Consider the following 129196-nt stretch of genomic DNA (forward strand, 5'->3'; position numbering starts at 1 on the left):
TAGGAAAGAAAAAGAGAATGTTTACTATAAGATGGTAATCCAAATTAGATAATGGAGATGAATCTTTAAAAAATAGAACAATATAATATCTATATATATATATATAATACTTTCTAAATTAAAATATAGAATCAAACTCTTACAACACATATGAGATATAACAACATTTGATATTGGTGGGAGAGGAATAGAGAATGATTACTTATAAGATAATAATCCAAATTAGATAAAGGAGTTAAATCTTTTAAAATAAGAACAATGTAAAATATATATCATGTAGTCTCTAAAATTAAAATTTAGCATTAACAATTTACAATGATATTTCATTTTTTTTTTACAACCCATACAACAAAAATAAGAAATCAAAAATAACAAAAAAAAATGAAAAATAATTTGAGGTATTGTAGAAGAGAATGAGAGAATGTGAAAATAAGATAGTAAAAGAATGTCAATATGAGAGAATGATAGATTGAGAGAATGTTTATTTATATGATAAGAAATGATGGAAGTTACATTTAGAACTATGGAGTTACAATAGTAATTTATTGTGTTTGAATAGAATTGAGTGGTAGAATATGATTAATGCATAATTTATTTTATTTTCAGTTATAATTTTATTTTAATGTGTGAGTTAAATGTATTGTGTTTATTGGATCTTAAATATTGTTTAAAGCAATTAGAAAGCAAATAAAAAAAATAAAAAAAAATTAGAAAACATTAAATGAAAATCAACCAATAAGGAGAGACCAAAACCTTACTTTTATATATATGATATATTGCTTTAAACTTTGAAATGAGAAATATATTATAAACAATAATTTTACATGAGAAATATATTAATTTAGCTAACCAAAATATGAATATAAGTTTAGCCAACCAAATTAAATAAAAAAATATTAAAATTTAACCAAAAATAATTTCTCTTGAAAGATAATAAGTTAGCAGGAGGAATGAATTAATGTACAATTATTGGATAGGAGTTACATTTGAGTTAAATGGAGTTACATGTATTTAATTATAAATAAATATTTTAATTTTTTATAACCTAAAATAAAAGGAATACCAAGTGGCTGAATCCAAAATTCACATGATTTGGTTGTTTGTTGATATAAACTCAACACTTACACATACTATTTCAAAATAAAAAATATTACTTTTTAAGTGACAAACTAAATTAGTTTTCTTATAAAATTATATGAATTTTTCAATCTCAATAATTTTTAAAATCCCAAGGATAACTTATATTTTTTTGGTTTTCACTCATCAATTTAATTTATAGTGCTAGATTTCATACTAATGGTTTCATCTTTAGAAAATTTAGTGAAATGATATTTTTAAAATTATATTTTATTTTTATATTTAAGTTCCAGTTGAATATGTTTTGTTTTTTGGATCATTTTTTATTTTGATTAAAGACACAAAAAACCAATTGTTTAATTATGTTCTTTTTGTTTTCAAAAACCTCAAATCATAAATATATATATATATATATTATATTGATCTCTGCAGATTTAACAATTGGATCACAAAACAAAATAGTCTTTATAAATGGATAAATGGATAATTATATTGATCTTTAAATATTATATTTATCTTTATAAATTATTTAAAATGATACATGAATATGTGAGATAACCAGAGACATAATAGATAATTACATATGGATCATTTCAACTTTATGATCTTATTATGTGGTGAATATTGTAAGGAAGTATGAAAATAATGACTTATAAGATGTTAATATAAAATAGAAAATAGAGATAAACATTTTAAAAGATTAAAATAAATATATAAGATATACATATCATACAAACTCTAAAACTAAGCTTTTACAATGATATTTGATTTGATTTTTTATAACCCATACAACAACAATAACAAAAAAAAATACAAAACAAAACAAAACAAAAAAGAGATTTGGGAGTAGTGGAAGAAGATGAGAGAATGAAAGAGTGATAGACTAAGAGAATAAGATAATGAGTATTTATAGGAAGAGAAATGATGAAAAAATACATTTAGAAAAATGAGAGTTACAATTCTAATTTATTGTTTTGTTTTAATACAATTGATTAATACAACTTAGTGGAGAAATAAAGTTAATGCATAATTTATAGGGAGAAGCTATAAAGATTTCAGTTTTATATTATGTGAGTTAAATGTGAAAATTAATTATTTTAAATTTGTGTTTTAATATAATTTTTTTTTCTTATAAAATTATATGAATTCTTCAATCTCAATAATTTTTAAAATCCCAAGGATAACTTATATTTTTTGGTTTTCACTCATCAATTTAATTTATAGTGCTAGATTTCATACTAAGGGTTTCATCTTTAGAGAATTTAGTGAAATGATATTTTAAAATTATATTTTATTTTTATATTTAAGTTCCAGTTGAATATGTTTTGTTTTTTGGATCATTTTTTATTTTAATTAAAGACACAAAAAAACCAATTGTTTAATTATGTTCTTTTTGTTTTCAAAAACCTCAAATCATAAAAAAATATATATATTATATTGATCTCTGCAGATTTAACAATTAGATCACAAAACAAAATAGTCTTTATAAATGGATAAATGGATAATTATATTGATCTTTAAATATTATATTGATCTTTATAAATTATTTAAAATGATACATGAATATGTGAGATAACCAAAGACATAATAGATAATTATATATGGATCATTTCAACTTTATGATCTTATTGTGTGGTGAATATTGTAAGGAAGTATGAAAATAATGACTTATAAGATGTTAATATAAAATAGAAAATGGAGATAAACATTTTAAAAGATTAAAATAAATATATAAGATATACATATCATACAAACTCTAAAACTAAGCTTTTACAATGATATTTGATTTGATTTTTTATAACCCATACAACAACAATAACAAAAAAAAAATACAAAACAAAACAAAACAAAACAAAAAAGAGATTTGAGAGTAGTGGAAGAAGATGAGAGAATGAAAGAGTGATAGACTAAGAGAATAAGATAATGAGTATTTATAGGAAGAGAAATGATGAAAAATTACATTTAGAAAAATGAGAGTTACAATTCTAATTTATTGTTTTGTTTTAATACAATTGATTAATACAACTTAGTGGAGAAATAAAGCTAATGCATAATTTATATGGAGAATCTATAAAAATTTCAGTTTTATATTATGTGAGTTAAATGTGAAAATTAATTGTTTTAAATTTGTGTTTTAATATAATTTTTTTTTGTTAAAATTGCATTGCCAAGTGGACCAATAAGGAGAGACTGAAACTCTACTTTTATATATATGATTCATACAAGATTTACTGATTTGTGTTTTTCTTTTTGTAAGGTAGGTGTTATTTTGCAAATATTGGTTACTTTGAGGGTTTTCTTGCTAAATTGAGAAAGGAAAACGACAATTTTTTTTTTAACAGTAAGAATTTTTGTAAAAATTAACAAATTTTGTCGTCGGACCTAGGCTGAATCGTTGGACCTTTCTTATGTCGTCGGACAAATTAACAAATTAACAAAAATTCTTAGCAAAGATTAAAACACATTAGCGTAGTAAAATTCTTCATATATATCATGCATGTATAAGGCTGTAGCTAGCTTTGAATGGTTTTAATGAGAGATTAACAGTAAGAATTTTTGTTTATTTAACAAGTTTTATCTTTGCTACTGCTTTTGTTATAAAAAATTGACTTCAACCGTACGTAAGAATTTTGATTATATAACAAGTTATGTGTACTTTGGTCATCGACGGGTCTCTCTCATTTGCTCGTTAAAAGAAGCACTACTATTACTTATTTTACTACGCTAATGTGTTTTAATTAACATGGATATGCATTAAATATGATTAAAGCTATATATTTAAGACTTAGTTTGACAGCAATTTGTATGTAGCTAGAAGTTTTTTTATTTTTTGATAGGAATGTGAATATTCATATTAAATAAAATGTTTGAGGTTATACAAAAAATGCCACCTAAGAGTTTTGTAATCTTGCCAAAAAGAAATAAAAAACAAAAGTTACAAAATAAAGTTGAAACAGAAGTCAACAGATAGTAGTTATCCAGTCCATAGGGCTATGAGATTCCTGAAATGCTTCCGGGTTTCTCTAGCAGTGATGGTATCTCGAATCTCCCTTTCGATGTCTACAAAGAGAGCAGCAGGGGTGAGAGAGCATTGGTTGTGGAGGATATTATTCCTGAGTTTCCAGAGGTGGTACACCACAGCTTGACTAGCGAGCTTCCGGATAGTTGGGGGAGCAGAATCCGTCTTGATTCTTGTCCAGGCAATAAGGGATGACCAAGTATGGAAACCAATTTGGTTAAGGTGGAGGTGAGATTGGAGCCTTGCCCATATCTGATTGCTAAACGGACATGTTAAAAACAAATGGGTGTGCGACTCGTCATAGGTAGAACAGAGACAGCAGGTGGTGGGAGTTGGTATTCCTCAGGCTGACAATCTGTCTCGGGTGGATAGTCTTTGCAGTTGCGCTACCCACATGATGAGTGCATGTTTGGGTGTTGCTCCTTTGAACCAGATCGAAGATGTCCAGTCTTTGGTAGCAGCTCTCTCCCTGATGCAGTCCCAAGTTTGTGCAGTATGAAAGTGGGTGAACTTTTCCCTTTGAATGACCCATTTATAGGTGTCTAGTCCAGCTGCAGGATTAATCGGGGTAAGTGAGTCAAGGAAGACATGAAGATGGCTCTCCTCGTGTGATCGTGGGGAAGGCAGGTGCCAAACATTCCCTTCACAAGCTGCAGCGACTGTAACACCCCGACCCGCCCTTAAAATATAAGAACAAATCGAGAGCGCTACGTATGACTCCCGTAGTCGGCCGACCAAGGCTTTTGGAACAAATCCAATCACCCTGGTCATCCAACCGTGAGCGCCCAACCTCCCAAACACGGCCTAAGGCTTTGCAACCCGTACCGCGAGCGAGAGTTATGTTAAGTCCGGACTAGACTTAATATCAGTTGGAATAACCACTTAGCCTTTGGAAAATTCGAGTCTCTACATAGATATAGTATACGCGAAAATCGTTACCAAAACGTTTATATATAGCTTTCGGATCCTCTTTGAAAACCATACATAATATACATAGTAAAAATTTACAAAAGCTGTAAAACCTACATTGATTCGCCTAGGTCACGTTGCTCTTACTACGGCGGTCTTTCGGCTAAGGATTCCTGGAAAAATAGAAGTAGAATCATAAGTAATCTAGTATTACTTAGTGAGGCCGATATCTAAGAAAATCTTACCCATCTACCCAAGGAAATCCTACTCATCTATCCAAGGAAATCCTACTCATCTACCCATCCCCAAGCAGCAAGCAATACGAAACCAGTAAGCAATACGAATGCAACCAGCAACAATGATACAATGCAACAAGCAACGAAATGCAATGCATGAAGACTCGAATTTAAATATGCAGCGGAGATAATAAATATGCATGTTCTATTCTAAGTTGGGCCCCTATCGAATACATGATCTCCCCGAGGCAATGCCCCCACCCCTAGACACAAAGTCTACAGAGGATATACATTCCTCAAGGCAATGCCATCACCCCAAGACACAAAGTCTACAGAGGATATACATTCCTTTATACTACATCGTCATGTAGTGTCCGGCCGGGAATGACCCGCTCCGAACCTTCGTAAGCCATCACGTTACGGAGTTACACGCAATGCACAGCAGACGACGGGATCCTCATGATTCGCCTAATGCAACTAACTAAATGATGCTATCTAACATGCAGCAAACAACAATATAACAATCGGACAGCATAACAGCAATGCGACTAACCGTCCAGCATCCCGGCTATACTATCACGACGCTATACTAACAAACAATCACACAAGTAACATAACAATGCAAGCAAGCAACATCACAATGCAAGCAATCACACATAACAATGCAAAATGATCATGTCCTAATGGAACAATGCAGGTGGTACCTAAGATGATGCACGCAAATATCATGCAACAAGCAATATCACAAACAAGAGTATCCAGTCACACAAGAAATGGCGTACCAAGCAATCACACAACAATAACAATCAAGTAGTTCCACACCTATGCGCTAACGGCTACTAAATAGTTCTAACTTAGATGCTAAACGCTAAGCATTCCGAAATCAAACGCTAATCACTACTAAACAATCTTAATCCTAATGCTAATCACTAAGCAATTCTAGCTTAAGCGCTAATTACCATCCTAATCTTAATTAGCAACCTAAATCAGGATTAACTAAACTTAATCCTAATTATCCTAACTTAATCATAATTATCTAACTTGATCATGATTAACTATCTTAACCTTGATTAACTACCTTAATCCTACTTAACTAACTTAATCCTACTTAACTAACTTATTCCTAAACTAATCAAGTAATTAAGACTAACCTCAATCAAATAATTAACTAAAAAAAAATTAAACTAACCTATTCACGTGCTACTTACATGTGATCGGGAAACTCACCTTGATTTTTCCCGCACTTCGCAGCTCTCCGCGCGATCGACCTAACACTAAGGTTTTTGAGGTAGGTTTCGGGTCTGAGGAGAAATGGACGAGGAAAAGGGGTTTATATAGCCTCTCAAGGTCGGTTTAAGTAAGCAGGACGTGGCTCAGGGCGTTCCTTGGCATGACACATGGCGGACACTCTTCCCAGCTCTGATGGCGACACCTAGCGAACGGATAAGGATGACCGGTTTTGGATAAGCATCTCGGCCATATGGATAAGGATGGACACTGATCAGATAAGCATCACCAAGCGTCCGTGCATCACAACCATCCATCCGTTAGCGTACCGGTACGGCCGTGTCCGACCACCGGGTACCAAACTGGCGGGTGATACACAAGGTACCTGCTTGCGTACCAGCTTAAGGGAATGTTATGTACCGGACCCGTCCTTTATTCGTGCAAATTACCGAAGGTAATCCGCATCGACCGGTGATACCACTATCTGCCTTACCGATGACCATTCCGCGTTGGCCGGTACCACCATTGCCCGAATCGCCTATGTCCGCTGTTACTACCATGGCCAACCGTCGAACTTAACCCGTACCAACCTTCCTTAGTCCAACTTCCTTAAACCTTCTTAAACTCCTAGACCAGCTAAGGCTTCCTAGATAAGTCTAATCCTAAGATCTTACCTATGGGTTCCGCGACCAACTTAGGGACATTGCCGATAGCCTGGCCTTCCATACCATTTTTCCCATTTGACGGAGAATCAATCTTGATATAGCATTTCCCTCTCGGTCCTTAGTTGTGCCTCATTACTCCTTTGTATTGGCTCTTCGAATGTCCGAACCAAAATTGTCCTTCCATGCCGAAGTAATGGAGTTTAGTTAGCCAGCCGTGGCAGGGCTGTTCCGTCCGGGTATTAGTCGCGGTGAGGGGTATTACAGCGACAGATGATGTGGCGGGGATCCCATATCGAACAGGTCCATCACTACCAGCAATCTTGATCAATGATTCATGGGGGGACCAAGCATCAAACCAAAAGTTGGCTTTCTCCCTGTTTCCCAGGTCGCATTTAATGAACGGTTCAGCAATAGTTCGAAGTGCTAATAAAGATTTCCAGTTCCAGGAGTCGTTTGCTGATGCTGTTAAAGACCAGAAGCTTTTACCTCTTATGTGATGATAGTGGTGCCAAGCGACCCAAAGTGAGCCGCTTCCTGAGAACAGAAGCCAAACAAGCTTGAGACATAGGGTGGTATTCCATGTGCTCAGACGTCGTAATCCCAGGCCACCTTCTAGTTTTGGATAACAAATATCAGCCCAAGCGATCTTAGCTCCTCTTCTTCGATCGATAGAGCCAGACCAGAGAAATATGCTACAGAGAGATTCCATTTGCTTGATGCACGCCTTTGGGAGGATAAAAGTTGAGATCCAAAAATTGTTTTGGCCATAAATGACGGATTTCAAGAGTTGCAGCCTGCCAGCATAAGAAAGGGATCGAGATCCCCAGATATTGAACCGCTTGGTTAACTTCTCAAGTAGGGGAGAGTACTCCGATATCCTCAGTTTACTATTCATCAATGGTAAACCCAAGTATCTAATGGGCAGGGAGCCAATGGTGAATCCTGAGTTAGAGATGGTTGTGGATTCACTAGGCTCCAAACCTGCAGTAAATATTTGAGTTTTCTCATAATTTTTACGTAGTCCTGACCAAGAAGCAAACAGATCCATGACATCGCTTATCCCTTGAAGTGATGACGATGATCCATCAAAAAAGACCATTACATCATCAACAAATATGAGATGAGTGATGACAAGCTCCTTTGTTTTGGGATGATGGTGAATAAACCCTATCGCAAAGCTTGATCGCATTAGCTGGTTGAAGACTTCCATGGCAATGACAGACAGATAGGGTGATATGGGATCCCCTTGTCGTAACCCTCTTGAGCTCTTGAAGTAGCCAGAGGTGACACCGTTGACACAAACAGAGAAGCGCGGAGTCTCGATGCATTGCCTAATCCAAGTGATAAACCTGTCAGGGAACTGAAAGGCTTGTAGTGCAGCGATTATGAAATCCCATTTCACCGAATCAAAAGCTTTACAAAGATCTACTTTGAGCATTCCCCAGGGGCCAATGTTCTTCCTGACGTAGCCGTTAACCAGTTCTGAAGCTAGGAGCACGTTTTCTGCAAGGAGTCTACCATGGAGGAAAGCTGATTGAGCATTAGAGATTACCAGGGAAAGGAGGTTCTGCAGTCGACCCGCTATAAGCTTCGAAATCACTTTGTAAACTGTGTTGCATAGAGATATTGGCCTGAAATCTGACGTGGATGCCGCATTTGGAATTTTTGGGATGAGCATGATGGTAGTGGCGTTCCATTGTTGCAGCATTTGACCTGATCTGAAGAACTCTCTTACTGCTTCAATGATTTTTGGGCCAACAATGTGCCAGTAGGACCTTAAGAACTCATCTGGATAACCGTCGGGTCCGGAAGCTTTGTTCCTTGGGAGAGAAAATACAGCCGCTTTAATGTCCTTAGGGGAAAAATCACTGGCAAGGATGTCTTGCTGAACACTGGAGCATTTCAACTAGTGAAGACTTGAGATGTCAGCGGGATCAAACTGGGGCGGCTCCTCAAGACCATCAAGCAGGGAGGAGAAGTAGTTAACACAATGCTCTTGGATATCCTTCTGAGAGTCAATTATATGCCCATTAGAGTCCATCATGAAGTGTATGTGATTTATCGATTGTCTGGCAGAGGTCATACGATGGAAGTATGAAGTGTTAAGATCGCCTTCTCGCATCCAAGTTACTCGAGACCTCTGGCAGAAAAAAGATTTTTCAGCTTGGAGAAGTGTTGCTCTTTCCAAGTCTGCAACAGTAGAGGAAGGTGTTGTGGGGATCTGTTGTTGGAGTTGAAGAACCTCAGCATGGGCGTCCTTGACTCCTTTTTCCAGGTCAGAGTAGTTGTCCCGACTGAAAGCTCTAATGCATCCCTTGAGAGATTTCAGTTTTTTTGCTATCTGAAACATGGCTGAGCTGACAATGCTGAGGCTAAACCATTGATCTGCAATCATAGGAGCAAAGTTTGGGTCTAAGAGAAGAAAGTTCTGGAATCCTGAAGGCTTTTCTGTGTCTCTGCACTGATGGATTAAGCGTGATGCATCAGGGCGAGTGATCAGAGAAGTCAGGTTGGCCAAAATATCCGAAATAGGAAGGGAACTTATGGTGCCAATCTTCATTTACCAGAATCCTATCCAATTTCTTGGCTATGAGATTGCTGCTTTGTTTATTCCATCAGGTGAATGAGCATCCCCTGTAGGCGAGGTCTGCCAATTCAAAGTTTAGGAGACAATCCCGAAACAGTCTATTGGGGAGGTCAATGTTTGGATTTAAGGAAACAGATGAATCCGAGTGAGCAAGAGTTTGGTTAAAATCACCAAGAACTGTCCATGGCTTCCTAACAACACGAGGATCCGCAGCCATACCAAATAGCTCAGTCCAAAGATTCCTCCTAGCCTGCTCCTCATTCGATGCATAGACAAAAGATACGACTACCTCTGACTGATCACCCGGAAGAACCACTGAACAGGTGACTACCTGAAGTGACTTGGAGAGAATCGATAGCTTAACGCTAGGGTGCCACAGGACCCAAATTTTCCTTAGCTCCGAAAAAACATAATTGTCATCAAACAACCAACCAGGCAGTAACACGTTTAAAAACTTTTGCTACTTTGGTTGCTTGACGTGAGTCTCAATAAGACTCCCAAAAAGAGGCTGGTTTATCTTATACCAATCCTTAAATCCGCGTCGGTGGCTTAATTTATTAAAACCTCGCACATTCCAGCAAAAAATGTCTATATACATTGATTAGTGGGATTTGGGGCCCTTGCCCCTAGCATACCTTTGTTTCCTGTGAGAACATTCACAAAAAACTAGCTTCGCCCACATCCTAGCTTCGCCCACATCGAGTCAGTGCCATCATCGGAGGACTGCACGTCTGAGGAGTCAGAGGGTAGACTTTTATATGCAGGGATCATAGGGTCATCTTGCAGAGAGTCTAGCCCAATATCAATGCAGAGGGGGTTCTATTGCATCGGGGAAGAGGAAGGAGCTGGGGTAATGGGGTTGCTTTGTTTCTTTTTGACTTGAATCCATTCAGACAGAGTCCCAGAGGCAATCCCTGAACTGGCTGATGGGTTGGCAGAAGGTTGACCTGATGTAGGGGCAGGAGTCTCCTGAATTTTCTTCCCTTTCTCTTTAGGCACTGCAACCGGAGAGGTAGTGGGCTCCGGAGGGGAGGATGATATGTGGGGCTTCTTGACCCTGTAGACTTTTTCCTGCTTCTTGACCTTTACACGCGGGCAGTCAGCTGTGTTGTGGCAAACAGATTTGCAGGAGGTACAGAGGATATGAGCAATTTTACAGCACTTCAGGTTGTGACCCACTTTTTTGCAGAACGAGCAGACTGGCGGCATCTAGGGACTGGAGACCAGTACACGGTTGATCTCCCCATAATCAAATTGGACATTGACGGTCTTTGGAAGAGGTTGTCTAGGGTCAATCAGGGTGAGGACTTTCGCGACCTCAAGATTGGTCATGTTCTTAGTCGACGGGTGGAGGCGAATTGGTTCACCAACCTGACCTACGATAAACTTGATACCTTTTTCATGGAAGAATTGAAAGGGGACATTACGCAACTCTAGCCAGACAGGGGCGGACGAGAGCTCAGGTTTTTGGGGGGGGTTACTCCAGGCTGCCATTTAGCTACAAACATCGTTTGGCCTTCAATTTGCCAGTGGCCTTGATTTAGGATCCGGTTTCGAGTTGTAGCATTCGAGATCTTGAAGAGGAAAGCATTGCCCTCCATTCTAGTAACAATGATGTCGCGGTGTATCTTGCTCCAAATACCGTTGACAATGGTGTGGACTATTCCATGAGCTGGCGGATCAGAGTAAAACTGGCCAAGAATGAAACAATCTCATGACTTCTGGTTCTTCTGGATGACAAAATTTGGGATCTTAACACAAGATTCGCCTGAGGGAAGAGTAAAAGATGTGCCTTTCTTGGATAGGCGTCGGGTAGAACCTTTGAACAGTCCTAACCAAGGGGCTTCTTTGGGGTCTGGATCTGCTACTGAAGCAGCATTCGCAGGAACACAATTTTCACTCAAATCTGAGCGAGGTTGCTGCAGATCTGAGGATTGGATAACTCGGTCGGATACAGCAGGAGTGACAGGGGCATTCTGCTTTAGAGAGGTGGTCTGGGAGGGAGGGGTGGGGATGAGGAAATTGGCTGAGGAGGGTGAGAAGGGGAGGAAGGAGGAGGATCTGACTGAGATGAGGAGACTTTGTTAGCAGGGAGATCTAGATCTCGATCTGGCCGAATAGAGGGGTTTTGAGTCGACGGCAGTGGCGCATTTGCTTTGCGGGAGTTACCTTTCTTCTTTATGAGGAGAGGAAGGCATGGGAAGTTCAAGGGGACAGCGCTCCGACGTCGTGGTCGACGTCGGATAAGGTGGGAGAACGCAGTCACTTTTTTGCTCTTTTGAGAGAGAGAAAATGTTCTTTTTCCTTGAGACAATTCCGTTTCATATTTTATGTAGCTAGAAGTTAGATGAACATGATGACTATATGTTAGTTATACTCAAATTGTGTTTAATTAACTATATGAATTATGAATTATGTAATACTATATAGTATTTCGATAAGCTGGAATATATAAAGACTAGTATACATCTAAATCGAATCTTATCATTAATGGTTTTGAATTTCAAAGTGGGGAAGACGTTCACAATTATGCATGATAATACCTAAGACGTACTTTCACTGCACTAAAACCAAAGAAGAATAAAATGATGAATGAACTTAAAAGTTGGAAAAAAAACGAAAGATTCTTTAGTAAAAAAGCCAATTAGTGCAACCCTTTAACGGAAAAAAATAAAAGCTAAGCAATGGATTATAGATTTTATAGTAGCAGACATCAAAGACTGCTTGTCTTCTTTTTTTGACCCGTTGATGGTAATCTTAACTACACCTCTATGAGTTCATTGAAATGAGGAATCCTATGCAAAGTGCAACTTGTATAAGGACACGTACGTGCGTGTACGCTTGCTTATATACTAGTTTAGAGTCCATAATCCAAATCATGATAGTAGTACGAACAATAAATTAAAAGAAAATAGATCAAACATATCAAGCGGGTGTATATGTAATTTGTGCGAAACGGCCAGATATAACAAGTGGTAAAAGTTGAATAATGAACATGAAAAAAAAAATGAATCCATGTATACACAAAAAAAAAAATGAATTGTACCAAATGTGGTAATTTTCTATCATTACATGCTACTATTTTAAAAAGCTACGGGATGAACTATATTTTTCAATTTTAATTGGTCGGCTTTTTAACAAATAATTAGGGATAACATAAATAATATATGTTTTTGAAAATTACTTAGCTATTCTCATGTATTTTTCTTTCGATTGGTGGTAAAGTTCTCATTATCCTCAAGCCACATCTTAATAGGAGTACACGTACAACTATTATGGCTTAATCTTGATTTACCTTTTAAAATTTAAAATTTTATTATTGTTCACGCCTTTTTTGTTTTTTTTAAGGCATTGGATTGAACAAAAGGTTTAGTTGTGGTCCGTGGATCTATCCATTTCAAACATTTAATAGATTTTCTGTTTGGTTTAACAGAAAACTCCTTTCCTACTAAAATTTAGATGATAAAAATAATGGCTTAATATAACATTTGCATGCACTTAATTTGGGTTTTAACTATTCGATCAACAAGTCGATTAAGTGCTTCACACTACGAGAAAATCGTGGTTGTAGAATCAGAATGCAACAAGTTTAACAAAAGTAAGCATAGATTAAAACAAACGTACGCGTACTAGCTAGGAAACCGATCGGCATTAGAACAAACGCTTCCGAAAAATTTCGAATTGCCTACATTCTAAAATAACAAGACAAGGGTGCTACGAGATATGAGAGGAGTCAAATCTAAGGAAAGCGAAAAACATATCATCACGACATAAAGGGTTGCCGGGTCCGTATCTTGCTCCAATTCTTCATCAGTACTCTCTTCTTTTACTGCTTTCTGATGAATCCAAAGAATAAAGATACGATTAAATTGCTGTTGTTAGTCTATATACAAACACTAGCATATATACACTTACATAATAGAGTAGTAAATGTTAATTAAGAACTCGTACAGTCCAAATATATGTATATATGTTGAGACTTGTGATTAGAATTTTAGAACTATTGTTGCAAAATGAAATTAAGTTACTTGAAGATGATGAGACTAATAGGGTGGTTCGGTGGCAGGTTCCTTTGGTGCGTTACACCTGAAGCATTCTGACCTGCTTGCGAAGTTATGCTCGTTGCAGCCTGACCTATATATACAAACCAAATTAGTTTCTACAATATGCTTATACATATTTACTAAGATATATAAACGGTCGTTTTAGCTTATGTACGTAAGCCAGCATGCATGAGTTAATCGATGCTACGTGATGAAGTAAACTCATCAACCATACACATAAAAAATAAAAATAAAAAAGTACCTTGGGCAAATCCAATCTCCAGATTTCCAAGGAGAACGGCCTGTGCTGCCACCACCACTGCTGCTGCCAAAACCAAAAAGGCCACCACGTCTTGGACCAACATTCATGTCTATAAACCCCGTTGTTGCAGCGACACTTGAGCTTGGAAACTCATCTTTAGCTGCACCGCACTTGAAACAACTAGACCTGTTGGCAAAATTGTGCGTCCCACAATTCCCAAGGTTGCAATACCAGTCACCCGGTCTCACGTCTGGCCCTGTGTTGAAACCGAATGAGTTACCGAAACCGCTGATTAAGTCCGTACTTATGCCTCCCAGTACTCTAGGCTCTCTGCAACGTTGGCATGAATCTCTTCTCTGGAAGTTGAGGTGGCTACACGATCTACAGTTCCAATCTCCCGGCCTATTCATCTTCTTCTACGTACGGCCCCATTGAAAAAACAAATTAGAGTATATAGTTACACAAAACTAAAATCATATACTATATTTTACAAAGGTAACCTATATATAGTATATTTTTTTATGATTACCTGGTTATGTTAAACTGGAAACTATAAGGAGAGTGGAAGTGAGTAATATATATATATATAAGAGATGAGGTTTGGAGTTATAGTATATGAAGGTGATGTTGTACTCTCCTCACATATTTATATGGACAAAGCAAAGTCCATTCCTTTAACAAACCGGGAACAATTTTTGAAGTGAAACTAAGGTTTCAATTCGTTTTCACTTTCTCATTTGCTTCAGCTTTAGTGCATTTCCTTTAACGTTGTGTTTCTCTGTAAACTACGTTTTTCCCAAAAGAAACAAAATTTATCTATTTATGGGTCTGATTGGTAACGTAGCCAATGCTGTACAGAAAAGCTGTAAGCTGGAGCTGTAAGCTGGAGCTGTAAGCTGTTACGGAATACTGCAAAGCTGTAAAGAAAAACTATACGTAAAAGCTGTATAAAAAAGCTGAGAGTAAAGTTTTTAATAAAGATTTTGGTAAAGTTTTTGTGATTGGTAAAAAATCAAAGTGGTACCACTTGTAATACTTTATGTGTGTTTACCAATCAGTACCTATATATTTCGAGGACTTTAAATTTATATATCATTTTTAGTCCCCACTATTTTTAAAAAAGACAAAGAAAATAAAAGTATTCTTTGACCTTTTTGGGACCCCAGCTCGTATATGCTTATAGATTCTTTGTTAACGGTATATATGCATATATATAGATTGGCGTATACATAAGACACCTAAAGCTGAGGGATATATAGTTAGCATCTCATTATCTATTTCGAGAGCATGTATGACTTTCATATGAATTATTGATCAACCTCTAGCTATGATTGGTAAAAATACTTCCAGTATATATAACTAATTTGTACATATAAATAATACACACACTCATAGCTATTGTCTATTGATGAAGGTTCATGGGTGTCTAATATGCTCTCTTGCGCGTCAGGAGTAAAGATCTCTCTAGCACTGTTTAAAGCAAAAGTTGCATGGCAACAATTTCAAGGAACGTATCTGTTCCCCTTAGCCGCGGAAATGATGAACGTTTAAAGGAATAACTTCTCCTTTCTTTAGTTTTAGTCTTTTGAAGTTTGGCCCTTTGAAATTGAAATAGTCATGTGTATAGATATCTATTTAGAACTTAGTGGTTCGTGAATATTCTCAAACAAAACTTAAGGAAAAACATCCAAACCTATAGGTTAAAACAAAAATAATAATCATTAAATGGGAAGTGAGGTTCGTATCTTGACCATCTTTGTGTCGTTTTCATTTGTCTACTACAATACAATTTCGTTTTACCTTTTTTTAACTGATGTTTTTTTCTTACTATATCCCACATACAAATTATATATTGTCGTTTGTGATATTACACCGGAATCGCTTTTGTACCGTCAAATCACAAACGACAATATATGTTATTGTGGAAATTTTGTAATATCACAAACGACAATATATAATTTGTCGCAAGGACAATAAGAAAATCCACTAAACAATACCCATAACTAGTATATAACATATTTTCAAAAAGTTTAATTTTTGATATGAACCTATTAGTTGTGAATAAGTCAACTAAATTATGTCTTTTAATAGAAAAATAAGAGTTACATGAATATACTTCAATCTAAATATATCATAATACAACAAAGCTACTGCTCAAAGTAATAACCATACTATAATTGAACAAATATTTATCATAATACAAGAAACACTCTAAAGCTATGGCCAAAGTAATTTACCCATACTAAAGAATTTATAGGCTTGGGAATCTCAGCCACTTAATTTATTTTATATATCTTCGTTTGCGAAAGTTTACAATTGAGGTGAACGAAACGAAAGAGTTATTATTAATTTTTTATTTTTATTGAACGAGCCACCAGCTAGTTGTGTTCTATTTATGCCCATCCTCTTCACATCACTCTTTCAAAACCTCGTGCCTTATTTTCTTTCACTAAACTCATCATTGAACGATGGTCAATATTAGGTCCACAAAACTCTCCTCAATAATGGGTCAACATAAGTTAGAGATCCTCTCCGATATTCTCGTGAAGATCAACTCTGTTTTGTAACTAAGTAGTCTTTATATAGATTGTTATCTCGATTTGTAAATGATAAGGAAATACGAAGACTTTCATGGTATCAGAGCCAAGTTAGTCTAGCTTTCAATTTTTTTTTTCTTCCTTTCTCTTCTCTTCCCTTTATCAATCTCTTCTCTTTCTTTCGTATTTTCTCCCTTGTTCTTCTTTCAATGGCTGCTCAAGCTGAACGAGCATTTGGTGTCACCAACATCAAGTCTCACATTCCTTTGATCCTTGATTTAGATGATCACAACTACGATGCCTGGAGAAAACTCTTTCTCACTCATTGCCTCACGTTCGATGTCTTAGGACATGTTGATGGCTCGTCTGCTCCAGCAAATGCGAATGATCAATCTTGGCTGAAACGAGATGGACTCGTTAAGCTGTGGATCTATGGAACTCTGGCTCAACCTCTCTTCAAATCCTCATTCAAAACTGGTGGTACCGCAAGAGACATTTGGCTCCGTATAGAAAATCAATTTCGTAACAACAAGGATGCAAGGGTCATGAAGATTGACAATGATCTGCGAACCATGGAGATAGGTGATATGTCCATTCAAACATATTGTCAATCCCTGAAGTCACTGGCAGATCTTCTCTCCAATCTTGATGCTCCAGTCAATGAACGCAATCTTGTGATGTACATGCTGAATGGACTCAACGAAAAGTTTGATAACATCATCAATGTTATCAAACACCAGAAGCCATTTCCATCCTTTGATGATGCCAAATCCATGCTCGAAGATGAAGAAGGTCGCTTGAAGAAAGCTCACAAGACCATTGCTTCACATACGGCGCATGCCTCATCTCCTACGGCGTTGGTCACGACAAGCAACAGTTCCCAGAATCAGCAGCATCAGACTCAGCAGAGGAACAACCGACCATGGCGTAGAAACAATCGCTTCAACAAGGGTCGCAACAATTCTCCGCAACAAAACAATCTCCCGCTAAAGCAACAGAGACAACAGTTCCCCACTTGGGGGTCGTACTGGCCAAACCCTTACAACCCGTGGCAACAACCTCCGTTTGCACCATGGGCACAATACCCTTCAACTGTTCAGAACCTTGGTTTGCTAGGACCAGCTCCGAAACCAGCTAACGCTCACAATACAGAGGCTCACACTGCTGATCTACAACCGACTCGAGATTTTGCTGAAGCATTCAACACCATGACACTTGCAGAACCAAACGGAGGGGATTGGTACATGGACACAGGTGCTACTGCACATTTAGCCTCCTCATCAGGTACACTCCACTCTGTTTTTAATTTGAACACCACTAAATCAGTCATTGTTGGCAACGGTTCGTCTATTCCTGTTTCCCAATCTGGTCACACCACACTTCCTTCTCTCTCTCGTCCTCTTACTCTTCGTAACATCCTCATTACCCCTGATATAATCAAAAATCTTATCTCAGTTCGAAAATTTACAACAGACAATGCTTGTTCTGTCGAATTTGACCCCTTTGGTTTTCTTGTGAAGGATCTTCTCACACGGACGCCTCTTCTCCGCAGTGATAGTACTGGAGATCTTTATCCATTTCGTCCTTCAAATAAAGAAAGCTCTCCTTCTACTTGCCTTGCTGTTTCTCCTTCTCTATGGCACATGAGACTCGGTCATACCAATATCGAGACGTTAAAATTGGTGCTAGCTTCCAATCAATTTCTTTGTAATAAAACTAGCTTGCCATCATCTTGTAATGCATGTCAATTGGGGAAACATGTAAAACTTCCTTTTCATAAATCAAATTCTGTTGCTTCTAAACCCTTTGAACTCATTCATTATGACATTTGGACCTCTCCTATACCAAGTCTAAGTGATCTTCGCTATTATGTCATCTTTCTTGATGATTATTCTCATTTTCTGTGGGTATATCCTATTCGAAGAAAGAGTGAAGTATTCACAAAGTTCTTGCACTTTTCTTCTTATATCAAAACTCAGTTTAATTCATCTATCAAATCTTTTCAATGTGACAATGGGGGAGAATACTCAAATGCTTCCTTTTCTCAACACTTTGACACAAATGGTATCCAAGTTCGATTTTCTTGTCCTTATACTTCGCAACAAAATGGGAAATCAGAAAGGATGATTCGAACCATCAACAATACCATTAGAACTTTGCTCTTCCAGTCTCATCTCTCACCATCATTCTGGGCAGAAGCCCTTCATACGGCTACCCATCTCTTGAACATTTTGCCTAGCTCCTCCATTGACTTTCAAACTCCTTTCTCTGTTTTGTTCAAGAAAGCACCAACCTATGAACATTTGAAAGTTTTCGGTTGTTTGTGTTACCCAAACTTGAACAACAAAACACAAACTTTCACCTCGCTCCTCACCTTGTATCTTTCTTGGCTATCCAATTCAACATCGGGGATATAGATGTCTGGATATAGCAACAAACAAAATAATTATCTCCAGGCATGTTATATTCGATGAATCTATCTTCCCTGCCGCTGTTAAGGATCCAAAAGATCAAACTGCTTATGATTTTCTAGAGCAGGTTGATGAGCCTTCAACAATGTTTCGAGAAATCCTTCAAACAAATATTCAAAATCCTACGCCATCTCAACAACTGGTTCCTGCGGTTTCTCAACCTATTCCTCTTCTAGAACAACCAGCCCCGGTTGCACCGTCTCACCATATGACCACTAGAAGCAAAGCAGGAACTAGAAAAACAAAACAACCTATCTCTCTTCTCACTACCAACACCATATCTCCTCTCCCTAAAACTCACAAACAAGCCTTAGCAGACCATAACTGGAATCCAGCAGTGACTGATGAATATGATGCTCAAATTAAGAATAAGACCTGGAATTTGGTACCACCACCGAGCAATGCTAACATTGTCAATTCTATGTGGCTGTTTAAGCATAAACTTGATGCAGATGGAAATCTAGACAGGTACAAGGCTAGATTAGTTGCTAATGGAAAAACTCAAGAAGAAGGTGTCGATTTTTTTGAGACATTTGCACCCGTAGTTAAACCTGCAACCATAAGATCTGTTCTTCATGTAGCAGTTGCCAAATGCTGGGGAACAAAGCAACTAGATGTGAAAAATGCTTTCTTGCATGGAGATCTAGAGGAAACTATCTATATGCATCAACCTCCAGGTTTTGTCAACAAACAAACTCCTCATTATGTCTGCAAGTTAAACAAGGCAATATATGGGCTAAAACAAGCTCCAAGAGCTTGGAATGCAAGATTTAAAAAGGTTGTGTCGAAGCTTGGGTTCAGTATGAGCAAGAGTGACAACTCTCTGTTTGTGTATAAACAGGGCAATGATATGGCTTACCTCCTCTTATATGTTGATGACATTATCCTCACTGCTTCAAGACAAACTCTCATAGATTCATTCACGGAGTCTCTCAAAAGCGAGTTTCCAATAACTGATGGTGGCCGTTTAAGTTACTTTCTCGGGGTTAAGGCTGAGTATAACAAAGCTGGGATTCTACTTTCTCAATCACATTACGCAAAGTCGATAATAACTAAAGCAGGAATGCAAGACTGTAAACCAGTGGCGACTCCGGTGGATGTCAACTCCAAGCTCACGGCTGATTGTGGAGAAAAGATTCAAAACTCCACCGAGTATCGACGCTTAGCAGGAGCTCTGCAATATTTGACATTCACTAGGCCGGATATCACGTATGCAGTACAGCAGATATGCTTGTTTATGCATGATCCAAGAGTCCCCCACTATCAAGCGTTGAAAAGAGTCATCCGCTATCTTCAGGGCACGCTCACTCATGGCCTACAACTTTTTCAAGGTACAATTGGTTCCCTCACTGCTTATACAGACTCAGATTGGGCAGGTTGTTCTGACACAAGACGCTCAACATCGGGTTATTGTGTCTATCTCGGTGAAAATTTAATCTCCTGGTCATCCAAACGACAACAAACAGTGTCACGTTCTAGTGCCGAATCAGAGTATAAAGGAGTGGCTAATGTGGTAGCTGAAACTTGTTGGATAAGGAACCTTCTGTTGGAAATGCATATACCGATTCGCTCTGCAACATTGGTCTATTGTTATAATATCAGTGCAGTCTATCTTTCAAACAATCCGGTTCAACATCAAAGGACTAAACATATTGAGATTGATCTCCACTTTGTTCGGGAGAAGGTTGCTCTTGGACAAGTAAAGGTTATACACGTTCCTTCTTCGTTGCAGTTTGCGGACATATTCACCAAGGGTCTCCCGACAATGTTGTTCAACGAATTCAGGTCCAGTTTAACCGTCCGGTGTCCCGACGATTTCACTGCGGGAGGGTGAACGATGGTCAATATTAGGTCCACAAAACTCTCCTCAATAATGGGTCAACATAAGTTAGAGATCCTCTCCGATATTCTCGTGAAGATCAACTCTGTTTTGTAACTAAGTAGTCTTTATATAGATTGTATTCTCGATTTGTAAATGATAAAGAAATACGAAGACTTTCAATCATCACATCTCTTCCAAGTTCTTCAAGGTCTCTGTCTTTCAATTTACACTATTTCGTAACAATTTGATTATTTTTTAGATATTGATTTCAGAAATATATAGCCACAAGAATGCAATTGGCAAAAATATATATTCACTATTATTATCTTTTGAATAAATAAATTCAATTTTTGTCCTAACTTTTAACGAAAGCAAAGAGTTCAATACATAAGAGAAATTAAGTTTTTAACAAAAAAATTTTTGTTTAGAATATATAAGGTAATTAAAGCAATTGGAGTAGGATTAGTGTTTTGATACATAAGAGTTGCGAAGAAATGGTGTCGTTTCAGTAGATATAAGTTAAGAAGAAAAAAAATTCAACAAAGTATCCATTGCCTTATTAGGGTAAACCCGTATATAACTACTATTTCGGATATCCATCCATTTTGTATTTTTTTCCTGAAAAAAACAGGTCTAAAAACTCTATATTAATTGTGGGTTTTGGACATATGATGAGTTTTAACCCACTTTTAACATTCACTTCCCAAAGATAAAATCGAATAGATTCTCTCTTTTCTTTTGTGTTCGTCAGTTTTTCTTTAGCATTCCCCGAGACAAGGTTGGTGGGTTTATTAATTATAATGATTCTTCATATATTCTCCATACCATTCACCCCTTCTTCTCTCAGCCAATCAGAATCTTCCATCTAATATTTCATTTAAAAAATAAATCAAAATTAAATTAAAAAGCAAATCAAATTAAGGAAACAAATTCTGTATACTTTTACTTAAGGAAATTTAAATATTAGCTTGGTTTAGATTTTTAAAATTAGAATAAAATTATATGTCGGTTTGGGTTTACAAATGAATTGGTTAGGGTTTAGATTTTACAACTAAAACGAAATTATATGTCGGTTTGGTTTTACAAATGAGGTGGTTAGGGTTTAGATTTTACAATTAGAATGAAATTATATGTCGGTTTGGGTACAAATGAGATGGTTAGAGTTTAGATTTTACAAGTAGAACAAAATTATATGTCGGTTTGGGTTCACAAATGAGATGTTAGGGTTTAGATTTCACGATTAGAACAAAATTATATGTCGGTTTGGGTTCACAAATGAGATGGTTAGGGTTTAGATTTTACAAGTAGAACGAAATTATATATCGGTTTGGGTTCACAAATGAGATGGTTAGGGTTTAGATTTTATATATGTTGGTTTGGGTTTATTAAAGAGCGGTTTAAATTTTTTTAATTTTATAATAATATATACAGATTTTATTTCCTTATCTTATAAGGGGATGAAAGGAGAGGTTCACCCCTAAGAGTGAACCCAAGTATTTGAAAGGAGAGGTTCACCCCTAGGAGTGAACCCAAGTATTGTTCTTTTTTTTCTTCAAATTCGAGTTAGCTTTTATACGGCGACTTATGGATAAGGCATAAGGCTCGGGAGCCATGGAATGGAATGATGGACGGAGTCTTGGATTAATTAAAAATGTTTTAATGTATAACAACACATAATCACTATTGCCAAATAAAACCATCTTTTACTAAATAATAAATTCAAAGAATAAGATAAAACAAGAATTTTTATAAAGTTTATAAAATTACACAATATCACGAAAGTACGTCAAATTATTTTCGTCAATTGACGTGAAAATCACCCTTCTCTTTAATTATAAAGGGCATTTGAGTATAATTATATATAATCGAAAATTTGAGTATCTATATAAAACAAATTAAATAAGATTAGAAAACTTCATCCGATTTTATTTAATATATATATATATATATAAAACTTAATATCATTCGTCTTACATACAGTAGAACCTTTATAAATTAATACTCTTTAAATTAATACTCGCTATAAATTAATAAATTCTTTCGGTCCCGAGTTGGACCGGTGTAAAAAATGACACATTTCGATAAATTAATAAGATAATATTTTTTTTTGGAAATCCCATGTAAAAATATAGTCCTATCAATATCATAAATTAATAATCAAGTAACATTAATATATATATATATATATATCTAAGAAAATTTAGTGAAATATAACTTTATTGTTGTTTGCATATTCTTGAATTCGCATTTTTATTGGAGCTCATCTCTAATCTTTTTTATTGTCGTCTTCTCAAATTGCATCAAAAAATTATGAAGAGTTCCAAATGCGATAATTGCTTTTTATATGTAATTGGTTCTAAAATTACTGCAGTATCTTATTCGACTTCATCATTACCATAAATGATATTATTTCTTCTAAACTTTAAACTTCTAACATCTATCAGTTTTACCTAAACTCTAAACGTAGCAATTATGATAGACAAGATTATAAATTGAGAAAATTCTTTAAAAATATGAATGATAACAAAAATATCTTTTGTAATACAAAATTTTCAAAATTATAAAAATTAATAATTTATCGATAAATTAATAAAATATTAATTTATCGATAAATTAATAATTATTAATTTATCGATAAATAAAACCTCTATAAATTAATAAAGTTTTATGGTCCCGACCTTATTAATTTATAGAGGTTTTACTGTATATCTTACTGTGGAAATCTCGTTTCATTATCTTATAGCTGACTCTACTTTAGAAAGACAAGTATACCAGTCCACAATGATAGTAAGAAAAACAAAATCAATTTTAAATAAGGTAAATGAAATTGTTTTGTAGCAGAAAATCAATGGACACAAAGATGGTGAAGATACGAACCTCAAAGCCTTTTCCCTTTCCATTTAATGATTCTTATTTTTGTTTGAACCTATAGTTTTGGATGTTTTTCTTTTAAGTTTTGTTTGAGAATCACGAACCAATAAGTTCTAAATGGATATACACATGACTATTTCAAACTCAGTATAATATATATTGGAAGTAATATTAAAACTTCAAAGGGCCAAACTTCAAAAGACTAAAACTAAAGAAAGGAGAAGTTATTCCTTTAAACATTCATCATTAATTTCCGCGGCTAAGGGGAACATATACGTTCCTTGAAATTGTTGCCATGCAACTTTTGCTTTAACAGTGCTAGAGAGAGATCTTTACTCCTGACGCGCACGAGAGCATATTATGCACCCATGAACCTTCATCAATAGCTATATATGTGTGTGTGTGTGTATTATTTATATGTACAAATTAGTTATATATACTGGGAGTATATATATTTACCAATCACACCAAGTTGAGGTGATCAATAATATATGTGAAAGTCATACATGCTCGAAATATAACGAGATGATAATAATATATCCCTCAGCTTTAGTTGTCTTATGTATACGTCAATCTATATATATGTGCATATACCGTTAACAAAGAATCTATAACTCTATAAGCATATACGAGCTGGGGTCCCAAAAAGGTCTAAGAATCCTTTATTTTCTTTGTCTTTTTTTTTTAAGTTTATTTTGTGAAATTTAGTGAGATATTCATTTTGTTACATATTCATAGCATGAGTACTCCACCCATTAGTCGTCATTAAACAATATAGTAAGTCCAAGAAAATAATTCTAAAATAGTAGGCCATATTGATATCTCTGGTTTACATATATATTCGACACCACCATTATAAAAGCAAGAGTTGTATAAGAGACTACTCTTTTTTTTTTTTACTTTGATTTATATGCCGATATACATCTATCAAGTATCTGAAAAAGACAAAAAAATGGTATTGAATAATTTGGCTATGTATTAGCTTTTGTGAAGCAGAAGCAAAAATGAAAACGGCTGATATCGAAAGCCTTTAACCTTGTTGTTTTTCTTTTTTGTTTAAAATAGTGGGTACTAAAATGATAGATAAATTTAAAGTTCTCGAAATATATAAATAGATAAATTTTGTTTCTTTTGGGGAAAACGTAGTTTACCGAAAAACACAACGTTAAAGGAAATGCATTAAAGCTGAAGCAAATGAGAAAGTGAAAACCAATTAAAACCCTAGTTTCACTTCAAAATATGTTCCCGGTTGTTAAAGGAAGGGCCTTTTGCTTTGTCGATATAAATACATGAGGAGAGTACAACTCACCTTCATATGCTATAACACCAAATCCCTCGTCTCTTATATTACTCACTTACTCTCATCCTGATCAGGTAAGCATAACATATATAGGTTACACTTATAAAGATATGTACGGATATGTATTTGGTTTTGTCTAATTTATATACATTTTTTAATGGGTCCGTACGTAGAAGAAGATGAATAGGCCGGGAGATTGGAACTGCAGATCGTGTAGCCACCTCAACTTCCAGAGAAGAGATTCATGCCAACGTTGCAGAGAGCCTAGACTGGGCGGAATAAGTACCGACTTACTCAGCGGTTTTGGTAGCCGCCCAGTCAGTAACTCTTTCCGTTTCAACACCGGACCGGACGTGAGACCGGGTGATTGGTATTGCAACCTTGGGAACTGTGGGACGCACAATTTTGCCAATAGGTCTAGTTGTTTCAAGTGTGGTGCCGCCAAAGATGAGTTTTCAAGCTCAAGTGCCGCTGCGACAACGGGGTTTATAGACATGAGTATTGGTCCAAGACGTGGGGGCCCTTTTGGTTTTGGCAGCAGCAGTGGCGGTGGGGGCACTGGCACAGGCCGTTCTCCTTAGAAATCTGGAGATTGGATTTGCCCAAGGTACTTTTTTTTTATGTGTATGGTTCATGGGTTTACTTCATCACGTGAATATATATTAACTCATGCATGCACTTACGTACGTAAGCTAAAACGACCATTTATATAATTTGGTTTAAGCATATTGTAGAAACTAATTTGGTTTGTATATATAGGTCAGGCTGTAACGAACATAACTTCGCAAGCAGGTTAGAGTGCTTTAGGTGTAACGCACCAAAGGAACCTGCCACCGAACCACCCTATTAGGCTCATCATCTTCAAGTAAATTGATTTCATTTTGCAACAATAGTTCTAAATTTCTAATTAATCACAAGACTCAACATATACATAAATTTGTGACTGTACGAGTTCTTAACATTTAGTACTCTATAATGTATAGTGTTTATATGCTAGTGAATGGATAAATAAGACTAACAACAGACAGTACTTAACGTTTTTTTTTTTTTTTTTTTTTAAGATTCATCAGAAAGCAGTAAAGGAGAGAAAACTGATGAAAGAATTGGAGCACGATCTTAGATACCGACCCGGCGACCCTTTATGTCGTGATGATTTTTTTTTGCTTTCCTTAGATTTGACTCCTCTCATATCTCGTAGCACCCTCTTGTGATCTGGTTATTTTAGAATGTAAGCAACGCGAAGTTTTTCGGAAGTGTGTAGTTCTAATGTCGATCAGTGTACTAGCTAGTACGTACGTTTGTTTTAATCTATTCTTACTTTTGTCAAACTTGTTGCATTATGAATTTATGATTCTACAACACGATTCTCCCATAGTTTGAAGCACTTGATCGACTTGTTGATCGTACTCGACACTGAGAAATGATGTTTATGTGGCTCAAAATCAAATTAAGTGCATGCAAGTCTTATTACGCAATTATGTTTATCATCTAAGTTAAACCAAACATAAAATCTAGTAAGTGTTTGAAATGGATAGATGCATGGACCACAACGTAACCTTTTGTTCAGTCCAATGCCAAGGGTGAATAATAATAAATTTAAAAACTTAAAAGGTAGATCAAGATTAAGCATTCACAATAGATATACATTCTTAATTATAATGTGGCTTAATTAGGATAATTACCACCAATCGAAAGAAAAATTCTCCGAGCGCGCTCCCTTCTAAAATGAGAGTAGATAGCTAGTTATCAGAAAATTATATTGTTAATCCTATCCTTAATTAATTGAAATGAAAAGCTATGAATTAATTAAAATATAAGTAGTTCATTCCGTAACTTTTAAATAGTATCAGCATGTCATGATATACACCACTAAACGTGAAAGAACAAATATGATGAAGATGAACCCATTTAGTACACTTCAATTTTTTTTTTTTTTTTTTTTGTGTATATGGATTCTTTTTTTTTTTTTTCATGAAACACTAAAAGAATGCCAGTTAGTAAAACTAACTGATACAATTCTATATTCAAAAATAAATATTTATTTTGGTTATTCAAAGTGCGAAAAAGAAGAATTTGTACCGCATTTTTCATGTTTACCATTCAACTTTTATTCTAGTTATATTTACACTCCTTGTTACATATATCCATTTCGCACTAACTACATTTACTCCGCTTGATATGTTTTGATCTATTTCCTTTTTTTTTTTATCGTTCTACTCTCATGATTTGGACTCTAAATAAGCAAGCATACATACGTGTCCTCTAATACACTTTGCACTTTGCATAGGATTCCCCCATTCAATGAACTCATAGAGGTGTGTAGTTAAGATTATCATCAACGGGTCAAAAAAAGAAGACAACCAGTCTTTAATGTCTGCTACTATAATCCATTGCTTAGCTTTTATTTTTATTTTTGCGTTAAAGGGTTGCACTAATTGCCTTTTACTAAAGAATCTTTCGTTTTTTTTTCCTCCTTTTAAGTTCATTCATCATTTTATTCTTCTTTGGTTTTAGTGAAGTGAAAGTACGTCTTAGGTATTATCACAATTCACATGCATCATGGTGAACGTCGCCTTCCCCACTTTGAATTTCAAAGCCATCAATTATTAGATTCGATTTATCACCATTCACAAATTACAATGCATTAAGAATACATTTCCAGCTTATCAATGTTGTAGTACATATATAATTCCTACATCATATCGTAAATTAAAAAACTGTTTTATTGTAACTAACATAGTCATGTTCATCTAACTGATAGCTACATATACAAATTGCTGTCAAACTAAATCATTATATCACATGTATTTACTAGGTCAGGAATCAGGATAGATGTGTGCATCTTATATATATAGCTTTAATCATATTTCATGCAAATCCATGTGAATGAAAACACATACGGGTGATATAATCTAAATTAACTCTTATAGATAGATATAGTGTTTCTTTTAATGAGAGCAAATGAGAGAGACCCGTCAATGACCAATCTAAGTAAAGTACACATCACTTAGTAAATAAACAAAAATTATTACTGTTAAAGTCAATTCTTATAACAAAAGCAATAGCAAAGATAACTTTTTATCCATTTCAAAACACCCTTAGAAAACAATAATAAATTCTTGAATATTGGGGAAATTGCAGTAACTTTTTAAAAAGTTTGAAAATTTATCTTTAACCCACATAAAAAGAGCAAAGCATGTTCATCTTTCTATAAGGTCTTTTTTTTTTCTTTGCCCTTCTTTATTTTGTTTTGTTGCACCCTTCCACATTCTTCCTAATAATGTCTATCTTTATGCAAAGTAAGCAATTGAACATGGATGGAACATGTATTTTGTCAATATATTTGATGAAAACTCACTTTTCTTTGAAGGGTATGGGTGGTATGGGATCCCATGAGTAGTATATATAATTCTACTGGAAAAAATGAAATCTCCACACGAGTTCTTTATTTTTTTTTTCACCAATATACATAACATGGATAATGACACGTCAATAATACTAGCATAAATCATCAAACCTCCACATAAATTTGTTATCGAACTATTGTTTAACGTTTGTAGATCTAATTAATTAATAGTCGATCGTACTTAAATTTCATATAAAAGGATTGTAACATTATCAAATACTAAATTTTCTTACAAATAGATAAATGAAGAAGAAGAAAAATCTGAAGGAGGGACAAGATAGATCACATATTGTTAGTTTAGAATGCATATAATAAATCATTACAAATAAATTGCTACGAGAATAACATAAATGATCAAAAGATTCATTTTAGGAGTACATGACCAGAGTTCAAAGTCTCTTAGAACGATTTGAAGTAGCAAAATCCGGTTTTTTCACTTAAAGATTTGTTTGATTTCGGTATAAATTTTATGTTATATTCGTATGTGTATACCAAAATTTTCTCCTACTTTCTTCTTTTTCAGTTCGGAATAGGTAAAATTAATATATTGACCCCAAAAAAAAATATTAATATATACATCTTCTTTTTTTAATACTGTATTTTAAAATTTATTATAGTATTTTTAGATTGTTTTACTTAATTTATATTTTCATCTTTGAATTACTTGGGATTCATATATTACCGTGCTTATAATTTTATATTATTTTTTTTATTCTGTCAAAATTATTTTTTTCTAATTTATCAACCTTGATTGGTTGGTCATAGTCACTTTTTTTTGTGCAACATAATTAATTTTTTTTTTTTTCAGCAAAAGTAATTGATTGAGAATAAAATTTGTCAAGATACAAAGTTTCCATCAACCATGAGGGAGGATTAATACAATCTGAATAGTAGTCTAAATAATTACAGCCCTGCTTTGCTAACAAATGAGCCACTTCATTGTTTGATCTATAGACAAAGGAAAATTGTGCAACATAATTAATAACATTCATTCAAATCCCAAAAGGAGAGAACGAGTAGAAGCTCATCAACCTAATGGTTGGATAAAATAGGCTAATAAATACAAACTTACAACAAACATAGATAGATAGATTGGAAATACATAAATCGTTGTTGAAAGATCCATAGGAGCTCGGAGATTGTGACACCTCAGAAAGGTTTAAATGAATTGATTTGGCCACATATGTCACCAAAGTGCATTTATCTTTTCGGTCAAGGGTCCTGAGAGAACTCCAGAGTTAAGCTTGCTTGAGTTGGAGTAGTTTTAGGATGGGTGATCTTCTGGGAAGTGATTGTAGGAACTGCGCGAGTGAAGACAAAACACAGAGAAATATCATGTGGTGATTTGTAAGATCGGTAAAACATTTAAAGCCTTCTAGATGTAACAAACCGGCTGTCGGATATGGATGGGCCCACGGGTTGGGAGTGGACATGGGGCCCACTAAGGAAGGTGGCTGTCAGGGCATTACAAAGACAGAGGCTACATCATGGTATGTCAAAGAAGCTTCCACAAATACATTGAGAAATTTAGCATTAGTTACTATCAAAAGATTTTGTGACGTTAGAAAATGGTGTTAGTTTCTTTGGTTGTCGGAGCAAACCATTTTGAGATAGCTAAAAGATGTGAACATGTTCTCTCCACATAGGAGGAGTGCAGAGCCGAGGTTCTCTCTATGGTGGAGGAGGTTGGTCGCAAGGTTATCTTCCCAAGGGAAGAAGGTAGAGCAGGTTGGACGCATGGTTGTCTCTCCAAAGGAAGAAGGCGGAGCCAAGGTTTTCTCCATTGTAGATGAGGTTGGACACAAAGTTCTCTCCATAAGGGAGGGAAGAGGGAAGAGGGCGGAACAGAAGTTCTCTCCATGATTGGTCATACACTATTGTGATGATACATCATTGATTAGTATGCCTTCTTTTTTAACAATAATTGATTAGTATACTATGTAATATAATAGTTGGCTTAATGTGTTTATAGAGACATTTTTTAGGTGGTGGTAATGAATAGATTTGTAACATACAATATATTTAGGTGTAAGAAAATACACTTTTAATGGTAACATAAATAAAAGATTTGTAAATGGATATACATCAGTGTATTATAGCAAACATTTTTTTATAAATTACATATAACAAATTTTAATATATTTTGTTAAATTTAATTTAATTTACAAAATTTTAAACCCGCACATCGGGCGGGTCATTATCTAGTAGGAAATATAAATTGGATTGAAATTACTAACCCCATTACCCCATGTTGTAAAAGTCTTTATTATGTATATATTATGTAACAATAAATTACAAAAAAAAAAAAAAAAAAAAAAGCGTAATCAAATTTATTGGGGACCAAATTAATGATTCTATTGGTTATAAAATAGGTTTGATAATTTAACATAAAGAGGCCTTTTATATGAACGGCCCATTAATGATCCAAACGCCATTACCAAATTCTTTGCTTCCAACTCCATCTCCTCTCTCGCAGCTTCACTTGTCACACTGATCTCTTCTCCCAAATCGCTTCACTTCTTTGCAGACACAGATGTTCTATTGCATTACAAGTTTTATTTCTTAAAGAGATCACACTTGTGAAGTAGCTACGACCCCTATTGTGGTCGTGTTTTCATTTCTCAAGAGTTGCATGCAAACTGTTCGATGAAATTCCTTAGAGAGGATTTGATGTCTGGCTATTAGCTCGTTGCTGCTTCACTTAGCTGATTTTCAAATGTGGGTTCATGGGCATCATCATATAAGAAGGAATCTAAACTCTGGAATTTGTTTCAGAGCAAATCCGAGTCGCTTCTTCCGTTCAATTCAAGTTTTATATCATTCTTCAGTTGATGGTTCCTATAACGATGCATTGCCCTGTGAATGGTACGAAACGAAACTCCCGGTTCTGAAAAGACTAAACCGTGCATTGAGAGGCGTTGATTTAGTCGATGGGAAGCTCGAGGACATCAATGGTGTCATCATCTATGATGATTGTATCAGAAACAAAATGCACGCTTTCAAGTCTCTGGCTAGGATCTTCATTGGCTCTCCTTCAATTCAGCTGAAGCTTAGAGAACAGGGACGGTTCAAGTTCCCATTTTTTGGTACTGAAAGTGAAAGAGAGCCATTGGTTGTGAATTCATTGACTAAAGTTAGCAACTTTCTTAACATCTCGGCGCAACAACGGAAGCTAGTGAGATGCACCGTGTGCTCACAGGTTACACAGTATCGTATTTGGAGAGGTGCTCTTGAAGACATACTGAATAGTCTCAAAGAAGAAGTTGATTGGTTAGTTGAACATAGGGAGATGAGTCAAGGTAGAAAATTGGGTCAGCAAGTGATATTGTCATGCCTCAGATACTTATCTGAATCATCGGTTTCGTTTGAAGCAGAAAAATCAACTTCATGGATGCGACCTGTGCCAGCTAGATACGCAAAGGCAAATGCTTCTGCGAAATGGGAAGATGTTCTTGACATGGTGAATGATCTGAGAAGGTATCTTGAACATGATGAAGAAATTACAGTACTTTACCATTTGGAGAAGCTTGTGTCGATGAAAGAAGGTCTTTTACAGATCAAAGATGTGTTTTTGGACAACACTATTGGATTTAGAGAGGTTAGACATCAAGAGCATCTTGTGCACAGAAAGCTCTCAAAGATGTTGGGCAATCCTTCGCCGTGTTTGTTTGCTCTCGTCATGTTTTTCCTCTACGGGCGTGTGCGTGACATCGAAGTAGATCTCTGTGGAGGGTTTTACAAGGAGAAGAGTGAGTTCTTGTGCTTAAGCATGGGGAGGATCTTGACTTCAACGGATGAGAAAATGTTGGGGAGAGGGATGAAGCAGTTAGATAGGGCATTAGGGCTGTTTGGGTTTGTGTGGGAAACAGCAGGAATGAAAGAGACTCTTAACCTGCAAGGCCATTTGTGGTGCCTTGGAGCTGAAGAAAGGTCCATTACATATCGTGGGAATACGTTCTTCGTGCATGACCTTAGTCTATGAATTTTTTGTGAGGAACAAACAACAACCTGTACATTTGTTTCTTTTGGCTGTAAACTTTGCTCTGTGTTCACATAAACCTTTTTGATGCTTGTTGTTGTGTGATCTAAGTTTAGATCCATAGAGCCATAGTTGAAAGAGAAAGGATATATAAACTTAATTGATTGATACAAAGAGTTTGATAAAAATCTGCAGCATGGTTTCATTGCTTTAAAAGGAAGCAAGAGATTTAGCATTAAAACCCACACAGCTAACAACATCAAAGTTATATAATATTACAACGGTCAACCCTGATGAAAAGTTCCAAAGACCATAGCTTTAGCAACAGCCACTCCATCATCTTCTTCTGATGTTGCTGCTTCATTTTCTTTGGATAAACTGTCCGCGAATTGGTTATAAGCGCGCACTAATTAGCAGGCAATGGAGGTTGCTCGAGGAGTTACCAGAACAGCCGTCTTTCCTGTTACCGGCTTCATACTTGCTGCGTTCTCTAGCCTTTCCCAAACTTCTTTCCTCTTTTCCGCTGCAGAACATTGCTTTGCTTCGTCCTCCTTAAAGCGGGAGTGGCAAGACATGAACAGAGCCTCGTCCATTTCACAGAACATTTTTCTTACGTTTAAGGTTAAGTTTAGTACGGATTGGTTCCAGTGGTCTTGAGCATTCTTTTCTAAGGCAGTGAACATGATTGGTAAGATGGCTTGCCGGTTGTGTCCAATCAAGTTCACAATTTGATCATTGTTCCACAAGAATAAAGCTCTTTCAGAAACCTGAAACACACAAGAATCCCCAATTGGTTTCAACTTTACAAGCTTGTATTATGGCTCTTGCAAACCAAACCATACACAAGAACTATGAATTGATATCTGTAAAAGCGTTCCTCTGAAAATTAGTTAGCGGATAAAAATGTCTCTTAAGAAATAGGAATGTACCTGAAAGTGGGAACTGGTTACACAACAAGCAATCCGCAAGAAGAGAGGGACCATGATCTTTTGGAATTCCATCACACTCATTGCTTCTACAATCTCTTCGACCTCCCCAAGAAACATGACTTCCTTTTGGCTGTTTGTGATAGGCCAGAACTTCAACAAACCCTTTATCACAACACTACCCAATTTAGGCTCCTTATCTATGAACTGAGTGATGCAGTAAGATAGCTGCTGGAAGTAGTTCCCAACAGACTTAGGCTTATGCAATGGAATCAACACTCTCCACAAGAAGATCTTGTGCTCTTCTTTCAAAGGCAAAGCAAACCCGCTCACTATACTCCCAAAAATCTCCAAAAGCTCAGCGATACCGCTATGCTTCTCAGTCTCAAACACAAACCGGTAGAATATATTGCTCATGGACTTGCGGACAAAGGGCCTGTGAACCATGAATTTACCATAGACACGATGCAGAATCGTCTTCAAACACTCCCGTTCTCTAGGATCCTCGGAATCAAACAAGTCAAGCAACCTCACAATGAAAGCATGATCTAGATACTTCTTTGCCAACTTAGCATCAAGACAAGGTGAAGTGATAAACTTGAGCAGCAAATCATAGACGATTTGCAAATGAGGCCAAGCAGGGTCGAACATTGGCTCATCATCATCGTTCTCGCCACCACCGCCACCGCCACTAGACCGGTAATTAGGAGGGAAAACCCTAAAGAGATTGACAGCACACATTCTACACATGGCGAGAATAGCTGGCTCAGTAAACTTAACAGAACCTGAAGCAACGAAATCAAGAAGCTCCAACAAGGTCTGCCTTTTCACATCTTTCTCAATAGAGTTTTTACCAGGGTCGGAGAAATCGAATGTCACACAGCATAAACTAACTTTACTCACAAAGAGATTCAATTTCTCCGAGGTTGGTACATCCTTGAACGGTACCAAAGGCTCAATCCCAGCAACAACACTAGCTGGGAACACAGCAGATGACATACGTTTCCCTGAGTTAGATCGAACCGGACCGGAACCAACAACACTACCAGCTCCGGATCTCTGAACCGGAGAAGGAACCTGACCGGAACTCGAACGATTTAGCTCTCCTCCACCAGACTCAGATTTTGAAGACTTCCGAGGAAGCTTACTCAGAAACTGCTTAAACATTATCTTTCCCCCAAAAAGAAATTGACAAATTGGGGAAATCAAAAACACATATCGTTCAAAAACTTGAGCCCTAAATCCTCCTCCTGAGACGAACACGGCGGATCTGATGACATAGAAAAAGAGAGAGAAACGTGAAATGTGGTTTTAGATCCGAAGAAGGAAAAAAAGGTTGAGACTTTAATAACAACAACCCAATACTTGGAAAACCCTAATCATTACCTGCTTTTTTTCTCCCTTTCAAAATCTTATTCTCATGATTCCAGTTTTTACCACCACGAACAACAAAACATTCTTAAAGAGAGAGAGAGAGAACAAAAAAACTGAATCTGGAAGAGAAAGAAGAAGAAGAAGAAGAAAGAAAAAAACAGAGGTGGATTTGAGAAACTTATGAAGATGATTCGTTTCGTTACGGTGTCATCTTCTTCGTTTTTTTTTCTATTCGATTTGCTGAGAAAGAGAGAGAAACAAATGATAATAATAATTTTCTCGGCAATTTGCAGGAAAATTTTTACTTTCCTAATTTTAATTTTTTTTTTTTTTGCCTTTTTCTTCGAAAAGACAGCGTCTTTTGTTTCTGTTTTTTTTTTTCGGATAATTTAAAAACAAATCGGAGTTGTAAAAACAAAAACAAAAAAACATCTCGCATGCAAATTATTAACGTCCGTTTGATGAGACGTTGACACGTAAATCCAACCGTTGGATTTTACTGAGCGAGGAATCCTAAGCACACGGTAAGGCCCATTATTACACTAAATGGGCCTATTATATGATACCATTTTGGCCTTACATATGTCGTCGTCTTTAGAATTTTTTTTTTTGTTGTTGCTGTCACTGAAACAGCTGAAAGCACGAACTCTCATCCGTCTCCATCCCCAAATCCAGAAGCTTTTTAGGGTTTCCATTTCCATTCGCATCTTCATCTGCTCCGATTCATTCAAATTGAACCGTTGTTTTATCTTTATTTTATCAGGTAAAACTTCTATGCTCGCCGTGATACAACTTGATTGTGTTCTTGTTTCACCTTTATGTGATCCTTGCTTGTGTTGTGAGGCTCTAATTGTTAGAGCTATAAACAATTGCTAAAGTCTCTCTCTTTGTTTTAACTTTGGTGCCTTGTGTAGACAGACTCGTGGGAACTCTATGATGGGCTGTGAGGAAAACGTTGGGAATGAATCTCTTGTTCTGATAAAACAAGGAGCCGAAGCTGTAAGTGTATTGTTATGGTTGAATCTAAGTGTAAACGTTGGGTATGAATTGGCTAATTCTTTTGAGTTTTATCTTTAGAGGGTGTTTGAGTCTACATTTGCCGGAAGAAGATCCATTGTGAAAGAACGATTCTCGAAGAAGTACAGACACCCGATTTTGGATGCAAAACTCACACTTAGGCGTTTGAATGCGGTTGGTTTTGTTCTACATCACCCTTATTATTCCTGTTTCATTGCTTATATTATCATGAGAGAACAGAAGAATTCAACTACTATGTTGTTGAATATAGGAGGCTAGGTGTATGACAAAGGCAAGAAAGCTTGGGGTTTGTACACCAGTACTCTATGCCGTGGATACTCTGCTTCACTCCTTGACACTTGAGTACATTGAGGGCGACTCTGTTAAGGATATTTTCCTTGACTTTGGAGCCAATGGGATTGTTGAGGAACGGTTAGATGATGTTGCTACTCAGATTGGTGCTGCCATTGCGAAGCTCCATGATGGTGGTTTGGCTCACGGTGATTTGACCACATCAAATATGCTAGTCAGAAGTGGAACGAATCAGCTCGTAAGTATTTTATTATGTTCCCTTGATTAGTTACGTATGATGATGATTCATGACAAATGGTCAAATGGATATGTCTTCCGTCAGGTACTAATCGATTTTGGCTTGAGTGTCACATCGACCTTACCTGAAGACAAAGCTGTTGATTTATATGTACTTGAAAGAGCCTTACTCTCAATGCACTCTTCATGCGGGAATGTGGTAAATAGTGATGCATATCATAATTTTTCACTACTATTGATGGATCTGTTGTTGCTGTTGTTGTCTCATATTAGTGTATTTTGTTGTCAACTGTAGATGGATCGTATACTGACAGCGTACAGGAAGTCGTCGAAGCAATGGTCAGCCACGTTTAACAAGCTTGCGCAAGGTTTTTTTTAAACCGTCTTCCATGTCCCCATCTTTAAACTTAAATCTTTTTTCAAACCTGTAAAAGTTCTTCTTTTGGTTATGCAGTGAGGCAACGAGGGAGAAAGCGGACTATGATTGGATGAGCCAAAATATTTATTGATCTTGTTGATGCTATGGTTTATTGATTGGTACTGAAGCTAATGAAGGTGATGTTGTTGTTGAAGAACAGAAGGGACCATTGAATGTCACAAAGGAGTGTCCATGGAGGCTGCACTAAGATCAGTTCCAAAGTCTACCTATGTGTGGGTGAATTTAGCTCTAGAAAATGGTTTGAGAATGCAGCCAATGTTGGCCACAACAGCTGAAGGAAGAAGAAGAAAAAAACTGAGTTGGATTTGAAAAACTTATGATGATGAATTGATGATTCATTTCTTTAGTTACGTGTCTTCTTCTTCTTTGTTTTTTATTTATTATTATTTGCTGAGAAAAAGAAAAAGAAAATGATAATAATTTTCTCGGCAATTTCCAGGAAAATTTTTACTTCCCTAATTTTAATTTTTTTTTCCTTTTTTCTTCGAAAAGACAGCGTCTTTTGTTTCTGTTTTTTTTTCCAGTAATTCAAAAAAAAAAATCGGAATTTAAAAAGTAAAACAAGAAAAACATCTCTCATGCAAATTTTTAACGTCCGTTTGATTAGATGTTGACACGTAAAAGTCCAACCGTTGGATTTTACTGAGAGAGCAATCCTAAGTACTCGATAAGGCCCATTGTTATACCTAATGGGTCTATTATATTAAAGCCCATTTACCATTTTGGCCTTACATGTGTCGTCGTCTCTAGAAGAAACTTTTTTTTTTGTTGTTGCTGTCACCACCGAAACAGCTGAAAAAAAATTAGTACAAGCTCTCCTTATCCGTCTCCATCCCAAATCCAGAAGCTTTAGGGTTTCCATTTCCAATCGCATCTTAATCTTCTCCGATTCATTCGAATTGAACCGTTGTTTTATCTTTCTTATCAGGTAAATTTCTATGCTCTCCGTGTTTAGTTTTTGCGAGAACCGAATTCGATTCGAATTGGCTGTGTTTGTTTCTTCTTCTTCTTCTTCTTTTGATTTTGGTTGGTGATCATATTGTGTAGTTTAGGTGACGAATCGGTTTCGATAATTGAGTGTTCTTAGGTGATCAGATTAATTGATGAGATTGATGGTTTCACTCTTTATGTGATCGTTGATTTCATTTGAATTATTTAGTATTCAGATAATTGTAATTTTCAAGTTTTGATTTTTCTAAAGGGAACCCATTACTTTTTTTTTTTTTTTTTGTCTTACAGCTGCTGAAGTGAATGTTGGATTCAGCTTTGGTTGATCATGTCCAGTAATATGGGAACAGAGCATATCTCTACTCATCTAGAGGCTTTGAAAACGGATTCAGATACTTTTGGAGAAACGAGTTTGATGGAGATGGGATCAAATGATCCTCCTTCTGTTCAGCATATCTCTGTTTCAGACATGGAACAAGAGCCTGCAGCTTCCACAAGCAGCAACCTTGACTTTCCGAAAGAGGAAACATCTGTCTCTGGTCCTTTGACATTCCAATTTGATCTAGAGAATGTCTCTTTTCAGTCCTCTTTGTTGGTTGATTCTCAGACTTTGATGCCTCAGTTACAACCTCCTGTTGCACTTCCCTATTCTGGAGATAGGTCATTGCAGTTGACAGGGAAGCGGAAATCACCGGCAGAGACTACTCTCGGTGGTTCTGCTTCGGAAAAGTTAGATTCACCAAACAAGCGAGTAGAGCCAGTGCATCACAGACCTTGGCTAGAACAATTTTATTCATCAAGTATACAACTGGGTCATATGCCATCCGTTACTCTTTCTCCAAAGACGGAACATTCACCAACGCCTACCAAGAAAGCAAGGCAAATGAAACCCGCTCCCGGAAAATCTGGGAAGCATGTGATGAACAAGAAACAATCAGGCCTGTCGCTAGGGTCGATGAAAACACAGAGTGATGGGGGTAACGAGTCTTTGAGGTCTAAAATGAAGGAATCATTAGCAGCTGCCTTGGCTTTGGTTCACCAGCATGAGGAGTCTCCAAAAGAGGAAAAGAATTCTGAAACTGAAGAAGCTACTAATGTTCCATTAGCTGAAAGTAGTGAGCCTGCCTCAGCCTGTGTTACCGGCGTTCCAGTAGCTGAGGGGATCATACCGGCATCATCCACAAAGGATGAAAGTTCTAGGCTGAACGGCAACAATGGAAGAATCTTGTCGCAAGAGACTTCCAATGACACAAAGATGAATTATGTTAATCAATCTGATGTACAGAAAACTCAATTTGACGAGGTTTTCCCCTGTGATGATGTTCGTTTTAGTGATAGTATTTTATCCGGGGATGAACTTTTACAGGGCAATGGCCTCTCATGGGTTTTGGAACCTGTTTCAGATTTTGGGGAGAATGGAACTGGTAGAGGAAAATCGTTGGAGGATCCAGACCTCTTGGCATCTAAAATTGAGTTGGAACTTTTTAAACTATTTGGAGGTGTGAACAAGAAGTACAAAGAGAAGGGAAGGTCTCTCTTATTCAATTTGAAGGATAAGAACAATCCTGAGCTAAGAGAAAGTGTCATGTCCGGAAAAATCTCTCCGGAGAGATTGTGTTCTATGACAGCTGAGGAACTTGCTTCTAAGGAGCTTTCTCAGTGGCGTCAAGCAAAAGCAGAAGAGCTGGCTGAGATGGTTGTCCTACGGGATGCAGACATCGATGTCAGAAATCTGGTGAGGAAAACGCATAAGGGTGAGTTCCAGGTAGAAATTGATCCCGTTGATAGTGGGACAGTGGATGTCTCTGCTGAGATTACCTCACATAGTAAGCCTCGAGCCAAAGCGAAATCTGTGAATTCATCTACCAAATCCACTCTAAAGAAAAATGGCTCGAATGATAAGAACGCAAAATCTAACCAGGAAACATCATCCGGTGTAACTCTACTCTCAGCGGAGGAGATTGATCCAATGCAAGGTCTGTCGATGGATGATGAGATGAAGGATGTGGGATTTCTTGCTCCAATTGTATCACTTGATGAGTTCATGGAATCCCTGAACTCAGAACCTCCATTTGGCAGTCCACATGAGAATCCTCCTTTAAAGGAAGAGCATGCAACGGAGAAGAGTGACTCAGAAGTTGGGTCACATTCTAAATCACCTTCACAATCTCCTAAGCAGTCTCTAAAAGAAGCCAAGGAGAGTGTTTCTTCTAAAACAGAACTCGAAAAGACTAATGTTATGTCCCCAAAACTGGATACCGGTGTCAAACTCGATGCTGATGTCTCTAAACCTGAAAATACACATTTGGCTGATAGCATTAAAGAAGACCACATATGGGATGGTATTCTGCAGCTTAGTGGCGCTTCAGTTGTCTCAGTCACTGGATTTTTCAAGAGGCAAGTCTCGATTACTTTTAACTTTTATCTCTTGTTAGCTATTTCGATTGGAACATAGTTAAATCAAACCATGATAAAAATGGGATTTTAGTACCAAGGATGTGAATGAAGATAAGTTTAGACTTGAATAGGAAACAGAACCTAAGTTTAGACTTAAATAGAAAACAGCTCACAAAAGAGCACTTGTAGGATTAAATAACGCTCTGATACTTGTTTGATTTGTTGAACAAAAAAATGGAATGAGAAAAGGATCGTTGACACAAATGTTTTGGGGTATCATTGAACTGAAGCATTATCTCTGACTGGATTTACTCGTGCAGTGGTGAGAAAGCAAAGACAAGCGAGTGGCCAACACTGGTGGAGGTAAAGGGTAGAGTGAGACTCAGTGCGTTTGGGAAGTTTGTACAAGAGCTTCCGTTGTCTCGAAGCCGTGTCTTAATGGTATACAAAGTTTATTACTTGCATCATCCTTGTAGTAGCATTAGCATATTAACTTCACTCTCTTCTTTGTTACTACTGCTAATACGAGCAACAATAGATCCACAAAATCTCATCTCAATATTGCAAGTCGTTTCTTAATGCAGCGAGACACAATCATAGGCTTCCCATTAGCTAAAACATGGAATCCAAAAAAAGCAAAAAGCTCATGGTTGATCTACATCTGTGAAACAGGACCGGGACAGTAAAGAGCCCTGATTGACCAGAGAATCAACTGTGGATTGAATCTGAAATTTTTTGTATAAAATCATGAAATTTTGTATGCCAGATCAGTTTTAGATGTATTGTTAAACGTAGGTAGTAGGATGTAGAATCATCAAATTGTTACCAAGATTCTCTTACAGAGTGAGAAGTAAGAAGACAACAAAACGCCAGAACATAGTCATAAACGAATTGCAGACCATGTCCCAAAATAGATTCTCTCGAGAAATATTTCTGTCTTAGAGAGGAAACAGTTTCTTGTTATATCCATTTTTGGTAATCAGTGTAAAATAATTAAGTTGGTACATTAAATTTGCAGGTAATGAACGTGGTGTGTAAGGATGGTATCTCTCAAAGCCAACGTGACAGCCTTTTTGAGGTACTATTAATTTTAATATACTTGTCATATTCCTTCTTTTACTGCATAAACACTTTAATAGTTCTGCTTTAAAAGTCTTCGCCTTTTGTCCTTTTTTTATCTGGGTTCAGGTTGCTAAGTCGTACGTTGCTGACCAAAGAGTTGGTTACGCAGAGCCAACCTCAGGCGTTGAGCTTTACCTATGTCCAGCACGTGGAGAAACCTTGGATTTGCTGAGCAAAATCATCTCCAAGGACCATCTTGATGAGGTCAAGTGTTCAGACGATATCGGGTTGATAGGCGTTGTTGTGTGGAGGCGTGCAGTTGTCGCGTCTCCTGGCTCACGCCATAAGCCCGGTTTCAAACGTCAGCATTCTTCTACAAGCACTAAGAGGTCTGCGTTGGCTCCAGAAAACAAAAAGTCTAGTAGTAGTAGTAGTGTGAATGTTACGAATCATCCTGTTGTAAAGGTTGCATCCATTGGGAATCGTGGTTTGGTTGGTTGTAATGCTGATGAGGAAGAAGACGTGCCACCTGGATTTGGCCCCGTAGGTGTGAAAGACGACGATGATTTGCCAGAATTTAACTTCAGTTCCTCTACTGGACCGGTTGCTTCTTCTCCCCAGCCACCACCTCAGTCTAGGTCTATGGATCAAGTAAGGGAGCTCATTCTCAAGTATGGGAATTCAGCAGGTAGTGGTAGTAAACAACCATGGAATGGTCCTGATGATGACGACGACGACGATATTCCTGAATGGCAACCACAAGTCTCAGGCCACCAAATTCAATTACCACCACCACCACCACCACCTGACTTGAGTCCTCAATTTCATAGCAGAACCATGGCCCAACCGCCGGCACAACGGCCTGGTGGATGGAGGGCCAATCAAAACGCACCTAGGCAACAACAGTACAGTGCACACAGGAACAGAGGATTTTGATCTTTGTGAATGCGTTTGTGTAAATTAGTTAGGTGTAATGACTTATCTATCATCAGTTTCCGTAGTGTTTAATAGAGTTGTAATAACCTTTTGAATAATGGAGTATACAAGTTTGAAGAAAAACTTTGAATTCAACAGTCAACACAACCAAAGATTTTGTACAGATTATGAAAATGCTACAACATATCTCAGTTTCTTCAACCTGCTAAGACCCCCTTGAGTGCGGATTTCTGCTCTGTTGTCAACCTTGCGGGAAACTGAACATGGAACTTGATCTTGAGATCGCCTTTGTTTCTTGGTTCTTTAGCTATTGGCATCCCTTCTCCAGGAACAACAAGCTCATACCCTGGACTGACGATTTCCGTGACACTAACGGGTAGATTCCTCCCATCGAGCGTGTTGATATTCACATTTGTTCCTCCTATAGCTTCAGCGAGCGTCACTCTCCGGCTTGTCATGAGATCATTCCCATCTCTCTTGAACAAATCATGCGGTTTCTCGTCGATAACAAACACCAAATCAGCTGGTAATTGATTCACTTGCTCGTTTCCTTTGTCAGGAAACTTGATCTTTGTCCCTTTCTTCCATCCCGGTTTCACAACAATCGTCAGTATCTCTGTCTCTTGCGCCTGTCTCCTGCACCATCCCAAAGAAACAACTAATGAACCAACAACACCATTAACTTAAGAAAGAAGCTTCTAGAAAAGGTTTACCCATTAGCGTCAACGATGGATCTTGAAATTTTCATTTTCCTAGTTGAGCCAGAATACAACTCTTCAAGACTACAAGGCAATTTGCTCTCCACAGGTGGAGGTTTCTTAGGCGCAGGAGTGCCTTCACTGTAAGTTCTGAATATATTGTTTTCGCTACCGTTGTTTCCTCCACCAAATCCGCCAAACATTCCTCCTCCTCCATCTGACTGAAACCTCGTCGACCTTCCAGGACCACCGGCTGATCCAAAACCAAAGGGGCTACTTCCAAAGAACTCTGCAAATATGTCTTCAGCATTCCTCGGGTTAAAACCTCCCGCTCTTGCATTGTTTCCCGTGCTCCCGGGAGGCGGCATATCGCTTAATCCTTCTTCCCCATATTGATCATATACCGCTCGTTTCTGTGGATCACTTAGAACCTGAAAACGTGGGACGTTTTGATAAGCACAATGCAGCAACATTGCCTTTAGAAAAATCTGATTAAAAAGGAGATACAGTTTTGCTTATAACCCAAGACAACTCTACTCTTATCCATATATATATTAGCCAAAGAAATGGATCTAAAGAGATGGAAGAAATAAAGACTTGCCTCATAAGCCTCAGAGATCTGTTTGAACTTGGCTTCAGCTTCGGTTTTGGTGTTAGGGTTTTTGTCAGGATGCCATTTCATAGCCAATCTTCTGTAAGATTTCTTTAGATCATCCTCTGTTGCGTTCCTATTCACTTTCAATATGTTGTAATAATCCAAACCCATCTTTTTCTTAAAAAAGAACACTAAATCTTCTTCCTCTAAATAAAACAAACAAACTCTGAAGAAAAGAATCAGATCGTCCAAATAATCACCAAATGTATATATGTGATGGAGAGTCGTTGTGCATCTAAATCTAATGAAGATTAAGTTGAAGAAGCTTTTTGTTGTTCTGTAGAAAGAGGAAAAAACAAAAAAAAAGATCACCGACTTGACTTGGGGGAACTTATTATTATTATTTTATTTTTTTTGTTCTTTCTATTGAAACGGATTTGATTTTTTGATGACCAGAAAAAGAAAAAGAAAAAAAAAAAAAACAGATTGATGTTTAATTGCTCTAAAATCACATATGACAGCTTTTTCAGGTTCTTTTAAGTTTTAACACACAGAAATTTACGGAATCTAAGTTCCTCATTTCTCTCCTTTTTGTTAAATTTTAATTAGATGATTCCTAATTATAGTAACCAGAGAAGGACATAGGGCGCAAAAGTAGCTCCACATAGGGGGTTTTCAAGTTATTTACAATTTTACAAGACCCCACCAGACAAAATCGTTCCAAGTTGTGTGTTTCAGTTTCCATTGTTTAACAACATTACAATGAGATATTACAATGAGATATTAGTAGTATTAATAACAAAGATTTCGATTTGACTAAGCACATAATTAACGGATGGTTAAGTCATTATTAGCATTTAAACAAGGGATGTACCATTAGTAACATATCATTGATTCGATATTAATATCGAGCAGCAAAAAATGGCCAAAAGAGCAGAACGCTGATTCATAGCTTTTTCTTAAAACCACATAAAAAAAAACAAATCCCAATTCTCAAACTGAAGAAACTATACATTGTACTCTCTTTTCCCCCAGAAACAAAGTGGGGAGAAATATAGAAAGAGATCTCCTAAGAATATCATCATCCATTCGCAAGAAACTTCACATTTTTAAGGACTCATCAAATCAGGAGGAGGGTACATGGGCGTTGTGGAGACCAGAGGACGATGACGACGATGCACTTGCTTCATTCTTTAGTTTCGAAGCTGTCGAGGTTGAAGGCTCGGTGATGGTTTCAGGTACATCGCCAATGTCCAATGTGTCTGGGAGGTACGCCTGAGCTTCAGTACTGTAAATCTGTCATTTACAAAAAGCTCTGGTTTTGTTAGAATTATAAATTTTTTTAAACAAACAAATCTAATGAAGGAAGAGTTTAAGAAATGAATTACCTCGAGCTGGTTTAGCATTTCGATAGTTGCATCAAGATCACAGCTGTTAGCCAAGTACACATCGTTGATAGACTCATGTGAGAGACCAGAGAATGTGACCAAAAGGAACTCAATATCCATGTCCATCTCCAAATCCTCATCCTTCATCTGATGATTGTAAACCATGTCAGAAGCTTTCTTAGGCAAGGAGGACATTTGAGGACTCGGATAACTTCCCCCCATTCCTTGGACTCCATAACCTTGAGCTACATGATGAGGTTGCTGCTGCTGCACTTGATGATGGTATGCAGACGGCTTAGCAGCAGCACCACCACCACCACCAACCAAAGAACCTTCTCTTTTGGAGAGTGGTACATAAGCTGCAGCGTATGGATTCAACGTAGATGATCCTCCTGACTTCATTGCTTAAGTATGATACTGCCCCAAGTATTCAACAAACGAAAGAAAGGATCAAAATCAATTAAAAGCTTCTGCTGCAAAAATCTACACTAGCAATTTCCTAATTGTAAAAATCAATTCCAGTCCAATCCAAATCAATGAGAAACATGACCTAATCTATAAATCATGAAGCCATAAAACAACAAATATAAACTCGCTGATAATACAATCAACTAATCTTAAGACTCTTCGCGACGACGGCGACGACGCCTTAGATACAGATCAAAATCAAACTAGCGCAAACGAACAACGAAATCCTAAGGCATCGATTCTTAGGGCTTTCACAAACACACACATGGTTGAATCAGGAATCTAAACAAAGGAACAAAAACGAAATGAAACGAAACGACGAGAGAAAGAGAGATAGATCAAACACGATTCGCGATATCAAATCAACACAGATCGAAGAAATAAAATAAAAAAACGAAGAAACAAAAGAAACCGATTCGGATATGATCGAAAGAAACGGATTCACAAGAAACAGGAAAACACGGCGAGATCATTGCGATCACGTCAACGATTCGCCGTAGAAGACCTAAAGAGAGAAATCGAACTTACCTGAGAAGACGATCGTTGAAGAAGACGAGAGATTTGTAGAAGGAGAGATCTAAGAAACGCTAAAAAGGTGGTGGGGGAGAAGAAGAAGAGAGAAAACGACTTCTTTTGATCTTTTCTCTCTCAATCAATAATAATGAACTTTTTTATATATGGAAGCACACACAAGAAAGAAAGAAGAAGAAGCGTTTACTTGAAGGTCCGCATCATTCTTGGGTCTGTTTGGCAACGTACTTTTTTTATCTTATCCTTGACCTGGTTTATTCTGTGTCCTTATTTTGGGAAAAAAAAAAAAAAAAAAAATCCTTGATGTGCTGCTGACATGTCTGTTATAAATTGGTTTAACAGAATCAAAAAGGATTTTTTTTTTTTTTTATAATAATAAAACGCCTCAAAGTATCTATGTTTTTTTTCTTTTTTTTGGAGATTTTTACTACACGTTAATATAACATAAACAATGCTAAATAAATACATTTCAGGTCATGAAATCTACACAATGTATATATCAAGTCGCATATGTTTGTTGGGTTAAAACTTAAAACATATGTTAAGAGTTGGATGAATCATTTAATGTTATATGTATGGCCGACTCGAAGTGTTTATTAATGGGATTAAAGCAAATCAAATGTTTTTGGCCCATTAACGAATACAATTTTATTTTATTTTTAAAAACATTACAAGAAATTCAACCGTAGAATTATAACCTCTAATCTTAAAAATGTTTTTGTGTGGTAAGCATAATTTTTAAGACGTTTTTTTTTTTTTTTCTTTTTTTTTTGGGCAAACAATTTTAAAGACGTTTAAACATAACCACTACACCACGACCGATAATATATACTAACATTAAACTAATCAATTTTTGTTTTAGCGTATAAAAATCTTAGTTCGTACGTTGAATTTTTTTTGCCCATGATCGAGCATGCATCATGTATGATAATGTGTCTTAAATAATTACTCAGCGCGCCATAATTTAGCTTACACAATCCATTTCAAGATCAAGTCTTATTTAGTTTTATCTTTTGGTTTTGGATTCGTCTTACAGCTAGGTGTTGTTATTCGTTATTTTTATTTGTATGCTTGTTTCGTAATGCTACATTGTCTTATGGTGACTCCTCAGCTCTTTGTAATAGTAACTAGCAATAAAACAAAACAAACCCCCTAAAAGTTTCACTCCTAAAAACTAGCATCATCACATACCTTTTGTTTTTTTTTTCTTCGTTTCCGCAGACGCTAAACTAGTGGACAAATTTTCATTTCAGATTTGCTAAGTCAATTCCAAATAAAAATATATTAAATCTTAATTTACAAAAATAGACTGTTTTCCCCCTAACACTAAACGTGTTATTATTTGCTTGTTTATTGATAAAAATTTGTAAATGACATAGAGAAAACAGCACACGTTTCAGACAATCTCGGTCAAACCAAATGCTGTAATGGAAAAATAAAAATAAAAAACAATTTAACATAATCTACTAATTACAAGATCTAAAAATAGCAATACATATGTTTTTACTCCACTACCTTTCACTGCTAATCTCTCTCTCTTTCTCTCTTTTTACCTATTCAAATCTCAACTAAAACCAAAAATATAATAAAAGAAGAAGAAAAATTAAGAAGAAGACAAAAAGAGTGATTAACGTAACACAAAACTCCATTAGAGTGTGATGAGGATTTATCAACCGACCTTATTATCACTCACTACCGTCGTCTTACTCTACACTTCCGCAGCCGCTCCCGGTGGATCACGGCAACTTCTATACACCCGAGACGACCCTATAACCATACCACCATACCTCATCTTCGAAAACGTACGGCTCGAGAGAGCTTACGTGGCGTTACAAGCGTGGAAACGTACCATGATCTCTGACCCGTGGAACCTAACGGCTAACTGGTTCGGATCACGTGTGTGTGACTACAACGGAGTAGTATGCTCCTCATCTCTCGACGACCCTTTGGTTAAAACCGTCTCCGGCGTCGATCTAAACCATGGAGATATAGCTGGTCACCTCCCTGAAGAGCTTGGCCTCTTAACCGACATTGCTCTGTTTCACGTTAACTCGAACCGGTTCTGTGGTACCCTCCCGGTCGGGTTTTCGCAGTTGAGTCTCCTATTCGAACTCGATCTTAGCAATAACCGGTTCGCTGGTAAATTCCCGAAAGTTGTAATCGGTTTACCGAAATTAAAGTATCTTGATCTCCGGTACAACGAGTTCGAAGGTGAATTACCCGAATCTCTGTTCGACAAAGATCTCGACGCTCTGTTCTTAAATAGTAACCGGTTCGTTAGTAAAATCCCGGTTAACATGGGAAATTCTCCGGTATCGGTTCTAGTTCTTGCGTCAAACCGGTTTGAAGGATGTATACCGACGAGTTTCGGTAAAATGGGTAAGACTCTGAACGAGATCATTCTCATGGATAACGGTTTACAATCTTGTCTACCTGATGACATGGGGTTGCTTCGAAACGTGACCGTTTTGGATATTAGTTACAACTTGTTGGTAGGAGAGTTGCCTAAGTCGATGGGGATGATGGAGAATCTCGAGGTGTTGAGCGTTGAGCGTAACATGCTCTCTGGTGTAATGCCGGATGAGCTATGTTCGCTTGAGAAGCTAAGAGATTTTAGATACGGGTCTAATTATTTCACCGGAGAACCATCTACGTGTCGTTATCTAGAGAACTATAATTATACGATGAATTGTCTCAAGGATACGAGGGATCAAAGATCGACGATGGAGTGTACAGCGTTCTTGTCGAAACCTGTAGATTGTGACTCTTTCAAGTGTAATCCCGTCTCTTCGTGTTTTTCTCCTCCTCCATCTCGGATAGCACCATCTCTGCAGCCATCATTGGCACCGGCACCGTCTCCAAATCCACCGCCTCCGGCTAGACCATGTCCACCGATATACTCATCGCCTCCACCACCACCACAAGCTCAACAACCGGCGGCTCAGTTGAGGAACTAACCGATCGATATCTATGTGTGTAGAAACTAAAAAAGGGCATGTGTTGATGAGAATGAGATTGATTTAGATGTCGAAAGTATAAAAGCCAAGATGAGGTTACAAGTGAAGACAATTACAACAAGCTGAATATCTTTAGGACACCAAGTGTAGACGGACTTGTCTTTTTTTTGTTTTTCTTATAGATTGCATGCATGTGTGTGTTTATTTAAATTGAACTTTAATATAATATTCTTTTTGGTCTATATATGTTATTCTTGTTGTTGAGTGTTTTCTTCAGATTCATTAATAAGAACAAGGGTTAGCAACCATTTGACGGCACCGATCAACGCAATTTGTTACCATTCACGAAAAGATGGAATCTATGAGGCGGTTTATAATGCGGTTCAACTTTTTTTTTTTCTTTTTGGTAAATCAAGGATTACCCCTAAAAATAAATGGTTCAAAAATTCAAATGTTTTAATTTGACATTTTTAAAAATTGTCTATTTTGTGTGAGATAGGTGTTTTCTTATGAAAGGACCTCTACTAAAACATTTTAGACACGGCTACATTAACATGGGGAGCAAGAGAGAAAAGCTCGATCTCTACGAGGGTTTTGTGTGTGGATGTTTTTACGTTATGGGTGTGAATGATTGCAGCGGTTAGGGCGGAAAAATTCGTCTGCGGAATGGACCGCTTTTATTTACCATTTAACAAATGTAGTCCGCAGTGGTGCAGTCCAAATAAAGCAGAGACAAGACCGCATCGGACCAACTGCGGACCGCTTTTACATACAAATAAAATTGGTCCGCAGTGGTCTGTAGTCCGCCTTAAAAAATGAAGCGGTCCAAACCGCAAGATAGATTTGACCGCTCTAATCGCAGTTACCATTCAAACCCTATGATTACCAGAGATTTTTGTGCATTATAGGAAAAACATCGATATATATATATATATCAAACTTAGTGTTTGATAGAGCAAAATCGAGAAGTTAAAGCATGTAACGTAGAGTATGAGGTTAAATCGATATGTTCCTTTAAAATGCATATCATAGTTTATTTAGTCCATTTTTTTGTTTTTTTTTGGGATCAGATTTGAATTGTGAGTAGTATCGACTTATCGTCCAAAAGGATTTGCCTTAAAAAAAAGTTCTGTCTACATGATTTAAGAGATAAGATTTGATGCTTTTTGGGTATAAACACTAATGAGAATATTTCCACAGGATCAAAACTTATAAATAAGAGATTTTTTTTTTTTTTTTTTTTTTGTCAACAAGAATATAAATAAGAGATTCTCCCCAATCATTTAAATGCCAGCCTTGCTAGGTCACACCCACCCGTGTCTCCGCTATCTATATTATTAAAAGGGAAGCATTTTTAATAAAGAAACATAGGTTTAGAGATTATTACAATAAAATGCCACTCAAATTAAAATAAGGATATGTAATTCTTGAAGCCAAACAGATTGATATTAATTGGAACCAAACAGATTGATAGTCCTTAGTTGTGTAATAGCCAAACAAAAATTAAATGATGTTAATACATAAAAATCGGGTGTAATTAAATCCTACTATAAAAAACAGAATGATTTATTACATTAGGAAAAACAGAATAAAATCAGCATCCCTAAAAATTACAAACTACCTTAATTAATATCTAAATAATTAAATTCAAATCATCAGTCTTCAAATCTTGAATAAGGAAATAATCCAAACGTGATTAATATCTTTCTTAGCCGAAAATAATATAGTTATATAAAAAACACAACATAAGGAAATTATAATAAATTCAAAATTTCATATATTTAATATCTACTATAACTACAAGATCACAATACTAAATATATTCTTTTATCAGCGATAATTCAAATTGCAACATTTAAGATATGTGAAATTCATGTATTCTTTCCAAATCAGTATAATTTGCAAACTAATAACAAGGTAATATTACCAAATTATGAGAAAACCTGTGTTTTTCAAACAAATTTTCATATTTATATTAATAATATATTTTAGATAATACTCATAATCTTAGGAGAATTCATTAGTGAAACTAAATGTTAAGTAATAACAAGATTGTAAAAATATTTATTCTTATCCAAACTAAAAAAAATATCTATGAATCGGCCAAATTTTTTTTTGTATAAATATTGCAGTAATCATCTTCAATTCAAAAAAAAAACTCTCAAATCTCTTTTACTCCCAAACAGAAACTTATTTTCAAAGGAAAGAGAACTTTGATTTACTACAAAATATCAAATCGAAAAAATAAAACAGGATGTTCTTTATTTTGTTTCTTTGTTAAAACATTTTTTTTCCAGTTTAATCTCTCTTTTAGTATATAATTGTCTGTTCTTTTGACTAATAGCAATGTTTTTAAAACCGGACCAAAGGTGAACCGGAAGTCTTTCGGGTCACTGGGTCAACCGGTCGGACCGGTTGAACTACGGGTCAATTAGTTTATTGGTTTATTTACATTTTATGAATATAACATCTACTTTTCTATAAATATATGAACAAAACATATATAGTTAAGTACTAAACAGCTAAAATTAAACTTTTAAATGATTAGATAATATAACTAAATGATTTTTTTTATAAATAACAATATTTATTTTTTAATTTGGTTTGAGTTTTAAGTGTGATAAAAATAAAATTTTTTAATTTGATATCGACTCGTCGGTCCAACCTGCCGGTTCAACCACCGGTTCACGGATTTTTAGCGGATTTTTCTGGTTTTTTACGGGTTTTTATTTGTCCAGTTTTTAGAAGTAATCCGGACCGGAGTGTCTACCGAGTCGCGGTTGGACCGGTCCGACCGGCCGGCCCGATCCGGGTTTAAAAACATGGACTAATAGCGACGATGTGTTTATGTAGGGCTTGAAGTTCATATTACTGGAGAACCATAAGGTATTGCCTCCAGCTAATACAAGGTCAGAAGTTTAAACTTTATTATTTAGAGAGTATAATAGATGTTAATTTTCACAAAATATTCTAATGGTTATCTAAACTTTTTAAATATAGGTTAAGAACATAAAGGTTGGTGGAATAAGAAGACAATAGATACATGAAGGTACCAAAATATTAATGAATTTAATATTTTTTAGCCACACATGATTTAATAATAATTATATGTACTAGGTAGTAATCCGTGCTATAGCACGGGCCAAAATGTTTATTATGACTTGAAATTATTAATACAATTCATTAAATAGAGTCCGCAGTGGTGCGGTTTAAAGATAATAGAAAGAAAACCGCTGCCTTCCAACTGCACACCAAACTTTTTATGTACAAATAAACTTGGTCCTTCCAGGCCTGCTGGCAGGCCTGTTTTTGGGACGGTCTAAACCGCTGACGGATTTGGCGGCCCTGACCGCAGTCACCATTCAGACCCTAAGATTGACATAGACAACTTTCCGTTCTTATATAATTAAATCTGGCCTCTAGCCTCCACTCGAAGGTATCTAATAAACAACTTTCTTCATTTTCCTGTAGTAGCAGTAGTATATGTAGTCTTAATATTATGTTATTATAAATGTATAAATATTTTTTTAAAATTGTAAATTTTTAAGCTTGGAAAATTAGATTAAACCAAATTTATAACGAATATAACGAATGTGCCTATTTTACTGAATAATTAATAAAATATAATAGTAGGATTTCAAAGATAAAACGTATATGTGAATCACATTAAGTAAACGAAACTAAATATGTCTATAAGAATGATAAAAAGTATTTTGTGGATTACATAAAAAAATAAGGATTTAGAAATTTATTATAACGTGAAATTAAATAGGAAACCCTGCAAAAAAAAAATATATATAGATATATGATCAAATAATTAAATGGAAGAACAAATCAATTTAATTGAAAAAATGGAAACAAAGTAAAAACAGAGTCTTACGAAGTTATGCATTTTTGTGGATCCAATATTTTGGAAAACCTCTTTGAAGACGACATTCCTTGTTTTCTTTTCGGGTTTTCCTTTTGGGTCAGTAATGAGGATTTTCAATCCTGATTTACTGCTTACACGGGACATGGCTACATATAGCTGGCCATGAGAGAAAACAGGTCTGGGCAAGTATAAACCAACATTTGAGAGAGACTGACCTTGACTTTTGTTGATAGTCATTGCAAAAGCAACGTCAATCGGGAATTGTCTACGTCTCATTTTGAAAGGCAAACGGGAATCTGATGGTATTAATACCATCCTTGGTAAAAGAACAATTTTACCGACTCTCGTACCTGTGATGATTCTTGCTTGTATAACATGATCTGCCATTTGTGTAATCTGTAGTCTTGTTCCATTCATTAGACCTCCGTGAGCATCAATATTGCGTAACAACATGACTGGACAACCAATTTTCAAACGAAGAGCATGGTTTGGCACTCCTGAAATCCTAACTGAGTTTAGGAAATCAGGGCTATATGCAGGATTGTCTTTATTCCTTGTATCTTGTGGATCAATACTATCTGAACTTAAGTAAACCCTTTCCTCACCTGTAACAAAATCAACAATAGAAACAAAACTATAAATAATTGAATAGACCAAATCAAGAAGTCTCATATAGTATATAAATATAATATATATACAATTTGTTGATTAAACTTTTACTAACCTTCTAAAATGGATATCATGTGGTCGTTTATAGTGTTGACATCATCATTTGTAGGACACAAAATAGCTCTGCTTTGAAAATAGCTAGAATCCTTGGGAGTATGTAACGAATTACCATACACTGCATTAACGATCGATTCAATTGGAGAGTTTACTTCTGTGATAAGCAATTCTTCTGGGATGTCAAAATCAACTACTCCATCATTTGGCTCATTAAGTCTTCCTTCTCCAACATCAAGAATCCATTTCGAGAACTCTTCAATCTCCCTGGCTTCATTTGGAGTTATCTTTTGCAGCAACCTCATATTTCTTGTTAGCCTTAACACTTTACATTGATTCCAAAGGTAAGATGAGTTAAGCGATGAGTTAACAATTTGTTCTCGACCAGCACCGACAATAACAGGAAGTATCTGACGGAAATCACCACCAAAAATAATGACCTTTCCCCCAAAAGGTTTATCTTCTGGATCACGCATTATATCTTTCAAACTTCTATCTAAAGTCTCAAAGCAGTACTTACTCATCATTGGAGCTTCGTCCCAAATTATCAACTTGGCTTCTTGGAGTAATTCACCTAGATCAGAAGACCTTGACATTCTGCACATAGATGTATCATGAACTTCAAGAGGAATGCCAAACCTTGAATGAGCTGTTCTGCCACCTTCTAATAAAAGAGAGGCTATACCGCTAGAAGCAGTATTTAAAACAATTTCTCCCCTTATCCTTACAGCTGCAGATAAAACTTTCCAAAGGAATGTTTTACCAGTTCCACCAAAACCATATAATAAAAAATGAGATATATTAGGATATCTAAACTGAACATAGATTGACTTGTCGAATCAATTTTATTAAAGTTATAAAGCAGGAAAAAAACAAATTAATAGATTTGAGAGGTGTGAAATGTCACATAAGAAACTGAAGCTCTCTTTTTCTATATGATACAGTTTTTGGTGCTAAATTTTGCATGTGATGGTATCTATGTCTCAAAATTTGTGATGTGTGAAACTGTTTGTGCATGCATGAGAAAAGTTTTGACATGACAATTGAGTACGAATATATATGTTGATGTGTTCGTATATGTGTTATTCAAATAGAGATCACATCTTACAATTGTTTCACATGCAAAAATGTGTACTCATATTTAGAATAAAAGATATAGTATAATTTAGTTCTTTCAGCTTTATTCAATAAACTAATCATAAAAAAAGTATGAGAAGTTAAGATTTTATAACAACCATGTTACAAAAACTGAAAGTTAGAGAATGTATGAGTATAAAAATATAAGCAAAATCACATAACAAATATAAAAAGTATCAAAGTGGATAGATAAGAAACAAAGGAATAATAAGAAATTAAATTGAAACCAAGCAGAATATTAAAAAACAATAATACCAATAGTCTCACAAAAAACTCATGAAAATGAAAACCATAACCAAAACCAAAGTAGAAATTTAAAAGTCTCAAAGTGGATAGATAGTAAAACTCAAAAGAAAATTAACTGAACAAACTGTTAAGTTCCTTAGAAACACCAGCAGCAGTAGCATCTTCCACTTTTTGTCCAGAGCAATGTTTTTTTGAGGTAGATGATTGGTCATCTCCTTCGACCATGTTTGATGAACCTCTTTTTGATGATGGAGTGGAAGATGTTGAAGCATCCACATCTGATGGTTCACTCCCATCAGTAATCATTAAAGAACCCTATAAGTATAGTAAACATTAAATATACGAATTCAAAACCTTATATAAATCTTCACCATACAATTATGTAAACTATTAAAAAATTAATACCTGACCACCAGACAACATTGAAGACGGATTTATATAAGTGTCTGAAGGGAGAATCTCAAAATCAGAATTCAATCCTTTGGAGCACAAAGCAGCGACATTGTAAATGGTGGAGCTACCTCTAATATTTTTCAACTCGATAGAAAGGAGAAACTCGAATGTTTTCCCTTCTAATGATAAAACCTCCAGAGGAATAGCTTCAGGATCCTCCAGCTATTGTTTATAATGCAATGGTTTAACAAAGTCAAAATTATCAAATAGAAAATTGTTTTGAAATATAATGCGGCAAAGATGAATGATATGATACAAAAATAGAATACGGAAAAGATGAATAATTACCAAATCGTATCTATTGTTAAGGAGTTCTGAGGATTGCATTCCAACCATATCAGCAGCGAAGCTATCAAACACCATACATTTAGCTTCTCCAGTTTTGTCTTTGATTTTAAGATAAATCCAGAACCTAAAAATAAATTTTAAAATTTTTTAAGGTTTTGATTATCATAGAAGTATATAAGGAACTACTTTATTAACGTTTAATCAAATACGTATAAGTAACTTACTTGGTTGTGACGTTTTTTACAAACTGACAGCAAACCTCACAATAGAACTTTGGTGCTGGTTTATGATTCTCATCTTCCATCTTAATGCCTTGCTCGACGATGGTCTTTTTGTTGCATTTCTTACACGCAATGTAGGCCCAACAGTAGTCTCTATCGACTTCAATTACTGTACAGGTAGTGCGACACATCCCAACCTATAAAGTTTAATTTCTATGTATTATTACCTAAATTTATAATAAAACAATGGATAATAGATATTTTTAGAGAAAAATACCTCAAATGCATGCAGGACTTCTTCGATAGTTTTAATAGGGTATTCTTCTAATTCTTCCTTTTTAGGTTTTGCCCAAAACACTTTCTTTTGCAATGAATCCATGATCGTCAGTTGCAAGCCATCATTGGAAAGACTAATATTCGAGTTATCACGTTATTATATGTGTTGATAAAAAGAACAGTCTATATTATCGGCAACAAATATATAAACTCACAGTTTTCTTAGATCTTCAGCTTCAGTAATTTCTGGATTGATTATAACTTGAGAACAGTCCCAGTGATTTGAACACTCCAAGCATCTATATTAATTGTTATTCAAACTAATTTTATAAAAAAATTTAAGAAAGTTAATATGTAGTATAATGAGAAAAAACTTACCATTGTACTGATTAACTTTAGCAAACTTTAGTAAGCAGAAAACAATACCATCGGTAGACTTGTGGCAAGCTTTACTAAACATGTGAGCGCAGGTACCCCAAAGAGTACACAAAACACGTGTATCCCTATGAGAATAGTAATATAAAAAAATGAATAGAAGATTATTTGCTATATTTGTAAGCTGACCTTTGTTTTTTTTTTTTTTTTCTGACCAAGCATTGAAAAATATTTAGTTTAAAACATACTCAGAATTTCTCAAGTGGAAGTCGATTTTGGTAGTTGGTTTGTTTGTTGTAGTTATTTCTTTGATTTCACCACAGTCGACAACTTGACCAAAAAATCTGAGAGAAAACAATCAATTAATCGTGATATTATACGGTAGTAGTATACGCAAATTCAGCCCAAATACCTTCAGTTTTTTACGGAAAACAATCAATTAATAGCATATTCGATTATTTCACGGTGAGGATGAAAGCATAAAATCTTAAAAAGATTTTCCTTGTCCTCATCGACGATAACAATATTCGATTACCATAATTTGGGGTAAATTTTAATGACGATGAAAAATCTTGACTCTTGTATAATCTATTTGATCATATATTTACTTTGTTTCATTTTTGTTTTTGGAAAAATTTATGGAATGACAAAAATAATTTTGGTCATATATTGATTTAGAGACATAACAAATATGGTTTTATTTTTATCAAACTAACATATATTTACAGCTTATTAGAAACGACCAGTAGACACATATTAGATGGGCTGCATGATCCTTTTGTTGGCATTTTACGTTTAAAAATAAATAGACGTTTAGGTTAAAATTGTAGTTCAGGTTTAATATTCTTAATTTTCCTACTATTAACAATCATTTCATTGTTTGATAAAAAAGACTAAAATGCTCAGTGACGTTTAGATAAATATAATTAAATCTTATTATAACTTGAACATGATAACGAAACAGAGGAAATAGAAAATAAATTGAAACAATACGAAAATTTTAAAAAACAATGACAGAAATAGTTCAATCTTGTATTAATCCCCTTGCCAAACATGCTTCCTTGTATGATGGATATACAACTCCACCATAAGTCCTCAAATCTTCGTCACTTGTTGGTCCTTTAAGAAAACGGAAAAGAAGTTTAATGGATAAATTTCCATTAAACTTACTTGAAATAGAAGTAGTTCTTCGACTGTTGACTCTTCTCTTCCTCCTTTGAAAGCATTTTCCTGTAGGATCCCAAATGTAAAACGCAGGTAGCTCCTCAAAAGTGAGTTGTCTTGCAACTTCACAATTAAGGTTTAAATCGAACCAAGCCGTTAGCATAGGATCTTCCATATTTTTTTCCGTTTCCGGCGTACTCATTTTTATTTTGATATTTTGTTTTGTGTATAGGATGTTTGGGCTGAATGTGATAAGGATGAAGTAAGCTAATTATATAGGTGGTGAAAATTAGGGTTTTTGAAATTGTAATGTAAGTTGGGCCAATTGATCCATTAGATGCCTTCGTACAAAAAGGAAAAACATAAACGGTTCGGATGTATCATTGAACGGTCATGATTAAATGAAAGGATCCGGAATAATGTAACCGGGTTTAAAGGATCCGCGTCTTTATCCGTTTCCATGGGGTTGGAAATTTCCTTTGTACCCTTTTAAAAAATCGAAAATTTGGTCATAATTGCAATGGCATTGTATTGTAAATTCTTACAAAACTAAGGTTTTTTTCAGGCAATGTTTTACAATTAATAGTAGGGATATATATATGTTTGCAGGTGGTAAAAAGAACAAATGTTGTTACTATATATGATGTGAAAGAGAAACATGAAGAAGTTATTGATTCTAATCAATTTCACTAATTGATTGTGTTTAGATCAATGTTTTTAAATGCTTGGGTTTTTAGCATAACCCGGACCGGGATACCTTCTGATTCACAGTTAAACCAGTTCGATCGGCCGGTTTGGTCCGGATTTCAAAACATTGGTTTAGATTTTATATATAGAGAAAAACATGTAATTATATATTAGATTTGTTTATCCATCTCCACATATAGTGTAGGTATATATATGTGTGGTATAAAAAAATCAAAATGTTACTAATATATTTTATAAAAAAATTCGAATTGTAAATTCACATTTTCGTTTCTTTTCATTTAATTTGTGTGCTATTTAAATTGGGGCGATCAAACAAAACAAAACATATGGCTATAATTGTCTATCCAAACTGATAGGAACAAGTAATCTTCAATCAAATTTTGGAAAGATAATTCTAAATTCAAATAATATAAGGAAATCAAATTTAATTCTACCGCATAAGTAGAACTTATCATACCAACTAAAAAGAAAGAATCTCTCTAATCTTCGTGAACCATATAATGCGATTTTATAGAGTTTCGAATGGATAAATATCTATTTTAGGACAATTATTTCAAAAATTTGGGTACTTTTAAAAATTACAGAGTTTGAGACTATCAAAACAGAAAATAATTTTTTACCCGATCTCTTAAAACATATTTTATAGATCATTAGTGTCACAAATTATGTTTGTAAACAACTTCTATCAAGTTTAGACAAATAACTTGGAGTTATATTTTAATTAATATTTGGTTAATAAAAAAGACATATTTTATAGATTAGAATTTTGTTTTTGAAACGCCTGTTACCCATAGGTTTTGCAAATTCAGCAGTATGAATACAGATATTGCTCATGTTGTTTTTAGAGAACCGGTTTTTTAAGAGTAAAAAATAGCAAAATCGTTACAAGGTAGGCCTATCAGTGTGGGTTCCCCCAGCTAGACAATTTAGGTAATCCAATTTGGTTAATCTTTATAACCGATCACTTCGGTTCGCATTTGATTTGGATGCATCGTCGTGTCGATCCAAATGTTAATGTGAAATCAGTTTTGATCCAAAACCACAATTCTCAGATAGAAAAAACATGATATGTATGGGACATGACGAATTTTTCTGTCCAGAAATAAACATATTATTTTTGCTTATTTTTTAAATGTAGTTGTTTCTACTAATAACAAAACAGATCTGATCCTACTTTTTGACTAAAACAAATAGAATATTGTACTGATATGAGTTTAGATTATAAATATTAATAATATTTGTTAAAAATATGTTTATAAACATAATTTCACACATACATAATATATTGTAGACCTGATAAATAACATTAATTCTTGAAATCAATCCGCACGTACGTGCGGGTCCGAATCTAGTACTTTTAAAAATCAGAAAAAGTCCAACACGTAAAATATTTTTCCATACATATATACATTTTCATTTTTGAAATTTAAACTCTAAATGGTGTGTGATTGAGAAAATTTGGTAACTTATTTTCACATTTATGGCATCTAAAAAATAACGATCTTTAGACATTTGGAAAGTTATAATTATTTGGTGGCATCTGTATTATTAAAAAATATGATTTTTTAAGATATTTATTTAGCTGTCAACTTATAAAAAATAAAATAAAATGATTGCTTTCCCCAAAGAACAAGCTAAATTCGAAGTATCTGGAAACTCTCATTGCCCCCTTTATAAAGCTCAAGACTCGTTTTTTTTATTCTTCCTTCTCTTACTTAAAAAAAAAATCTCCTCACCTGAATCTTTTTCGTCTGTGAGACGTCGTCGTCACCTGAATCGCCGGAGAAGTTATCGTCGTCGTCACTCTCTGAAAATTCTGATCGGTGGAGATCGTCTGATTTGAAAGTTCGTTATCTTATATTATAGTATGAGATTATAAAATTTATCTCTCTTGTTTTACGTTTCTGTGATTAGATTTGGATCCTTCTTCCTTCTTTGGATGCTTTTTTTGTTTCTTGGTAAATGTGTGGTTGAATGATTTGATCTCGTAAACTCTGATTGTGTTCTGTATCTGTTTTCTTAGAACGAAATTGGAAGATTTCGAGGAAAAGAAGAAACCAAAATCCTTAGTCTAAACCCTTGAATTGACCTAAAGCAGACTTCTTTAAATTGAACCATACCAATGACCATGAGGTAGTCTTTGAGTTTGGCAGGGTTTCTTGAGGGAATCTTTAATATAGCTGTGGAGGGGGTGTTAGGTGTACTGTTTCAGGAGAGTGAAAAGGTCAGGTTTTTATCCATGGAAATGAAGTATGTAGGTCATTGAGCAAAACCCTTCTTCTTGTTGATCTATTGCAAAAAGAAAAACTCGATTCATCTTTATCATCTGAGCCTCTCTACCCTTTGTGTGGCTTTTATCTTTGGACATTATGCAATCTTGATTCAACGGCGTTTCCCTTTCTTTGATTTGGCCGAGAGTGCTCTTTGTTTTGTCATCTATCTCATCTGAGTGTCCTCCTCATAGTCAGTTTTGAAGAAGGCGGCTTGATTGCTCACTTTTTTTTTAGTCTGCTTATCTCAGCTATGGTCTCCATAGTGAGTTTCCTTAAAGCATATTCCATGATGAAGTTTTTGCTCTCCCTCAAGCATGCTGTAGTAGAATATTATGGGTAAGGGCATCAAAAGATTTGTATTCCAAGACAGGCGAGCTTCGATAAACTAAAAGCACTCTTCAGGCTTTCATTTCCTTAGAATTTTCCGATCCGTATGTTGACTGAAGATAATTGGTTCAGAATGGCACCGGGAGGTAGGTCTGTCCTCGTTTTGGACATCAACCCATCTCTTTAACCCGGTTATTCCCATTTTTTTTATGTCAGTCCCAAACCTTGTTTGATCCTGTTTGCGTTCCTCTTACAATAGGTTGGGCATATCTGGTTTATACTGGATATATTTCAAGGACTGAAGTGAGCACTCGGTGTGCTTAACTTTTATTCCTATATGAAGGCTCCATCTACCAAGAGGGCTGTGTTTAGTTGTTTAACAGGATACTTGTAGATCTTTTTGTTTTGGTGATTCTTCCTTTTGGAGAAAAGCTGATTGGAGCCGTTTCAAATTTGGATTGGTGTGCTGCAAATGTAGATGGAAGCAACAGTTCATCGATATGTTTGCTGGATTTTCAGGTGACAGATAATGTTTATGAGATGAGGAATATATCTTCTAAATCTTTTCTAACTTGCAGGTTTCATAAGCTTTCCATCAGCTAGCAGTGTCTGCCATTTTCACTGACTGATACTACGTAATGGGAGAGGTGTATGTCAACTTCCCTCAGCAATCACAGAAGTCTGACCGAGAAATGGGTGAGATGTCAAGAAATCTGCACCCTCATTCAATCAATGAAGAATCTGAATCGTCAACTCTGGAAAGGGTAGCGGCAGAGTCATTAATAAACGAAGTGCTTGGTAGAGGACTAATGGAGCATGGGTAATTTTCTTGCTTCCTAAATGTGTGTTCGTAGAGTTGAGCTTGTTTCTTGGATTAATATCTCCCGTTTTTCTGGCAGATGCCCGCATTACAGAAGAAGGTGTTGCATTAGAGCTCCTTGCTGTAATGAGATCTTTGGTTGCCATCATTGTCATAATGAGGCAAAGGTAAAAATTTTATATCTGAAGTTAGAGATGTCAGGAAACTGCATTTTGTAACTTCTATATCTGAAGATCTGTATTGCTGATACTTGTAATCATGTCTCTGAAACAGAACAGTATAAACGTAGATCAGAAACATAGACATGATATTCCTCGACACCAAGTTAGACAGGTAAAACAGTTTGTATATCTTTGTTGCTCTACGTATATTGTTTTGATGTTCGATTCCCAGTTAAAACGATCTCCATCTTTTTCTTCACAGGTTACTTGCTTACTCTGTGGCACTGAACAAGAGGTGTGTGTTAAACTCTTATCCTTTCTCTTAAATTTTGCTGCATTTAATCATCCGATTGCCACAAGTGAAGGAGATACCAAAACATTTTCTTAACTTTGTTGAATAACTCTTTTCTTTTCTCTGGCCTTCACCAGGTTGGCCAAATTTGTATCCACTGCGGAGTGTGCATGGGGAAGTACTTCTGTAAAGTCTGCAAGCTCTACGATGATGATGTAAGTTTTCGGAGGAGAATTCGTTCCTAAGCTCGTTTGTTTTATTCCATTTTACTTTTCATTATGCTACGTAAGAGGCCTTCTGATTTCCAGGCTTCGTTATTGTTAATGTTTAACCATTATGTTGTTTTCTTGTTTTCAGACATCTAAACAACAGTATCATTGTGAAGGGTGTGGAATTTGCAGGTACATTCTTGGACTCTTCTTTTATGAACTCCACACACTGTAAATTTGTTCATAACTAAAATCTTACTTCTTTCGTTCCAGAATTGGTGGACGTGAAAATTTCTTCCACTGTTACAAGTGTGGTAAGCCATTTATTTTTTTTTTTTTTTTTTGCATCATATAAGTTTTCCTTTACAGGCCCCGGACACTGCTATATTGTTGGTTTGTATAATCTGACAATTTCTCTGATTCTCAACCAGGCTGTTGTTATTCAATCCTCCTCAAGAACAGTCACCCTTGTGTTGAAGGAGCAATGCATCACGATTGCCCCATATGCTTTGAGGTATTAGTTTATTGTCAATTTTGGTTCTCCTTCTCCAGCGTAAAACATGAATGTTCCCTTGTTGACCAAACTATTCTGGTTGGTTTTCCTCCAGTTTCTATTTGAATCCAGGAACGATGTGACGGTTTTACCATGTGGACACACAATCCATCAAAAATGCTTGGAGGAAATGAGAGACCATTACCAGTAAGCACATATATAACTCAGTTGCATATGTCCTGTTTTCAAATGGTGTTATTGTAGATACTTTTTCAACTGACGACTATTAAATTTATGCCTGCAGATACGCGTGTCCACTTTGCTCAAAATCTGTATGCGACATGTCAAAGGTGTGGGAGAAATTTGACATGGAGATTGCGGCTACACCGATGCCAGAACCATACCAAAACAGGATGGTAAGTCTGAAAATTACTTAAGTTTACAAACTCATCTTTGAAACCAAGTAAAGAAATGATGTAACTAGAACGCTTTTTATGTCGAAAACAAAAAAACAGGTTCAGATTCTATGCAACGACTGTGGGAAAAAATCAGAGGTACGGTACCATGTGGTGGCACAGAAATGCCCAGACTGCAAATCATACAACACTCGCCAAACCAGAGGTTGAATCAGATGCAATCAAGGAGAACAAATAGTGTCATTGGCTCTTTTTACCTGAAGACTTATCTCTCGAGTTCTTCCTCTCCCTCTCTCTCTTTTTCTTCAGTATTCTCACTGGTCTATGTCTCCTTCGTGCCCTGTAGTAGTCTGCTTTAGTTTCCATTATAATACGTCTCCTTTATCCCAACGTTTGAGTTTTATAATTCTACGGCTTTGTTAAATAGTTTCATTTTAATCTCATAAACCCCAAATCGGAACTTGTGGGAACAATTTGTTTGTACCATCATTTTATCAGCTGTGATTAATCTGTCCAGTGTATGTATAAAATCTACTCCTAATTAGGAGAATGATTTAGGCATTTTTAAAATTAGATTCTTGAATAAAATTCAGGTTTTTAAAGTCCGGTTTAGCTATTTAACTTAAATATTTCAAAATCAAAAGAGAAAAACGAGTTTGGATTTTGGAAATATTTGAAATTTGAAACTCAAAATACTCAATAAGTTTGGAGACTGAAATTTGGAGACTGAAATTGCCCAAAGGCTAAAATTTCACACGTCTCAAAATAATTGTGTTCCCTCCCTCCCAAATACACACGATCTCTCGCTTCTCGCTTCTCTCTCTCGGCGATAATGGCGGAATCACCGTCGCACAGTGACGCGCAGCTCGTTGCTCATCAATCTCCTGGTCATCAAGCCGAATCAGATCTCACGTCTCTCGTCTTCGGTTTGTTTTTTTTTTTTCCCCTTTTTCGTCTGATCCTTTGTTAATTCAAAATTCGAATTTCGGACTGACCTAGAAATCAGGATCGAGCGTGTGTGTTCATCATGTTTGTGAAATCAAATGCTCTTGTGATTTGGTGTATTCGACGAGTTTCTTCATACTTATTGGCTTTAATTGCTTCATCTAAAACTTGAATTCGCATTTCCTTTTGTGCTGAAAAAGCTATAAATCCACCTGTGGAATCGAGATGTGTATTAGAATCCGCCATTGTATTAGTTGCTTCTCTCGCAAAAAGATCTGGTAGGTGATATAGTACTTGGAAGATGAGCATTATCATTGGGTTGATCAAATTTGGAATCTCGGAGTTCAGATTCTGCGATACATTTGTTTATTTGACTCATTGGCTTATGCAATTGCATTAGCAGCTACCATAAGTCTATTGAAGGTTTATAATGAAATGTTTCATGGATTTGAGATTACAAGCCAAAATTTTATGTCTATTTCAAGGATTCTGTGTGCTATCAGATGCAGTATCTTTAACCTTTGGCTTATGCAATTGCAATGTGCAGTGACTATACGTCGTTTTAGGTTAAGATTACTTGTCAATTTTGGGTTTCCGTTTCATTTTGAACATTGTGTATCTGGTAGATTTGTTGTTGCAACCTTTTAGCCATGTTTGTTCTTATTATGTTTTTTTAAACAAACGTGATTGTAGATATGTCACAGCAAGTTCAGATGGGAATGGAGAACATGCTCAAGATGGTCAAGTAAGTATTGTTTTATGTGTTTTGCCTACTACAGCTTAAGAACTAGTGGCTACTTGCTGAGTGCTGATCCAGTGCCTCTCTCTCTCTCTCTCTTGGTTGACAATTTCCGTGGCAGTGAGATCGATCAAAACTCTGTTGGAATCAAGGAAGAGATTGAGAAATCAAAGGATTTTGCAATGGAGAAGAAAAGGATTCTCGAGGAAGAGAAAGAACAGTTTCAGAAAGCTGCTTACACTATTCTTGACATGCTAAGCAACAACAGCCGAGGCTAAAATCCGGTACTCAGATTCTTAACCTCTCACAGCTTCACTTTTAGACAAATGAAACTGCTAAAGTCATGATCATTTCCCTGATTCTGTACTTCCTCGTTTCCTCATGTAGCAGGAGATGTTCTGGAGAAAAGTAAAAGAAAACATTATAATGTCAATAAAGACTCTTACTGGTTTGGTTTTGTACCCTTATTGAGTCCATCTTATTCATTAAGGTATTAGCTTTTCTATTGCTGAAACCTTTTATCACAAAGTGTTAATTCAGAAACAAATAGCAGCAAAATGATCAATGATTTGCTCAACATGTCAGGCTTCTCAGAGAATCATACTTTCGTTTTGAGATTATGCGGACCAGTGATTTTTTTTGGATAATACTATTATATACAAGATTCAATTAATGTACTGTTTAAGTCGTGTGAAAAAGAAGAAAATTACTGCTCAGGACCAGGTAGTACAAATATAAAATTAAAGCCGGATTATAAATATTTTCAAAATAAGGGGACTGAAAATACAAAGAAAGACTAAAAAGGGAAAATAATAACCCTAGGTTGTGGTAGGGTAAAATAGTAAATTAGTAAAATAATCCCACTTTTGGCGGGAGAATTCCCCCAGAAATTTCTCCAATTTCACGACAACACTCCTCCTCCACTCCCAAAAAAACCCAATTCATCTTCTTCATCTTCATCTTCATCTTCTTCTTTCACTTTCTCTCTCTCTCTCTCTCTCTGACAAAAATGGTAAAGCTCCGCCCAAGAACACCGGTTGTGACCGAAGCACCTGAGCCGAAGTTGGAAGAAGAACGAATCTGCGAAGACTTGATGATTCTCTCCGACGATTCGGAGAACAACGATTCATCCTCCGATTCAGCGGTTAAGCACTTGCGCGGACGTTGGGAGCTTGCTTCCGTTCTCAATTTCTTAAATGTATAAACCCAGAGAACCCCTTTCTCTTCTTCCTTTTCGTATATACCAAAACGATTCGATTTCGCCTTTTTTCTTTTTTCAGACGAAGAATAATTTTTATATCGTGTTAATAGATATCTAGGGTTTCGTTAGAGATGTTGCTGTTTGGGTGTCTCAATTTCATGGAAAAAAACTTAACATTTTGGTGTTGTGATAGGTCTTTGAGCCACTTGTTTCGGAGAAATTGAAGTTAACAGCTGAGGAGATTGAGATGGGTCTTATCGAGTCCAACAACACAAACGCTCAGCTTCACATTGCTCTTTTAAAGGTTTCGTTTTTGTTCTGTTATTGACCTTGCAGGATGTTTAATGGATTCTAACAAGCTTAAGGTTTATTGACTTATATAAGAAACCTTATGGAACTCAAATTTTTTCACAGGGGATACCACCGGTAAATAAACACCTTGACGATGCAAATGCATGGATCACGGTGTTGTGTAAGAAACTTGCTCCGTGGTGGCCATGGGTAAATGCCACACTTAAACTTTTCTTGCTAGCTTATGTTACATATCCTCCTTTGAAACAGCTTTATGTTTGTTTTCTTTAATTGACTCCTGTTAATGCAATTATTGTAGATTGCTACTGGTGAAATTCCTTTAACTGCTAGCAAAGGGTAAGTGGTGTGCTGAATTTGATGTGAATTTATAAAGTTTGGATTTTTTTTTCATTCAGGTTGTAATGGTATTGATGAACATTTTCTTCTCTTTTGCTGTATGGTTAGGAAGGAGATATCTGAATACCAAGGACTTGACCCTATGGATCGCCTCAAGTTTCTCAAGGCACTTTGTGAGCTTCGAGTCCAAGTAATTTCTTCTTGTCATTTAGTTTCTGAAGTTTCTGAAGATCATTACTAGTTGCTTTTGTTACTTTTTCTTATAAGTTTATCCTGTTTTTTTATGTTGGTTGATGGTATAGCAAGATGATGTTCGTTCTTATATTCAAGAAAATACAAAGGAAGAGGACTTGGATTCCCATTTCCGCAAAAGGAAGTTAGGAGGAGATGGAAAGAAGACTTCTTACTGGTAGTTTACATGTCCTAGACCTACTTTGCTATGTTTTTTTTTACATTTGGTGTGATCAACTTTTATCTTTTACTTTTCATTCTAGGTTTGATGGTAATGACATGCAAGGGTACAGATTATATAGGGAAGTCAATGAGATCTCAAAGAGGAATGCTTGCTCAGATAAATCTTGTTTGAGCTGGCAAATTGAAGCAACCAGTCTAGATGAATTTCAGAGAGTCGCTGTAAGCTTTTTGATTGTTGTTTGTGCTTCTACTCTTTAAGATGTTTGGAAGTGTTCTTTTCATTTATTATGCTTTATGCTCTTATTGGCAGAGAGAGTTATCATCAAGCAAAGCTTCTTCTTTGGCTGCAACTGGCGAGATGATTGAGACAGAAGCTATACCTGTGGTTGAAAAATATCATAAAGTATTTTTCTTTTTCCCACAGCTAGTAGCTGCTTCTCTCAATTCCTTTCATTATTCTTATGCGCACATCTGCTATATCATGTTTTTTTAACGGTGTGTTCATTCCTTCTGCAATAACAGAAGAAAGAAAGGGCCCTGAAAAAGAAAATGAAGCTAGAGAAGGTCGTTAATGTCAATTTCTCCCGTCCTATGCGAATTACCCGTTCTTGTCGTAACCGCATGCCTGCTACTTACACCTTTGGTAAAGTCATATTTTCTTGCGTTTCTGCTGTGTGTTTTGATATACTATTTACCCATTTGGCGTGGCTTATTAGTTTGCTTATCTTATTATGCAGATGACTATGACAAGATGATCAGTGATGCTGTGGAGGAAAGAGAGTAAGAGCTTAACTTCTTTCTTAATACAAGTTATCTATCCACCAACACTTAGCATATAGATAGTATTTTCATTGGGGTCAAATCTGATGAACTAGAATGAAACCACTGTTGATCCCACATTAATAGTGGAGATGTGTAGATTCTTTTGTCATGTGATTCTATCTGTCAATGGTATGCTGGAAACCGAATGTAGTATTAGAAACAGATCGGTTGCCTGATAAGTTATGGAACTGCAACCATGCTCTATAACGCATTCCTCTCTGGCTCCTCTGCAAATTGATCTACTGAGTGCTGCTTCGAGTCATTTTGATGCAAGAGCTTTAGCATGAGGAAACCCCCATCATTAACCTTTTTTTTTTCTTGATCAGGGAAACGGATAATGATGAGGTACAAGGAAGGGAGCAACAAAGTGCCTCATTGGGGTCAAACGAAAGTTCTGAAGGTAACAAGATGAAGTCAACAGAGGAAGAAGCACCTGAAATCAACAAAGAGGATGAAGCACCTGAAATCACTAATGACGATGAAAAAGCGAAAGAGAAGAGCAAGGAGGACGCAGAGTCAAAGGGAGAGTACGGTGTCAAAAACAGGTTGAGACAAAGAGTTACCAGGAACTCAGCCCTCTGCTAGTTTAAAAACCTCAATGTTGTTAAAGAAATGGTAAAAGCTTTTGAACCAAACGACATCGTTTTGTCTGTTGGTGGAGAGACCAAGCTTTTGATTAGATATGGTTTAGTACTTGGGAGATAGTTTTTTGTTTTGGTGGTGATATATGATATGTACTCCGTTCATAACAGTGTAGCTGTGTAGATCTGACTCTTATTATGTAGTATCGCGAAAATACTTAGGTCTGTTACTGTCTTCTTTAGTTTGTTCATCCACTCTTTAGAAGTCTGGAATATATATTTTCTATAGTTTAAACTTGTTCGTCAAAGTCAGGGTGGCCGAGTGGTCTAAGGCGCCAGACTCAAGTTCTGGTCCTCGTCAGAGGGCGTGGGTTCAAATCCCACTTCTGACATTTAATTTTTATTAAGTTTTGTTTTTAGGTTTTTCAATCCTCATCATGTACGAGACATAATAGGTTTATAATAGGTTTTTACGCGGTACACTGCCGAACTAAATTATAAATTATTATATTTTAAATAATAATTTTAGATTTCAATGTCCCAATTAATTAACTTTTATCTAGTTAATTTATAATTTTTTTTTTTCTTCTTCCTATGTTTTATACAGTTTATAACCTAATTACATTAAATTTGTTATTAGATAGAATATAAAATTTAAAATACTTAGTTTTGTTTTCTATAATTAAACAGAGGTATATGCCTATATTGTATATTAGTGTATATTTTTATGTGTATACAACTTTTTTTTTGGAATATTTATAATGTGTCGTATGTGTAATAAACTAATAGTTTTTCAAACTATAATTACAAATCTATAGTATATGAAATAAACTAATAGTTTTAGTGTTGGGCGGATCACACAACACGTTCAAAGATTTTTAATCCGCAAAAATTCATTATATTAAACCCGTAAAAGTAAAATATAGTATGTAAGGCTAAAAATCATTTTTTATCAAATCATTCCCCTCTTCATAAAATAAGGAAATAAAATCTGTATACATTGCAATTATGTTTGTTACTTTTAAAACACTTAGTTTATATAAAAAAAAAATCAAATATAGATAGAATTAATTTGTTTAATGCCAATGACATGCTTGTAAATAGGTTCCAACTTCAAACTTCATTTGCTAAATTTCTCCAAAAAATTCGATCCATAAAGATAACTATTTTAGCATGTTGTACACTTTATTTTGATTTAAATTTGGATAGTAACATAGCAAGTCAGCAACAATACTACTCGCACATACCAGTAAACTAAATTATCTGGTCACAAAAAGATGCCTTCATGTTTCCATCATAATACATCAGTCTGAAAACAACTAAAACTGGTTCAAGAAGATTCAGTGGCTCCACCGTTTGATTTGTGACTCTGCGATATGATTCTGAGCTTCTCGTATGAGTCAGCACACGAGTGGGCATAATCAGACAGTGCTCTGAAGATCTCAGGCAATCTGATCTTCAAACTGTTGAGAGATTTCTCCCTGACCTGAACACAGTGTCTCTGGTGAGCTTCTTCTTCCTCTTCAAGCCTTTTCTTCAGTGTCTCCACTACTATTCTCCTCTCTGTGACATGATCTCTAGAGCTTGTGGTTGCGTCATCCCCACCTTCAGCTTCCTCCGTTGGTCCTCTTTTCTGCAAATGTTTCTGATACCAATCCTCAAAGCCTTGCTTCTTCCGTATAAACTCCCTTCGGGTCTCTTCGCATTTCTCCTTCAGTTTTATCTCTTCCTCCTGATGAAGCAAGATGGTTTTGATGACTGCTGCGAACGACGAGATAGCTGATTTGGCGACTTCATCGGGAAGTTTCTCAAGACGGTCGTGCCATGAGTGGAGAAGGGCTTGGATTGGCGGACGCTGAGGCCGTGGAGGAGAGGAGACCTTTTCTTTAAGACTGCTCTCGATGGGGATAAGGTTTAGCTTCAACCAGCTGTTGAGACAGTTAATGTACTGCTTCTGGTGGGTCACGAGTCTATCGAACTGAACATGCCATTCTTCTAAGACGGTGCAGAACTGCCGTGTCTGATGGTGATGTTGCTTTGTGGTTTCTTTTTGAGAAGTTGAGATTTCAAGGGACTTTAGCTGTCCAACAATACTTAATTGCGTGTCGTGGTGTATGCACATGTTTGTCCACATCTTCGCCATCCTGCAGATCTCACGAGTCGATAAAAATGGTTAGTGAGAGAGAAGGCTAAGGCTATTGCTTCACAGAGAATCACTTTGAAAAGGAGAGAACTTTACCCTTCAACTAAAGCGACAAGTCTTGGATACAACTGGTCATCCCTTAAACGGTTTACTTCTGAAACCGTTGAATCCATGGACTGCATGTCAACGATATATCTTGTGTGTAAATGACTCACAGCCGCCTTTGTTTTCTCCACGGTCTCTGCACTTGCACCTCGTTTTTTATGCCTGTTGAGTAAAGATACCTTTTTCTGATACTCAATCTTCATGAGCTCACCTTGCTAGAGAAAGAAAACACCATACCAGAAATGCATTCAACTAGACATCCTTCACTTTTGGTGGAAATGATCATAGAGTTGTAAGTTAAATTACCTTCACTTCATCATATAGTTTCTTCTCCCATGCTAACAATTTATCCAACACAGTAGCATGAGTTTCATGCTCATCTGATTCTTGATCATCTTTTCCACCTTCACCATTCGAAATGCCTCTTAACGATTTATTCCAAGTTATAACCCGCATTACTCTAGCAGAATGATCAACATATCCTGAAAAGGAAAAAAAATTCAGAAAAGAGCTATTTTTTCATCAGCAAGAAAGCAACATTTGTCCAAGAAACATTCAACATAAACAGTAGAGACAGATCAAGTAATGGAGGTTAAAGTGTTGTTTAGTCAATCCAGAGCTTTGTTAAATGGCTTTAAACTGAAAAGAAAAAAAAAAGTAATTAAGAAACCTACCAGATCTATTAATTTAAGGTTCATCTTAGATTCTCATAAAAGTTAGATCACAGACCAAAAAGTGCATCACAGACTCACACTTTAAGAATATTTGCACACACTAAACTCTCTTTTGGTTTTTTTTTTTTCTTTGTTTCAATTAGAGAAACAAAGAACCAAACTTTCTAAACAATCCAATCACACACACATTATGAATCTATTAAAAAAGAAGCAACCAAAGTTTTGGTTAAAGCTATAAGGGAATAATTACTAATCCGAATGTCTCAAATCTGAGAAAAGCAAATATCAAACTACATTAGAATAAGCTTTGATCATTGACTAGGGCCACACTAAACTCGTATCTTGACAGTGACACTCAATAAGATTCACACACATAAATGCTCGATCACAAGGAATGAGAGAGGAGTTCAATACCTCGGTTATCTGCAAAATTGGAGTGGTAATGTAACCTTGTAGCTTCAAGCATCTTGGAAACCTCTTGAGCACACTCAGATGCCTTGAGGAATCTATCATCAATCTCATCAAGTATCTTCATCAAATTCACACTTGGATGACTTGATGCAGTAGTGGTCTTAGCAACCGCACGCCGAAACTCCGGTGGAGCAGTAGTCGAATGCTCAATCTTAGCTTTCCCTTTCTTCTTCTTCTTTGCCTCTACCACCACTTCATCCTCCTCTTCCTCTTCCTCTTCCTCCTCCTCCTCTTCCTCCTCCTCATCTTCCTCATCATCTTCTTCTTCTTCTTCAACTTTCTCTGGTGTCTTAGGCTCCATCTCCTCAACTACCTTATGAGAAACAGAGTTCTTCCGGAATATCCCAGATCTTTCCTCCTCCTCTTCTTCTTCTTCTTCTTCTTCATCTTCTTCATTGAACTGAAAATGATTACTCTGATTCTCATAACCATTTCTCATCTCTCTATCATCATCTAAATTAGGTCCAGGCATATTCTCCACCATGAAAAAGTAATCCCAAGCCATACTATTCCCGGGAGAAGCACTCACAATCTCCGGCGTTGTCTCCAATCTCTTCTTCCTCCCATTATTCCCAACGTTCTCCGGCGTCCTCGGCGAAGCCTCTTCCTCCTCCTCCTTACGAGCGGTGGCGGTGGCGGTGGCTCTACCACTCATACCCTTCCCATCCTGCTCTTCCTCTTCTTCATCATCATCATCATCATCATCTTCCTCCTCTTCCTCAATCACCATACCATCTAAAGTCCGAACCTTTCGACCTCTAACAGCCATAGTAGGCAAGCTAATCGCACGTTTAATCGGGGAAGGAGAGAACTTAGGCAAAGGAGGAGGCGGAGGAGGAAGATTCTCAATAGGAGGAGGCGGAGGAGGCTGAGGAGCAGCCGGATCTACATTGTTACGGCTCTGTTTCTCGTAATGTTGTTGATCTAAAACATCATCCAAAGCTTTCTGATCAGATTCGCCATGGCCATAGTCACTTAAAGCAGCACCAGTGTTCTTCAAAGCAATAGCGTAAGCGAAATGACCGGCCGCGAAAGCTTTACTCGCTGCAACTGCTTCTTTGATTACGTTTCTCCGTTCTTTGCATCTCGCTACTGCTTCCTCGTTATCAACCCTAGATTGAGCACAACCCATTTTAAAAAAAAGAGAGGTTTTTTTTTTGCTTGAGAGAGAGAGAGAGAGAGAGATTGATAAAGAGAGTTACTGACAATGAAGGGAACAAAGATGCAGCAGAGAGAGAGAGAGAGAAATGAAGGTGATGTTGTTCACGCGCTGCGAGTGGAGGTTTTTTTATCTACTCGCTCTTTCATGCTATCGTGGTGTCTTGTCCTCTATATTCATTTTTCTTTTTCTTTTGTAGCTAGCTAACGGTCACATATCTCAACGCATTACGGCGTCGTTTTGTGCAACTTTTGTACACGTAACGTTTTGGATTGAATCTAAGATGTCAATAATGGTAAAAGTTTGGTTTCTTTTGCTTTTTAGAGCCCATTAACTCTTTTATGATATTTCCGATACTTTCTATAAGGGAACTTCAAGAGTTTTTGGTCTACACTCTACAGACTACAGTTAAGGTTTTGTATAGAGACATACTATATTGTTAGTTGGTAATTACTACAATTAGATCGTTATAAAACAGTCCTATGCCAAAATTATTATTTTATACAAATAGTTGATTTGGGTTTTGAATGCCCCATATTATGTTTTTGAGTATGATTTTACACCAAACCAACTTTAACAAAAGTCTCATGATCTTTTCTCAAATGGAACGTTCTTGATGTTTCAACAAAATAACATAAATTTTTTTATTACTTTTTTTTTTTCTTTCTCTCCAGATGGTAAACGCATGCTTCTCAACATGCTTTCTTGCTTGAAACTAGAATTCACAACAAGATGATGTTGAAACTAATCACGTTACGGCTTGAACTTTATATGCAACTTCTTCGTCGCCTCAGTCTGTTGCTACGAGAAAGAAAGAAAAAAAAACATGAAATAGATTGACGTTTAAACTAAACAAGTCAAAGAAAGTTAAAAAAAAAAAACAAAAATTATAGAAGAGTAGTAAATGTTCATAAGGTAAAACCGTAAAAGTGGTGATAAGTGTATATATACCTCCAATATACTCTTCCAAGTTAACTCCAATTTGTCTCGATGCAAACACCAATCTATGGCCATTTGAAATTCAGTGGTGTTATCCTTAGAACAATGTGATGATGTAGCCACATCATCTCCCTGGAAAAATATACGAAGACATGTATGAACTATGCTTAAAGGACCTGAGTTTATTCACTTGTATGTGTATTATTAGGGGGCGTGTTGGTGTTATGAAAATTGAGTTTTAGATGCTGCAGAGATATTTACTTGGAGATTAAGGGAGAGTTTGGAAATCATTAAAGTAGTAGTTGAAGCTTATGTTCTATGAAGCTTGGATTGTAAAACTTAATAAGAAAGGGAGAGATTGTTGATGTATTCTTAACTGAGTTTTACAACAAGATGAAACGAAAAAGAAAACGACATTTATGAAAGGCAAAGATGAAGATGAAGATGTTGACGCAGTCGCTGCACTAGTTCAAAGTACTACAAGAAGTAGTTCAACGAAGCAGATAACGTGGAGCTGAAATAAGGAAATCAGCTAAGGCGGTTAATATTTAAACTTTGAAGGTTATGAAGACTAGAAGCTTGGAGAAAAGTCTAGAAGCATGAAGAGTTTACTTTTTAGTAGAAAAGGAAATATATAGAAGACTTTCCTATTCCATAAGAGAAAAGGAAATTTGCAATGAGATTTGACAATTCCTATTAGGATTAGAATATGAATTTAGGCTTGTAAGATCATGACCTATTGTGTATAAATAGGGGGCTAAGCCTTTGTAGATGGTAGCACAAAAGAGCTAGAGTATTCTTAGACATTAAGGTTATGTGGGTTCTTGTAGGAAAGCATAACGCTTAAGGGGACTAAGGGGTTCGTCTTGAGAGGTTCTTGGATTGTGTATAGATCCATGAACATGAGAGATTAGATAATTGATTGAGTGAAACTTGTAAGTTTACTAAACAGATTGTCTAATAAAGAAGTTTTATTTTGAAGAACCCCTGTTTTAGTTTGTGACTCAGTTTTGTGTCTCAGTTTCCATACATATCAATAGCTCTTGCGTTTTCAGGGAGGAGTTAAAACAATACCATTCCTAGTCGCAGTTGAGTGTTTGGTTTAAAATGGCCAATGGACTGCGGTGGAGGCTCCGCTGGAGATTTCACGTTAACACTAGTAGCAACAATCCTGTCCAGGCACAATAGAAATAAAGGTTCGTTATGTATAAATTCATATATGCAACTTATCTTAATCGCCTATGAGCTATGAAACTAAATGAAATAAGCAAATATCTCATGTGAAGCCTACATTCCATTTTCTGACGTAAAACATCTCTCTTTTAGTCTTTTAACTGCTCTTTCCGCGGCATACCTTGTCTCGAATATCACCAAAGCTTCACCTAGATTAAGGCCAACATGAAATGCCATAGTAAGGTTCCTTATCAAAAGGACTGCATAGCTATACAAGAAAATAGAGTCACAACTACACTAAAATTTGTTACAATAACTCCATATTTTGTTGCAAATTTGAAATTGCAATAAAACTGAGACACAATTTCTATTGTTGCTATATGAACATTGCAAATTGGTATTTGTTGCACATATATTGCAAAATTTGCAATAAATAGACTCTTTGCTATGTTGTCGTATTAATGCAATATTATTTTTGTAGTAAATTTGTCGTATAATTGTAACGTATGTTTGCAACTTCTATTTGTTACAACTTATTGCCACAGAAAATATAGCAAATATTATTACAAATTTGCAACGAAGTAATATATTGCTATATGTCAGTGTTCTAAAACGCGCTATGCGCTTGCTACGCGGTGGACAAACGCCTAGCGCCTAACCGTATATACGGGTGCCTAAGCGGAATCTAGGCGGATTATATATTTTAGATATATAAATATATATTTACATAAAAATAATATTTACATATATATATATAGGATGAAAACTTATACACTTTAATTTCAGAAAAACATAAAACAAAACTCTTATCTATCAAAATAGTTTAGAATCTATAATAATCTCACAATTTAAACAAAAAAAAACATAATCCATTCAAAAATTTGTAAAATTGACAAAATGTAAGTTTATAATTACTTTGGAAGCAAATTAAATTTCATAAGTTTAGACTTTAGAGGCTAATTATAATATTTATTTGAAATAAAAACAATATTTTAAAAAATATTTAATTACAGTACTTTTTATCATTTTAGTCAACATACCGCCTAGAATCCGTACAGGCGTCCGCGTAGACCGCATAATATCCGCCTAAATGCTATTAGGTGTCCGAATTATTTAAAACCGCATAAATTACCGCATAGCTAAAATTCGAGACGCTCGATCACCGCATAGCGTATAACCGCCGCCTAGGCACCCGCGTAGGCCGCATTTTAGAACACTGCTATATGTGTTGTATTAATGCAACAATATTTATGCAGCAAATTAGTGGTATAATCACGACGGTCTAATGCAACTATATATTGTCGTAAATAAATGCTACGAATGTAAAATACAAAGAAGAAAATATTGTAAATTTGTAGTAATTATTTTTAAATATACGCTCGTCGCATATATTTTATGACAATGCTCACAACTAAAAATGTTGCAAAAATATTGCCACTGCAATTTTTATTTCGTTTCATTATTACAATGATATATAGTCATAAATGTCATTGCCTAATTCCACTTAATTTTGCAACTTTAATATGAATCACAGTATTTTTCTATATTTTTGTTGGACAAATGATTTGTTAAATTGTAATTTTTTATTTAAAAATTTCTTTTATTAAATATCTAATATAATAAAGTAGGCTTACACCCTCTAAGGAAGCTCTATCTGTCTGCCACATGACACCTCTAAATCTTTTGGATTTTTTTTTGTTTCTCTCATGTTTAAGCTAATTATTAATAGGCTGTAAATAGTTAATGGGCCACAAAAATATCTCGACTTCCCAAAGCAAAACCGACAGAATCTCACAGTTCCATATTCTCCTCTTTCTCGCGTTTCTCTCTTCCCCATCCCTCCTCTTATCTGTTCAATTACCGCTAGAAACCCTAATTAATCACACCTCCGTTTTCATGGTGTTTCGTTGACCAACAACGGAGATCTTAAATCAATATTTCGTTTGTAAAAAGATTACATTAATGTCGTTAAAAATCGTACAATGATATGTGGGAAATTGAAAAATCGTGATAGTTCATGTATTTTTTAATCACCTATAAAATAGTTTAAGTATTTTTCTAGCAATGAAAAAGTTGGTGTTTTGTTCTGGAAAATATTAAATAAGTCATGTATTGTTGTGGCATTTTCTCTTTTTTTTTTTGTTTCATCTTTCTAATTTAAAAATATGAGAAACAAACTCTTCTATTTTTTATAATTATCATCTAATTTAAAAATATATAAGTTATTTTGATATTTTATTTGTTTGTGACATGTGACATATTGTCATGTAATTTTCTTTTAAATTTATTTTGTGGTCTCTTTTTAATAATTTCTTACCTAATTATTGTATATATTTTATGTTATATTATATTATCTAATTTCAGTTACTCTCTACTTACTGGTCCATTTGGTGTTTATTTTCTTGAACATATAATATTTATTTTAATTAAATCTAAAATATAACATATTTAATCATATATATTAATTCATACTTTAAATATACACTTTAGTAATAAATTGTAACAGAAATTACATAAATTGTGAATTGACTATTTGTTTTCTCCATTCACTTTCAGTTAATTACCATAGCAATTATAATTATAACTTCTCTAATTTAATTTTTGAGAAATGTAACTTTCATCACTTCTTATTTTATAAATAATCATTCTCACATCCTCCTCCATCATATCTCAAATCCTAAATATTTTTTTTTGTTTTTTTTTTAATGTTCTTGCATTGGTTGAAAACTCAATGAAGATTATATTTTTATATTATATAATATTATCTAATTTCAGTTACTCTCTCCTTACTGGTCTATTTGGTATTTATTTTCTTAAACATATAATATTTATTTTTAATTAAACCTAAAATATATTTAATTGTATACATTAATTCATACTTTAAATATACACTTTAGTACTAAATTGTAACTGAAATTACATAAATTATGAATTGACTATTTGTTTTTCCATTCACTTTCAGTTAAATACCCTAGCAGTTATAAATATAACTCCTCTAATTTAAATTTTAAGAAATGTAACTTCTATCACTTCTTATCCTATAAATCATCATTCTCACATCCTCCTCCATCATATCTCAAATCCTAAATATTTTTTTTGTTTTTTTTGTTTTTAATGTTCTTGCATTGGTTGAAAGCTCAATGAAGATAATATCGTAAGAGTTTAATAATATTTTTTTACATTGTTCTCCATTTTATTTCTTCTTGCTTTTATGTACTTCATTCTTTACTTTAGATGTTAGATTATTTCTTACATATTTATATTCATTTAATTGATTCTTAAATATATGTAATGTTCTAACTTCTAAGGAAAGAAAATTTTGTAATATTATTATGAACAATTAAATAAATTTTTCTTAACTCTCTCTAACAAAATTGTAATACATTTTTTAAGAATACTCATCATTATATTTAGTTTCTGATTAAACATATAATTACATGAAGATCATTAAGCTATATTTATTTAATTCAAATATGTACTTCAAAAGGATTTCTCTATATAAAAAAAAATATAATATTCTATTTTCTGTCTAGCTTTTACTACAAAGATAAAACAATTATAACTAAATCAAGCAATATAAATTAAAATGAGGGCAATATAAAAACGAGACTTTCTTTTTGTTTTTTTTGTTTTTTTTTTGACAACAGAGTACAAGATTGACTCAAATCAGCCAATCCGAAGAAATATTGTTTACATAGATAACTAAGTGTGGGACCGTACGGACTCGCCGCGCCAGATTATCCGTTGTACCATTCTGAGCTCGTGGGACGTAGACTAACGAGAAAGAAGCAAACTCCTCTTTGTCTGCCTGAATGTCCTCCAAATAAGGAAAAAAAGCTGGCCACTCTGCAGGCGAAGACACCATCTTCACTAATTCGGAGCAGTCGGTGAGAAAGATGACAGATTGATTATCCACCCTAATCACACAGCGCATAGCCCAGACAAGGGCTTCCAACTCAGCATGAAGAGGGGAAAGGTTACGGCGAAGGTTGGCTGCTCCCATAGTGGGGGTGTCGCCCTAGGGCGACATACAAAACCATCCTCTACCCACATAGCAATCCGTTTCTTTCCAAGAACCATCAACAAAACAAATATGACTCGAGAGAGACCTAGGAACCCCTAATCTTACACTTCCACCAGGAATACCTGCACCAGGATTTTCTGGGACTAAGACCATATCCTCTGACTGAGCCAGAGCCCATGCCTTTGCCTCATCATCTGCTATCCGCAGGATCTCAAGGGGATTTGAATCCAGATTACTGAACAATTTATCATTTCGAGCTTTCCAAATATACCATAGAATCCAGAGAAACACCTCATGTGTTGGAACAGTTGTAAACCGCCAAAAAAGAAAATCCATGTTCGTGTAAACCGACTCCGAAGGAAAATAACCTAGGCCCATCGGAAACTACGATAAAGCCCAGACCTGTTTGGCCGGCGAACATTCAAAGAGAGTGTGATTTATCGTCTCCTCCTGAAGTCCACAAAGTCCACACATAGCATCACCACTTATTCCACGTTTCCGCAGGTTAGCTGTAACTGCCACACAACCTGAAAGCACTTGCCACAAGAAATGACGAAGTTTTGGTGGACACCTAATTTTCCACACAAACGCCCGGAGAGGTGCAATGTCCAGTCCGAATACTAGCGGTTCAGTGGAAGCCGACATATTTGAACAAAGAACGTGAACCTGATTTTACCGAATACTTACCAGACTTAGTAAAATGCCAACCCAACAAATCCGGTTTATCCGGTTGGCGCAGAGGTATGGCAGAAATTATAACAACATCTTCTGGTACAAACGTTGCCGTAAGCTGAACCATATCCCATGTATTAGAAATCATGGTAATAAGATTTGAAACTCAAAGCAGAGGATCATAAGACGACCCTGTACTCAGTGATGGTCTCGGGGATTAAGCAGAGATCCATGGATCAGTCCATACATAAATGGAAGCACCAGATCCTACTCGTTTAATTAGTCTTTTGTTTACTAGAGAGCAAGCAGAAACTATACTCCACCACCCATAAGACAGCGAGTAAGATTTAATTGGATCCAACGGAACGGAATGCCGATAGTAGCGACCTTTAAACACCCGTGCAAAAAGAGAATCCGGAACCGTAATCAGCCGCCAAAGCTGTTTGGCAAGCAGAGCCGTGTTATAGTTATCTAAGCACCTGAAACCCAGTCCCCCATCATTTTTGCTGCAGCACAGCTTATCCCAGGCAATCCAGTGCAGACCCCCCGATTGCCCAGACGAACTCCACCAAACGTTTGAGATAGCGCTAGTTAATTTCCTCGTAACCGTTTTTGGCAGCCTAAAGCATGTCATCACAAATGTAGGGACCGTCGTAGCTAAAGATTTAATCATTACCTCCTTGCCCCCTTTAGATAACAATCGAGCGGGCCAACCACTAGCCCGTGCCTGCAGCTTATCCTGAACAAACGAAAAAAATTTCGTCTTAGATCCTCCTAGACTCTCCGGGATTTCTAGATAAGAACTCATCCCACCCAAATTTGTTATGCCTAAAACTCCCTTTAATTCCTCCCTAAGTCCACCTTCCACTGTATGTCCAAATTGGACAGAGGATTTCTGGAAATTGATTTGCTGACCAGAAACCCTTTCATACTGCTTAAGAATCCGCAATACCACCTCACATTGCTCTTTTGTATCCCGACCGAAGAACAAACTATCATCCGCAAATAACAAATAAGAAATAGCAGGACATGCAGTGGAAACCCTTATACCAGTAATAAGCTTCGCCTCTTCTGCTCGCCGGAAGTGAGCAATAAGAACCTCCATACACAGAATAAAAAGATAGGATGACAACGGATCCCCCTGCCGCAACCCCGATGAGGAATAATGGACCCATGAGGATGGCCATTAATCAAGACTCTATAATGTACCGACGTCACACACCACATAATCCAAGAAAGCCATTACTCACAAAAACCAAACTTCCTGAGCAGATGTTCGACAAAATGCCATTCCACCCGATCATAAGCCTTACTCATATCCGTCTTGATGGCCATAAATTTCCCTTTACAAGAGGGAGTAGTGCGGAGCCCATGAAACATTTCCTGGGCGATCAAGATATTATCCGAACTAAGACGACCTGCCACAAACGCCGAATGTGTTTCTGAAAAACCAGAGACGGGAGGAAAGGACGAAGTCGTTGACATAAAACCTTGGATATAATTTTATATCCGACATTGCACAAACTGATAGGACGTAGCTCTGTCATCCGGGTTGGTTTATCCACCTTTGGAATAAGGCAAATATTTGTCTCATTTAACCGTTTATCAAAAACCCCTTCCTGAAGGAAGGAGGAATTAACCAAAAAGATCAAATCTGCTTTGACCGTACCCCAAGCTTTCTGATAAAATAATGCCGTCATACCATCTGGACCTAGAGATTTGTCTGGATGCATCATAAACAAAACCTGCTTAATCTTAGACTCAGACACTTCCCGCGTTAAAGAATCATTTGTGGCCTGACTAACAGATGGACTAATCACACCAAGACTCTCCTCAAAATCTGTTGGATTCGAAGAGGTGAAATGCTCCTGAAAATAAGAAACTGCAATATTTTGGATCTCACTTTCCTCTGTCGACCAAGTACCATGTTGATCATGAAGATCAACAATTCGATTCCGAACCCGACGCTGCTTTGTCTGAGCATGGAAATAAATGGTATTATGATCACCGAATCTTATCCACCAACTTCTACTTTTCTGATACCAATACACCTCCTCGTCCCGATACGCCTCCCGTAACCTCCATGTTAGTTCCGCCAGCTCATCAACCGACGTACCGTCATTCTCCTGTGCCACCGCTAATTTTGATTTTAATTCCTCAATTGTCTCCCGCCTGTATGGTACCTGTGTCTTCGGCCACTTAGAAGTGGCCCGACGACAAGTAGTAATTTTGTCCACTGAAGAGGTAGTCGATAAATCGACCCCCAAACCCCATCCCTCCGCAATGGCTCCGAAAAAACCTTCCTTATCAAGCCATCGTCAATCAAAGCAAAAACTGCTCCGACCCCGACGACGTTTGGCCTCAATAACAACTAACACCGGTTTGTGATCCGATGCAATCATCGGTAAATAGTCCGTGAACAAATCAATGAACAAATCATGCCACTGTTCATTCGCTAAAGCCCAGTTCAACCGACACCTATCGGTTTCTTATCCCGCCATCCTCTCCAAGAAAGACTATCACCCAAAGAGGGAAACTCCAGTAACCCACAATGTCGAATCATTGTATTAAAAGGCACAAAGGAAGAAGCATGGCACAACTTGCCACCCCTCTTTTCATGATTGCCTTTTATTTCATTGAAGCAGGGTTGATTTCTAACCAAGCCTATTCGAGTTATACGTTCCCACACTAAATCGCGGTTTTTTGGAACTGGATCACCATAAACAAAAGACAAATAAATTAATTGCCCTTTATAAGTTATCTCCACATCAATTAGTCTGTTGGACTCAAATAAAAAAGAAACATTATTATTATTATTATCATTGTAAAACAATGCCAAACCACCACTATAACCAATATGTTCAACGGTTTTTAAAGCTGAATAACCAAAATGACCAACAAAAGGTTCCAAAGTAGAAAAATGTTGTCTTGTTTCAGACAAAAACAAAAAAATCTGGCCTATGCTTCCCCCACGAGTCCATGAGATACCCAATAGTAGCTTTATTGCCCAGCCCCTGGCAGTTCCAGCTTAGAATCTTCATTTGGTAACCTTCGGAATTAGTGGCTTAGTCCCACCCGCAGCACCCTTCTCCATCCCTAGAGGTAGCAGGGCAACAGTGTCTCCAGCCGGAGCAGAACCCTTGATAGCAGGTCGCTGACAAGGGGTACGCACATACACATTCAGTTTCTTGGAACCCAAACCTTGTACCCCCATGAGTCCTTTCCCCTTGTGCTTTCTCCCCAACAGTGGAAGATCCTGTTACGACCACCAAAGGTGGCTCAGCTGACTCAAGAGAATTCGTCCCTGCATTGACAAGTTGCTCCCCAGAGAAGGACTCCTCCTCCGTACCATCACCATCCTTATCAGCAACTCCTTCTTCCTCCGCCATATCAGCATCAACTTGCAAGGCTGGAGACTCCTCCACAACGGGACCAGAATCACCTCCCTCCTGAGCTCTCCTTGTAACCGCATCAGTATCCACAACAGTCTCCTGCACAACCGAAGCAACATTGTCTCTGTTTAAGTCAGACTGCGTAGCAACGCCTCCTTTCTCGCCCTCCACAACACAAGATGCCGTAACTGATTCCCCCGGAACAAAAACAGGATCAGGAACACCCACTTTCTCAACTACCTGCAATGGAAGTGAAACCCCACCCGCATTGTTCTCCGAAGCTTCCTCTTGAAACAGGGCCTTACAAACCACCTTGCTAGGCCTAGGAACACCCACTGAGTCCTCAACTACTGGTACACTTTCCTCCACCGTAATCTCTGGCTTATTCTCAGACCGTCTCGCAGCCTCTCGGAGATGCCTATGATCATTGTATTGCACATACGACTGGAATCTATGTTGCTTTGGCACCGGTTCCCCACCTGGAAGAGCAAAGCGACTCTTCGATCCTCTATCACCCCTCCCCTCAAACAACCTCTTCCCGTCAGCCTGAGTCCCCACACTGCTCGACATACCCGAGACCCCCCTTTAGCACCACCATCCGAACCAGAACCTCTCTGCCTCCCCAACTTGACTGCACCCTTATAGCCTTGGTGACGCCGATCAGCATCCTCTCTAGGCAGGACAGGTGGATCCAAGGTAGGTTCCTCTAGAGGAGGACAATGATCCTCATCATGGCACATGCTAAAACACTTCTGGCAAAAACCAAACAACCGTTCGTAGCGAAGAGAAATGATAGTTGCTTCACCGTTGAAGAACTCGATCTCTGTCTCGAAGCAAAGGCATTTAAGGCCATTCACTGTCACTTGAAATCTTCCTCCATCGATATCCACCTCTAATACAGTCCCTAGAGCCTTTCCGATGCTCCTGAAGGTTGGAGGAGCCCATAACTAAAAAGGGACACCCATGACTCGAACCCAAAAGGTTAATGACGACGGATAGGAGGGATCCACCATCGGACTCCAGCGAACCATGGAGTTGGCCTGGGCATATTACTCATACCCGAATTCCGCACCCGAATCCGACCCGAAGTAACCGGTTCGGTACGGATTAGTGATAATACCCGCTCGGTTTCTATCTTCTACTGAATCAGATACCCGTACCCAATCGGGTAATATATGATACTCGATATTAAACTGAATACACCTGAACATATATACACATTAGCAATAGAATATTACAAATACCTAATCCCCTTTCTTCCTTTCCTTTGCCGATTTGATTTTGATTCACCCACCGCCATAGTTGGTTCAACTTCCCTTTTCCAAAAACCATTCAATCGATATAAGACCCAATTCTTCAAACTGGAAATCTTAAATCTCCAATATCATCTTCTCTGCCGTTTGAGAATTCTCGGAGGCAATCACATGTACTTTTCTTCTTCTTCTTGTTCAATTATAATCTGTAATTATGTCTTCACACAAAAAATTTCTGAATGTTAATTTGCTCAACAAAGTTTGCTGCATGTTCGATTGTTTTTATCCTCTTATTCAATCATTTTTTTGTTTGTAATCTGTAATGTTTTGTTTTTTTTGTTTTTTTTTTTGTTGTAGTTAGTCTATGCTTCTTCTTCTTGTTCAATCATAATCTGTAATGTTCAATTGTTTTTTTTTTGTTTTTCTTTGTCAACAAGATGACTATGGTTTTAATTGGTGAGTTTCATCTAATCGCATGTGTTTTCAATTTTTTTTTTAAATTATAGTTTGATGATATTGCTTCAATGTTGGTTTGGTTTTATTATTCAGTTTATTCCAATAGGAGGCTTGTAAACTGAGTTTACTGTTTACTTGCTTAATTATATGAGATAGGTTTATGTAATGGCTTCTTGTGACAATGAACATATTATATATGACTGTATAAAATGCAAATGACATAATATCTAGATAGTGTGACCTCTTTATATTATTGTTTAGCTTTCAATCGATCTTTAGACACATAGTATATACTCCCTCCATTCTAGTTTAACTGTCGTTTAAGGTTTTTGCACACAAATTAAGGAAACTATTAAATTTTATGTTTTGTCCTTCATTAATATATTTTATAATTTTTTCATTGGTTGAAACTTTAAAACAGCAGGGATAAGATTGGAATATTCATCAAACATCTGCATTGAAAATCTAAAACGACAACTAATATGAAACAAAAATTAAATCCTAGAACGACAACTAAGTTAAAACGGAGGGAGTATTAACTTAAATTTAAGGTTAAGTACACTATTTTTCTCAATAGTGGTCAATGTACTGTGACGAGAAAGAACTATGATTCTCCTAGATGTTTTGTTCTCTCTAATTATCTCACGTTCTCAATAGGATTCATTTTAGATTCATTGATAATTTTTTTTTTGTCAAACCACTACATGTATACTTGTCTTTGTCAAACCAGTAATCGTTTTAGTTTGGTTTTATGTCTGACTGATCTTCTGAAAGCTGATAGTAGATATGTAAGTGATGAATCATGATTGTTGGGTTGATATTCATACTCATTTGCATCTGAAACTGAAACATTAGTACTTAAGCATTGCTAGTAGCTATGTAAGTAGTTAGTTTTTATTAGTTGTATTAACTGAAACCTGACTATGATCATTTGTCTTATTATTCGCAGATGGATTCATCATCTCCAACCCATGATAATCGAGACAAAGATGAACATGAGAATGATGACTTAGAAGACGAAGAATTTCTGACACCAGATTCTAACCGCAGAGCCAAAAGGAAACAAAAACCTGTGAGTGGAGCTGCTGATGGTGATGGAGCTACTGATGAAGCTGATACTCAGCAACATGATGCTAAGAGGCAGAGGATACTCCCCACAAGTTCTGGTGTGTGGGCTCATTTCACAAGGCTACTGGATAACCGAGACAAATATGTTTGCAACTATTGTAAGAAGGGCTTAGAATATCCAACAAAGTCAGGAACTACAACCTTAAAGAATCATCTTAAGATATGTAAAGAATACAAGGCATGGGAAAAGGGTCAAGATCAAACTCAGAATCAGAAAGTGATTACTAAAGATGGAACTCTTCAAAAGGCAAAAGTGTCGGAGCATGTTTTCAGAGAAGCAGTAAATGAAATGCTTGTGATAGGGGAGTTACCATTGGCGTTTGTAGGAGTATGGCATTTAGACACTTTTGCAACAAGGTTAGTTCTTATTATCTAATATACACTTTCAGTTCTTTATTCAACAAATTTGCTAATATACATGTTTTTCAGGTAAACTTGTACAAGTCTCAGTCAAGAAGAACAACATCAAGAGACATTGTGAAGATGTATGTTGAGAGGAAAGCTGCTATTAGACAATGGTTTTTGACTAGCAAGCAAAGAGTTACACTCAGAACTGATATTTGGGTTTGTCAAATTACAGGTGATGTTCTTTACTTTAATCTAATAATTAGCTTATTATCTTGTTATGTAATCTAATCATTATATTTATTTAAAATGGACAGGTGCATGTTATATGGTGATAACAGCACATTATATTGATAAATTTTGGCGGTTAAAGAAGCTAATTATAGGATTCAAATATGTAACCGACCACAAAGGTAAAACCATATCCAACACGCTTCTTGAATGCCTTGCTGATTGGGGAATAGAAAGAGTATTCTGTGTTACTGTGGATAGTAAAGCGCTGGATAGTTTTCAGTCTAGTTTCTCCTTGGTATCAAATGAATCTTTGGTGATGAATGGAGATTTTATGCATGTTAGATGTGCTGGTCACATCATTAACTTGATAGTGAAGGATAGAATGTCTGATTATGCTGATAGTGTGACTGCAGTTCGTAATGGGATCTCTTATGTTAGGCCAGGGGCTAATAGACAAAAGGCATTTGAACTTAGGGTTGATACTGGTAGGATGACAAGAGGTAGTTTGCCTTTAGATGTGAAAACTAGATGGAATTCAAACTTTTTGATGTTGACAAGGGCAATTAAATTCAAGGGAGCATTTGATAAGATGGAGTTTGAGGACAAGCTGTACAATGACCATTTCTTAGAGGTTGAGAATGGTAAAAAAAGGATTGGACCACCTTCGGTAGATCATTGGCGTAAGGTTGAGAGGTTAGTTAAGTTTCTTAATATTTTCTATCAATCCACATTGGTAGTTTCAGCTTTTACTACTCTGAATGCACACTAGTGTTATGGTGAGATAGTTAATATAGCAGGAAAGCTTCAGTTGCTCTGTAATATTTTTGATGCTGATCTTAAGATAAAAGCTGGGGAAATGTTTATGAAATTTGAAAAGTATTGGGATGGCTTGAAGAACATTAATAAGTTGTTGGTAATTGTTAGTGTCTTTGATCCGAGAAAGAAGATGCAGTTTGCAAATATGTTGTTTGAGGATCTGTATGGGAAAGATAGTAAAACAGCTAAAGTGTTATATGAATCAGTTGTTAGCATCATGCGGAATATGTATGAGGAGTATATTGAGAGATACAAGACTGTGCAACAATCTTAAATGCCAAATCAGAATGCATCTCAAGCTACTCAAGAGCAGTCTATGGAAAGATCTGTTGACTCTACTGAGGATAAGTATTATGGGTACAATCCAGTGGAGTATATGTACAATACATTGCTTAAAAAGATTGGAGTTAGAGACACAAATGAGTTGGATACATATCTTAGAGACAAGGTTGAGAATCCTGAGGTCATGATGGGTATTGAGTATGATGTACTCTCTTGGTGGAAAGTCAACAGTGGCAAGTATCCAATTCTATCAGAGTTGGCTCGTGATCTGTTTGCCATGCAAGCGTCATCTGTTGCTTCTGAAAGTGCATTTAACACTAGTGGGAGAATAATAGACCCATATAGAAGTTGTCTAACTCATTATATAGTTGAAGTTTTGATGTGTACAGAGCAGTGGATGAAATAAGACATCAAATGTGAATCAAATGTGCTCACAAATGCACATATACTTGCAGAAGTTGAGTTTGAAGATGAGCTTGAAAAAGTACACTTATTGTCTTATTATCTTGTTATCCATTTGATTTAGTTTCTTATTTGTTGATTACAAAGTATATAATCTGTTTTTTATTAATCTTTTTCAGAGTTTAACTTTGAAAACCAATTCAAGAACACAAACTGATTTGGTAAAGTAGCCGGCTTATCTACAAGAAGATTTTTGAGTTTATGTTTTCTGATTTCACTTGTCACATTTTTTGTTTCTTGCTATTGAATATTGATGTAATTCACATTACATTTTAGAGGGACAGTTGGAAGTTTCTCTTCAAGAGTCTTCAAGAATTTTTAGTTTCAATTTCTAAGTCACATTCTCTCTTCTATTTGAACAATCTATCATACTCTTTGGTTTTGGTCAATTGATATTCGGTTACTCTTTAGTTTTATGTCTTTCTTCTCTTTGATTTTATGTCCTTCTATTCTACTACTCTTTCTACGTTTATTGGATTAATGTCATGAAACTCTTTATTGGATTCAGATTTCTATCTCTTTTACTCTTTCTTCTCTATGTTTTTGTTTGTAATTTTGTGTTTTGAAAGTGCAAATGTTCACAGGTACATCGGGTTTCGTGTTTATTATGGATTTTTTATGCAATTTGGTTTATGGGATCTTTATATCGGTTTCGGGTATTACCCGAAATTAACCGAACCCGATGCTAACCGATCCAAACCCAACCTGATAATAGAGAATACCCGAACGGGTTTTATAGCTCCAAACCCGAAAACCCGAAAACCCAAACACGGATCCGAACGAGTATCTGAATGCCACAGACTACCATGGAGACCATCCAATGGTCAAAGTGAAACGGGGCCATCTTCAAAACCTCGATGATGTCTGCTTCCTCATCAAAGTCAAACTGGAACTTCCCCATTCCAAGATCTGCACCAACCACTCGACCCTCCAAATGCCAAATCCGAGGAAACATAAGAAGAAGCGCCTTTATGTCTTGCATCCTCAGGTTCATACATCTCCCAACCACCGTCTTGGAGTAGCCCTCAATCAACGCTGTATTATCGAAGTACGTGATCTTCACCTTCCTCTTCATCACAGATGAAGTCGAACTCATTGCACTCGAACCCTGACCCAATGCCAGACTTTGCGACATCACAACAGACAAAGTAGCAGAAATCAAAAACCGAAAAAGCTTATGGGAAACACAAGAAGCCCCAAGAAGGAATAGATGATATTGTGAGTGATGATATCCCTGCTGTGCGTGAATCGAACCTTTATACCCACCATCGAACCAAATCCGCAACAATAAAGTGCCCAAGATATCAAAAGAAATCCAATCAATCATATCCCGCATAGAATGGGATCTCCAATCCACAACAATCGATATAGACATAGCAAACCAGATTTTGTTATTAAGACAAATCAAATCCGTAACACACCATTTGACCCCAGAACCCGCATCAAACCCAATCAGAGGAAGATACCGATCCTTCCTGATACCTTGTTTGGTCTCGAACCCAGCAAAACACCATAAATAAAGATCGCACAGCGAATCTGAGATCCATCTTGATCTCCACCAGATCCGAAACCGCTCAGTCGTCCTCCTATACCCAAATTGAATCCCATATTTGAATAACAGACCCTGTGAACTGTATCCAACCACAACACCACCGAATTAAATCCCAAACCAACCGCAACAAATCCTCAGAACACCATCATGTAAAACGCTCATAGTCAGGTCAAAACCCTAGAGCAATAGACATCGCCGTCGCCTTTTTTTATTTGTTCAACTGTATTTTTTTGACTCGAATAAAAAACGAGACTTAAAAGTAAATTAATCTTTGGGAATTGTACTTTAAAGTTTTGCTTGCACTTCATATGATTTTATAGAGAATAATATCGTTTCTCTCATTTAATACTTTAGGTTATGTGTTAGCTTATATGAACAACTTAAATTAATATTTGAATATCATAGTTAATTTTCATTTTATCACTTTTTTTTAACCTCAAATCCTCAGAGAAACTGATGAAAATTATTATCAAAGTTAAATAATAAAAACATAAAGAAAATCAACAAATATGTATGTGTGATTATATTTAAATTAGTTATATATTATGAATTTGTAATGATTTTTTTTTAAATGTTAATTTCCTAAAGACATTTAGATTTAGATTTTTTTGCCTTTTATGATTATTAAATAAAATTAAATTAATTCACATAATTTATTATATATATAACAATCCGCGCATGCGTGAGATATAACCTAGTATATTATGATAGGAAAAAACAATGAAAGAAATAATGAATTATCAGAACTTTCTATTATCAGAATTTTCTCAGCCACCGTTGCGTTAAAAACAAAGTACATTGTGATGCTAGTATAGAGGTAGACTTACCAGTATGAGGAATACTCATTGATGTTTGCTCTATCATCCTCGCCATGCATTCCTCATCCAAAGCCGTGTAGATTATGCCCTGAAGCAATATTATTCATAAGTTTCTTAGAAAACCCCATGCATTATTCATCTAGTTAAGTGGTTACAACAACTAGCTAAGCAATAGAAATAACCTTATAAGAAACAAAAATCTCGAATTTGGTATCATACCTCCACTTCACTAGATGTATAAGTAGGATCCAAGTTTTGAAAGAGAACCAGATTCCCTTGGCTTTCTGCCCACTTCAAGCTTTCTTCCCAAGACTGATTTATTATTTAAAACAACTAAAAGTTAATAGTAGATGTAAAATTGATATACATACCATTTCTCAAATGAAATACAATATTTGATAAATCGGCTATACTAAAGATTCTTGAATGGTTACTAACTAGATTGTATATAACATATCACTAAAACAAATAAACGTGTCACTCTATTCTCATCATGGAGCAAGCATGTCGAGCACGATGGTAAAATTAAAGTAAATTGGTGTTATAAAGAAAGTCGAAGTACTTACAAGTTTTTGGAACCATTTGATTTCTTCCTGTAATCAAAGCAAAGGAAACAAAAATCTATTAGATAAGAACACTCGCAACAAGTTTAATATGACATTATATAACACCCAAATGTCTGCCTAACACAAAAAAAAACCATTTGTTTGAAGTTTATATAGGTTGAACCTTACGTACTCTTTATATCTAAGAAAGGTTAACAACATCCTCCGAGTGAAAATTTTGTATGCAGCCAATTCAAGACCGATGACATTCAAACTATGTGACATGAGATTCACACGCTAACATAAAACTTACATCATTCTGCTTTTGGTTCAAGTCAAAAACTTGATAATTTCTTTTCTTGAGAAGACCTTTCTCTTTTGCATGTTTTGTCTCTTTTCCTTCATGAAATCTTGGCATCCTCATCATATCCCGAGAATTTTCATGCCTGCATGCCATCTGACACTGCAGCATAACCATCTAGGTTCCGTTTTCTTGGAGGCATGTCATCTAAACTGTAAGAGTCTTTAATGTCACTTGATTTTTTTGCCAACATATCATTTCTAATAAGTTTTATATATTTTCCACCGTACGACACTTTTGTTCCGTCATTTGACATTGTAGCATAAAGCAACCGTTTCTTTTAAGGCAAGTCATCCAAACAGTAAAAGTCTTTAATGTCGTACCTTTCTTCCGCAAACCGTGATTTTCGCTTAGTCAATTGCTTTCGAATTTCATTTTCCTGGTCTTTCTTTCCATGGTAACAATTTCTCCTAGAACCAGAGGCGTTACATCGGTCATCATCAGGCAGGTTTGGTGTTGGTGCGAGAATTAGCACCCCCATCATACCGGTCTAAACTAACAAGGAAACCGATTATTTAAACCAGAAGTTCGGCTCTGAGATGGACTCAGCCTTCGAATGAAGGTCCAATAGTATCAAGAAGCCCAGCTCAGGAAATAGGAACCGACCTCCCAGGTCGCCCGGCGGCCGACCTAGCGAGGAACAAGAAACTTTCCTAATCTTGATCCAATTCATTAGGAAAGTGGCTATATTCTATATCTAAGACAGAGTATAAATAAAGGGATATTCCCTCATTGTAATCCATCGAGCAATTAATACAAAAAAATTCTAATTCTTTATTGTTCTTGAGAGAAAACTCTAACTTCTTTTTCAAGAGATTTCAATTCCCTTTGGTCTTTAGTTTTGATCCGATTTTTTAGAGAGAGTTATTTATTGGAATTGTTTCCCCCTTCAAACAAATTCATTGTGTGAAACTCAGTTTCTACAATTGGCGCCATCTGTGAGGACGCTAAGTTCTCAAGTTACTTCTCTCTTAGATTCCTTTGAAATTTGTCAAGCAAGCAAGACCATGTCTCCAGCATCCAACAACGGTGTCACCAACGCGACCATTCCGCAACAAGACGACCCGATCACTGGAGCCACCGGTTCGCAGGACGTCACCACGGATGCACCCACTGCTCTAGATGCGCCTGCCACGCTCGTCTATGTCTGACCTAACCACAACACGTCGGAGAACCCATCAGACGACTCGACAACACCCTCAACTGAAGGAGAGGATGTTGAAGCACCCAATCACGGGAACCAGGGGGCTGACAGAGAACTACCCGTCAATGGATCTGTCTCTAGACAGACTTCAGCCGCGTAAACCACACAACCTTCCCAGCTCGTCTCCGTGGACGATCTCCGTCATGTGTTCGGAACGATCTCTAAGGATCTCTTCCAGGCGATATCTGACACGAACCGACAGATGGACGCGATAGAACACCGCGCGCCCCTTCCACTTCAGCAAAATACCGTGCTGCAGCAAGCGGCCCGAAGGAATGGCCCCTTACGCCGACAGCTATTTAACGATCTGCCGCCCTCGGCTTACCGATCTCATAACAAGTATTTACCCTCGGCGCTAGCTTCAGGGGTGCAGCCCCACATCGGACAGTCCTCCCAGGGCGATCCGATAGCTAACCTTATCTCGAACTAGAAGAAATTTATTCCAAAATTTGGGATATGGGATCACTCCTCCACCGTGCTGTGAGCTCGGCTCCGGAGATCGATAAGATGTTCGAGGCCACGCAACGGACCCCGCTCACCAAACAAATCCTAGAGGTGAACGTTCCGGTCGTCAAACTCAAGTTTCCGACCTACAAAGGGAACAAGGATCTGGTACAGTACATGACCTCGTTCATGGCTACCGTATCCAAAGCAAGATTCATCGAGGAACAGAAGGACGCAGGTTACTGCCAGCTGTTCGTCAAGAGTTTGACAGGAAACGCGTTAACCTGGTTCTCTCGGCTCCTGGCGAACTCGATCGATAGTTTTGTTCAACTATCTACAGCCTTCCTGCGAAACTATCGGGTCTTAATAGAGCGCGGTATTTCCAGTGCTGAGTTGTGGGAGACGACTCAGGAACCCGTCGAACCTGTGCGACAATACCTGACCTGGTTTAAGGAGAAGTACGCCAACGTCTCGGTCACCGAAGACGTCGCAATCGCCGTCTTCAAAAAGGGACTCTTTCCCGAATCGCCCTTGAAAGTGGATCTCAATATCCGGGAAGCCAAGGACTTAGATGACGCACTTTATCGGGGATCTCAGTTCGCATACGTTGAAGAAGATGAGGAGAAGCAAAACGCAAAGGACCCTCGTACACGTCTGGTCTTGGCAAAAGAAAAAAGTCGAGATAGCTACAAGGAGCCCCGCAAGCATCACGACCCGAGGGATCCTAAACGCGGCGTAGTCAGTGCGATCTCCGAAGATGCAGGACAGGACAGCACAACTCCAGACGCACAAACGGAACTGTATTGCGATTTCCATATGTTTCCAGGCCATTCCACAGCTGAGTGCAAACACATGTCCAATTATCTATTCGAAAAGTATTTATCCGGCGAGATTCAAGCTGTCTATCAGCCTAAAGCCTTCCACGGCGGTCGTGGAGGAAAATGTCGCAAAGGAAGATCTGGACGATCCAACCCGGGGCAAGGTCAGAAGGGCAACAATCTTCCAAATAACGCACCGAACGAGCAGCAACACCCACCTCTTGTCGCGCAAAAGAATAATCCAGCACCAGCGGAAGGACTCCCGGGACCGCCGAAGCGCCAGAGAGGACAATAAACTGAGCGCGCAAACTCTCCACCTTGGGGCCGCATCTCCATGATCATCAGTCAAACCGAAGAATGTAAGGGTTCCGTCCGGGCCCTGAAAAAGTGAGCGCGCCAAATCTGTAGCGTTCAGGCGATTTCCAAGGAAGAACTGCTCAGTGCCAACGCCATCACATTCACAACCGAGGACGCTAAAGGAATCCATCATCCTCATAACTACCCCTTGGTTGTAGAAGTCACAATGGGCGAATTCGACGAGGAGCGGGTCCTAGTCGACACCGGAAGCACGGTCAACGTCTTGTTCTGGCAGACATTGGAGAAAATGGGCATGACACCGGAGCAAATCAAACCGGGGTCCAGAACGCTGACCGGATATGACGGAGTAACCAAGATGTCAATGGGCGACGTGAAGCTGCAAGTCCGCGCTGGCGGAGTCACTCGCAAGACCAAGTTCGTGGTCATAGATGCACCGCCGATTTAAGACGCCATTTTGGGTTCACCCTGGATCTACTCGATGCAAGCAATCCCTTCCACCTATCACCTCTGCGTTAAATTTCCAAATGCTACTGGAATTTACATGCTCTATGGCGATCAAAAGATGGCTAGGACCTGCTCTCTTCTCGAGAAAAAGCAACGGCGGAAAGAGGAAGCATAGCAATTACAGAGCGGGGATCACCTGGTCGATCCCCATAAGCCGGAGCGAGATCGGCTAAAGTCCACGGGATGCAAAATTATCAAGGTCAACATAGACGATAAAGATCCCTCACAGACGGTTGGGATTGGAGCCGAACTTGAAGATCGGATCAAGACCGAACTGATCGCTTTCCTGAAATCCAGATCCTCAACATTCGCCTGGTCCACTAAAGACATGGTCGATATCGATCCCTCGGTCACTTGCCATAGGCTGAACATTGACCCCACGTTCAAACCAATTTGGCAGAAGCGCCGACGCTTAGGAACAGATCGAGCGAAGGCGTTACAAGACGATGTCGAACGGCTCCTCAAAGCTGATCAAATAATGGAGGTACAATACCCTGATTGGCTGGTAAACCCGGTGGTCGTCAAGAAGAAGAACGTTAAATGGAGAGTCTTCATCGATTTCACCAACCTCAACAAAGCATGTCCCAAGGATTGCTTTCCCCTACCGCTTATCGACCGACTCGTTGAAGCCACCGCGGGAAACCATCAATTTCTCTCATGGATGCTTTCTCATGGTACAATCAAATCGCAATGAACCCTGCATATCGCGAGAAGACCGCATTCATCACAGACAGAGGGACTTATTGCGATAAGGTAATGCCGTTTGGGTTAAAGAACGCGGGGGCGACCTACCAGCGCCTGGTCAATACGATGTTTGCTGATCTGTTGGGGCGCACGATGGAGGTCTATATCGATGATATGCTAGTGAAATCCTTGATTGCGGAACAACACGTCCAACATCTTGCCGAATGCTTCGATATTCTGGATCAATTCTAAATGGAGCTAAACCCGACCAAATGCACGGTCGGCATAACCTCAAGAGAATTCTTAGGATACATCGTAACCAAACGAGGTATCGAGGCGAATCCGAAGCAAATCCGAAGCAAATCTTCGATATTCCCATCTCCGACTAACAAGCAAGCTTGCTGATCGAAGTAGTTTTCTAACATCCCACTCTTAACTTTAATCTGGTACAACCCCATGATAGCAGACACTTTAGTGTACTTAGAACAGCTGGAGTAGAGTGGAGTCTCAGCATCTTTCAACTTTTTCATAAATTCTGAATCTTCTTCATGATGATCTACATTGTCACTCTGATCTGCATTGCCACTCTGATCTGCATTGTCATTCTGGGCCTGTATATTGTCATCACCATCAAAGAAAGCAGCTCTAAACAACTCATAAGCTGCAAATTCTGAAATTCGATCATCACCTCTTGTTAAATCCCTTATCTCCCCATGATTACTCCAACATCTACTCTTCTTGTATATCAAGTCCATACCCCTAATAATCAGATGACTATCGTGGCTAATGGTTGATGGCACAGATTCCGGCAGTCAATACATGGACAAAACATATTTGGACTATCTCCCATTCTCCTAGCTGACCCATAAACAAAATCAGTTTCTCCTTTCTCATACTCGAGACTATTCCTATAAGGTGAAAAATACTTTCAAGTTCAATAAACAGTCATAAGAAACTCAGTTGTAACTTAAGAAATTATTAGTAATAACAATATAAAACCATACCTTGGAAGCCAAACCTAAGACTTGTCCATGTTACACAGCTCCATGGTCAAACGATTACATACATTTGTGACAAGAGATTCTTATATCAGACAGATTCTAAAACTGCAATTACCTATAGATAACTAGGATTTTGTAAAGAAGAAGCTGCAAAATGAGAACCTGCAAAAGGAGAATCGATTATAGTCAGAATCTTGTAACCTTAAGAACTGAAACCTTAAAAACCTAAACCAATTGAAACCATAAAATTCTTGTAAATAATAGTCGATTATAGTCACAATCGATTATAGTCAGACAAAACAAATTGAAACCTTAAGAAATCGAAACAGAAACATCTCGAAACCCAAAATCGAAATAGAAACCCTAAATAATTGACAAATTTGTCAAAAAGAAAACCGATTTAGAACATCTCGAAACCCAAAATCGATTACCCAACATATATATACCATTCAATCAAAATCTGTACCTTCGATTTTGATAAATTGATTTTGCAGACATATTTTCTAAGAGAGATAAGAGATTTCAGAGAGAGATAAAGGGTGTCTGAGAGATAGAGAGTCTAAGAATGTGAGATTTTGACAAGAATCAAAGAATTTGAAAGATAATAACCAGAAGAAATTGAAGAACCCTAGCTCGTGAACTTGTGAGAGAGAAGCAAAGGAAAGAAACTGATATGTCGACTAAGGTAAAACGACAAAGCATAAGAGGAAAAATGAAATTATTGGGCGCTTGTTTTTACTTAGCCGGGTAACGATATTTTTTTGGTCCCCCTAAACTAATATACAGTGTTTTAAACCTTGTATTGCTATCTTAACATACGCTTCTAAAAACTGTAACTTCTAAAAACATAATATAGCGTTTACAAATTAACCAAACGCTATCGAAAATACGCCGTTATGTTAACTTTAGCAGAAATGAAAGAAACGCTATCTTCATATGCTATCTTTACTACATTTTCTTGTAGTGAAGAGGTTCAGCGCCTGACAGGTCGAATAGCCACTCTGAATTGGTTCATCGCCCGATCAACGGACAAGTGTCTTCCTTTCTACAACCTCCTCCGGGGAAACAAGGATTTTCAAGGGGACGATGCCTGCGAGATCGACTTCGGGCAACTCAAAGAATACTTGACCGGCCATCCGGTACTCGTCAAGCCTGAGGAGGGGGAGACACTGTATCTCTACGTCTCTGTCTCCAGTTCGGCACTTAGCGGGGTGCTGGTCCGAGATGATCGCGGCGATCTACGACCAATCTTCTACACGAGCAAGGCTCTTAATGACGCGGAAACACGCTATCCGACCTTGGAAAAGCTTGCCCTTGCCTTAGTCGTCGCTGCTCGGAAGCTTCGGCCTTATTTCCAGTCGCTTTCCATCATCGTCTACACCGATCAACCGCTCCAAACTGTTCTCCATAGCCCTCTTCAGTCCGGTCGAATCGCAAAATGGGCAATCAAGCTGAGCGAGTACGACATCGAATATCGTTCTCGCCCAAGTTTAAAATCACATGTCCTAGCAGACTTCATCACGGAGCTATCTCTCGAACTCGAAGAAGCCACACCCAAGGATGAAACTTGGACGTTGTTTGTCGATGGTTCTTCTTCCAATCAGGGATCCGGCATTGGGATCATTCTCCGATCACCGACTGGCGAAGTTCTCGAGCAGGCTCTGAACAACCAACATCTAAGTCTTGGCCAGACTGCGGTTGGCACAAGGACTCGGGGTAACCAACATCTAAGTCTTCTGCGACTCGCAGCTAATGGTCAGACAGTTTAGCGGAGAATACGACGCTAAAAACAAGCGTATGGGGGCATATCGCCAATTGCTCCGAACTCTCTCAGAGCAGTTCACCTCGTTCTCGTTAATCAAAGTTCCAAGAAGTGAAAACACGTCGGCCGATGTTCTCTCTGCCTTGGCAAACTGTTCCCATCCTGGCTTGCGACGAACAGTCCCGATCGAATGCATTGAAACGCCTAGTATCGATCTGGCAAGTATGATTCTCGCCATCAGCGACGACACGGTACTGATGGAAGTTGATGAGCCAGTTGACGATTTGGAGGATGTAGCGCAACCTCCAGATGATTGGCAGCTCGAGATTAAGTTATACATCACATATGGCAAAGTACCGGAAGATCGCTGGCCGGCTCGACGGTTAAAAGCCTGATGCGTGCATTATGTCATGTTAAGGGACAGCCTTTTCCGACGGAGTTCTTCTGGAATTCTACTCACTTGTGTCGATCGAGAAGAGGCAGAACATATATTAACGGAGATTCACGAAGGTGACGGTGGCAACTATTCCGGAGGACGCGCGCTTGCGTTGAAGATCAAAAACGACGGTCATTACTGGCCGACTATGGTTGCTGATTGCGAGGCGTTCTCGGCGAAGTGCGAAGCTTGCCAACATCACGGACCGATGAAGCATGTTCCACCCGAACTGCTCAACACGGTCACAACGCCATACCCGTTCATGTGCTGGGCAATAGACCTCGTCGGGCCACTGCCTCTATTGAAGTCAAAGTGCTTCCTTTTGGTCTTAACCGACTATTTCACCAAGTGGGTGGAGGCTGAATCATTTCACAAGGTACAATCGCTGGATGTGACATTGGTTCATTATGGGCCAAAAATTAGATAAATCCAACACGTAAATAAACTCTAATATATCAGCCTCACGAGAATGTTTTTGTGGACCTAAAACTACGTTGGGCTTAACTGATAAACCTTATAACTGGGCATGTTGTTTGTTTAATAATCATGTTTTATTAGTTTAGCATGAAAGGTAGCATAAAAGATTTTTTGAATCTCGATAGTCCAATGCCTTTCAACGGTGCATTTCCTAATTTGTTTAGTAACTCGGTAGTACCAATCGATTTGAATTGTCGCAGGAACCCGATTGTTCTGGCTACTTTAGAATCCAGAAAAAACTAAATCTAGATTAAATTAAAAACAGCTTGGAAGATATTTTCACAAAAATCTCATCATTCATAAATTTTGTGTGATATGCTACTATTAAAATATTTCTTACTCGTAATATTATCGTTAGAATGATTTTTTTTTGCTTTACAGAATTGATGTTTTTATTGGTTTTCTCTCTCAATTTACAGGGTGTGGACGCCGGATCCCACACTCATTGATATTGGTAGTTGAACACAAGTCGGATCTAAAAAGCTAGTTTTGTGATAGAAATGTGTATTATTAAGATTTTGCCTTGAAATCAATGTCTCTTTTTGGGATTACAAAGTCATGTATTTATACTAAACACAGAATGAATTAAACATTTAAACATACTTATTCTCTATAAATATGTCTGTATTGATCTTCATATTAAACTTGTAACGTTCAAATCTTCAAGTTGACTGAGTCTTTTCCTAGCCCGAGAATCATTCCTCCCGATCTTAGATTTCTTGTACTTTGCTCACTTCAGGGTCCGAGCTCCTTTTGCAGTTCCCAAGCTGGAAGGTTCCAAACTGAACCACCTCGACGCCGAGCTCACTGACCTCCATAACGCTAGTGACACATGTCCTAGACACGAACCCAAAGTCCACTCTAGGCCTTTGATCAAAACTCTGGGTCTGGAGGGGGTTCTGGGCCATCATAGGGCTAGCAACAAACCTTTTTTTTTCTTGGGTTACCGTCTCAATGGTGAATTCTTATCATATAGAGAGAAATTTTTGATATACATTAGCTCACTATGGGTCCAAAATTAGATGAATTTAACTTGTAAGTGGACTCTAATATATCAGCGAATATGTTTTTGTGGACCTAAAACTATGTTGGGCTTAACAGATAGGACATATAAATGGTCACAATATTGTTTGATAGCTCATCATGTTTTATGAGTTGACCATGAAAGATAGCATAAAATAATTTTAAATGCTCGATAATCCAATGTTTTTGAAGGGAGCATTTTCTAAGCATAAAATCTTCAAAATTATAAAAAAATACTATTTTATCCTCACTAATATAATTTTTTCATAATGATATCTAACTTTCTAATTTTATATATAAATGTTAAAAACTATACTAGTGACATACATCAATTAATATATCTAATAGCTTACCATTTTTTTGTTGCTGAATGTTTATGTTTAGTACTACTACAACTTTACTATAGCTTTATCAATCAGGCCCGCTATAACCAGGATCAATTATAATATATAGGGGCCCAAAACAAATTCTTGTTATAAAGTCTTTTTTAAACAGTGTAATAAATGAGAAGAATATTCAGTTAAAAAAAAATTGGAGATCGCTTTACTGGAAGAAAAAAATACAAAACACATGTGGTCAAAACCAATGTTTTTGTATGGGTGATTGTCTCGATTTATTCGTTGTTCTCTTTTCTGAGATTAGTGATTTTCAAAGATTTATGTCTCGCTCCTTATCCATGCTTTTCATATATGTTTAGATATGATCACGTTTTGAAGTCTTCTTATTAGACGTTCATTGGTGTATCAACGTAGATTCTGAAAGCGTGTTTGAGTCACTTCTAGTGGTCGTGCTTACCGGGTTATGAAGTCCTTGGTTTTGAGAGATCGGATCTCATCGTGATAGAAATTGGTAGATGTTATATGATATGCTTAAATTTACCTTAGAGCTACTGTAACACCCCCGACCCGTCCTAAATATAAGAACAAATCGAAAGCGCTACTTAGGACTCTTGTAGTCGGCCAACCAAGGATTTTGGAATGAATCCAATCGCTATGGTCATCCAACCGCGAGTGCCCGACCTCTTGAACACGGACTAAGGCTTTGCAACCGAGAGCTGTGTTAAGTCCGGGCTATACTTAATATCAGTTGGAATAACCATTTAGCTTTTGAAAGTTCGAGTCTTTACATATATATAATATACGCGAAAATTGTTACCAAAACGTTTATATAGTTTTCAGATCCTTTTTGAAAACCATACATAATATACATAGTAAGAATTTACAAAAGCTGTAAAACCTACATTGATTCGCCTAGGTCACGTTGCTTCTACTACGAAGATCTTTCGGCTAAGGATTCCTGGAAAATTAAAGTATAATCGTAAGTAATCTAGCATTACTTAGTGAGGCCGATATCTAAAGAAATCTTACCCAGCGATATCTAAGGGAATCCTACCCATCTACCTATCCCCAAGCATTACAGATCCAAACAACAAGCAATGATACAATGCAACAAGTGTAATCAAGTGCAATGTAGTACAAGCAAATGCATTAAGACTCGAATTTAAGTATGCAGCGGAGATGATGAATATGCATGCTTCTAACCTAAGTAAGGCCTTCTACGAATACATGGTATCCCAAGGCGATGTCCTACACTCCTAGACACAAAGACTAAAAGGAATCCACATCCCTTTATACTACATCGTCACGTAGCGTCCGACCGGGCATGACCCGCTCCGAACCTTCGTAAGCCATAACGTTACAGAGTTACACGCGACGCACAACAGATGGATGGGATAACATGATCTGCCTAATTCTAGTTACCTAACTAACAATACATCAATGCAACTATGATAATGTACTAATGGAACAATGCAGGTGATACCTAACATGATGCACACAAGTATCATACAACAAGCAATATCACAAACAAGAATATCAAGTCGCACACAAGAATCGCGTAATAATCAGTCACACAACAATGACCAAGTAGTTCCATACTTAAGCGCTAATTACTACTAAACAGTCCTAACTTAGATGATAATGGCTAAGCATTCCCAAATCAGGTGCTAATTACCACTAAACAGTTCTAATCCTAATGCTAAACACTAAGCAATTCTAGCTTAAGCACTAATTACTAACTTAATCTTAATCTACTAAATTAATCCTAATTAAGTAACTTAATCCTACTTAACTAACTTAGTCCTACTTAACTAAATTAATCCTACTTAACTAACTTAATCTTACTTAACTAACTTAATCTTACTTAACTAACTTAATCTTAATTAACTAACTTAATTCTAAACTAATCAAGTAATTAAATCTAACCTTAATAAATAGTTAAATAAATAAAAATTAAACTAGTCTATTTACGTGCTACTTCCACGCGATCGAGAACTTTAGCTTTCTTCGGCGCTTCGCAGCTCTCCGCGCGCTTCTCCTAAGCTCTAAGGTTTTTCTGTCTAGTTTTTTGTCTGAGGAACAAATGGGGTGGAAGGAGGGTTTATATAGCCTCCTTAGCTCGGTTTAACCAAGCAGGAGGTGGCACTGGTCGGTTGTTGACGCGACACATGGTGGACATCGCAACTTCGGTGGCGACACATGGCGAACGGATAAGGATGACCTTACCATATAAGCTTCATTGCCCTTGTGGATACATAAAGTTACCTACTTGCGTATCGGTACGGCCGTTTCCGACCACCAAGTACGGAGCTGGTAGGTGATACATAAGGTTACCTACTTGCGTACCAGCTTAGGAGAATGATACATACCGGACCAATCCTTCCCTCATGAAAATTACCAGTGGCATCCTGCATCGACTGGTGATACCACTATCTGCATTACCGATAGCCATCCTGCACTGGCCGGTGCCACCATTGTCCGTTATGCTAATAACAATCCGTGTTAACTAGTACTACCATCTTCTGGATCACTAATAGTGACCCGCGTTAGCTTGTACAGCCATTGTCCGGATCGCCTAAAGAAACTTATGTCCGTTGGTACTACCATTGCCAACCATCGCCTTAACCCGTACCAACCTACCTTAGTCCAACTTTCCTTGACCCCTCCTAATTTCCCTAGACCAGCTAAGGTTTCCTAGATAAGACTAGTTCTAAGATCTTACCTATGGGTTTTTTGACCAACTGACATTGCCGATAGCGTGACTTTCCATATCATTTTCCCATATGACGGAGAATCGCTCTTGATATGACATTTTCTTCTTGGTCCTTAGGTGTGCCTTATCACTCCCTTTTATTGGCCCTTTGAATATCCGAGCCAAAATCGTCCTTCCTTGACGGAATAATGGGTTTTAGTTGGCCGGCCATAGCAAAGGTTGTTCTGTCCGGGTCTTAGACGCGGTGAAGGGTATTACAGCCACTCTCTCAAATTAAGAGTTCACTGTATTATTTAGGGATCAAATTCACAAGGACTATAGACTCATACAAAAGATTATTAGTCTTTTAATTATGTGAAAGCAAATAAATTGTATTAAAATAAAAAGAGCAAGAAAAGCAATAAAAACAAGTGTGAATTCAATAAGAGAGAGGATAGGTTCAAAAATTTCTCAGAATTCAGAAAAACAGATTAAATAATTGTTAGGATTTATTAAGAACAATTCTAGAACTCAAATCACAATGGTAAAATTAACCATAACTTGTTGTGAACATTATCTAAGTCTAAAAACTAGACTTCTAAAATCTCTTTGCAAATTCTAATGATTAAAATAGCATTAAATTCAGGTTGATAAGTTCACAAAATCCCTAGACCAAATCTCTTTGCAATAGGTATTTTGCTCATCTAAGATTATTTCAGGAAATCGAAAACACTCTCATGTCTACCAATTAACCTAAGATCAGATTCTAGGTTACTCTCACTACTCTAGAATGCACAATAACCAATCTAGATGAAGAACTCTATAGATATCATCCTAACAATCTGATAACCTAACAATTCATGAATTATTTTGAAAACCATAAACCTAACAAAAGATCTACTCAGACATGGTGAATGAAACAAACATCACGAATAAAATATATATCATTAAGAAATATATAGAAGGAGTAAAGGAGTTTTGAATCTTTTCTCAAGAAGTCTTGATTCTTCTTTCCAAAAGCTCTCTAAAAATATCTCTCTCAAAAGTTGCAGGGAAAATAAAGCATTAGGGTTTCTAAGACGCCAAAATCCTATATATATATATATATATATCTCTAAAAAACGATAGGGACTAATATTGCAAACAGTGGAAACTTTGGAGCAGCTTTGCAAAACCTGAGAACTTGAGAAACTCGGACACGTCTTCCATTGCATAGTATGTCGATCGATGCCAATATTCTGAAATCGTCTGCAAGCTTCACAACTTCAGCCTCAGTGCTCGAAAGTACTCCAAAACCTCTTATTTTGCTCCATTATGCTCCCATATATGCCAATAGGTACCTAGTCCTACAAAGACTCAAAACAACCTAAAACAAATCAAAAGATTCAAAAGTATATTTATACCATAGTTAAAAACCGTAAAAACCATGATACATCAACTCCCCTAGACATAGAATTTGTTTGCCCTCATGCAAAACAGCATCTTCACCTATGAAACAGATTTGAAAATGTGGGAACTCACTCAACCGCAGGTAACTGTTCTTCGTACTCTTCATCGCCTTGACCTTCAGAATGTACTTCTTATACTATGTCAATGAGACGCATCAACATTCCTTACTGAAATCTCACAATCTTTTGGAATCTCTGGTCTTACCATTGTTATCTCATTACATAAGTTTAAACAAATAAAGGCGAGTTCATACCATGGAAATATCGATCAGTGGCACATGGAATCTCTTCTTGCCAAGAAATTCTTCATATATCTCTTTTCCTCTCCCTTTTCTCACTTCTAAGGGGTTGATTTCTCCCTAATTTTATAGGGTATCATTTTTTTTTTTAATCAACCCCTTGGAAGTGAGATTCTGAGCTCTTTTTTCTTTTCTTTTTTCTGCTTGGCACAAGTTTCCATGAGATTCGAAGTATGCACGGGTTCATGCGACATCCCTCGCCTCACTTATATCCTCATTTTTTGGAGTACTTTGTGAAGAAGTGTAATGTCTTGTATGGCTCGAAGAAGAAGTCTAATCTACTGTATTCCAACTCCAACGTTAGTTCAACCAGATATCCATTTAATAAGGGATTTCAGGATTGTTGATACAGCTCATAGCCTTTTCCAAACTTCAGTTCTGAAATCAAGCTTAATCAAGATTCATTAGTGTTAGAAAAAGAACAAAAATCATTAGTTAGAGATCATAATTCCCAAAAAAAAAATTAAAAAATTTGACTTAAAAATACGGTTTTGACTGACACAACTGACATTCAAAAACAAAACATAGTTAGTAACTAGCCTCCCCCAGACATAAACAACATTTTCTCCAGTATTATCAAGCCTAAGATTGGCGAAGAAAAATAAAAAAAACGAATAATTATTGAAATTGTGAACCAAAAATTGTGTTATCAATCTAGCTGTTTTGTGTCGATCGATGCTCTCTGCTGATGCAGAGAGTTCGAACATAGCTCCTGAGTTAGCTGTAATTAATTTGTGTTTCTCTCAATCCTTGGATGTTAGCACTGTTAAGAACAACTCAACACAAGATTAAACGCAACAAAATGGATAGAAGTTCATAATTCAATACAAATTCCAACTGACTCATAGCAAAAATAAAAATTACTCAAAGTGGAAAGTAAAAACCTATGAGTGGGTTGCATCCCACTAAGCGCTTGTTTTCAGTCATTAGCTTGACTGTGTCAGAGCTCAGACGTCCGGTGGATTAGAAAGTGGCAATGTATGCCTCCGAGAGATGGCTTCTTCATCCATGGGGGTGTATAACTAGTACATGCATGAGGTCTGCCAAGGGTGCGAGGAACATAACCAGGGCAGGACTTAGGGATGAGTTTGCTTCTTTTATGTCCTGAAAAATCATCAACAGAAGAAACAAGCGCTCTACGATAATCTCGTAGCTTGGGTAACTGCAAAACAGATTTTGTACTTTTGAAATTATTATTGATGAAAGAAGAAGGTTTGGGTGAAGTAGATGCATACCTTTGGTTCTCCTGCGGACTATGGAGTGTGGAATGGTGAGATTTGAGCTTTACAACTGGTCTATGACTTGGAGCTAAGGAATCAACTCGAGAATCTTTGGTTTGGAAAAATCCAGATGGTCTCGTGGAGGAGTGTTGATGCAAGTGGTGTATCGATCGATGTTAGGTCTGTAACTCATGTTTCTTCAACAATGGCTTGTCAACCATCAGAACCTCATCTTGATCTCTAGTCCTGATTATATGATTTTCACTCCAATCCCGAGCTTAACAGCTAGCTTGCTCACCTTGTCAACAATCTCCAACTCTTTGACATACCCAGCAGTAATGTCTTCAGGAATCTCCGAGATTAGATCATCATCAGAGAAAATCTCCACTGAAAAAGTCTGACCATCTTCACATCTTATCCATGTCAAAGTTCATGACTAAATTTCCCACATTCAGGGTTGTGTGTCCCTTCTTCACATCTACGATGGTACCAGCTTTAGCCAAGAATGATCTACCCAAGATGAGAGGATCCCTGGGCTCTTTGTCATACTCCAACACCAGAAAATAAGTAGGAACCACACAATCTCCAATCTTGATTGGAATATTCTGTCATCCCAAGTCTTACAGCTATAGAATGTGGCATCAAGTTGATACTAGAGCCGAGATCACAAAGAGAGTGAGGAAACCTTCTTGTGAAGATAGAGGAATCTAACACAAAACTTTCCGGATTAGGTAACTTCTCTAGAATCCTACTCCAAACCATTGCACTCACTTTCTTAGAGACAACCACTTTCTGCTTCTTTTCCTTCCTCTGTGGGGGCTGGTTCAACAGAATTGCACCAATGTCCTTGGTTAGCAAAGCTCCTTCCTCAGGACTTAAACCATTAGTAACCATCCTTTTTACATACTGCCTAATCTCATGAGAAAACTTGACTGCATCAATCAAAGGTATCTCAATCATCACCTTTTCCATCATAGTCTTGCATCTAGCTTCCTCAAGCTCCTGCTTAGACCTTCTTTGCTTAGGAAAACGGACCTTCGGCTTATAGGCTTGTTCTGTAACAGGTGGTGGAATCTTCAGAGGAATTAACTCTGTCTGTGGGGGTGTTGATCGATGCCATCGTTCAGCCTCGATGATTTAAGCAATTTTTCATATCCTCGCGATTCCTCTTTGATGGATGGTGGTTGCATCGATCACCACCCTCCATTGGCATCGATCGATGCTGGCTGCACAAAATCAAACTCATCTCCGTCTCTCACCAATATTGCATTACAAGCATGCTTGGTGTTCGATTCAAATCTTCCAAGAAGAAAACCCTCTTGTCGTTTAACAGACTCAACAGTCCGAATAACTTGATTCTCCAGCTTCTTAACATGAGTATTTAATGCATCAAACTTCCCGGTCAACTCAGTGTAGACATTATCTATCTTTCCATTGAAGTTCAGTCTCAACTTATCTTGATATTGAAAGATATGATATGAAGAACTACCGTCAATTCTTGTAAAAATTCTATTATGCTGTTGATTATGGTATTCTGGCTTAGGAGTGTAGCCTGAAGAGTTCTCACTGTAAGACATGTTGCCTTGCTGATCGCTGAACTTTTGTCCTTGATACCCATCGCCATACACATAGTTGACATCCTCTTATGTAGTCTCTAGCTCAGATGTCTCAACCTCGACAGCAAAATGGACATATTTCTTACCCACATGAAGGTTATGCACTGTATCCAACTTAGCATTCAGTTTAGAAAGCTGATTCGCATCATAGTTTCCATGTAATCGCTTCCTATCAGAATCTGCATGCTTAGTGCCATTGATGGAGGCTTGATTTTCAATCAAATTCTCAGCTTCATCGAGAAACCTTGTCTTGAAATTCCCTTGGCTAGCAACATCTAAAGCTAGTTGATACTCCCAGTCAAGTCCTCTAAAGAAAATACTTAGCAATTGCACACATGAGAAGCCATGATGCAGAGAGTCTCTTTGATAAGCTTTGAATCTGACTCAAGCTGCTCTGAAAGCTTCATATGGTCTTTGCATAAACGCGGAGAGTTTGACTCTCAGCTCACCAGACATCGCATCATCATCAAAATAATTGAGAAAGGCCACCTTGATTTCTTGCCAGGTTGTCAAAGATCCATGTTTCAACTGCTTCAGCCATTGAGATGCTTCTCCTGCAAGAGAGTATGGGATAAGATCTTCAAAGTGTTCAATATCGTCCAGAGGCTTCTTATGTGGCAGGTTTGAGAAAGCTCTCTGCCCTACTAAAGTGAAGTACACAAGCTTCAGCTCATAATCATTTCTCGGGAATTGAGAAAGAACAATGGCAGAGTGGTTCTCATAAACCAAATCAGCTCTATTGAAGTTTGCAATAGTCATGATCAACTCCCGGTTGTGGTCCTATCATCCCTGCTGTTGAACGTTCCACGGATTGTTTCCATTCATCGCAGCTCCATCGCCTCCTGCATTATGCATGCATCCTGCATTATCGTCCACATCGACGATTTCTTCAGCTATCACTTTTCCTTCAGCATCAAATTTCTGGTCTTTCTCATTGCACAAATGACCATTTTGATCCCTCAAAACTCCAACATCATCAACCCTCAAAATGATTGTCTTAACCATTTTTGCTGACGTAGCTGCTTTTCTGTTGTCACACTCTAACTGTCCCAACTTTTGGTTTCTAAACTTCATTGTTGGACCAGTTTTATTGTTCTGGGTGTTAGGCTTAGGAGGCATACACCTGAAACACACACAAAAAAAAAAGAAACAAAAAGCTTGTTACTAAAAAAAAAAATTTAGACAAAATCAAAGATGTTAATCTAATGGTGAATCAAAAGAGTCTCCGACAATGACGCCAAAATTTGATATGCTCAAATTTATCCTAGAGGTACTCTCTCAAATTAAGAGATCACTGTAGTATTTAGGGATCGAATCCACAAAGACTCTAGACTCGCACAATAGATTATTATTATTTTAGTTCTGTTTTAAACCAAATAAATTATATTAAAATGAAAATAACAAGAAAAGCAATAAAAAACAAGAGAGGGTTCAATAAGAGAGAATATATGTTCAGGGAAATTCAGAAATCCATTTAACTAATTGTTAGAATTTATTAAGAACAATTCTACAACTCAAATCACATTGGTAAAATTAACCAGCTCTCGTTGCAAAAGTTATTTAAGTCTAAAAACTAGAATTCCAAATCTCTTTGCAAATCCTAATGATTAAACTAACATTAAATTCAGGTTTGATAAGTTCACAAAATCCCTAAACCAAATATCTTTGCAAATAGGTATTTTCTCATCTAAGATTATTTCAGGAAATCAATAACACTCTTATGTCTACCAATTAACTTAAGATCAGATTCTAGGTTACTCTCGCTACTTTAGAATGTACAATAACCAATCTAGATGAAGAACTCTATAGATATCATCCTAACAATTTATGAATTCTTTTGAAAACCTTAAACCTAACAAAAGGTCTACTCAGACATGGTGAATGAAACAAACATCATGAATAACATTGATATCATTAAGAAATAAATAGAAGGAGTAAAGGAGTTATGAATCTTCTCTGAAGGAGTCTTGTTTCTTCTCTTTGATTCTTCTCTCCAAAAGCTCTATAAAAATCTCTCTCTTGAAAGTTGCAGGGAAAATAAAGCATTAGGGGTTTTAAGACCCAAAATCCTATATATATATCTAAAACACAAGAGAGACTAATATTGCAAATAGGGGAAACTTTGGAGTTGCTTTGCAAAACTTGAGAAACTCGGACTCTTCTTGCGTTGCATAGTGTGTTGATCTATGCAGTCTTCTGAAATCGTCTACAAGCTTCACAGCTTCAGCCTCAATGCTCGAAAGTACTCTAACTCCTCTTATTTTGCTCCATTATGCTCTCATCTATGTCAATAGGTACCTAGTACTACAAAGACTCAAAAAACAACCTAAAAAGCAAATCGAAAGACTCAAAAAGTATATTTATATCATGGTTAAAACCATAAAACCATAAAAATCATGATATATTATTATCTTTGGGTTAGCTAATAAATATTATTTGCAGGTTTATATATACCTCGTTTGACGTTTATATATACCTCGTTTGACCGTCTTTGGTGGCGAATGTGGGTTGTGGCGAATTCAAAACAAAACCTTGAATCACAATGATCACCCACTGTTTAGGTTCCGTGGACCTTGAATTATCACAAGTCAATGCATATTAGCCTATAAATCTGACTTCAAACTCGAAACCGATTCCTAAATTTTGTTCACATAATCAAATTCGACATTAAATTGGAACCCTCGATCCATATAACAAAGGACTTTTCTCAAATAAGAAAAGTACCAATGAATATGAGGAAACAAAGATGTTTTCTTTGCTTACCTACAGTGCCTTCGGCTGCTATTTCCGATCTAAACTTCGATTGGTTTGTTCTCGTTGATTTTGATAAAATCAATTCATGCGAAGAGTTTTTTCTCAGTTCATATCGAGAGAGAGAGAGAGAAATGAGCAAATGAAGAAAAGGAAAAAAACAAACCAAAACAAAAAGAAATCAATGTATTATTGACACGTTAGGTGTTTTTAAATATCTAATATGGCCTGGAGAGAGACAAAGATTTCTGATAGTTAGGATTTAAACTTTTAATTTTTCTTTAATTTTATTATTAAAAAACTTTGAGATATCCTAAATGTATAACTGATAAAGATGGTCTAAGATTTTGTTTCTAAATGATATACCTATTTTAATTAAAAATAAATTAAAATGTATAAAAAAATTAAAAGGTTAATAAAAAAACCCTGTTTTAGAAATCGCAAGGTGCTAGTCGGGCGGTCAGGGTAGGTCTAGCGCCTAGCGAGAAAATCGGAGATTAATTGGGAACTAGTTTTAGGGTAATTTTATTAAATTAATAATAAATAAAAATATATAGTATTAAATATATGTATTTTATACATTAGTTATTGTAAAACATCATAAATTTTTAATTTAAATGTGTAAATAACAAAAAAATACATATTTGATTCTAAAAATAATCATTATACATACAAAATTGAGCAGGAAGTAATCGGATTAGACTGGTTATAATCGAATTAGATATATATATATATATAATTAGATAATCGATGCTAGACGGGAATTAATCATTAATCGAGATGGAAAAAGTGAGCCTAGCGGTGCGTAATCGGTGCTAGACGGAGATTTTTAAAACAGGATTAAAAATTATATTTTATTGAAATATATTATATTATATAAAAATCTAAAGTATCTTTAAAAATATAACATTTTTTTTTCTTTAACGAATTTGATTCCGGTAAAAAAAAATTCTAGGTCCGCCATTGACTATAACCCATTTGAGTTATATTACATGTTTGTCAAAATATTTTTTAATAAAACTCTTTCGTCCCCCTCTTGAGAACTTTTTTTTGAATTAATGGGTATAACCCATATATTCTCTTGGACCGGAGAACAAACCATTTTACATAGTTCCCTTCCAAGTATAACTTGAACCGATAATCTCTAAGATTTGCGTTATATACTTTACCCAGTTGAACTATTGACACTTGGTAAATAAATATACATGTATATTTTAATTTCTCCTCTCATTGTTATTTCGCTTAGCTTAATCACATGTATCAAAAAATTAATAAAATAGTATAGAGGACGGATTGCTCGGCTACTTTGATTTTAGCTTGCGTCTCCGCTGGGAGAATTGCGTAGAGAAATGATGTTGTGAGTAAAGTGGAATCGACTTATCCATCTCTCGTCCTGGAGACGACTTTGGATTCTAAGATCAATTCCCAAGCTTTTAGATGTTTGTAGGATTGATCAATGGTGATGTATGTTTACTGAAAAGAAATTACTTTCTAAATTGTAAAACGCAGAAATCAAAACTAGTTTCGAGAGCTATTCCATTTGAGCACGTAAAGTAATTGCTACATTGAAGCCATATGAAAAACATTACTTTAACTTACGTACGTGTACGAGTTGAGAAATTGGTTCTAACGTAATACATCCCCAAATTTAATTACAAACAAACATCAATCACAGCCAAAGTATATTTCACCTCTTACATGCTGAATTTATGTTTTCCGTCAATTAAGTCCAAAAACATAAAATGGTCTTTTTCAAAAAAAAAAAAAAAATCCCGCCACCTGGGTTCGAGTAGCATTGGCCATAAGAGTTCAAAATTTAACATGGTTTTTCCCGGTTCCAGGAGATTAGTGTTTGGGCCTAGAAAACTTTTAGAATCACTCATGAGTTATCAAAAAAAACAAAAAAAAAATCCAAAAACGTAGAAATGGAAACCTTTCAACTCTAATTTATTATAGCGTTCTTGCAAAACCACAAGAAGCACTGAAACAGACCACAAAAGACAGCTACGTAGGTTTAAAAAAAAAGAACATATAGATGCCGTCACTCTTATATTGGAACCACGCATTACTAAATGCATATGTATCTATATTCATAGCCAAAAGATACCAAAAGATAGATTATCTGAAAATTTATTATACATAACCCACAATAAGATAGAAAGGCAAATCTATCTAGTAGCCAAACCACACAACATGGGTCTCCGGGAGGAAGTGGCAGACCGGAACGGTCCCTGGCTTCACGTTAAGAACTTTGAAGGCCAAGTGGTTTGGGTTCCAGGCTGAGGTGTTCTTGTGGCACACCGCAACTGCTTTAGCTCGCATCCCGTTCTCTCCTTCGAGTGGAACCGCGTAAACGCTCGTCATCATCGTTTTGTGGCAGTAGAACACCGCGAATGGGTACTTCTGTTTGTGACACACCACCGAGTTGTTGTCAGTCAACTTCTTTACTCCAGCCGCCGCGATTTTGTACTTCTGTATCGGTGCATTCTTCTTAGCCACCTACAATAACCAAAGTTAGATCGGTCAGCCAATATTTTTAGACATAATATATACTAATACATATATTTTTAAAAAAATTGGTTTTCTTTTGGATTTACATATATAGACCAATCCAATTATACATGAAAAAAAAAAAATATATATATATATATATATATATACATGAAAACACATGGTTCGGTCAGCCAATACGAAACTGAAATTTTATATTTGTGTTTAACAATTAATATAAGATAAAAGTAGATATTTAGATGTAACAATATTAGCTAGCGTACATAGTAGCTGTGAATGTGATTAGCTAGTGTATTTAGTTATGGGTGTGTTACCTCAGTGGAAACAGCCCTGATGTGAGATTTGCCAAGTTTAGAGACGCTAAAGTCGACCATAGACTCCAAAGACGTCGCGCAATACTTATCCTCTCCACCGACCTTTTTAGCTTCACACTCCTCAATCGTCTTCTTCATCATCTCAGCTTCTTCCGAACCAGCTTCCACCGAGAATCGGTTCAATGTCTCCGAAAACTTCTCCGAACCAAACGGTACCGTTTCCGCCTCTCCACGTGGCAAGAAAGCCGTTTTGCCTCCGTAACCATCCTCCGCGTTAAACCGGACGTTCATAGCTTTTCCGGGGACCAAGTCCTTCTCCAAGAAGAAGATAGCCGCGTTTGGATCATCGTGGAGCTGAGTCTCCTTCGCTGCATAGTTATACACGAAAGGGTTGGGTCCTGGTTTCACACCGACGTAAACCGGCTTGCCCTTATGGCGCGTGCGCACCGTCACACCGCCTTTACCGACTCCTACGTCGGTTCTCTTCCCGGGTTTACCAGTGTGGACTCCAACGCCACCTCCGTGACCTTTTCCGCCGCTAACGCTCACGTGTGTCCCTCCTCCAGGCTTACCCTTGCCGGTGTCCACATGTACACCTCCCTTTCCGACGTTCACGGCAGTTCCTCCGCTGGGCTTACCTTTTCCGGCGTTAACGTTTACGCTGCCTTTACCTACTTGGACGTTGGTGCTTTTCTCGTCGGTGAAGTCTACAAAAAAAAAGAAAATTGTAAGGAGACACTTATTGTATTAAAACAAAAAAAAAGGATACATTTATTTGCTAGTAATTACGTACAGATTCAAAAATATAGGAGTATGTTTAAAGATAAAGATAATGTATTGTAAAAATACAGTCAAAGGCATCTTTATTTGCATTTATGCGTATAATTCTTCTTTTTATAAGTGTCTTAAAATTGGAAAAACAGTTAAAAGTAGTGAAAACCATAACTATAAATTGAGCAAAACATCCTAAAGAAATTAGCAAAAGAAACGTGTATGTATAACATAATCATAGAACAGAAGTTCGAAGACTATAGTAGATCGAGTTTTTTTTGTAAAGTCGGTAAAGTAAAAGATACTAACCGAGATTCAAAAGATTATGGAGAGAGTTAGGAATGGGAGTGTTTGGTAAAGCAGTGCTCCAATAACGCTCCGGTGTTAAATCAGCCGCAATAGCAATGACCTGCGGTTAAAAAAGAAAAACGTCAAACCATAAAGAATAAAAGTAAGAAAGTAATTTTTTCTTTTGTTTGAGATAACAAGTACCATGAATGAACCAAGAAGACATATCACAGGAAGACGAATCGCCATTTTTGGGAGTCGGAATAGAAATGGGTCTGATGAATTTTGAGGAGAAGAAGTGGGAGTGTACGTAGAATTTATAGTATAAAGGTTTTTAGTAGAAAGAAGCTGAGGTTGAAGTTATGAGCATGGATGATGTAGACGGCTACTACTTACCAATCTATTTGGGCCGATTAATTATATCACATACCCTCTAACCACTACTTGCCTTCCACTCCTTAAATGCCCTTGTATCCATGTGTGGACATGTGTTTTTAATATCTCCTATTTATTTATTTTTGTGTTTGTTACGTTACATATTAAGTCGGTTTTCATATTTTTCATAGAGGTTCCTATTTTGGGTTCTATTTGTTTTGCAGTCAAGTCATGGAAAAAGCAAAAGATCATTCACAAATGTTTTCTTTTGGTTTCCTCATGTCAAAATCTCGATTAACTTCCGATATACTACCATTGACGGGTGAATTTTGTTAATAGACCATGATCATGCCAGTCCGATCCAAAACCATTTGCTAAATGTATCTAAATTTTTAAACATATACATTTATGTTATGTTCTTTGCATGGCCAAAAAAAGGGATATCAAATAGAGCTAGGGATGTCAAGTTGGTTAAAACTAAACCGCCAATTCATATCCTTTTTTTTTTTTTGGCCACGCATAGAACATAACATAATTCCTTTTTCAGTCTTTCAAATTTTTTTATTATAATTTCATATCAAGTGTCTCTTGGTTGAATTTAGTAACTTAGGCATCAAAGTATCTTCGTAAAACATTAAACATGTATTTCAAGGCTTACATAAAATATCTGTTTTTACTATTTTTAATCAAAGTAAGTATACAAACAAAATATGACATTTTGACCTAACATGTAAGTAAAATTGGAAGAAGATTCTTATAAGGAAAAAAGATACTCAGCTACACGAAGTATTGTTCAATATATGACTACACATCCCAACTTTAAACATATATTGCCAACTACACGAACTATATGTATTGCATGGTCACATATACCAACTATATGATGACATGTGTTCAACATCACAACTATCTTATTCCGGTACACCGTTCATCAGAATCCGGGGTTGACCGGCGTTGACCGATGTTGACCATTAAAAATATGCAATTTTTTTTTGTTTTAATGTTAGAAACCAAACAAAAAAAATTAGTTGAATTATTTAGGAATCATTTATAGTGTTTTATAATGTAAAACATATATGGATCCAAAATAAAGATATATTGTACATAATTCCATTAATTTAGTCTTATGATAATTATCTTTTTCAATTTCAAAACTTAACTAAAATTGAAATAAAAATCATTCATAAGATATTAAAACTTAAATTCAAACCAGATTATCTTCTTATAATAAATCAAATAAGAAAACTATTTATTTTAACTTTATTAATTTAAAAACATCAACTTCTTACTTAATTTATCTAAATATAAAATTAATATTATTTAATATTCTCAACCGCAATAAATATTTCTACAACAAAAATACTTAGAACCAAACCCAATACATATCAAAATCATTAGAATTATTGAAAAATGTTATATACTCATGGTAAAATAAAAATTTTAATATCTGAAAAAATTATTAATGATTTTTCATTTCACTTTTATTAATTTTTGCAATATAAAAATATATTATATATCTGTTAATTCATCTATTCTTATAATAGTTAGTTTTTTTCTATTGCAATTTAAAACATCAACTTATTATTTGATTTATTTAAATACAATGTTTTTTGTTATTTAATAAAAGAAATATATTTGATTGTAAACAACAAAAACACACAATATTTATTTTTAATATATAGAAGATCCAAAAAATTGAGTTTGCAAAACAATATATTTGACTGTAGAAATATTAATATACTAGGTACTAACCCGCGGAAAACCGCGGGCTGAACTTTTCTTTTGATGAAAATTTGTAATAATTTATTTTGTTATTATGTTATTTATAATGGGTTGTGATTAAAAATTTGGTTTGCTTATATTAATTTTTTTGTATTTTATAAATGTTTATTGAACACCTGCCAATAAAACATTTGCATAATGAATAAAATTGATTAAACTTTTGTGAATTAAACGCAATTTTTGATATAATTGTGAAATAAGTAAAAGATATAACTAACATGTAAAAAAGAGCAACTAAATATAGCTAGTGAAGGTTCTGAAAAACCTCTTTGAAAACAACATTCCTTGTTTTTCTTTCTGTGACTTCTCTTTTTCGTCTGTAATAAGCATCTTCAAGCATTGAGTATATTTAAATCTCAACTTAGTTTTATTTTCTAAAAAACGGTGGCTAAAAGAAAAATAGAACTTTTTAAAATAGATAAGATACTAAATCTATATATTTTATTTTATTGTTTATTAATTTTTAAAATCTAAGCAAGCTGTTATATATTTTATTTGATTAGATTTTTGATAAAAAAATTTAACCTATACTGGAAAAGTTTTTTGATAAAATTTGTGGTTATATAGATTTTATTCGATTAGATTTTTAAAATTTTACCTGTAAATTTTTTTACGGACGAATTAGTTTTGATTCTGATAGTTTTTTTTTCTACAATTTCTTTTATTTAGGTTCCCAAATTTTTGTTTTTAATTAATGATTAATTAGTTAATTAATCTTAATTAAATTTTTTAAATGGCAATTGAATGTAATTTTTTATACATTTTAAGGTTAGTTTCATATTTGTACTTCTCAATTAATATAGTAGGATACATATATAATTAATATATATATATATATATATATATATTCAAAATAATTATTAATAATTTTTATTTAATTATTAGTTTAGCTTCAAAATTAAAATTAATAATTATAAGAATGAATACATTAAAGATGGAAACAATTTTTTTTTTGGTTTCTAATATTAAAAAAGCATATTTTTATTGGTCAACACCGGTCAATACTGGTCAACATCGGATTCTGATGAACAGTGTACCGGAATAAGATGGTTGTGATGTTGAGCACATGTCATCATATAGTTGGTATATGTGACATGCAATACATATATTTCGTATAGTTGGCAATACATTTTTAAAGTTGGATGTGTGGCCATGTATTGAACAATGTGTGGCCATGTATTGAACAATACTTCGTGTAGCTGAGTATCTTTTTTCCTTCTTATAATTGAAAGTCAGTTTTAGTAGATTTTTAGATTTAAAATATCATATGATAAAAATCTTTACACGTAAAATATTCTCTTTTAGATATCGCAATGTTAAAAAATTAATTAATTCTATTCATATCAAAATACCAATAATGATGGACGGTCGCCGGCATGTTTCGACGGTACTTCGGTGTCATGTGCCGATGATATTTTTTCACAGCGATCGAGAAAAGTTTCAAAAGCAAACCAAACGAGAGTGTGGGGATATATGGTAATCTTAACTTTCGTGTGGACTTTTCAAACAAAGAGAAATTAAAACGAACAACTAACTCATTTATGGCTTACCAATACATACATTCGTTTTCATCATTATTTTATTTTCATAACTCCATGGTTGGGGAAAATGAGTGTACAACGATGTATTAAATGCTGTTGATTTTGGTTAAAATAGTTTTGATAGAAACTCTTATCCCAACCATGGAGTTGGAGTATATATTATTTGGTGCAATGTCCCTTTATATTACGGTTATATAATACATTCGATGTGCAATTCCAAAATACTATATTACGTACATATCCAATATGGGACAATGAAAACATTGTAATACAACCCCGCTCATGCTTAAGAGTAGATAATATGAAACGTGAAGTTTTTGTATAATAAAATTCGCATGTGGCCACATAAGTAAAAAATTAGAACTTGCTCTAGTACTGTTTTAAGAATCATGTGCTTCGAAATTCAAGACTAATTGATAACAAATATATTAGTTCATGTTATTTATATTATATACAACTGTATTGGTGTAATATCTTGATTTCAAGGATATACAGAGAAGTTTTAAAAAAATTGATTTGATCACTTATTTTACCAAATACCGCTTATCTTTGTGGTCAAAGATCTTGAGAGAATTTCAGAGTTAAGTATGTTTATGCTTGAGTAGTTTTAAGATGTGTTATATTCCGAATAGTGACTGTTGGATTTGTAGAGTTTAATAAACAAATCTTTAAACCTTTTCGAACATAGCAAATTGATCGTCGGATACACGTAAGTCCATAGGCCGAAAGTGAAGATAAAACCTACTAAGAGAGATGAACCCATAGACTGGGAGTAGACATGGACATGAGTGATGGCGATCGAGAGGTTATAATCGGTTCCATCACACTTCTAATATAAAATTGCTAATAGTTAATTAATTAATAAGTATAGATCATATATATGTATATAATGATAACGTAATAGACAGCAGAATAAAATAAAATGAATCAGATATACTTTCAAAACTTTAATTATTTGTATTTTACTTTTATCATTTGTTAAACGGATACTTATAGAATAATTTTAATTTTTTAAGATTTCAAATATAACGTGTGTATTATATATAATCTTATATCTGTAGGGTACATATAAATAATTTTGTTTATTATATCTTGTAATTTACCGTGTTATTAATTAAAAATAAGAATTTAATAATTAACACAATAAGTACATCTTACACTTACAACTGAACCAATCAGAATTTCGTTTTTTAAAAGTTACTGCCACGTCAAAAATTTACAGCCTAAACTTTACAGCAGAAAAAACGTAGCTTATGTTGACTGTTTTGAGACTGAATTACAAAGAAAGAAGTAGAAAGATCATATGACCTGCAAACCGCAAACGAAACAATGGGCCTCCTTCAAAGGCCCGAAATCTGACGTGAACAAAAAACCCACTATCATCTTCTTTTGGTAACAATCCTCTATCACCGTGTTTGATTTGATCAAATGAAATTATCAAACATCTATGCTTTCAAATGTAACAGTACATTCAACTTGTCACATGTTTATCTACTCAAACAATTTTTTTTATGATTAATGTTTACGGGTACTTGCCCTTATTTAATGATTAATTCGGATTTAGTGCAAGTCCCTCATTGTTTTTTATGTGTAGTATATGATTTCATAGTTGTACGTAGCACTAGACTTTTGTTTTCCTTTTTATTCTCAATAACACGAACTAAGCAAATTAATATGTAAAACTTTTTAATCTAGTCAACAACATGAATGCATGATGCTTGATTTGAATCCGAGCGGTCATCAAAACGACACATCGACAGTATTACTACAAAGCACTATGCTATATAATACTATAATCTGAACAAATATGTATATGATAGCTGTCTTTAATTTATTTATTGTCTTCTGTACTTATTCCAACATTCTCCATAAATTATTAAATTGCATCTAGTATAGGAGGACAAAAACCATGTAAATACTTATATAAAGTTTTGCTATCATCAAATCGGGAATCTAACCACTCAAACAGGACAAAAGAGGCTTGATAATACACACACACACACGTTGAGATATATTGTTTTGCTATCTCAGTAGTAAAGAAATGGAATGGGAATTTTTTTTTTTTTTAAGAAAAAAGAAGTAAGAATTTTGGGTAAATGGGAGAGAGTGAGTGAGTGTTATCACACTGTCATGCTTTCACCAACCATTAGCCCCACAACTTTTGAGAAGCTCCAATTGTGTCTGACTTCACTAATTCATACAAGAACACTGATAGGGTTACGGTTGATTAAACGTTGTTTATTCAAGACTAAACAATCAATAGAAGAAGTAAAGAAGCGAGTAACAATGTATATCATCATCATCAGTAGATATTTAACGGGTGAAAATAGATAAAATATATGTCTTGTGTACTCGTACGGCGTAGTGTTACAGAACAACAACAATATAAGAGTAGCATGTAACGAATGAATGTATGGAATATTCGTTATCAAGAGACTGGAATCTAACAGCACTTTATTATTTCTCTTGTAATGTAAGCTAAGAAAGAGAAAAAACAGAAGAGTGAAAAACAAGTATCCAATAATGAGCATGCACGATCACGATCCGTCTTCTTCGATTCAGCTATAAAAGGAAAAAAAGAGAGAAGAAGAGTGGACCCTAAAGTGAAGAGAGACATCACTTTTGTAATCTTAATCGCTTGCATTTCACCGGGAAGGCATTAGTATCTTCCGAGACCTTTTAGTTAGGACCACTCTTTGCACCTCATTTCCACTCTTACTTCCACTTTAGAATCTTTGTCTCATATCTCTTCGCATGTGAGGAAGAGCGAGTGAGAGGTTTTTGTGTGTAATCATATGATATGATTTTTTTCACACATGAATCCGTTTATATATAGCTTTGTCTAACTCTTTGTTCACTCATCAAAAACCCTAATAAGTAGTTTTTTTGGCTTAATCTTCCGTGATTCCTCTTGAACAGTCAAGCTAAACCTAAAATTTAGATTGAGTATGTATAGGTAGCAATACATATCGTAATTTCCTAATTCTAGGACATTTCCAATTCTTATTTTTCTTGATTCGGTGATATCTTGAAAGGTACGTAATGAAAACTAGAATCCTCAAATAATAAATAGTTCGCCATGTCATCATGTTCATTCCAAACTTGATACTTTCTGAGTTCAACAATCCTTTGTATCGCACAACTTTTCCTTGCTGGATCAGCATGCCTTATGTTTTCATACATGACATGGAAAATAATATTATTGATTCAAGGAAATCCAAAAGAAAATATTGAAACCAATTATATATCACTGTCAATATGAATATGATGACATGCGACCTTCACAAATTTAATGGTATATTTGATGAAATGAACTCACATTGCTGGTTGGGACCGGGGATGGTTGGATCAAGTGGTAGACTAGTAAAACTTAAACCGCAACAAACCGGTAAAATTAAAGCCCAAAACTCAGTAAAGCAATAACTTTTTTTTTTATTTTGTCAATATATACAAACTATTTTGATTAATGTTGACCAAAAAAAGAAAAAACTATCTTAACTAATAATTTTCAGGTTGTCTGCAGTTTGACTACTGTCTCCAACATTGTCAAACCCTTAGGCAATAGTTTCTACTTTGTCTTCTGGTTTAAAAATTATTTCATGAATGTCTTTACATGATTCTAATTTTTTTTCTTTTTTTCCACATTGCCTTCACATAATCCAAAAAGAGAAGGATAATATGCTTTTCCCATGATTTACATGATCAGATTGTTTGGCTTACGTTTCCTTATTTACATACTATCGTTTTTTTTTTCTTCTTTATAAAATGGAAGAAAATATTCAAGAATATCACATTCACCAAAAGTCAAACACAGAACATCAAGCAATCTAATATTTGGCAAACAAAAATTAGAAAAAAGGGTTCGCCCCAGGGGCGGATCTACGTTGATATGGGGTGGGGCACGTGCCCAATACTAACTTAAAATATTTTCTATTTGGCCATTACCAATTACGGTCTCCTAGCTCATTTGGCTAAAGTGTGCCCCATGTCAATCTTGATGCCTTAAGTTCGATCCCTTCCTTCCTTTTTCTTCTTGTTGTTTTATTGTTTTCTGTTCTTTTTGGTTTACCACGTCCCAGCACGTCATGTGTTTTTCCAACATGTTTTTTTCTAATTTTTATTATGATTGAGTACATTAACTTGTGTGACAAAAGAAAATATTACATTAACTTCTACTTTTATTAATTAACTCTTGAAAAAATTTAAAGCATCATTTTCATAGTAAAGATTACATTTGTATTTTAAAACTGTTGGTACAATTAGTAATTTAGTAAACATTATCTATTTTGTAATTCATTTCATATTTTAGAATTCAAATTTGTCTACTATATTTAGATTTGTGAATTCAAATAATAACTTTTACTTATAAATTACATGTTTATTGTGATTTGTAACTGAGAAATTGTGGAACTCAAATTTTTAAAATATATTTAATATATGTAGATTATTATTATTATTCTTATTATTTGAATGTAAAATATTATTCAGTTAAAATAATTTTATACAATAAATGTTTCGTTAAGTTTGTAACTTATCATCAAAAAACATTAAAGCAAATAATGTCGTTTAAACGATAGTCGAAGATCTTGTATATGGTCGAGTGGAGAACCACATCGTTAGGCAATCCTTGTATGGAGGATTGCATAAGTTAATTATTAAGGTGATGCTAATAACAATATATTTTAAAATTAATATTAATAATATTTTGTAAAAATTTAACGATCTTTTTAAATTTCATATTTTAAATACATTAGAAGTAAAAATTTATATTTATTAAATATTTATTTTATATAATTTTATTATTAATAAATATAGATATTTTGTGCCTCACCCAAAAAAAAGTTCTAGATCCGCCACTGAGTAGCAGTGATGGCCGGCTAATGAGAGAGACAAAGAGACACAGAAGAGAGCGAGAGAGAGACGTAGAGAGACAGAGAGAGAGAGACAAAGACTAACAGAAGAGAAAGAGAGCGAGAGACGTAGAAGAAGAAGATGTAAGACCTTTTTTGTTTTATCATTTTGATTTTCTTGTTTGTTTGTTTGTTTTCAACTAAATAATTTTTTTCGTTTATTTGTGTAGATATATGGGATTAGACGACAGGCTGGATGTAAAAGATCCCGTTTATCCGGGGATCTTTTACATCATCATCCTCATCATATTTTGCATCATCATCCTTGTTGCCTGGCTCTGTTGTTTATACAATCGGATCGATTTACAAAGAAGAAGAAGGTAAGCAACTGATCACTCCGGCCGAAGTCGAGATGACTTGAGGGAAAAATCATTTCTTCTGTTATAGGAATAATAAGAGGAGAAGAAATTGAAGTTGAGGGTTTCAAAGAGCTCACCAATTACTTTCAATTTCTAAGTATTTCGATTTTACTTATTGTCGGTTTAGGTGTTTTATTATAAAGGCAATGTTAAGCCTTCATAACATCTTACATATATTAAATCCTTTAACAAAAAAAAAGCATCTTACATATAATTTTTTTTAAATAAACTAACAAAAAATAAGCAAAACATATGTGAAATATAAACAAAACATAAGTAAAATAGTTTTATATATGTGTTTTTCTAACAAATAAAATAGACTCTCAAATGTCATCATACTACCTCTTTTTTATTGTCATGTTAGAATTTTGTTAGTTTTATTAAAAATGTATTTTTGTATAAAATTTTAATACAAATTCTCAAGTTTCATGTGCTATGTCTTATTTGAATAATTTATACCTCTTATAAACATAAAAATATGAAAAATCTACAAACTAATTAAGACATAGTTGGCATCATCATGTAAAATATGTATGGGATTAGACGACGGCCTGATGTAAAAGATCCCGTTTCTCCGGGGATCTTTTACATCATCATCCTCGTCATAGTTGGCATCAGCATCATCGTCGGCGGCCTCTGGTTTTTATGGAATAGGATATCGTCTTTATACAGAAGGATTTACAAAGACGATAGGCAACCGGCCGAAGTCGAGATGAATTGAGGTAAAATCATCTTCATAGTCAAGTTTTGTTTGACGCTATTTCTCTTTAAGAGATGTTAAGAGATGTTAAAGAACTCTTTCAGATATTGTTAAGCATTTTTCTGCAAAGTATGAAATATTTTTTTTTGTTTCAGCTGCTATTGGTCTGCAACCAGATTCTGGTGTGACTCGATTGGTAAATGGTTGTTAAGTGGGTACATTCCCATATTTTTGTAGACTTTGTATTATTTTAGTGATAGAATTTGTACATACAAGCAGAAACTTGACTATCATACTTGTAAGATTTTCAGATAAATGAAGACTCTCTTTTTTGGAATGACAACAAAGACTCGGAGGCTACCAAAACAGAGAAAATTAGTTTTATTTTTATTTTGAGACTGACACTTTGTTATGTAAGACTTATGTTATGTAAGACTTATGTTATGTAAGACTTATTTTAGTTAATATAATATTTAATGTTATGTATGTGGATGATTTTATAAAATATAATTTTTAAATTAAATCTAATTGAATAAATTATGCAAAACAAGATTCAAATATACAAATTTATATATCGAGAGAATAGCACTAGTTTTGTGTAATGATAAAATGTAATATAGCATTCAAGCGTTATGATATAAAAATGCTATCTTATGTGGGGATCTATCAAAACATGTCAAAAACGCTATAATATATGGGGTATGGGTATCAATCATGACTGGCGATGTCACAACATTATGTAGCATTTCTTTCGCCCTAACAATATACATATTTCTTGTAGTATCTAATGGCGCAGCCGTCCAAAAGTTCTAGACCTGTTCTTCGATAATCCACTCATTTGCTAAAGAGCTCATATATAACGACATATCCTAAGACATAAGAAAGGAAATAATATAATCCTAGAACATAAAATAGAAATACATATAACTTTAGAATCACGTTCTCTATCATGTACTTTTGGAGAGTTCTTGTTTTTGGTTTAGAATAATAGACATATCTAATTAAATTGATTAAATTAATATTATGTAAAAAAAGTAAGTTGTTCCTCGGTATACCGTGAGTTAAATCATAGAACCAAAAACCTAAATACGATTATACAATCTTAAATACTAAAGAAAGCAAACAAAATTGACAAACAAACACATGTCTGGTTTAAATAAGGAAAGGGCGATTCTAGGGTTTTGCGTCTCTTCCACGTTAGGGTTCGTCTCTTCCACGTTAGGGTTAAGTAAAAATTTATATTTATTAAATATTTATTTTATATAATTTTATTATTAATAAATATAGATATTTTGTTCTCCACCCAAAAAAAAGTTCTAGATCCGCCACTGGTTCGCCCAAAAGGAAAAAAAAAAAAATGAGAGAAGTGTAGTATTAGAACTAAATCTTCATATGCAGTTTCATGATGGTTAAGGTTCTCTTTCCTTTTTGTTAAGATATGTGGTTACGGATCATGTTAAACATGTATATCTCTAGCGCGCTAAGTTAGAAAAGAAACGTTCATTACATACAATGATACATTAGTCGTAATTTAGAAGATCAAACGCAATGTGTATCGCCAAAAAGAAAGAAATAAAAAGTTTGTAAAAGCAAGGTAAATGTAGCAATTGCATTATTTTTACACCAGTCATGTATATCTCATCAATTAGTGATTTTATTTATCAGCATATTAAGAAATAAGCACATAACACGCATGAGTCATAACATAGGATCAGCATCATATCATAAAGCTTTTATACCATTCTTGTTATCATCAATTAGTGATTGCTGTTAAACGAAACTACAAGTAGATGACTCATAATTACATAGGACCTATCTTTGGGTTACTACGTGATAATTGGCTTACCATCTTTTGTAGTTCATAAATTGAAGCGGTCTCACCATAGCTAGTTAAGATTCAAAGCAATTAAAAACATATATATTTATATATAAGTTTTTCTCAAAAAAGTATTTATATGTTCATAATTCATAAAATATTTATGTATGCATGGTTGAGTTGCAAAGATCTTTGAGAGAAACATGTTATGAGATAAAGATACTCCATCGAATATACACCACTGTGTGATGTTGGTGCCCAACGATTGTGTTTCAAAGCGTAGCCTAAAAACAAACCTAATTGTAGAACCATATGGTCCATATCTGTAAAAATTACTGAAACTTTGGTGCAAAACACAAATACAAAAAAATATTGGTAAAGTTTGGTGTGGCTTTTATTAGTTAGAAATCCTCGTGAGTAATTAAGGGAGAGATGCATTGTCACGTCAAATCTTCTGACAGATATTTTAAATCCCGAGATTATACGTTTTTTAATCATTGATCAATGAGATTCATAACCGAAACAAATCACAATCATCATATCACGGCCGTGGGATGATAGGACCAGTCAGGTTTTGTTGATAGTCTCACCGTCCGATCTTCTTTTCACAATTGATTATAAATGTACTAAATAAATTAACGGACGAAAACTGAAATGGTCCAATTTGTGAGACCGTTAAGACAATGAATGCAAAGGAAGGAAGGACCAGCGAGAGTTTAAAGCATTTTGGGAATCGGATGGTTCAAAATAATTTGGGACCCTTTGGTGCCAAATGTACGACAGTGGCTGGTACGTCCCAGCGATGTCTCTTCCCTTGTGGAGGAGGACTCGTTATGGACCACTACTATTTAATTGATGTTTCAAACCTATTTTTCCCTTCTATCTAAGCTTTTTAGTTTCTTTCCCGCTGAAATTTTGTTTTTCTCAAAATAAATTGTGAGTATGAAAACCATTCGTCATATGATGATGACATGTATGAGTATGATATTTGGAGCTATACACGTTTTAAGATTGATATGTAAGATTTTCAGAGGTACAATCGTTTTGAAATCAACACATAGGATTTCTACAGTTAGATATGTATGCTATGAGAACGATAGGTCAGCGTGAGATGGTTACTTTTCCAAAAGGAAAATTTAATTATAAAAGATTAAATATTACTAATATATACGTGATTTATTTTATGTAAGTTAATATTTTATTTCTTTTATTTTACTACCCTATTATTTATAATATTATCAAAAATTAATGTAGATAATTTGTATCCATTAAACTATATGAAAATTCTGGTTCGCCGAAAAAATATATATGAAAAATAAAAGTTTATTTTTAATAGTAAATAAAACTTTCTTATGTTTTCTAAAAAAAAAAATTAATACCAATAAATGATGATGCAATGCTTAGTTTGGCATATAATCAAGAAAGAATGGTTGGATCAGGGAACATATTAGCACTTATGTCCCACACAACATAATGCTATAGTTAGCTGCGATGGTGGTGGATAATGTTACCGGAGCAAGGGATAGGTTGGTATGGGGAGGGACTGCAGATGGGAGCTTCACAGTTAGCTCTGCTTATGCAATGATCACTACAAGTTGGAGTCTGAAACCTGACATGGCCAGTTTTTATGGTCGGATCTGGAGGGTGACAGCTCCAGAATGGGTGCGGATTTTCCTTTGGTTTGTTTGTCATCAGGTTATTTTGACAAATGTGAAGAGGTTTCGTCGACACATGGGTGAAACAAGCGTATGTCAGGTTTGCAAGAGTGGAGAGGAAACAATATTGCATGTATTGCGGGATTTTCCAGTCATTGCGGGAGTAAGGAGGCGTCTAGTGCCGGTACGGAGAATACATAGTTTCTTTGCAGGCACTTTACTAGAGTGGTTGTATAGTAATTTAGTGCCTGTGGAAGGTGATGCAGGATGTGGTTGGGCTACTTTGTTTGCAATGGGCGTATGGTGGAGTTGGAAGTGGAGATGTGGGAATGTGTTTTGTGAGGAGGGTAAGTGTCGGGACCGTGTGAAGTTTGTTAAAGACCTAGCAAATGAAGTCAGTCAAGCTCACAAACTTGCTAGGGAGGGGAACCTGACGGCTGCGCGGGTGGAAAAAATGATCTATTGGAGATGACTAGGGGAGGAGTGGATAAAGTTGAATACGAATGGTGCATCTCATGGGAATCTTGGCCTAGCTCCAGCCGGTGGAGTGTTGAGGGATATGATGGAGAGTTGGTGTGGGGGTTTTGCTCTCAACATTGGAGTGTGTTCCGCTCCGCTAGCGGAGTTATGGGCGTATACTATGGGTTGCATGTTGCATGGAGTCGCAAGATACCACGGGTGGAGCTTGAGGTAGATTCAGAATTGGTTGTTGGTTTCTTAACGTCAGGGATTGGTGAGTCTCATCCTCTGTCTTTTCTGGTATGGTTGTGCCATGGTTTTTTGTCTCGGGACTTGTTAGTCCGTATTCCTCATGTATATAGAGAAGCCAACCGTCTTGCTGATGGTTTGGCGAACTATGCGTTCACACTTCCGTTAGATTTACATATTTTTGAGAATGCACTGTTGGAGATAGCGTCTTTTGTCGAAGATGATATCCGAGGAACTGCATTTCCAAGGAACATTCATTTGTAGTTTCTAATTTTTATGTGTAATAAATTATAAGGAGATTCGTCTCCTTTCCTTCACCAAAAAAAAAAAAGAATGGATCATGATGCAACATGTTCCAGTCATCCGAACACATATTGTCAAGGCAAAAAATGATAAGTACTATGAGTCTATGACTACGATGGAGAAACATATCGAAAAAATTTCGAGGTAAACTTGACAGACAAAAAATATAATTATATGTTATATTTACACGTCTAATTAAATAATTTAATATATTGACAGTTATTCTTGAAATGGAAATCAATAGTAACAAATAGCGTGCTAAATAGAACATTCATCATGCACCTAATTATATTCTATGTTTTTGTCTTTTTTTTTGTTTTTATATAATAAATCAGAACTTTGTTACACCATGTAAACATAGCTCTGCTTTGGACGCTCCATCTAACACATACAAACTTCATGGTTGAGCACATATATGACTATAGTAACCACGTGACGTCCTAATAGATCTATTAAATTGATTTAAGAGTTTGACCCATAATTTTTGGATACGAAGAAATTTTACAACTACGTACGATCTCATTTATGGTTCAATAAAGAATCTACTTTGCATAAGCAAACTGATCTCTTTGCGTATAACTAAATTGCTTACAATATATGCATTATATTGTCAAGATTGACCTTA

The 129196-nt window shown here is 36.1% G+C and overlaps 19 protein-coding genes, 1 non-coding gene and 1 pseudogene across 28 annotated transcripts; 10 read left to right on the plus strand and 11 right to left on the minus strand.

Moving 5' to 3' along the window:
• Window positions 1-13308: 13308 nt before the first annotated feature.
• LOC147919109 (RNA-binding protein csdA-like) lies at window positions 13309-14823 on the minus strand. 2 transcript variants are annotated; one of them, XM_087506653.1, is made up of 4 exons: window positions 14555-14823; window positions 14026-14441; window positions 13749-13854; window positions 13309-13556 (listed from the first exon to the last, which is right to left on the minus strand). In XM_087506653.1, the coding sequence occupies exons 2-3, from the start codon at window positions 14433-14435 to the stop codon at window positions 13764-13766; spliced, it is 501 nt and encodes a 166-aa protein (XP_087362779.1). In that variant the 5' UTR covers window positions 14436-14441; window positions 14555-14823; the 3' UTR covers window positions 13309-13556; window positions 13749-13763. The 2 variants fall into 2 exon arrangements, with proteins under 2 accessions (XP_087362779.1, XP_087362780.1); XM_087506654.1 differs by having other exon boundaries at window positions 14026-14438; window positions 14555-14816.
• Window positions 14824-24960: 10137 nt separating this feature from the next.
• On the plus strand, window positions 24961-26354 carry LOC104771032 (RNA-binding protein csdA-like; annotated as a pseudogene). Its single transcript, XR_015594112.1, has 4 exons — window positions 24961-25100; window positions 25203-25633; window positions 25786-25891; window positions 26088-26354. The product of XR_015594112.1 is annotated as an RNA-binding protein csdA-like (transcript).
• A 4505-nt stretch (window positions 26355-30859) lies between these two features.
• On the plus strand, window positions 30860-32599 carry LOC104771033 (uncharacterized). Its single transcript, XM_010495505.3, has one exon. The coding sequence runs from the start codon at window positions 31149-31151 to the stop codon at window positions 32412-32414; it is 1266 nt and encodes a 421-aa protein (XP_010493807.1). The 5' UTR covers window positions 30860-31148; the 3' UTR covers window positions 32415-32599.
• On the minus strand, window positions 32544-35127 carry LOC104771034 (serine/threonine protein phosphatase 2A 57 kDa regulatory subunit B' kappa isoform). The gene is made up of 3 exons (XM_010495506.3): window positions 34724-35127; window positions 33341-34607; window positions 32544-33178 (listed from the first exon to the last, which is right to left on the minus strand). The coding sequence occupies exons 2-3, from the start codon at window positions 34502-34504 to the stop codon at window positions 32822-32824; spliced, it is 1521 nt and encodes a 506-aa protein (XP_010493808.2). The 5' UTR covers window positions 34505-34607; window positions 34724-35127; the 3' UTR covers window positions 32544-32821.
• A 151-nt stretch (window positions 35128-35278) lies between these two features.
• On the plus strand, window positions 35279-37207 carry LOC104771036 (uncharacterized). 2 transcript variants are annotated; one of them, XM_010495507.3, is made up of 7 exons: window positions 35279-35474; window positions 35626-35710; window positions 35789-35902; window positions 36000-36278; window positions 36363-36476; window positions 36573-36645; window positions 36732-37207. In XM_010495507.3, exons 2-7 carry the CDS (start codon window positions 35645-35647, stop codon window positions 36767-36769), a joined length of 684 nt encoding a protein of 227 aa, XP_010493809.1. In that variant the 5' UTR covers window positions 35279-35474; window positions 35626-35644; the 3' UTR covers window positions 36770-37207. The 2 variants fall into 2 exon arrangements, with proteins under 2 accessions (XP_010493809.1, XP_010493810.1); XM_010495508.3 differs by having other exon boundaries at window positions 35299-35474; window positions 35630-35710.
• A 206-nt stretch (window positions 37208-37413) lies between these two features.
• Window positions 37414-42182, plus strand: LOC104771038 (uncharacterized). Of its 3 annotated transcripts, none has more exons than XR_015592758.1 (5): window positions 37414-37644; window positions 37956-40061; window positions 40382-40502; window positions 40646-41139; window positions 41250-42182. XR_015592758.1 is itself a non-coding variant. In XM_010495511.2 (5 exons), the coding sequence occupies exons 2-5, from the start codon at window positions 37993-37995 to the stop codon at window positions 42057-42059; spliced, it is 3060 nt and encodes a 1019-aa protein (XP_010493813.1). In that variant the 5' UTR covers window positions 37451-37644; window positions 37956-37992; the 3' UTR covers window positions 42060-42182. The 3 variants fall into 3 exon arrangements, 1 of the variants encoding a protein (XP_010493813.1); XM_010495511.2 differs by having other exon boundaries at window positions 37451-37644; window positions 41080-41139; XR_015592759.1 differs by having other exon boundaries at window positions 37474-37644; window positions 40734-41139.
• Window positions 42125-43948, minus strand: LOC104771037 (uncharacterized). Its single transcript, XM_010495509.2, has 3 exons — window positions 43359-43948; window positions 42773-43188; window positions 42125-42695 (listed from the first exon to the last, which is right to left on the minus strand). Exons 1-3 carry the CDS (start codon window positions 43521-43523, stop codon window positions 42257-42259), a joined length of 1020 nt encoding a protein of 339 aa, XP_010493811.1. The 5' UTR covers window positions 43524-43948; the 3' UTR covers window positions 42125-42256.
• Window positions 43949-44274: 326 nt separating this feature from the next.
• Window positions 44275-45948, minus strand: LOC104771039 (polyadenylate-binding protein-interacting protein 6). The gene is made up of 3 exons (XM_010495513.3): window positions 45737-45948; window positions 44741-45157; window positions 44275-44648 (listed from the first exon to the last, which is right to left on the minus strand). The coding sequence occupies exons 2-3, from the start codon at window positions 45140-45142 to the stop codon at window positions 44478-44480; spliced, it is 573 nt and encodes a 190-aa protein (XP_010493815.1). The 5' UTR covers window positions 45143-45157; window positions 45737-45948; the 3' UTR covers window positions 44275-44477.
• A 1311-nt stretch (window positions 45949-47259) lies between these two features.
• On the plus strand, window positions 47260-49004 carry LOC104771040 (leucine-rich repeat extensin-like protein 7). The gene has a single exon (XM_010495514.2). It carries the CDS (start codon window positions 47398-47400, stop codon window positions 48694-48696), a length of 1299 nt encoding a protein of 432 aa, XP_010493816.2. The 5' UTR covers window positions 47260-47397; the 3' UTR covers window positions 48697-49004.
• Window positions 49005-52447: 3443 nt separating this feature from the next.
• On the minus strand, window positions 52448-53766 carry LOC147919110 (uncharacterized). Its single transcript, XM_087503843.1, has 3 exons — window positions 53288-53766; window positions 52577-53201; window positions 52448-52474 (listed from the first exon to the last, which is right to left on the minus strand). The coding sequence occupies exons 1-3, from the start codon at window positions 53764-53766 to the stop codon at window positions 52448-52450; spliced, it is 1131 nt and encodes a 376-aa protein (XP_087359969.1).
• Window positions 53767-54784: 1018 nt separating this feature from the next.
• On the minus strand, window positions 54785-56014 carry LOC147919111 (uncharacterized). Its single transcript, XM_087503844.1, has 5 exons — window positions 55913-56014; window positions 55639-55832; window positions 55415-55538; window positions 55079-55288; window positions 54785-54988 (listed from the first exon to the last, which is right to left on the minus strand). Exons 1-5 carry the CDS (start codon window positions 56012-56014, stop codon window positions 54785-54787), a joined length of 834 nt encoding a protein of 277 aa, XP_087359970.1.
• A 3768-nt stretch (window positions 56015-59782) lies between these two features.
• LOC104771041 (putative E3 ubiquitin-protein ligase RZFP34) lies at window positions 59783-63751 on the plus strand. Of its 3 annotated transcripts, XM_019242022.2 has the most exons (13): window positions 59790-60003; window positions 60182-60904; window positions 61018-61578; window positions 61658-61745; window positions 61852-61911; window positions 62002-62034; window positions 62169-62246; window positions 62389-62432; window positions 62514-62554; window positions 62672-62754; window positions 62849-62940; window positions 63038-63149; window positions 63249-63751. In XM_019242022.2, exons 3-13 carry the CDS (start codon window positions 61397-61399, stop codon window positions 63357-63359), a joined length of 924 nt encoding a protein of 307 aa, XP_019097567.1. In that variant the 5' UTR covers window positions 59790-60003; window positions 60182-60904; window positions 61018-61396; the 3' UTR covers window positions 63360-63751. The 3 variants fall into 3 exon arrangements, with proteins under 3 accessions (XP_010493817.1, XP_019097567.1, XP_087361111.1); XM_010495515.3 differs by having other exon boundaries at window positions 59783-60904; XM_087504985.1 differs by lacking the exon at window positions 60182-60904 and having other exon boundaries at window positions 59832-60003; window positions 61337-61578.
• Window positions 63752-63794: 43 nt separating this feature from the next.
• On the plus strand, window positions 63795-65410 carry LOC104771042 (uncharacterized). 2 transcript variants are annotated; one of them, XM_010495517.2, is made up of 4 exons: window positions 63795-64075; window positions 64788-64839; window positions 64955-65117; window positions 65224-65410. In XM_010495517.2, exons 1-3 carry the CDS (start codon window positions 63982-63984, stop codon window positions 65109-65111), a joined length of 303 nt encoding a protein of 100 aa, XP_010493819.1. In that variant the 5' UTR covers window positions 63795-63981; the 3' UTR covers window positions 65112-65117; window positions 65224-65410. The 2 variants fall into 2 exon arrangements, with proteins under 2 accessions (XP_010493819.1, XP_010493818.1); XM_010495516.2 differs by having other exon boundaries at window positions 63802-64075; window positions 65221-65410.
• Window positions 65411-65660: 250 nt separating this feature from the next.
• LOC104771043 (DDT domain-containing protein DDR4-like) lies at window positions 65661-68669 on the plus strand. The gene is made up of 11 exons (XM_010495518.3): window positions 65661-66031; window positions 66228-66338; window positions 66449-66535; window positions 66645-66682; window positions 66791-66872; window positions 66985-67091; window positions 67177-67315; window positions 67407-67499; window positions 67619-67739; window positions 67834-67876; window positions 68245-68669. The coding sequence occupies exons 1-11, from the start codon at window positions 65843-65845 to the stop codon at window positions 68501-68503; spliced, it is 1269 nt and encodes a 422-aa protein (XP_010493820.1). The 5' UTR covers window positions 65661-65842; the 3' UTR covers window positions 68504-68669.
• Window positions 68670-68807: 138 nt separating this feature from the next.
• Window positions 68808-68891, plus strand: TRNAL-CAA (transfer RNA leucine (anticodon CAA)). Its single transcript has one exon. It is a non-coding gene; the product is annotated as a tRNA-Leu (tRNA).
• A 774-nt stretch (window positions 68892-69665) lies between these two features.
• On the minus strand, window positions 69666-73216 carry LOC104771044 (protein ALTERED PHOSPHATE STARVATION RESPONSE 1). The gene is made up of 4 exons (XM_010495520.3): window positions 71836-73216; window positions 71054-71229; window positions 70739-70962; window positions 69666-70643 (listed from the first exon to the last, which is right to left on the minus strand). The coding sequence occupies exons 1-4, from the start codon at window positions 73022-73024 to the stop codon at window positions 69830-69832; spliced, it is 2403 nt and encodes an 800-aa protein (XP_010493822.2). The 5' UTR covers window positions 73025-73216; the 3' UTR covers window positions 69666-69829.
• Window positions 73217-73804: 588 nt separating this feature from the next.
• On the minus strand, window positions 73805-80964 carry LOC147919112 (uncharacterized). The gene is made up of 9 exons (XM_087503845.1): window positions 80155-80964; window positions 79864-79977; window positions 79715-79758; window positions 79293-79422; window positions 78892-79181; window positions 75345-75431; window positions 75065-75161; window positions 74003-74122; window positions 73805-73852 (listed from the first exon to the last, which is right to left on the minus strand). Exons 1-9 carry the CDS (start codon window positions 80962-80964, stop codon window positions 73805-73807), a joined length of 1740 nt encoding a protein of 579 aa, XP_087359971.1.
• On the minus strand, window positions 75401-91747 carry LOC147919113 (protein ANTI-SILENCING 1-like). The gene is made up of 5 exons (XM_087506112.1): window positions 91456-91747; window positions 91164-91190; window positions 90817-90909; window positions 90527-90685; window positions 75401-75431 (listed from the first exon to the last, which is right to left on the minus strand). The coding sequence occupies exons 1-4, from the start codon at window positions 91618-91620 to the stop codon at window positions 90536-90538; spliced, it is 435 nt and encodes a 144-aa protein (XP_087362238.1). The 5' UTR covers window positions 91621-91747; the 3' UTR covers window positions 75401-75431; window positions 90527-90535.
• Window positions 91748-93163: 1416 nt separating this feature from the next.
• LOC147919114 (uncharacterized) lies at window positions 93164-94264 on the plus strand. Its single transcript, XM_087503846.1, has one exon. The coding sequence runs from the start codon at window positions 93164-93166 to the stop codon at window positions 94262-94264; it is 1101 nt and encodes a 366-aa protein (XP_087359972.1).
• Window positions 94265-105737: 11473 nt separating this feature from the next.
• LOC147919115 (uncharacterized) lies at window positions 105738-110667 on the minus strand. Its single transcript, XM_087503622.1, has 3 exons — window positions 110551-110667; window positions 110264-110318; window positions 105738-108910 (listed from the first exon to the last, which is right to left on the minus strand). Exon 3 carries the CDS (start codon window positions 108904-108906, stop codon window positions 108571-108573), a length of 336 nt encoding a protein of 111 aa, XP_087359748.1. The 5' UTR covers window positions 108907-108910; window positions 110264-110318; window positions 110551-110667; the 3' UTR covers window positions 105738-108570.
• A 1797-nt stretch (window positions 110668-112464) lies between these two features.
• On the minus strand, window positions 112465-114900 carry LOC104771045 (BURP domain protein RD22). Its single transcript, XM_087504786.1, has 4 exons — window positions 114627-114900; window positions 114444-114543; window positions 113364-114070; window positions 112465-113037 (listed from the first exon to the last, which is right to left on the minus strand). The coding sequence occupies exons 1-4, from the start codon at window positions 114669-114671 to the stop codon at window positions 112711-112713; spliced, it is 1179 nt and encodes a 392-aa protein (XP_087360912.1). The 5' UTR covers window positions 114672-114900; the 3' UTR covers window positions 112465-112710.
• Between the last annotated feature and the right edge of the window lie 14296 nt (window positions 114901-129196).

This window comes from Camelina sativa, chromosome 20 (assembly GCF_030686135.1).
Source record: "Camelina sativa cultivar CO46 ecotype springtype chromosome 20, ASM3068613v1".
Taxonomy (NCBI): domain Eukaryota; kingdom Viridiplantae; phylum Streptophyta; class Magnoliopsida; order Brassicales; family Brassicaceae; genus Camelina; species Camelina sativa.

Bases quoted from the DNA above. Each gene is read 5' to 3' on its own strand.
- LOC147919109 (XM_087506653.1), bottom strand. From the start codon at position 14,435: ATGAATAGGCCGGGAGATTGGAACTGTAGATCGTGTAGCCACCTCAAC. The intron at 13,855-14,025 runs GTACTTTTTTAT...TTGTATATATAG, and splicing joins GGAGATTGGATTTGCCCAAG to GTCAGGCTGCAACGAGCATA.
- LOC104771033 (XM_010495505.3), top strand. From the start codon at position 31,149: ATGTGGGTTCATGGGCATCATCATATAAGAAGGAATCTAAACTCTGGA.
- LOC104771034 (XM_010495506.3), bottom strand. From the start codon at position 34,504: ATGTTTAAGCAGTTTCTGAGTAAGCTTCCTCGGAAGTCTTCAAAATCT. The intron at 33,179-33,340 runs GTACATTCCTAT...TGTGTGTTTCAG, and splicing joins TAACCAGTTCCCACTTTCAG to GTTTCTGAAAGAGCTTTATT.
- LOC104771036 (XM_010495507.3), top strand. From the start codon at position 35,645: ATGATGGGCTGTGAGGAAAACGTTGGGAATGAATCTCTTGTTCTGATA. The intron at 35,711-35,788 runs GTAAGTGTATTG...TTTTATCTTTAG, and splicing joins TAAAACAAGGAGCCGAAGCT to AGGGTGTTTGAGTCTACATT. The intron at 36,477-36,572 runs GTAAATAGTGAT...TGTCAACTGTAG, and splicing joins ACTCTTCATGCGGGAATGTG to ATGGATCGTATACTGACAGC.
- LOC104771038 (XM_010495511.2), top strand. From the start codon at position 37,993: ATGTCCAGTAATATGGGAACAGAGCATATCTCTACTCATCTAGAGGCT. The intron at 40,062-40,381 runs GCAAGTCTCGAT...TTACTCGTGCAG, and splicing joins GTCACTGGATTTTTCAAGAG to TGGTGAGAAAGCAAAGACAA. The intron at 41,140-41,249 runs GTACTATTAATT...ATCTGGGTTCAG, and splicing joins AACGTGACAGCCTTTTTGAG to GTTGCTAAGTCGTACGTTGC.
- LOC104771037 (XM_010495509.2), bottom strand. From the start codon at position 43,523: ATGGGTTTGGATTATTACAACATATTGAAAGTGAATAGGAACGCAACA. The intron at 43,189-43,358 runs GCAAGTCTTTAT...CCACGTTTTCAG, and splicing joins AGATCTCTGAGGCTTATGAG to GTTCTAAGTGATCCACAGAA. The intron at 42,696-42,772 runs GTAAACCTTTTC...GGGATGGTGCAG, and splicing joins TCCATCGTTGACGCTAATGG to GAGACAGGCGCAAGAGACAG.
- LOC104771039 (XM_010495513.3), bottom strand. From the start codon at position 45,142: ATGAAGTCAGGAGGATCATCTACGTTGAATCCATACGCTGCAGCTTAT. The intron at 44,649-44,740 runs GTAATTCATTTC...TGTAAATGACAG, and splicing joins AAATGCTAAACCAGCTCGAG to ATTTACAGTACTGAAGCTCA.
- LOC104771040 (XM_010495514.2), top strand. From the start codon at position 47,398: ATGAGGATTTATCAACCGACCTTATTATCACTCACTACCGTCGTCTTA.
- LOC147919110 (XM_087503843.1), bottom strand. From the start codon at position 53,766: ATGCGTGATCCAGAAGATAAACCTTTTGGGGGAAAGGTCATTATTTTT. The intron at 53,202-53,287 runs GTAAAAGTTTAA...AATTATTTATAG, and splicing joins ATATCCATTTTAGAAGGTTA to TTTTGTTTCTATTGTTGATT. The intron at 52,475-52,576 runs GTAAGACTCTGT...TTTTTTTTGCAG, and splicing joins CCACAAAAATGCATAACTTC to GGTTTCCTATTTAATTTCAC.
- LOC147919111 (XM_087503844.1), bottom strand. From the start codon at position 56,014: ATGGATTCATTGCAAAAGAAAGTGTTTTGGGCAAAACCTAAAAAGGAA. The intron at 55,833-55,912 runs GTATTTTTCTCT...TAAACTTTATAG, and splicing joins AAGTCCTGCATGCATTTGAG to GTTGGGATGTGTCGCACTAC. The intron at 55,539-55,638 runs GTAAGTTACTTA...ATTTATTTTTAG, and splicing joins GTAAAAAACGTCACAACCAA to GTTCTGGATTTATCTTAAAA.
- LOC104771041 (XM_010495515.3), top strand. From the start codon at position 61,397: ATGGGAGAGGTGTATGTCAACTTCCCTCAGCAATCACAGAAGTCTGAC. The intron at 61,912-62,001 runs GTAAAACAGTTT...TTTTCTTCACAG, and splicing joins CTCGACACCAAGTTAGACAG to GTTACTTGCTTACTCTGTGG. The intron at 62,941-63,037 runs GTAAGCACATAT...TTATGCCTGCAG, and splicing joins GAAATGAGAGACCATTACCA to ATACGCGTGTCCACTTTGCT.
- LOC104771042 (XM_010495517.2), top strand. From the start codon at position 63,982: ATGGCGGAATCACCGTCGCACAGTGACGCGCAGCTCGTTGCTCATCAA. The intron at 64,076-64,787 runs GTTTGTTTTTTT...ACGTGATTGTAG, and splicing joins TCTCACGTCTCTCGTCTTCG to ATATGTCACAGCAAGTTCAG. The intron at 64,840-64,954 runs GTAAGTATTGTT...TTTCCGTGGCAG, and splicing joins AACATGCTCAAGATGGTCAA to TGAGATCGATCAAAACTCTG.
- LOC104771043 (XM_010495518.3), top strand. From the start codon at position 65,843: ATGGTAAAGCTCCGCCCAAGAACACCGGTTGTGACCGAAGCACCTGAG. The intron at 66,339-66,448 runs GTTTCGTTTTTG...ATTTTTTCACAG, and splicing joins TTCACATTGCTCTTTTAAAG to GGGATACCACCGGTAAATAA. The intron at 67,316-67,406 runs GTAAGCTTTTTG...TCTTATTGGCAG, and splicing joins ATGAATTTCAGAGAGTCGCT to AGAGAGTTATCATCAAGCAA.
- LOC104771044 (XM_010495520.3), bottom strand. From the start codon at position 73,024: ATGGGTTGTGCTCAATCTAGGGTTGATAACGAGGAAGCAGTAGCGAGA. The intron at 71,230-71,835 runs GTATTGAACTCC...TTTCCTTTTCAG, and splicing joins CAATTTTGCAGATAACCGAG to GATATGTTGATCATTCTGCT. The intron at 70,963-71,053 runs GTAATTTAACTT...TTCTTTCTCTAG, and splicing joins AACTATATGATGAAGTGAAG to CAAGGTGAGCTCATGAAGAT.
- LOC147919112 (XM_087503845.1), bottom strand. From the start codon at position 80,964: ATGGAGGTTCTTATTGCTCACTTCCGGCGAGCAGAAGAGGCGAAGCTT. The intron at 79,759-79,863 runs GTAAAATCAGGT...GTGGAAAATTAG, and splicing joins CTAAGTCTGGTAAGTATTCG to GTGTCCACCAAAACTTCGTC. The intron at 79,423-79,714 runs GTTGTGTGGCAG...TAAATTGTTCAG, and splicing joins CTTGTGGCAAGTGCTTTCAG to TAATCTGGATTCAAATCCCC.
- LOC147919113 (XM_087506112.1), bottom strand. From the start codon at position 91,620: ATGGTTATGCTGCAGTGTCAGATGGCATGCAGGCATGAAAATTCTCGG. The intron at 91,191-91,455 runs GTAAGTTTTATG...CTTTGATTACAG, and splicing joins TGAACCAAAAGCAGAATGAT to GAAGAAATCAAATGGTTCCA. The intron at 90,910-91,163 runs GTAAGTACTTCG...ATAATAAATCAG, and splicing joins TCAAATGGTTCCAAAAACTT to TCTTGGGAAGAAAGCTTGAA.
- LOC147919114 (XM_087503846.1), top strand. From the start codon at position 93,164: ATGGGATCACTCCTCCACCGTGCTGTGAGCTCGGCTCCGGAGATCGAT.
- LOC147919115 (XM_087503622.1), bottom strand. From the start codon at position 108,906: ATGCCTCCTAAGCCTAACACCCAGAACAATAAAACTGGTCCAACAATG.
- LOC104771045 (XM_087504786.1), bottom strand. From the start codon at position 114,671: ATGGCGATTCGTCTTCCTGTGATATGTCTTCTTGGTTCATTCATG. The intron at 114,544-114,626 runs GTACTTGTTATC...TTTTAACCGCAG, and splicing joins GTCTTCTTGGTTCATTCATG to GTCATTGCTATTGCGGCTGA. The intron at 113,038-113,363 runs GTAACACACCCA...TGGTTATTGTAG, and splicing joins TCAGGGCTGTTTCCACTGAG to GTGGCTAAGAAGAATGCACC.